General features: G+C 39.9%; 1 protein-coding gene and 1 non-coding gene across 2 annotated transcripts; both read left to right on the plus strand.

Moving 5' to 3' along the window:
* Positions 1 to 2,188: 2,188 nt before the first annotated feature.
* On the plus strand, positions 2,189 to 112,270 carry LOC139692487 (uncharacterized). Its single transcript, XM_071590705.1, has 5 exons — positions 2,189 to 2,343; positions 106,662 to 106,892; positions 109,349 to 109,545; positions 111,195 to 111,290; positions 111,631 to 112,270. Exons 1-5 carry the CDS (start codon positions 2,257 to 2,259, stop codon positions 112,268 to 112,270), a joined length of 1,251 nt encoding a protein of 416 aa, XP_071446806.1. The 5' UTR covers positions 2,189 to 2,256.
* Positions 30,450 to 30,525, plus strand: TRNAA-GGC (transfer RNA alanine (anticodon GGC)). The gene has a single exon. It is a non-coding gene; the product is annotated as a tRNA-Ala (tRNA).
* Positions 112,271 to 116,428: the final 4,158 nt, after the last annotated feature.

Below are 116,428 nucleotides of genomic sequence, written 5' to 3' on the forward strand. Positions count from 1 at the left end.
TTCGAGGAAAACAAATTCCTCGAATATGAACGTCTGTTTGATGGTCTATCCGTGTAATTCGGATATCATCTGGCCTTGCGATGTTCATGTATGATCTTAGATTATTCATTCGATGTCGATATTAAATATAGAGCTGATTTTTCCAGTACCAAGGGTTCCTGATTCCAGACTCAGAAGAAAACAATTGTGTGACGCTTTGCTTCCTTTCGCGGCAATTTTTCACGCACGCCGGGCGTCTATCTCCGCATTTTTTAACTCCTGAATGAATGATCACTGATACGACTTCAAATCACCCTCTGCTTATCCGGTCTGGGATGTACCAAACGTGATATTGGATGTCTTTCTCATAGTAAATTCGCCTGGGTTGAAATGTTGGGGGAGGTGGCAGGGAAGAAAAACATCGGGAGCTCTTTCCTTTATCCTCACATCCATGCAAAATGTATTCTTGACAATTTTAAACTGCTATTTGCAAAACAAATAGTAGTGTATCTGAAATGTAAAGGCTATCGAAAATATTTAGGGAAAATGGAAAGTGGTTTTCCTTTCGTATCTCCCCAATGGCTTCCATGTTTCTATATTTTCCGACTTAGCGTTTCAAAAAGGATATACAAAGCGTGAAACACGCTGCACTGTAATTCTGTGTTGGTACTTGAAAAATGCTTGAGCTCACGAATAATAGCATCCTATGTACTCATGGTCAGTTGCAATCATATCCTTCAGGCTGGGCTTTCGGACGGCACAGTGTTCATACAGGGACGAGTCACATTAAATCTCCATTGGGCATTCCGATGTTAATTATTTGCCTTGATTATAGATTAAGAATCACTTCCTTGGAAATCTAGTGAAACTTGTAATATACTTATAATATCAGAAGTCCTAAAATTAGTGGCCCTACGCATACTTCTCCCAAGTGTGTGTTGGGTTAAAACTTTGGGTAATCATTAGGCTGACAGCCAAGCCTACTCCTCTCTTGCTCTTACTCCTCTCTATGATATTTGTCATGGGACTTAATTCCTCTTCACTCGTTGTAATCTCTTTCACTCTCATGTTCTCTTTCATTTCACCTCTTATTGACTCTCCTCGTGTGTCTCCCCCTTCTCCGCGGCCGCCTCCAGCACACTTGTATAAGGGTGGGCGCAAAAGCTTAAAGTTAGACGCAAATGACATTTCATTGAGGATTTTTTTAGAAAGTTACTGGTAATCTTGTATAAATATTGAACGAATTGGGAGACATGTGAGCGCTTTGAGAGAGCGATTTTAGTCAATCGAAGTAATTTTTCAAGAACCTAAGATATTTCCCATTGACATAAATGAGATGGGCATTCTGTGACAATTTATTTTTCTTGGTCCCCCTACTCTTGTAGAAATCACATATCCTACTATCTTAAAAAAAATGTCGCGATTTTTACGCATCATACCAGTTTTTTAAAACTTACTTTGTAGCAGTGTAAAATGAATGATTCTTCATTCAACCAAAAATCTGCGCTAGTGACAGATTCCTTTAGCTTAGTAGGTGTCATTCATTTTCAATGCCTGCAGAAATGCATCTAAATGCCATCAATTAATGCTATTAGATTTCTCAGATATTGATTATGTTCAGACTGTCTATTGATGAAATGTTGCCATATCAACGAAATATTTTTTTCTTGAGTAACCTAAATAAATGGCCAATAGAAGAAGAGGAGAGAATAGAAGTGTTTCGTAAAATGCTTAAGATAAAATAGAGGCATTCAATTTGACATGTACATGATAACACTACCTCCAGTCAATTAATCGCCACAAAAACGACAACATTTTCCGCGGGTGTAGTTAGGCTTTCACTTACGAGAGCTCTAAATTAACAGAAAACATCCTGAATTCGGGCCTCGCCTAGCCGTTTGTCTCTATCCACTGGTCTCTCTCTCTTTGTGTGGGTGTCGTGGCCAATCCTCCTTTGAGAACCGCACCAGTGAATCCTGGTCGATCGTCACGGGCTATGATCTCGCCCTCTTCTCCCCCTCGTCCGTAGAGCGCTTCTTCGGGCCTGCTTCCTTTCCCTCCCTTTACGCTCTCCCTCCCTCCATTTTTCTCATCCCACTCGCCTCTCCGCCAATTCTTCCCCTCAAGCCTTGCAGGCAGGTGGCCATCCGCCTCGTCAGTCGAGCGGTGGATCCAGTGTGAGACGTATGTGTTTCGCGCGCAAGGGAGTTTGGAGTTTACGTTCGAAGGACTTAAATAGAGTTTCGACTCGTTCGGTGGCCAGCGGAGGCGCTTGACATGGACGACGAGGATATTGGACGATTCAGGAGTTCCTTTGCACGGTCAATGGTGGACGCCGTGATAGAAAGATCCGTAGGAGCTGAGGTGAGTCCCTAATCCATTCTGTCATTGCTTTCTTCTCTCAGTACTCTTCTGTTAGGCTTGAATACCCATACGCTCGCTTGTTAGATGCATTTGTGCATTAGGGTATTTTCCTTCAGTATTCTTTTAATCAAATATCTTCGTTTCTATGTAAGGCTGCATTGGAATCTTGTAAAGACAAAGGAAAACTTGTCTGCTTCGCATGCTTCAGGTGGTTGGTACGGTTTTATCATCCACGCGTTTTGTTTACGATGTTCTTTTATTTTGAATTCAATATTTGAATCCTTATACATGGCTTTACGTTTGAAGGAATCATTTATCTCATTCTGCGATATGGTCCGAGCAATTGTTGTTGCTTCCACTATTGGTTAACCTTATATTATTCACCATATATTCTGCGACGTGTGTGGAGAATGGTTTTATTTACAGTAAATATAATTTAGTAAGTGCATGGTGTTTTCATCAATTGTCAAAATAAATTCGTTAGCGCTGTAAAGCAGTAACAGTAAGAAAAATATAACATCTACCGTTTTACTTGAAATATATTTCGTCTCATGAAAAACCTGGGTGTTTTACATGAGACGAATCTTTTTCGTTTACATGATCAGGAATCATATTGTTTGATCAATTCATGCAGTTTGAGTCACATTATCTTTCGGTTGTATTACTTCATCTGCCTGTCATATCGTACATCCCTTTTAGAAATAATGAAATCATGTATCACTTCGTATAAAATGTGAAATAATCTTCAAATTAGGAATTGACTGTTGTTCTTGAGGTTGTTAATATGTTATGTAAACATCAACCAGTGTTTACATTCGCCATATTCCTCTGCTTAATTTGATTGCTCTACTTCTCTTGGCCCGGTTTTATAATGTCTCGTTAAATCCAGTCGTTATTTAATGTGAGCGTTAAATTTAAAGAAAGATTACCGACAAATGCAATTTCATAAATAAATAAGATTGCTCATTAGATAATGTCAACATTGTAACTGTAGCAACACCATACATCAGTTATTGCTCAGTTTAACGGTCAGCTTTCAATTTAACTAGTGAAATTTACTAAATAAAGTGACAGTTAAAAAGCCTTTGTTTACGCAGATAATTGTATTTTTTTCTTCTGGACATTGTTTCAGAAAGCCGTAGAGGAAATAGGGATGAACGTCCTTCTGCAGTTGAAGAAATTTAGAGAAATCATATTTCATAATGTTTTATGAATTTGCGTTTAATGAAATTTAGTTGCACGAGCACTATATTTATACATGTCATCTGTGAAAGAATTGCACATTGTCGATCGATGGATTAACGTACGATGATTAGTGGCTGGTGGCGTAGTACTGAGCCATGGACTAGTGGGCTCCTTTTCGACCGTGAGGTACCCGGGTTTGATTCCATGTAACGTTTCTTGGCTTCGTCAGGTTGACACAGGTTGTGGACTTTTCGGGTAAAGTATCTTTCTAGCAAATTGGGACCGAGAATGAATACTTACCCTGCGATGTCAATGTCACAACTTCTTTTTTGTAATTAGATAATCTCTGGGCAATGAAACAATCTTTGTGATTGAGTACTGTGGTTTCTGAAATTTGTAAAATATTTCGCTTGATTAATATGCTAGTTAGAACAAACGTGAATTCTAAATACATGTGCAACTTGCCAGTAATTGGGATAGTGCCCGTTTTAATATTCATTTTAATAGCTACAAAGTACATAACATATTTACGTCCTGAGACGATGACAAAGTCATCGAAACGCCGGCAGTTAACACTCTCACCCGGTGGAAAATTCGCGAAGACTTATCCGAAATCGTGCACTTGGAATAAACCAAATCTTTAATGTACCTACACTTGTGATGAATTTCTCATTTAATTCGCAGACACGTGGTAACTTGTTACTACTGCTAAATGACGGTGTAAATCTGTGGTGTAGCGAAGTCTGTTGCCCCTCGAAAAATGGCCCCTCATTGGCATGGAATGATGATTTTAGCGCCTCGATTTTAAATAGAGGTTCAGTATGACGTAGTTTTCGAAATAAATCCATAGACAAAGAGAAAACTGTGGCAATAACAAGAATTACGGTTTTGCATGGTGGTCAGGCATTTAAACGCGTTGTACAGGATTAGTTGTGTAGAAATTGACAATTTTATTTTTTCACAATATATTAAACAACCACAAGTAAGAGCCTGCCTCTACTTATACTTATATTGCGGTTGCAGTTTGAGAATAGTTGCTGGATAAGATTGGCAATTCCCAAATTATCCATTACGGCGCTTCACAACTAGAGTCAAGAATTTAAAATTTTTCTTAGTTAGGGAGAATTTTTGGAAAAATGGGAAATACTTCGATATTGTCTCAAAAAGTCATTTTTGAACTACCCTTTTGAAAACTAAGCATGGTCTTATGTTAGTGGTTTATACCTTCCGACGGTCTTTCAAGTTGGCAGAATTGTAACTGTGGAGCTTCTCAACGAGCTATAAACCATGGGGAGCAGATTAAAAATGCTTCTATCGGATAATCCTAAGTGCAACTATTTTGTTGTATTTTATTGTAACCCATGACACTTGGTTTTTTTTCTCTTTAGGCCGATAAAGCTTCAATCGTCTTACGCGCTGGGGCGAAGCAGTGTGCGTTGTATCATTTCATCCCAATAGTAGATATACTTGTTATAACTAATAGTTATATTCCATGTTTAACCACTGATTAGATATTTTCTTCAGTTTGAAAGGTACTTTTGGCGTCGGAAAGTCTCTCTGCAGAGCGTTAGTTTTTATAAAAATCGAGAAAGGAATATTCTCATACTTTTCATAGTCAGTTGATGTCTTTTTAGGCGCCTGCTTTTGACATCATCCTTGAAATATGTCGTAGAAAACCTTCCCGCGTCATGACAAGCTTCGTTTGATCCAAGTTTGAATGCCGTTTGAGTGTTAGCCATTGCTTCCGCAAGGTGTGGTCGTCTCCGTAAACCATCGCGTTCGGCTTTCATAGTGCTCTTCATTGCCGAAATTTATATCCTGCCCTCTGCGCATTCAAGGTTGCCAATCTTCTACAGGAAGGGAGTATAATAAAAGGAACGTGCTTAAGAACGTAGAAAGCATCTCTGATGTTGCTCAACGGTGGCAGTGTTACTGTTTTCATCAAATATATCACTCAAATTCTTGCCTCTCATTCTTCTGGATCGAGTTGTTTTAGGTAGTTGCTGTTCGTAGTGGAAATTGCGTAAATGATTAACAGCCTTTCCGCCATTAATAATGCTCGTAGAAATCCTTTGATCTACTCCAGAAAACTCGAACTGGGAAACAGCTAAACAATAAAGACAACACAGAATAGGTGGGAAGGCGGAATCGTCTATACATGTGTGTATATGTGTATATATACTTGTGTGTGTATATATGTTTACCTTCGGGTTGAAGGATAACTGTGTTTCTTGTTTATATGTATATGTTTATATATACATATATATATATATATATATATATATATATATATATATATATATGCATATATATATACATATACATATGTTTATTCAGAGGTATCTCGATCCCTACTTGAGGTGCTTTGTGGAGGGCACTTTGAGTGAGTACGCCGTCCGTCGGATGGGACGTTAAACTGCGGACCCCTTGGCGCCTTTCGTAAAGAGTAGGCTAATGCCGACGCCGGGTTTCTCTCCACCCTTCATCCTTTCCTGTCCATCCCCTATGGCGCAAATGACCTTAGCTGTCGGTCGCCTCCCCTTAAAACTACTACTACATATGTTTATTATTATTATTATTATTATTTTAATAAGGTAATCTACCGGTTAAGGTAGGTTTATGGATGGACACAAAAACAAAATAAATATTTTCTAATTCTCAACAAAACACAAAATCCAGCGACCTACTTTGCATCAGGTCCCTCTTCATCCTTGAGTACTTCCTTCCTCCCTTCATCCCGTCCAGCATCCCTATCCTGTTCCTGCCCTTTCCTGCTTTGCCTAGCATTACCCCTCTATTGCAGTCTTCAACATCCCACTGCAAGTCAATGCACCCTTCATCCATTTTTCCTGCCTCCATAGAATTTATCCCAAAAAAACCCCTCTCTTCGCCCACCATACCAAGTGCTTCCTCATTTGTTTTCCTTTCGGTCCATTACACCTCCATTTTTCTCCACACCCACATTTTAAAAGCCTCCAATCTACGTCTATCCTCCTGCTTCAATGGCCACGTTTCCGCGCCGTACATAGCTACGCTCCATATCAAAGTTTTTACGAGTCTTTTCTTAACATCCTTACTCAAAGTCCCTGTCATCAACTCCCTCCTCCTTGTGAAAGCCTCTTTGCCTAGCGCAATTCTTCTCCTTACGTCCCTACTACTTTGACCGTTTTGGTCCAAAACACTTCCTAGATACGTAAACTGTTCTACCTGCTCTAGTTTTTGCTGTCCTATTTTAAAGTTAACAGTTTCAGGCTTAACTTTGTGGAATTCCTCCATTATGAGGGTAAAAAATAAGAGAAATTTTACACTTCCACACACGTTTAATTTCGACTACCATGGTTTCGATGCTGCGCCTCATCATCAGGTGGTAATGTTTTATAAATAAGGAACCGTTCATGAGAAAAGGACGAGGAACCCATGGATCACGGATGAGATGATGACAGAGATAGATGAGAGAAGAAATTGGAAAAAGGTAAACACAGAGATAGGGAGAAGGAAGTACAAAGATTTAAATAGTAAATTGAGACGGGCAATAAAGAAAGCCAAAAAAGCATAGTGGAAGACGCAGTGCGAGGATAAGGAAAATTTGCCGGAGAAGGGTGAAAATGGTGCGCTATACAGCTAGGTTAAATCACTATCGAGAAGTGAAAAGGGAAGAGTTGTGCTAACAGTAAGAGATAAGGCGGGTAAGATAATAGTTGACACAGAAAAGATCCAAGAGGGATAGAAGGAATATATAGAAGAACTATAGTAAAGAACTTAGACTAACAAAGTTAGACATAGAAAAGGAACGTGGTCTAGAGGAAGATAGCATAGGTTCCGGCATAATCGACGATGAGATAGGAAGGGCATTAAGAGAGATGAAACTAAATAAGGCCGTGAGGGTGGATAAAATTCCTGCGGAACCACTGAAATATTTAGGAAAATGTAGGAGGAAGAGGCTATATCGACTGATTCGTAGCATCTGCGAGAAAGGAATCTGGTCGGAAGACTTTGTGATGTCATTGTTAGTTCTTATACCGAAAAAGGTAAAGGCAACGTCATGTGAGGACTACAGACCAATAAGTTTGATTTCCCATGAAGCTAAAGTTGTTCTCAGGATCATCAACAGAAGGATGGAGAGAGTGCAAGGCAAATGATTACTTAGGGCATGATCAGTTTGGTTTTAGGAAGGAGAGAGGCACGTGCGTTGCTATTGCAGTAATGAGATCACCAGTCGAGAGAAATATAGAATACAATCAGAACGTATTTGACTATTTCGTTGAGTTCGAAAAGGCGTTTGATAGAGTGAATTGGGAAAAACTCATGAGTATATTGCAGAAAATAGGAATAGATTATAGTTAGGTAGATGTGTTTGTTCTGGCACCTCCACCCCGAGCGCCGCCTCATTGGAGGGATAGAAGGCTAATCAGCAGTGCACGCACATCTGCATATATGAATGTCTCAGAATACCCAGGTAGTGAACGGAGAGTCCTCATGGGCAGTGTTAGGAAGAGGTGTAAGGCAGGGTTGCCCATTATCTTCGCTGCTGTTCAACCTGTATGTAGAGGAAAATATTAAAGAGGCATGGGAAGAATTGGAGGTAGGAATGAAAGTGGGCGGGGAATTCGTAAAATCAGTTAGGTTCGCTGATGACCAATCTTTAGTTTGTCAGTAAGCCAAGGGGTTGCAAGCATTGCTGAGTGAATTGGGAATTCAGTGCGACAGGTATGGGATGAAAATCAATATTAATAAAACAGAGGTTGTGCGATTTTCTGGAATGAAAAAGGCGAAGCTTAGCATTAAAATAGGAGGGCAAAAAATAGAGCAAGTGGAACAGTTTACGTATCTCGGTAGTGTTTTGGACCAACTCGGTCAAAGTAGTTGGGACGTAAGGAGAAGAATTGCGCTAGGCAAAGAGGCTTTCACAAGGAGGAGGGAGTTGATGACGGGGACTTTGAGTAAGGATGTTAAGAAAAGACTCGTAAAAACTTTGGTATGGATCGTATCTATGTATGGGGCGGAAATGTGGTAATTGAAGCAGGAGGATAGACTTAGATAGGAGGCTTTTGCACTGTGGGTGTGGAGAAGGATGTTTAAGGTGAAATGGACCGAAAGGAAAACATATGAGGAAGTATTCAAGAAGTTATCTCGCGTTTCCCACCGGGTCAGGTTGTAGTACACCGACGTTTCGAAGGCTGACTCCGCCATCGTCTTCAGGGTAAATTTCAGAGCATAAAATAAGCCGTCGAAACTTCGAAAAAATTCGAAACGTCGGTGTACTGCAACCTGACCCGGTGGGAAACCAGAGAGAACTTCTTGAATACCATACACCGGGAAAACCGGAGATCCTTCATATGAGGAAGTACTTGGAATGATAGGCGAGGAGAGGGGTTTGTTGGAATAAATCATAAGGAGGCAGAAAAAATGGATGAAGGGCGTATTAATCGGCAGTGGGAGGTTGAAGACTGTAATAGAGGGGAAAATGTTAGGCAAGCAAGGAAAGGGTAGGAACAGGACAGGGATGTTGGATAGGATGAAGGGAGGAAGGAATTACACCGAGATGAAGACCTTGATGCAGAGTAGATTGCTGAATTGTGTTTTGTTAGGAGTCACAAGATATTTATTTGGTAGTTGTTTCCATCCAAAACCTACCTACCTTAACAGGTAGATTACTTAATAATGTATATATATATATATATATTTATATATGCATATATGTATGTATGTATATATATATATATATATATATATATATATATATTTATATATGCATATATGTATGTATGTATATATATATATATATATATATATATATATATATATATATATATATATATATATATATATATATGTATGTGCGTGCATAGACACACGCACACATACATACACTCACACGTTAAACCATGAAAACCCGCCACATGACGAAAACAAGTTCATTCACATTGATACAGTTATAAAGAAAAGGGATAGGAACACGTATAAAAACGATGCATAAAAGCTGTTTGTACCAAGTAATAGTAGTATTTAGGGGAGGCGACTGACTGCTGGGTTAATTGCGCCATAGGGGATGGACAGGAAAGAATGAAGGGTGGAGAGAAACCCGGCGTCGGCATTAGCCTACTCTTTACGAGAGGCGCCAAGGGGTCCGCAGCTTAACGCCCTATCCGACGGACAGCGTACTCTCTCAAAGTGCCCTCCACAAAGTACCTCAAGTAGGGATCGAGATACCTCTGAAAAATATTCAACACCACCGAGATTTGAACCCGAGCCCTCTAGGTGGGAAGCCAGTACGATAGCCACCGCACGAATCCCGATCCCCCTGTGTGTACCAAGTTGACTATTCAGGGAGAGGAACTGGATAACCTACCCTAATGTGTGAATTTCACACTCCCGTCGGGCTTTGTATTGGGTGAACTCTGCTATCACATACCAAACCCGTTGATTAGTGTTTATGGTTTTTTATTTCGGTCTTTTAATAAAACAATAATATCCTGCGTATAAATGTTTCCTTAAAAGTCAATTAAATTATATGATTGACCTAATATAGATCCTGGGGATTTCTTTCGACTTGGCATTGAAGAGGCATGTTTTAATAGAAAAACCTAATCATATTCCAAACATTAGTTAGAAAATTCAGGGAAAGCTGGTTAGTCGCGGTTGGAAATGTAGAATGCGAATGGCAACTGAAGAGGTGTTCTCTGATTTGGATCAAGTGCCGGAGACATTTGTGACAGCGACGAGGTAACTGCTGCAAGATAGTGGTGTTATTTTATTAGTCATTTTTTCTTCTTGTATAATTAATCAGGGAATCAAAGGAAAAATTCTACTGGATAAATGTCTGTGGTTATGATATGAGAGATTGAAATTAGAGTTCATGGGGATCGTTTAGTAATACAGTCAGTGATAAAACTTAAAAATGTTTTGAAAAGAAAGCCTGGAGTTTCAGTTCTGAGTGATTCATCCCAAACATTATGTATAGATGATATAGTTCTCATGAAAAAATGAGCGAAACAAAATTATTTCAATTGAAGAGGCACTTTTGATTCGTTCACCGGCAGAAAGATCGTTTTCAGTCTTTAAATATGATTTTATGTGATAAAAAGTCTACCGTAGAAAATTACTACCATGTGCTAGAGTGCCGGTTATGTTTGAACAGAAATGATTTTAAATTGAATAAAGTAAAAGGGTGTTATATTTAATGTTTTGATTTAGGTATTAACATATTTAACATTTAAATACGTTTATGTTTCATTTATGCCGATCAAAGTTCTGATCGAACTTCGGTAAATTAGCTTAGTAATCAAAGCGCGTCCCCCCCCGTATTTCTCAGATGCCTTCGATGGGGGAAGGGTCGGCCGGTTGTTCGATCGTAAACCGTAAACCCTGACTTATCACATGATCGACGGTTAAAATGCTCTTTCAGAGGACCTAGATTACGGTGCTATTATGTACCGCCCACTTAGGGATCACTGTTTTCGCAAAAAAACTCATTGTTGGTTCATTTTGTTGAGTAGCTATGTGGTTGATATGTGTATGGATTTTGAACCCTCTTCGGTTCTTAGTAAGTCTCAAGTTTTTTTCGGTAGGTGGGGTGGTTGCGCTCTCATCTTGCCAAAGACCAAAGTGCATGGAATAGCATATTTAGGGTAGTGGTGGAAGTTCCTCCTCGTGGTTCATGCCTGGTTTCCCTGATAAATCTCTTTCCAAGAAAATTACGCAGTTTTGGTTTACCGGATAATGACCAGTAGACTCATCTGGATTTGAATCCCGGTCTCTATGGACATCGTTCGAGCCGTCATAATGCGACTACTTTACGATTATTCAAAATTGGCGACTGAGCGATGTTACCTATATAATTCCAGTTGGCAATAAGTATTTACATACCATGACGGTGAAGGTATGAGAAATCCGAACGTATGTCTCATACTCGTAATTATATGACTGCACTAATCCTTACCAATAAGTCAACTAGTCGCGACTTGTTTTTTGCCATTTAGAATTCTCTGAAAATGTTAATTCATTTGGCATTCCTCAAAGCTACCGACCTTGGTGCGATACCAAGTCTAAAAGCTGGAAGAGAGTAACTACGGTGAAATAAACAGTCTTAAGAATTTCTGGATTGGATCTTGTGCTAGCCTCAACATCTTTGATACAAGTGTTTCACGGGTAGGAAGCAGTCAATGCAAACTGAACCCATGACCCTTGCCACAATACGTCTCTCACTGCCGTAAGTCTCTAATCTGACATTCTCTCTACATTATGGCGTGATGTGAGGCGAGATAGCTCGTCTGTTTTCAAAAGCCGCTTTGGATCTTCGCACAGTGAGTCCTGCGCTTGGAACGAGTGAAGACGGAATCCTTCCCGCTCTTGCGTTTTTTCCAAATTGGAAGAGCATTTCATGGGCGTGGTGAGGGGGAGGCTACCGGTTCGGTCTCGAACTGGGGCACAGATTCGGGGGATACCGTTTGAAGGATTGCAGTCCGTCGGGAAGGAGGTGGATCAAGTGAGATTGCTAATATTAGTTCAGTTTATCGTGCTGTCAGCCCATCTCCTGTCAACTTGGTGATTTTACGCTATTGATGAAAACTATTCTGTCTGGACATAAACTTTACAATACATGTTCCCTGTAAATGGGTTAGAAATTTTGAATTAAAAATTCTGACTTTCGCAAACATTTTCATTAATTTTTTTAATAAGTGCAGCGTTGGTGTACAATTAAAGGAATATATCTTTATATTTATAAATATATTTATAAAAATATATATAAATATATATAAATATGTATATAATATGTCTATATATATATATATATATATATATATATATATATATATATATATATATATATATAAAGGGTGTTATTTCGTCCTTATTTTATGGAGAATGCTTAGCGATGTTGGTAAATTCTCGCCATATTTATTGCAGATTTTATGTAAAATATTTGGTTTCACATTGCATAATGCAGCACAGTAATTTCGATTGCGTGATCTTCCAATGGCACTTGGTGCCATAAACACAGCTTTATGAAACAACGCTAAATGGCAGTAGAATTCTGGCATGTGGCGGGATTCCAACCCACGACCTTCGGATTATCCGGCGATCGCCTTTCCCGCCAAAGCAACTAGTCTCCGCACATTTCTTCGATCCATCGTTGGCATTTGCTACCTATTTTGTGAGAATTGTCGGTCCCTCGAGTCATTCATCCCATAATTTTCGAGAAAAGAACGGCTCTGCGGATTCCTCGTTGAAGTTGGCCATCAAGTTTAGACATTTACGCATATAACGGGCGGAGGACTGTTCAAATTACCCTATCATTTGATACCGCGAGTAGTACTTACAGCAAAGACCTGGGGAATTCTAGCGAATTCTTTTCCGTAGCATTGTTATGAGCAAGCTGATATCCTCTAATGGTGCCTTATCTATCGATAACATTGACGCTGAGATTATAAATAGATAGGAATAAGCCCCTTCCAAATTTGCAAGTGAAATGGTTTTCGACTTTCTATCAAAGGGACGGAAAAAACCTCTTATGGATGATTAAACTTGGTTTTGAAAAGTCATCGCAAAATCATTCGGCCATTTTTTCGGCCGTTACATCAAAATATTGAGGCAAATAATGGCTCTACTTGAACCAGCTGCGTCACAAACAACTGATATCGGGAGTATAAGTATCAAGTTCGGTTGGTGAAATTTTATAAGCGGAAATGGTCATTTATTTAAGGCGGAGAGACATTCCGTACTAGGGGAGGGGTGGGGCAACGTCGCAAAGAAGCCCGTTACTATTTTTTTTGCCGAGAATTATGACCTTGACGCAATCGAATTACAGTCCTGAGGACATATTTACCTTTTTTGCAGCGGAAAGCCAATCCAAATTTCCTGAGTAATCGAAAGAAATGGACTGGAATAAAATTCCATTGCTGGCACTGATCAAGCATTTTATGTACTGGCGAAGTTCGACCTTTACTCTCTTTAGGCCCTAAGAAGAGGACTGAGAGTTATGGTACAGAAAAAACAGGATGCAAATGGAGAGATGCATTAGGCCCGTGTTTGTGTCAATGTGCAGTTGTCACCGGCATTCATGCTGATTATTTTTGTGCCTCGAGGCGGAAGTCCTCTATTTTCTCCGTGCTGAGGAATGCTGGTGGTATTTCCTATTCTCTTTTCCGATTGTTTCTTTGCCTCTGTCGCCAACCGCCGCCCTTCCCAAAACCGATCTCTTTCCCCCAGCGACATTTCCTCGGTTAGTTTTTTCGGTTGGATTTTACGCCCCAGTGAGGTGAAAATGCTTTACCATTACTTTAAAATGAATTCGTATGTCCACGTCGAATCTATAAACTTTCCTCCTTTTTTGTTTCCTCTTTGAGTTGGGGTTTACGAAGTATTAAATTAAGCAGTATTATGTGTGATATGGTGGATTTGAAGCATATCGAGTGAACAGATGTATGCTCTTTTCCACAGAAATAAATAATTTATTTCATCATAAGCTTCTAGGATGACGTGCACTTCGAAACTTGTGTCAGAGTAAAATATTAAAATCAGTGAAAAGGCCATTTTATGGCATTTCCTAGCTCATAGTTATTTTTAAAAGAAGTAGGATGGAAGCATGTTGGACGGAATTACGGTAGGAAGTAAGTAATTTTTTAGTATTTTTAGTAGTTTGCTCGCCATCGCTAGGGTGTGTGGCAGGGGATGATTACACACGAGACTAATTTTAACCCGAAATATTTTCCCCCCCTAGCACGGTGTGGTGTTATCCTGATCCCTTATCTTTCGTGGAAAGAATGAGGAAATGAACAAGGGCTTATTTGGGGCTTATTGTCGTTCAATTGTATTTTATAAGCATAGGCAGAGAAATGTACTGCTGTCGTGCCGTTGCAAAAGTCTGTGTCCATCTATAGCCAACCTTAAACGGTAGAATAGCAATATTAACACGAGTACAATTGTATGAAAATGTTGAGAACTGTGTTTGGACCTAAGCCGATTTAGGTGCAAACAATTTGAAATCTGTTCTGTCTAATTTGCTTATAAGAGTGATGCCCAAAATTTGAAGCCGCGAGAATCCCCGCCTTAGGTTGATCCGGGGATAGATAATATCAACGGTCTGAAAGTGGGAGCACTGTTGGAGGGCAAATGAGAAAAAGCTGCCGGTGGGCCCGAGAAGCAGTCCCAGCCTCATGGGTGTGGGGGCTCTTCCTGGAAGGGGGTCGTCCATATTTTTCCCCAACCTCGTCTCCCTTCCACCCGTCTCCTTTTCGCACCGCTCGCTCCGTGATGCATTTTCACTCGAAGTGAAAATACAATGAATTTTCTTCCACCACCGTGGTTCACGCCGCGAGTCCCGACGTCTTTCGCACCTCTTGTTTCTAATCCGGAATCCTCGTTTCCCACGCCTCGCTCAGCCTTCCTCGTCCTCGTTTTATTTAACAATTCACAAAACCCGAGCACACTCACACTCCGACACCCTTTCGTCCATTATAGGTACTCTTTCCCACCCACGCGTTGAGCTTTCCCTGCCGGAGATTCCGACGCCGTCGGGCCGACGTGAGTGTTTAAGTCTTCTGCAGATCCATCTATCTCGCTTTGATCCGCCAAGGATGCTCACTCAAGGTCTTTCAAGTTAGATATCGCCCGGCAGAGCACCGTTTTCCTCCCCTCTGCACAGCGATGGCAGTTATTTTTTAGGATCATCCAGCGTCTTCGTGGCTTTTGCTTAGTGCCGCCCCCCTCCACCCACCGTCGGGTCACGGTTGGCTTGAATCCCACGCGTAATGGCCTCCAAGATAGAAGTCAAAAAGGTACTGTAAAATTCCTTAAAAAAGACGCTGTCGTTCCCGAAAACATTTTATCCCTATGGTCACTACTGCACGTGAATTGACGGCATTTTTCTCCCAAGTTTGCTGCTCGCTGATAGGACGCGAGAGTTTCGTACGCTTGTAGTAATTATCCGTTCTTTAGAATCCACCTTTTTTCAAATGCCCCAGAGATATAATCGTTTGAACTTATAACCTTCGCATTATTACATTGGGTCCAGCGGTAAAGGGCTGCCGCTTTCACAATCAGTTGTTCGAATAAAATGCCTGGTCCAAGCGTGGGATTTTTTTTCAATCGGTTTCGGAGCTGTTTTCAAGTTAATTGCAGTTCTTGCTCAACGGAGATAACCTTTGTAATGTGCCTTGAACATTATGTTTGACGTCGAAATAGAATGAATAGAGTAAAGTGTTTGGAACGTTAAAAAATATTTTATTCCAGGGAACCCAGCATGATATTTCACAGTGCTGAAGCGTATGAAATCATTTGTACCTACCGACTCCGTAATTTCAGTTTTTTCTATAAATCAACAGTTTAACACTTTTATGTGATAACTTTCAGTTTTGCCAAATGCAGTCGTTAGACTTCTAACCTAATATTTTATTCATGTTTAATGATTCATAGATGGTGCTTTTTTCTTAGTTGTTAGTCAAATAATTTAAGAGATATTCTCAAGATTCTCTTTATAGTTTGGTGCGGGAGCTTAAAGGCCAAGTGGTGGGTCAGGGATTGTTTATATGGCATGTGGCAGTGATAATGTTTTCGGTATGTTATTGTAGCAAAATATTTATTATGAGCATTGCTTCCTTTGGCATCATGAAAACTTACCATGTTTTCAGTTCACTTAGTGCAGGATGTTCACCGGGTGGATACCGGTGACCCTGTAGTAAAAACTCGCGAGGGTGGGCACCTTTAGAGCTTACATGGGGTGTAAAGCCTTCTATTTTTTTGCTGTTGAATCAACAGATGCACTATGCATAGCCAACCTAGAACAAATCTATTAAAAGTTGGCAAAGAGTAAAAAACCAATTTAAGCTAGATAGGGTTTTGCTTTTTTCTAAAAGGTAATTAAAAATATAGATAACCATTAGGATACCCTACTATGCTTGACATGTGAAGCAGCAATTTGTATGACTGGCCAGGATATCCTGACAGTAAATTGAAAATTGGATATAGGCAATTTCTTCTCGAAAACAGCCAAGAACGGTTTAGTCTAGAAAATTTGTTTTATCATTAGACTTTAATTGAATGATATAATCAGGATTGAATGATATAAATTTGTTCTTCAAACATTTCATATGAAAGAACCAATAACTAAACAATTGAATTTCTAATATTTTTAAGGATCATATGTAATGTTTACCCCTCATAGGTACATTGATTTTGCTTTTAACTTGATGACTAAGATTGATTGGCCATTGAGTGCTGCATGGCATCTCGGAGACGTTTACGCTGACTGATTGACCTCCGAGGTATTTTAACTGAATGTAACACGCAGTATACTACCTTGATCAAAAATTTCCCGGAATTTATTCAGAAAATTAAAAATACAAGTTTATTCATCTAAATCTATATTGTCCCCTTCAAAGTAATCCCCATCGACTGCAACACACTTATGCCAGCGCTTGATCCAATCCTCGAAACATTTTTTATATTCCGTTTTCGGTATGTCCATCAGTGCTTCCTGCGATTTTTCCATTACTTCCTCTCGGCTGCTAAAACGCGTTCCCCGTAATGGTTTTTTAACTCGATTGAACAGAAAGAAGTCACAGGGAGCCAAATCAGGTGAATTCGGTGGCTGTTGGATGGTATTTGTTGCATTTTTCGTCAAAAAATTACGAATAATGATAGCACTGTGCGACGGTGCGTTATCATGGTGCAAAATCCACGAGTTTTCTGCCCACATTTCTGGTCTCTTTCGGCGAATTGCTTCACGCAAACGTCTCATAACGCCCAAATAATACTCTTTGTTTACTGTCTGGCCTTCTGGCAAAAATTCATGATGCACTACACCGTTGTAATCCATGAAAACCGTCAGCATTGCCTTCTTTTTTGACTGAAAACGACGTGGTTTTTTTGGTCTCGGCTCATTTGGTGAACGCCATTCACTTGCCTGATGTCTGGATTGCGTGTCGTACTCATAAACCCACGTCTCGTCTCCAGTAATGATCCTTTTGATGAATGTGGGATCGGATTCAGCCTCGCAAATCATGTCTTTTGCGACGTCAACACGGTCTCTTTTTTGCATGAAATTGAGGTCTTTCGGCACCAACTTTGCTGCTACACGACGGAAACCCAAATCATTAACCACAATGTCTTGGGCGGATCCATAGGCAATGTTCAAGTCCTCCGCTATTTCTCTGATGGTTAATTTGCGGTTATTGACCAACATTTCTTTTACTTTATCAATTTTTTCACCGACTTTCGATGTCGATGGTCTGCCACTGCGTTCATCATCTTCGATTGACTCACGACCACTTCTGAACCGCTCGTGCCACTGGTAAACGACCGTTTTTTTTAGAGAATCGTTGCCGAAACACTTTTCCAACATTTCCAACGTCCGTGCGCCACTAAATCCGTTTTTTACGCAAAATTTAATACAAGTTCGTTGTTGCAAATTTAAATCCATTTCTGCAATTGTAAAAAATCGCCAACACACACAGAGATAGATGTACTCTTGGCTACGTAACTTTTGCAAATGTCAAGTTATGACACTAAGATTTAAAGGGAATATCAACAACAGATGTACCAATTTAACAAAAAAAACAGAACTCAAATCGGAACGATGGGAGCGCCACACGGTGGTTATTCCGGGAACTTTTTGATCAAGGTAGAAATACCATCCTCATATTTTCTTATGTGATTTTTCCATTGTTATTTCCATTTAGCGCCATTGACCCATGTACAAGTACTACTGCGGCGTGAAATTAACTCAAGTAAATGATGAAATAGTCAAATAAAAGCATCACTGAAAATGATGCTTCAGTCGTTTCAATGAGCATCTTACTTGTAAAAGAATGAATTATGCCACGTTAAAGTTAAGATCGATCGTAAAAGGAATGGAGTCAAGATACTAAAATAAAACAGTTTACTAACCTGCCGATGAAAAGCGTATTTGAAGCCGATCCCCGAGATAATTATTAACATTTGAAAGTGTTTGTTCTTGAACTGTGGTCAGACTTGACGCCCCGACATGTACCCACAAAGAACCCCTTGCAATGCACCATGACTAGCTCCTAGTTATGCATTTAGTGTTGTGGTCTTATTTTGATCGTGACACGTCGTCACTTAGGTAATCACCGAACTAATAATTTTATTGAATGTTTTTCAACAGTTATTTCAAATGTCAAAACTTATGCACTTATCTTACGGCCAAGATATGGATGAATCGAAGAATTTTGTCTTGTTTTTTGTGGTAGAATTTTTTCCGGCTTCAATGTCCCGAACGGGTTCCGGACGCATTCGTCCTGTTATAATGTGCCATAAAATATTTTTAGTCTGGTATTACGCATATAAAGTTTTTCTTCTCCCACCGTTCACTTTCCTATCATTATCTTCCGACAGAATCAAAATTGCCTGCTTAGCACATTGTGGCAGTGTGTAGTTACATCTCGCGCAAGGATGTTCGCTGTACAGTAACTCAGAAGCTATTAATTTTCTCGATGGTGGGACATAACCGGCATCCTCCGAACATTCTCTCAGATATGCGGGTATATGTATACGCTCCCCGAGAAAACATAATGGTAATTCGCCAAGCACTTAAAGCTGTAAATTGTTGAGCTAAAATATTCAAATTGAAAAAAGTACGTACGCCATAAATGGGGGCAACGGAATACATTACGTTTTGCAATAAATGTTTAGCTTTCGATGCTGTTCGAGATTCCGTTTTGTTACGTTACCTTAAGTAGGAATAAAGAAAGATCTTCCTCCGCATCAAATGTTAAATTTGAATGAAACTAACTTTCGACGGTGAAGCTTTTCTCTGCTTGGATTTAAATAAAGCAATTAATTTCAAATGGGGTATGCATCTGGAATATTAATAGAAGTATTTGATAGAAGTGGATTTTAAGCATATTAAACCTGGGATACGTTATACCTACTGGAATAATTTCCCTATTAATGCTCATTTGCGATTCGCGAGTCCGCCCAATGTCTTTGTAGCCTTGAGTTTGATTATATGCCCTTATTACTCTAGTGGAGGCTTACAGGTTACTAAAACTCAAGTTTTCCTGTATAAGAGTCTCATTTTACGTAAGAAGACAACGTTTCAAAGTAATAATTCGGGAGAATAGGGGAATCAACCCGAAGGTCGGTCGGTTTAGTAGGTGATGGTAGAGATCACCCAATACTAAGCCCTTACCCTGATGTGTGAAAATTCACACATCAGGGTAGGGGGGCAGTTCCTTTCCCTGTGCCGGTTATGGTTTCCCAGGAAGACCTGGTACCCGAAAAATCACTTAAGCTTGGGTGGAGCTGCAGGTGCCCGGAGTGCCTTGCCCGGGAATCGAACCCGGGACCCTCTGGTCAGTAGTCCAACGTTCTACCCACTGGACTACCGCGACATATATATATATATATATATATATATATATATATATATATATATATATATACACTGTATATACACTCACACAAACACGCATGAATACGAAGCATTAGGTTATTTTGGTTCATGTAAATTATGAAAACAATTAAGTCTCTATAAGCTATTATTTGAGAGCATAAACTAGCCCATTATTCTGGTTATTCGTAGGGTACTGTTGTAGAAAGAACATCAGTTGAGGGTGGTGGTGTGACCTATGGGAAACTAGACTGTTACATTATCTCGGACTAGTAGAGGCACGATAGGAAGAATACAAAGCTTAGATATTTTGGAAATAATTGAGATGAATTCGCTTTAAGGAGAAAACTTGGGGCGGAAACCACGTGGTCATATGCAGAGGGCCTTTGAACGGAAAGCGGGAGAGCGAATATCGCTCCAAAAGAGTGGCGGAATGCGACCAAAGAGCTTACTGAAAACCATCAGAAGGTTCGTCACGGTCAAGAGAGCCATGACGCTCTCGGTCACAGTGATGATATACGTGCCTGTGGCAGACGTGGAAGTGGGAGAAGGTTGAGGATTTTCGGTAAAAATGGAATATTATATTTACGTGAAATGTCATTCTTGATAGATTCAGATAAGGATATTAATAATAAATATTGTTTTATCACCAACTATTGCAGTAAAAAAGGTAAGAAATCCAAATGGTGGAGAAAAATTGGTGCTGTTAATTGACTAGAGTGAAATCGTCGGGATATACGCCGAGTTTTATAAGAATTATTGTATTTAGACTTGATCGGAAGGCAAAACCACCCAATCGTTATTTGAAGAGCATAATTCCGCGTTCATAGATTTGAATGTTCATGCGTCTCTCGTACTCTTCGCAATCACATCAAAACCGAGGTTAAGCACCTCATTAATTTCGATGTGTGAAAACAGCTTTTCATCGTCGTTTCTATTTGAACTGTTAATCATTCCTATCACTTACTCGTACACAATTAAAGGCTGGTGTCCAATCATCCCCTTCCTCGTGTCCTAGTGGTGTATCATAGATTGTTTGGATTAATTAGAACTTCAAATTTATGGAACAATCATGGAGAGCCATATAAGAAATAATTAAAGCTCTAAGCCGTTTGATTACTTTTCTGATACTCTAGTTATATTTATGGAGTAGGCATCGTTTATATTAAAAGCACATGACCAAAGTTATACGAGATAAGTTACCCGGCGAAAGACTTTAACAAATAAAGTGAATTTGATGTATTAAATACGAGCCTTGCTAGCAGAATTGAATGTAATTCATCCTTGAAACCCGAAAGTTGACACCGTGTTTACCGTTAAATTTAAAAGACAATGTAGAGTTATTTGTTTATTTTTTGTTAATGCCAATTCGCCCATGTTAGTATCATACTAGATGGCCCTTGAAATTTAGGTATTGTTCGACGTCTTGTCCCTGTGTATTTTCAACCATGCTCGAATTAAAAATTTCGAAAAACTCTATAGTTGCAATGAAATTGACAGGCTGAGATTTGACAATTAAGTAGGTTTTGATAATTTTAGTGAAAATTAACTTATCCTTATCAGCATTCCGTAGTTCTATTGAACAATGGTACTACGCCTTTTACGCTGTTGAGTATTCATTTACGGAGTTCAAAATTTGCTTGTGATTTACATGGCTAAATAATTAATATGCAAGGTTGTAACTTCACGCATTAACATGCTACAGTCTGGAAAACCAGTTCGTGCCGTTGTACGATAAAATTGTGGAAAATTACTCATTTATTTTCACTACGGATGCACTACTTTCTCCCCATATAAATTTCTTCTTCGACCCTTCATGCTTTCGATCCCCTTGAAGCTGCCCATTCTTTCCTCTAGCACAGTCTTTAACCACCGACTGCCTCTCAGTATCTCCGTCATCCACTTCTGCCATCTTTGAATTTCCCCGCCGTACTAGAATTTATTTGTTTTTCACTATCTTTACCCATTTCATTTGATCCAGCGCTTTCCTTTCTTGTATCACATAACTTGTGAATTATTCGCATCAATTTTGCTTCAAGAAAACGAAGTAAGAAAGACGTTGGCCTATAAATCAAAAGATTTAGCTGACCTTTTCTTTACAATTTTGGTTAAATTTACAGTCATTAAATCATACTACCTAGCAAATATTTCTTTGGGTTGTGGCCTGTGCGCGAAAACATTTTATCTGCTCGTATTCCATTAAGGTCGTATGCAGGGCCAACCCATTTCCTTTGACCTTTTCGTCGGACTCCGGGCCCAGGACTTCAATTATTGACTCGGCGATGGACCTCTAAGCAGCGTTTTAGTAAGCGACTTAGTGCAACGAAGCAACATTTAGTTATTTCAAAGAAGAAAAGCATTTTAAAGTTACCAGCTAACCAAAAAAATTGAGATTCTCTTCGCATCGCTTTTAGTTCGCTGTTTTAAATTTTAAAAAATGTAGAATTGCATGCGAGAAAGGTGATTAATTTAGAACTTGTTTGATTTGCTCACCCAAGACACCGATGGCTCACCTAGGCCGTTTCTTTTCTAGGCCGACAATAATTTTCGGGCAAAACTGCTCAACACAAAAACCTTTACCGTCTTTAATGTATTACCTCCTACTTTAACTTGATTGCGTGGCCTTAATACTTCTGAGGAACTCGATTGCTTTCGTTTTCTCGTATCTACATGTTACATCTCTCACATTAATCCTGTAATGCGCTTAATTATGACTGCAGTATCTTTACTGACTGGTCAATTACAGCTTTATCGTCCACAAATCTGACTGGCATGTTCAGCTCGCTGCCTGCTTTCATGTCTAACCCTCAAACCATCCCATGGCTCTCTTAATAACTCCTCCGAGTTTAATTCTAAAATAACATCCGCAACGACAACCTTCGTTTAAATGTACTGATTCCCATTTTCCATCCACTAGCGTCATTTGTCCTCGCCTCATTCATGCGAAGAGGTCGAATTTGACGCATGTCCTGACTGCTCTTGTATTCTGTTGGCAGAGGGATAGCATTCATGCCTTCTCACCCATTGGTCGGAGGACTTTAATGCCCGCCTGCCGGTCTTTCTCTGCCTAGGATTAGGGGTTTTGCAAAATTCCTTGACGTTATTTTCCTGTTAAAAATCGATGTATAAGATCTCTTATTAATTCTCAATAAATAAACGTGTCGATTAACAGGAACGGTAACTACGGCCGTATAAGTATTATGGGAAAGACCAACCCCAGCCGTACTTTAAATGGCGGGCAAAGCGAATGGTGAGGCAGCGTTCAGGGTAAAAAATATGAAATTAAAAATGATAGTCGTTTTGGACGGAACAAATGATTAAACTAATATGCGATAGCAAAACACACTAGCTGAGGTGAACTAGATAGCATTGACCCTCGCCCGTCGCAAGCACTCAAAACAGATCTTACGAGAGATTTCTCCCTTCGCCAGCGGCCCGCCTATCTTACGCAGTAAGATAAAAATAAAAAAAAATAAACCACGCACTCTCTAGTCTGGATATACTAAATACTATTGACCCTCCGTAGCCTTATTACGCATACACACAAGGCTTACTAGAGATTTCTCCCTACGCCAGCTCCCTACTCGTCACTCTCTTGCTTGGTTATGCGTTTTATTTATTGTATTGCGTGTTACTTCGCTATTCTCGTTCTCCCATGCCTAATTATAATATCTAAAAATGCAATGACTTACTGATATCATATCCATTCAGTACAAGCTTGGCCATTGGATTTCTGGAGGAAGCTACCATTCGTTGTATTGGAGGGTACTCCCCCGTTTTTCGGAAAGACACTAGCACGGTATTCCTCTTCCCGTGGAACCCGGGTCTAGGGCGTCCATGGCGACCGCGGCTGATTCTGCGGCAGGGTAGGGAGCTGCTGTTTTCTGGTTGCTATTTTCACTTTTTGGGACTAGATTAGGCAGGCGTCCATCATCCCCTCTTCGCCCCCCCATCGCCCCTCTTCACACCGCCCGTCTGGCCTTTCGCGTGCCCGGAGACATGAGGCGCGTTAGAACTTGAGTTGGTGGGTGGATCAGGAGTGGGAGTAGAGATTATCATGGTTGTTTGTGTTAGCGGAGATGCCGCGGAGTTTCGGGTTGGAAGGGGGGGAGGGAAGGGATAAAAGAACACAAAGGATTCTCGAGGAAAAGAAGAGGGGGGCAGGAGGAGGGTACGAAAAATGGGAAAGCTTTCCGGCATCACCTCCGCTTCGAGATCACTTGAGCATGCGAGGGGTCGGAGGGCGTATCGTTGGGGGGGTGGGGTCGGGTGAAGTGAGAGGAAAGAGAGAGTGTGTGTGTGTGTGTGTGTGTGGTGGGGGAGAGAGAGAAGGGGGGGGGGTGACGTAGTTAGGACAGGGCGATTAAGGGAAGGGGGAGGAGGGACGTTGGACGCTCTGGAAACGATCTACTAGGGCCACGGGTTAGTGGAATGGCCGGGTGGGAGTTTGGTTCTGCCCCATTGTTTCTTCCGTCAGCCACTTTCTCTTGCCGCATCGCCTGCCGACTCCCGGAGCCGTAAGTTTACCCAACAATCCGCCGAAACCCCTTCCTCCCCTTCCCCACCCATTGGCCACCTATCCTATCCCTCTTGACTTCCAGCCTGTCCATTTTTACACTCCCGTGCCTCCAATCCCTCTCTTACAATCCCACTTAATGCGATACTCCGGCGATTGAAGTCTTGTTCAATCGAATCGCGAGGAGGCCGGCGCCTATAAATTTTCATCTGTTGCGTATTGGTTTTGTTTGCTCTCGGATGTTACACCGATGTGCGACCGTCGTCAGCGAATATTTCAAATCCCCCGCCCTCATGTTTGGATCAGTGTGTGGTAGACGAGCTTTTGTTTCCATGCCGCTGTCCAAGGCAAAATTTTGAAATTTCCTGTGTACGTTTGGTAAGAAACTGGATAGGAATCGGCGTTTTGAGCGTATCCTTGCATACATTAGGTGAGTGAGAACAAACTCGCTGTCGGTCGCTCTTAAAATGTGTCCGGGTGAGAAATTTAATGGAAAAAAACGATCTGAACGGCATACGCGACTCCTCGCCCTGCTGTTGGAGTCACTCACGGCTAATGGTTTGGTAGTTCATCATATTCTATGAAAATGTGAAATTCATTATGGTATGTTATTCCGTCTTTTGCCCGGTTTTATCTCTCCGGTTTTCATATTCAAGTCATTTTGCTGAACTCAATGAACTGATACCTTTTTGAATTCATCCATTGAACTTTTTTGTAAACGTAGCTTAAAATTTCATCACATTATAAAAACGGCATTCTCCCTCAGTTTTACGACCGTACGGACCGTCGGCGCCGGAACTCTCCGAGTACTCCGTGTAAAGCACTGTGACCGTCTCGGAGAATATTGTTTTTGCTCCTTTTGGCAATATTTGCGCCTGGCCCGCAGATGAAATCGTCGAGTGGGAATGTGCTTTTTATTGGTCTCTATGCGGTGTTTTACCAGAGCAATCATTTTCGGTTGGTGCAAAAATTGCCATGCACTCATTGTTGTCATACAGTACTGTGACCGACTCGTAGAGTAAGTAGTTTTTTCCTCTTTTGGGTAACACTTGGCGCTTGGTCCGCAGATAAAAACATCGGTCACGAATGCGGTCTTCATGGTTTCTCTGCGGTGATAGGCTCAATAATACGAGATCCAAGCTCGATGTAGCATTTGCCATTCCCGAGTCGCATAATTCACGCCGGATGGTGTATTCGTGGGAGCAATAATTAGTGCAGCGCTCACGCGATCTGGGAGAAAATAACAATGATCGACTTTTGAGGGCAGGAGACCCGGTCATTTCGCCCATGGAACACTTTACGCTAGAGGGAGAATGCGTCAGCGTGGGAGTATTGTCCTTTCCGGCAAGCAGTTTCCTTTTAGCGCGAAACAAGTAAAATTCACGCGAAGGAGTGCGTCTCATTAGGGGGAAAGATTTGTAGCCCATCCCTCTACATGCAAATCACAAGCGTAGGAAATGGCGCTGGGACAGACACTGGTGTAGTGGGTCTGAAGAAAATTGAATTGACGCTGAAAAATGCAGTTGTGTTTCTTTTTTCCAAGCACTGTTGATGAGTTGCGGTGAAACGCGCGTTAATTGTGGACTAATTCCCCCCACGAAATTTTTCGTGCCCACGAACATGAACTTGAGGAGGAAGCGTTTTCTCTTGCAATTGAAAACCCCGCGTGTTTCCTTTCTCTCACATTAATTTGTTTCCCGAAGGCCATAAAAAAATTCGAAGTTCTCATCTGTTGCGCCCTCTTATATGATTTAGTGCGTTATAACGGTCGCTATGATGTCGGTTTTTCTTTCGTGCCTTCCGGCACTTAGGTGCGTAGTGTTGTAAGGTATGACTTATGGTGAAGAGCCCTGCATATTCGACATGGGAGTGAGATTGGCTCTCGATGAACGTCCGGTTAAAATGAGCAGTCCTCTATAGAATTGAACCTCCAAACACAGGCATAATGAATGTTTGAACCAAGAAGCTGTAAAATATTTCCTGTTCATCTGTAATTCTTCTCTTAGAAATCGCTGAAATGAAAGTTCGAAGATTCTATTAAATTCGGTTGTTCAGTCCTCAGAATGAGCAGTTAGGAAAGATATCGGGTATGGTCAACAGAAAGGAGTCTCTTTGGTGCTCTTTTATATTTCAGGAAGCGTATACTTTTATTTATTGCGTCAACACAGTCAGTTTAACTTTCAGAGAATTTTTGTTGCGGGAAAGCGAAATGCTTGGAAAAGAATTATTGGGAATGGGGAAAGATTACATTAACCATGAGGAAGATTCCTTGTCTTCCCTTATTCATACCATTCCTAGATGTCAACCTCACCGTATCGTGAAAAACATTCTTCCAAAAACTACTGTAAATTTCCACGAAGCAGTGCTCCAGAAAAATCCTCCTTGACAAGGAATTGCGAAGAACTTTCTGTGTCTCAGTATATACTCAGAACTACGATACTCAGTGATTACCATATAATTTAGGAGCTTGCATGGTATTGGTTCTCTGGATTTTCTCGGGAATCGACAGCATCTCCGTTCGTTTCATTTTCCAGGTGGCATAATCTTATAACCATTAATGGAAAGGAAGCTTTGGATTAATTTGCCGTAATTAGTAAGTACTTGTAGTCATATTGTTTAGTAGACAATTGAGAAAAATGTATGATGGTGTTTCACGAAGTTGATAACAGCTAACCTTAAAAAGATTAGTCGTCGGATTCTTATAGTCGTTGACTTGAGCTAATTTCTATAATAATGCGGTACTCGTGTTACAGTACAGAGTATTTCATTTGAAGAATATGACACGGAAACGGTGTTATCCATGTCGGAGATGGAGGATCATATTGTATCACATTTTTAAAGTCACTTACAGACTGCTGGTTTGCCATTAAAACTGTCCGCGGATGATGATCTGTGGTGGAAATAGCTTTCGAAAACCTTATGGTGCTTTGCACTTTCGAACTATCAAGTTAGGAATGTTTGTTTCGACTTTTACTGAAGGGTGAAATCTCAACGCGATTGATCTAGTGAGTAATTGTCAGAGAAAAACATTCAAAACGAAATAATGGAGGGGTGCTTGAAAAATAGGTTTTCACTCTAAAGGTTGTATTCGAGAAACTATTTTACGGTGTAATAACTGTCCAGATCCTAAACATGAAACGAAACACATCAATTCCACAATTAATATTGATTCTCTACGACAATGATTTCACCATCTATAGTGAAATTGCAGTTTCATTTTGTTTGCACGATGGAAAAATTACACCAATTACCGGCTGAAGCAGTTTCATTTGTTTTAAACTTTTAGGGGTTAGAATTCTGTAGGAGTGGGATTGATTGTATTAAATTGGTTAATGAAATTGTTGGATCAGTTGATGGCAATCAAATCCAGCATATTTCTCGAATTTTTGGCTTAATTGCCCTGAAGAAGACATTTCTTCTATTCACTAATGAGCGGGGCGCGTTGCACAAACTGTGATTTGTAGATGTAATAAATACAATTTGGACCTGATATTTATTAGTCAAATGAATTTGTCAGTATTAATTATTCTACTTCACCAAACATCTGTTAAATCACAGGTGGGTATGAAAGCGATGGGCTGTGATGAAGTGATGTGTGAAGGTGATGGGCTGTGAACACGGATGGAATGTCACCCTAAAATTTTTTTGTGAGGGTAGGTTCCTTTGTTTGCTGAGCATATCCGAGCAGTCAAATCGATTCGCTTAAAGCATTCCGTTTAAATCCCTGCGCAGCGAGGAAAATTATCCGCAGAAGTTAGGTTCATAATGATTAACCTGGTGCACCGCTTAGATCGAGATGAGCAGTCTACCGTTTTCAGATATAAACAAAATCATCGCATATCTTTGGCCATTAAAATGATAAGTACTAACGAAACAAGGGGAAAGTGAATATGTTCCAAGGATCAATTTGTGCAAGGAATACATTAGCCTTACCTGATGAATTTTCCTCTTTCTGATGTTGGAATTAGAAAGTCCGCTAGCCAACCTTCCGTGTTTGCCGAGGGTTAACTGTTAGGTGATAGTGGTAGCGAAAGAATTGGTTTGGGGCCACTCTCATGGGTTAAACCCTCGAAGAGTTATGGTGGTTACCTAATCCGTAAATTAGAAGTGTGCCTGAGCATCCAGGAAGTTTTGCAGGTCGTCTGGAGTATTTCATTCCAGGCTCAAGATAAGCCGTTCGAAGCAATAAATAATTCGTGACTCAGTTCTGCGAGACGTATGGCTTTTAGTGCGTAAAGGTTACTCCCACGTACTTCAACAGACATGGGGCGGCGGCTATGTTCATACTATATGCTTTGCCTGTCTCTGTCCGAACCTACTTTCTCTCGCTATTTGCTACCTGCGGGTAGGCAAGGCACCCATGCGATTCGTGTTAGTCATGGGTTGGCACAGGATCCGGCAATAGGCCACCGAACGTTAGGAAGAGATTATGTTCATTATGCAAGTGCTTGAAGTGCTTCTAGTGTTGCACTTGCTATGGAAATTCTGCCTCCTTCATTACTTGTCTATAATCAAGTCCCTTACTCCGATTGAAATTGCGTTTTCGAAGAATTTCGAATTATTCATTCTCCCTGGAATAATATTCTCAATTAGATATATCGCTTTTTTTATTTTTTTGGTCATCGATCTCTTTCGTTGATTTCACCGAATCCCTACCGATCGTGAGCAGAAATAGATCAAATGAGATTGGTCGTGATCTAATTAGGGTTGCTGGTGTGCTGTCGCCCGCAAGCCATATGGCGTATGTGGTCCCGGAAAGGGGTCGTAAGTTGATTTCAATAGAGCATATAGTCTTGGAATTGCACCTTCTTTTATCAAATGTGAGTAATGGACGGCATCTTTTCTTATTGGAATCATGGGTCAGAAATTTCCGTGGTCATTGTCTCGGTTCGACTCATTTGACAAGGAGTCAAGGTGGATGGTTGCCAAACGATAAGAAGGGCAAATTATGTTGAATCTATATTCGTTGCGAATAAATACTTCATTTTATAATTTCTTGTTGTGAAAAAAATGTCTACGTCTGGTTCAAGCGAAACTTTTTAATGCATACATTTTTTAACGAATAAAAGGCATTGTTCATGTTAATTAGGGAAAGTTTTTAACTGGTATATAGAATTACTTATCTTAAAAAGATATCATTTTTCTCATTTGTGTGCATGATGCAGGTGTTATGACATTCGAAGCATACAGAACTTTCAATTGAAACTCTTGAAAAACCTGATCTGTGAGGGTCATAATGAGTTTTTCCTCTTAGAAACTAAAAATATTTTATTTTCATTAATTATTTGGAAAGTAAACTTCTTAAAGGAACCGTGTTGACTATAACCACGGGTCCATGCTTTTGCCGCAGTTTTTTCAAAATTTGAAAATTTCTTTCATAATGCTACGGTATTTCCGTCAAAACCCATGTATTCCACTATAATTTGCGATACAATATTGTGCCTCTAGTGTGCTGTTCAAGAGTAACGACGAAGATATGGCTCCTCAGAAAAGTACATACATTTCTAAATATGTAGCATTTATGCATAGTTTTTATTTAACTGTGCCGGTTATGGTTTCCCAGGAAGATCTGGTACCCGAAAAATCACACAGCTTGGGTCTAGCTGGAGGTGCCCAGAGTGGCTAGCCCGGTAACCGAACCCTCCGGTCAGCAGTCCAACGCTCTACCCCCTGGACTACCGCGACCCACATATATATTTGTGTGTATATATATATATATATATATATATATATATATATATATATATATATATATATATATATATATATATATATATATATATATATATATATATATATACATTCAAACACGAAATCCCGCCAAACGGCGAATAAATACTCATATATACAGAAACATATATAAGGAAAAGGGATAGGAACACGTATAAAGGACGAACACAATAGAGGTGGGGTAGGCGGAATCGAACGGATCACAAGAGTAAAAATATTTCCTCAACCGGGACTCGAACACTGGATCTTTCCACTTGCCGGGCGGATGCTCTTAACCACTTGAGCTATCGAGGATATGTAAAGGATCTCAGGGTAAATTACATATCCTCGATAGCTCAATTGGTTAAGAGCATCCGCCCGGCAAGTGGAAAGATCCGGTGTTCGAGTCCCGGTTGAGGAAATATTTTTACTCTTGTGATCCGTTCGATTCCGCCTACCCCACCTCTATTGTGTTCGTCCTTTATACGTGTTCCTATCCCTTTTCCTTATATATGTTTCTGTATATATGAGTATATATATATATATATATATGTTTTATATATGTATTTGTATATATGTTTATGTATGTATATATATTATATATATATGTGTGTGTATATATATATATATATATATATATATATATATATATTTTTTTTTTTTTTAAGTAATCTACCGGTTAAGGTAGGTTTTTGGACGGACACAACTACCAAACAAATATTTTATTACTCCTAACAAAACACAAAATCAATCATCCTACTCTATATCAGGTCCCTCTTCATCTCTGAGTACTTCCTTCCTCCCTTCATCCCGTCCAACAACCCTATCCTGTTCCTTCCCTTTCCTCTTTTGCCCAACATTCTACCCTCTATCACAGTCTTCAACATCCCACTGCCGGTCAACACCCCCTTCATCCACTTTTCCTGCCTCCATAGGATTGCTCCCAACAAACCCCTCTCTTCGCCCACCATACCAAGTACTTCCTCATTTGTTTTCTTCTCTGTCCATTTCACCTTCTCCATTCTTCTCCACACCCACATTTCAAAAGCCTCCAATCCACGTCTATCCTCCTGCTTCAATGACCAAGTTTCCGCTCCGTACATAGCTACGCTCCATATCAAAGTTTTTACGAGTCTTTTCTTAACATCCTTACTCAAAGTCCCTGTCATCAACTCCCTCCTCCTTGTGAAAGCCTCTTTGCCTAGCGCAATTCTTCTCCTTACGTCCCTACTACTTTGACCGTGTTGGTCCAAAACACTACCGAGATACGTAAACTGTTCTACCTGCTCTAGCTTTTGCCCTCCTATTTTAATGTTAAGCTTGGCCTTTTTCTTTCTAGAAAATCGCATAACCTTTGTTTTATTAATATTGATTCTCATCCCATACCTGTCGCACTGAATTTCCAATTCACTAAGCAATGCTTGCAGCCCCTTGGCTGACTGACAAACTAAAGCTTGGTCATCAGCAAACCTAACTGATTTTACGAATTCCCCGCCCACTTTCATTCCTACCTCGAGTTCTTCCCATGCCTCTTTGATCATTTCTTCTGCGTACAGGTTGAACAGCAACGGTGATAATGGGCAACCCTGCCTTACACCCCTTCCTAACACTGTCCATCCTGACTCCCCGTTTCCCACCCTCACCTGAGCAGTCTGAGACATGTACAGGTTGCGGATTAGCCTCCTTTCCCTCCAATCTATTCCTATTTTCTGGAATATACTCATTAGTTTTTCCCAATTTACTCTATCAAACGCTTTTTCGAAATCTACGAAACAGGCAAATACCTCCTGGTTGTGTTCTATATTCCTCTCGATTAATAATCTCATTACTGCAATGGCATCACGCGTACCTCTCCCCTTCCTAAACCCAAACTGATCATCCCCTAAGTAATCATTTGCCCTACTCTCTATCCTTTTGTTTATGATCCTGAGAACAACCTTAGCTGCGTGGGATATCAAACTAATTGTCCTGTAGTCCTCACATGACATGGCCTTTACCTTTTTCGGAATCGGAACTAAAACTGATCTCACAAAGTCTTCCGGCCAGATTCCCTCCTCATAAATACTACGGATCAGCCCATATAGCCTCTTCCTCCCACATTTTCCCAAGCATTTCAAAAGTTCCACGGGAATGTTATCTACCCTTACGGCCTTATTTAGTTTCATCTCCCTTAATATATATGCAAAATTTCATTGCATGGTTTTGAATTCAGCAGTAATTCTTTTCCATTGGGTTATGATTCTAAATATCAAAAATCACCTGCTAATGTATTAAACCGATTTTCATTTACTTTTCATGTATTGTAGGCGTTAAATGTTTTCGATACATTTAAGCCTAAGTTGCGGATGTTTAATGGTTGCTATTTATATTCCACATGCCTTCTCATGCTTATGTAAAGGGTAATAGCGATTGCGCGGTGTAAGACACAGAAAGCTGACGCTTAAAATTTACGGTAATTTTCGACATTTGGTCGTAACGTTCCTCGGTGGGTTGTCTCCGTTCGAAAATCATCGCACTTTATCCCCAACCGCTGAATAATATTTAAGTTTAGGTGCTGATTATTTGAGTTGCGTATGGTTTTCTCATAGTACACGCTCCATAGCTGCGTTTGAGGACTTTGGCATTTTAGGGCACTCTACAACGTTGTCCTTGATTGCCTCTCGATACGTAGATTATTTAAGATAATTCACTCTTCAATAAACCCCAGAGCTTCCATGATTACAGAAGCAAAGCAACATTAGCTATGTAATTAGTGGAAGATGCAAACTTTCAGTCACATTTCATTTTTGGTTCTCCGTTCCTTCAAATTTCTGAGATTTTCACTCCACAGTCGACTGACAAAGCGGAACAAATACTAATTTATCAAGAAATACAACAATTCGCAATTACTGTGGGACGGCTTTCGAGGCCACGTTCGTCTTTTTCTAATGAGAAAATGCCCATCACACAACGTGGAAAATTCCCAGCGAAATGACGTTTTCAATTTTTTTAAGCATACATGAAGAATTAAGTCGAGGATGGAAAAAAGGGTAAATTATGGAGACGATTTAGCATTAATTCATTTTGCTATTCCTTTAAAAAAATCAGCTAGCCGCTAGAGTGAAGAGATTTCAACACACGACTCGAGCTCAAGATAGTTCCGAAATATTGTTGACTGCCGTCTCACTTGAGCTTTGAAGAAATTAATCCATATCTACTTATTATCATTTAAAAAAATAGGTAAGCTTGGTGAACGTAATGAAGACTGATTAAAATACAAGGGCCCTAAATATAGAAAGGGAAAATTGAGTTTGTTGGACTTGTTCTCAGACTTAACAACTTCCTGAAAAATATTATGGAGGGGAAAATAATAGGAAAAAAAGGAAGAGAGAAGCCAAGGAAGAAATTTATAGATGATATAAAAAGTACTATGAGAGTAACGACCCACAATGAATTGAAAAGAACGGCAACGGAGAGAGACCAATGGATGCAACGACAAGGCTCCACCTTTTGAAGAAGATGATGAAAAATAGAAAGTTACCGAGTTGTGATTAGTTGGCGTAATTTGTAAAAATTTAGCCTAAGATTTATTTATTAAAATCGGAAAAAGGCACTCACGATCTGTAAGATACGAAAGGAATTGTGAAATTAGAATTAAATTATTTTATTATCGAAATAATTAAAAAATTTGGACTTTTGTTTTAAGATACCTCCTATAACTAACTGCTCGCTCTCATCCTGGGCTTAATTCCTCACATCTCCAAACTTTTTGTACTAGTTTTCAAATTTTACACTGTGACGCTTGGAAACTAGTGCGAACGTTATGAGAACTTTACGCCCAATGTAAATGCAAAACGCTTCATCAACAAATTTTACAAAATATTCCTCTTCTCGATGGCGCTCGGAAAAATTTGAAACGTTTATAGCCAACCTATCCTAACTCGGATTACGGTGTTATGGGCGCAGAAGTGGAGCACAGCATAAGGACTCTCCTCGGTCACTCTAGTCGCTCCACTGACCCCTGGATTTTCCTGCTCGGATTTAAAATGATGTTTGCGCAAGTTTGAGAATACTGTATGGAATGAGATGCGGCCACTCTCCGACAAAAAAAGTCGTTTGAGGATAATTGCTTTATTTCCCTCCCCAATTTCGTTTTAATAAGTGGTAATTTTTGGTTACCGCTTCCTCACCCAAAACTGACTTCCTTTCTCGGAATTCCTTTGCGGGCGAGGGAATCCAACAAGCTCCTTCCGTCACCAGGTTAGGTTAATTAGATTGATGAGATCAGATTCGACTGCGTGTGGTTTGTGCCCGGTATTCTTCAGGGTGGAATCGAATCGCATTTCCCAAAACGAGCTTCCAGCTCCTCGTCCGCATGAATGCGTTACACCTACGAATATCTGCGTGGTGCTTTTTTGAGAAACTCAAAGAGGAGCCAAGCGTGTTTTTAAAGTTTTTTGGAATCTGGAGTGCATTAAAATTGTGGAATTGTTGTCAGGGAAAACAAAACTAGGTGTCGATAACTCCTGGTTATGCCACGCAAGTTTGAGGCATCCAGGTTGAAATGTTCTGAAATAATATTATTGGACGAAGTATCAACTAGCATAAAATATTTGATAACAGAGCATATTATTTGAAATGTGAGATCGTTGCAACGTTAGGGGTGAAAATCATAAATCAGTACATCGATATTAGCAACTTCTTGATTGAATTTTGAGAATATTATCATGCTTCTTCGGAGATTAGATTTTATGCTTCTTCTATTTTATGCTTTCTATCGTTGAGGAGACATTTGCAGTGGTTAACCAATCCTGCTAACTCGAGAAACTACTTAAATGAAGATCTATTTTTGGCTTCTCAATGATACAGGTCAATTTACAAATCTCAATTTATAAGATTGATCATCCGGAATAGAAATTCATTTGTTTCATTTCATCTCGTCCACTGTCGAGAAAAGATGGTGTCCAGGGTGTTTTTTGAACATTTACGTACTCTTCTCAATGGCTTGAATTCGTAAATGGACTTATCTTTTAGAAAAGTTCTAGCGTGTTTTTTTATATTCTTGTCCAACTTCTTCTTTGGATGACTCTTCCGCTCCTGAAGGGATAAGATTTGAAATTTAATAACGGAAAATTTTTCCTTAGCAACGGAGAGATGAGATAAGTTCTAAACGGATGAAGAGTAATATTCTAACCGTCTATATTGGGGAGGGATAAACACTCTCTTGCCGTTTTTTGAGAGCAGACAGGTACGGACGCTCTCTGCGTACCGTCGTAATTCCTGTCTCTTCGTTATTACTCATCGGTTATAGAATTCGTAGATGGCTTCGGCAGTAACCGGCATTCCGAAGTAAATCCTGGCTTATGAAAAACTCAAGAGGGACTCAAAGAGCATCTAAAATTTTGTGCGTCATACGGGTCGTTAAAAGCTAAAACTATTTTTTTTCGGTCTTTCTGGCGTTGATTCTTAGCCATTGTAGTTTTCACTCTATGTCAATTAATTGATACTTTTTTCGTCAACAAAAGTAATGCCACAATCTCTTCACAAATCTGATGATTTTAGTGAAATCATGTGTAATTTTTTATGGTATTGTCTTTCCTGCAATTTTAATATCTAACGGACTTTCTTTATTTTTATAAGCAGATTTCTGACATGCTTTTTCCCTGCTGGGTAACATAAGGTGCATCAAACTCTGGCAGGTGTTGTTTAGTGGGATAGTGTTGCTATTAGGATATAATTGTCTTAACTATAAAGTGGGTAAAATGTAAAAATCAATGCCTAATTTTGTGACTTGATATATTTTTCTAATATGCCTGGTACATACGAGTGCGGTTCAATAAGTACCCGTGTTAGAAATGAAGAAATCATTTTTTCATAAACATTTTATTTCTTTTTCAGCATAGTCCCCTTTTAGAAAGATACGCTTCTCCCGACGTTCCGGCCATTTTTTCAACCCCTCCAAAAAATAGGATTTGTCGAACTCTCCAAAATACGCGTCTGTTTCGGCGATAACTTCCTCGTTTGAGCTAAATACTTTTCCCGCGAGCCATTTCTTCATGTTATGGAATAAGAAAAAGCCGCAGGGAGCCAGATCGGGTGAATACGGGTGGTGCGGCAGATTTCCTCAATAACCACGTCTGCCGGGCGTCCTGGTCGCTCCTCATCAAAAACAGATGTTCGCCCACGTTTAAATTCGTTGAACCAATATCTAACTGTGGTCATAGATGGCGAAGTGTCCCCATAAACACCATCCAACTTTGCTTTTATCTCCTTGCATTTCTTCCCATCCAAAAACAAAAAGCGAATTACCGAACGATACCGCTCTTTTTCCATCTTAGCGAAAATCACGAAATACGTTTTACTCGAATGGCTGCCAAATCCAAACTAACTTTTAAATCAATCTGAAATTTGTTTCACCGTCGTTTGTTAGATGGCAGCACACGATGATAACATAAACTTCCCTCAGGAACGCCCTTTGTCGTCAAACACAGGTACTTATTGAACCGCCCTCGTAGACCCTATCACGTAGGTTTTGTGGAATGACACTTATGAATATAAATGCTCTCGCGATTTTATATGCTGTTTGCTAACATGTTGATAGATTTGACTGTTTTTCAAGTGCTCTTTTTATGATTTCATTGTTCGCTGTTTCTGTTCTATGTTTGCAGTGCTAGAGATTGTTGCATTAATAATGTCACACTCTAATTTCATCTTCTTTTAATGGGCCATATGCCTGTTAAGAGCGATTGTTTGGTTCGTCTACGCAATACCCCGCAAGCCACCGCAAGGGCGTGTGGCGGGGGGTGTTAGGACACCATTCGCGAAACAGAATAAAGCACCAATACATTCATAAAAGTTTTGTGCTTGCACATTCAACACATTCTGCGTAATAGGGAAGGCGGTTCCTAAAGACTATATTCTAAGTATCCGGAGAAAGTCCTATTTTTTGCTCTATATATTATATCCTTCCTCAACCCCGATTACCCCAAATTTCTGCTTTCTATCACAGCCCTCAACAACCTATCACTTGATAAAGTTAACAGTTTCAGGCTTAACTTTGTGGAATACCTTCATGATGAGGGTAAAAAATAAGAGAAACTTTACACTTCACACACTTTTAATGGTCGTAGAACATTAAAAGTGTGTGGAAGTGTAAAATTTCTCTTATTTTTTACCCTAAACCTATCACTTTTCAATACCCATCCTTTCCTTCGCCCACCCAATTGAAAACTTCATCGTTTGTTATGCATAGCGAGACTTGCGGCAGATAGATTACTCCGAAACGAATGAGACCATGTCTTGGATTGCCCTAATTAACGGGGATTGACATCATGAAAAGTTCGAAACAATAATCCTTTGCGGTAAAGAATTTGGATGCTTGACATTAAATACGAGATAGAAGTGAGATGATTTCGTAATGCAGAAAAAGTCAAATACTTAGGGCTCACTCTTATTTCGAGCAATAGTACTAATTGACTAAATTCAATGTCCCTGGAATAAGATTCTCTGTTCCATTATAGTTTTGTTTTCGCTTCGAGAATTTTTCAATGCCGGCTGCGTCACAGTAACGGCATCAACGACTTTTATGGGCTATTTAATTTTTTTTAATTTAAAAAATAAATTCCATAAAATTTATTTGGAAATGTACTATTAGACTTATGCTAGTGAACATTGTGTTAATAATCAGCATTGAATATGTCTTCTTTCCAAAACGGTTTTCTCAGAATCATAAAATGATTTTAAAAATGACAGCTAGTATTCGTGATGCCATTTCCTTGAAGTAGGATTTCGCATTCAGGATGAACTTCTCATGTTTCATGTTGTGTCGATGCGCACCAAACCTTTGACATGTGATCTATGTACGGTCAACATGGATTATTGGTCTGCAATGCACGCGCTTCTTTTACATTTTTCAAACGGTATCTCTGTTTTTGAATGAGAGCATTCGTTTCTGTGAACACAAAAAAGGAAAAGCGGGATATGGAATTCATGACCCAATTCCGAGCAAAAAAATGAGTTAACATGAAATTCCATTTGCAAATGGACAAAAAAATAGGATTGCTTCAATTTTTCAATTGAACATGCTTTACTTTAATATTTGGACCTATGAAATGGGCATTTATTTGCACTTTTAACAAAGACCGTATATGGCTGAAATATAGATGAAACGTTTGCACATTAAGAGAAATACCTTGATGTATTCTTAAGTAGTTATCGGAGAAGCATTATGGACAGAAAATGAAAATTGAGTCTCTAATGAAGTCAGATGCAGGGATTTGGAATCTTTTTGCATTGGCGTCCATTCCTCGTAATATCTTGAAAAAGTTCATATTCAGCCCAGTTCATGTGATCTAAAAAGTTGTGGTCTCCATTTGTTTCAATGAAATAGTGCAATTATAAGCAAGCAGATGAGCTGTTGTGGCAATTTATTCCTTTTTGGGATAGTAATAATAATTTGATTAACACTAATATCTTGCGGATTAGTGTAGTATTTCTGCTCCAGGGAAATAATATGAATGTTTTACCTCTTAAATTTTGGAAGTGACAAGAACTCCCAAGTCCAAATAACCGTTTTTTTGGTCGTGATTCGAATAAGGAGGAACGAGAACTAAATCCGCCTGTATTTTCTCAAAGTCGGGTCTCATATGACGACTAATGTTGAATTCTCTCGTTTTTAGAAGAAGATGAACCTTACACGTCTTTCTCTCTTAAAATCAACGTGGATTATTTTGAAGTTATGAGTAGATTCATTTGTTTTTGTCCTAATTGGGAATCAGATCAAAGCGTTTCAGTCGAAATCTATAGAAAATTATCTTAAATCCAAAGATTTCTCTGGAACATCTTGACTAAATTTCCACCATTAGAATTCTGATAATTCCGCTGTTATAAGACGGTCAGGTGCATATTCCAGGTAATTCCTAGGGACACCATTGTGAGAATATCAAGCGGCTCTATTTTCGACAGAACTTCTGTCTCAGAAGTTCTGGAACATAAAGAACACACATTACCGGACATAAAGCAAGGTAATTGCCCCACCCATCCAGTTTGGAGGAATATCATGCACCTCACGAGGCTTAGGACGGAGTGAGACTCGACACACACGTATCCAAAATAATTTTCTTGTTGGTCTATGTGGATTTATCCGCTGGACGACTACTTCATGTTTTCGGGTGGTAGTCGGAGGCAATTATAGTTGGCTTAGGAAAAGATCTAACGGCGAGTCTAGTGGTTGTAAACATTAGTGTCCGCGCGGATTTCTGGAGGAAACCTATCGAAACGCATAGAAATGTGGTGTGTGTGTGTGAACCGTCTGACCTCGGAACGGTTAACTCGTGCCCGTCGCTGGTCGGTAACACCCCACGTCGGTTATAATTCATGAAAGGAAGGTTTCATCCGGAAGCTCCCATCCGAGAACAATTCCAACGCTTTCCTCCACTTATCCTAAAAATTTATAGCAAAGAGTGGTGACGTATGCCAGAGAAAATTAGCGTGCGAAGCATGTCATCATTTATGAATTATTCAAGTGTACTGTGTACATATTTCCCCATATTTCCACCCTTCTCTCCGCCATTTCCCGGAGTCGACTGCATTAAGTGTAGTCGTGGGGTGTATGAAACGTAAACGTTTGGAATGGTGCCCACTCTGATTTGATTTGTTGTAGACTGCAGTCGACTAATACCCCGAATCGAAATACTGTTGATAATCGTCCGCCATTTTGGGGATTGGAACCCGGTCCCTGACAGATTTCCTGCGGGACCCAACTCCGATCGGCCGCCTTGTTCTCGCGTGAACTAGGCAGAGATTGCTTTTGTTCGTGGTCCGCATCAATCATCTTCGCTAATCAGTCCTCCAGTATTGATGGCCTAACGTGGAAACCGGTTTTTTCGCGCAGATCATTCGAACGATATTCAGTAGAGGTCAGTCGTTGGATCCCGTTTCCATCTGCGTTCGATAGAAAAAAAACATTCGACAGAATTCCGTTTGTCCATGCGTAACATTTATGTGGCCTTCCTGGAATGGAAGCGTAATTTTATCTCGGGTAAAAGAAACTTGTTGGTCAAGGGCAATTGTCTGTCGGGAAGGCTGCAACCCTAATGCAGTGAAGGACGGCATTGATGCACTTGCAATGTCGATTTTTTTCCTCATTCCCCTCCGATGCTGTTTGTCTTTTAGTTCCATGTCACATGAGATTGTTTAAGGTAAAGCGAGTTTCGGAATATGTCAGCATAGATGCTTCCGACGTCATGAACTAATCAGTGGTTAACATCACGTGAGACCTTGAAAATATTAGCTCGAATATTTTGCATCAGGTCGGGGACAAAAATGTAAAAAATAATTGCTGCGAGCGTCTCCGACTTTTCCAAGAAACACTGATTCGGGATTTGGACGAAGTTAAGGGGAAAGCCTCCCGAATTTTCGTGAAAAACAGGGACAATGGAACACTAAGTATCACGTAGTGCTGCTACGAAGGGATGGGACTTGATGAAACTGGAGACACGCTGAATCAATCCTGGATTGGACTCATCTAAAGATATTAATGGCGTATGCGACGTCGAGGAATCAATTTAAGTGCCATAGTGCATCGGCCGGTCAGAGAACAATAAACAAATTTAGATATGTTGCCAAAAAGATAGATTTATATCTGATAATAAAATTAAATAATATTTCGAATTCATTGTAAAAATTCGTGATCTCAACTCAAAGAATTAAACACTAAAGAATTGACAGGAAAAGGAGATGGTCATCCTCTCTTTACAAGTTGTATTCACGACTGGTATACGAATGATCCCTGTTAGTCGCTTGCGGGGTAGTCCCTTGGGTCCGTTTTTAATTATTAAATTATTGCTCCAGTCCACCTGCACTTCTTTGATGACAGTCATCCGCGTGATATTGTTTTTAATCTTAATGATAATTCCATTTGTCATTATTTTTTCATATTAAATCGGCATCGCTGAGGTTCAAACTCGCTGATTATTGGTTTTGTGTACATTTTGTTGGCCGCTATCGCACTGATTTGATTTTGGAGATTGTTTCCTATGGTGGAGCGATCGTATTTATTGAATGAGGAAATGATTGCAGATCAAATACAGAATTGTGTCAGTGGAAGCGAACCTTACAAATGTTATAATAACTGTTTTATTTGAATCAAGGAACAGACAATATTCAGTGAAGCGATTGGCAGAAACCACAGTCTTTTGACCTGGAGGTCTGTTTAATAGGCTGAGATTTCACCTCGTACAAAACCCGGTGAGTAAAATCCACTCATTCGGAATAAGGGGGCCAGTTCCTTTCCCTCTGCCGCCTCCTGCGGTTTGCCACAAAGTTCTGGTCCTCAGAGAATCATAACGCTTGCGTTAAGCCTGCGACTTCGAGAAGTATCACCAGGATTTGAACCCGGAACACCCCCCTCCTGTGGCTAAATGTTAGGCTACCGCGCCACGGCGAACTTTCCGCACCCTGTGATTTTTCATCCACTCCGAATCATTTGAGAGAGGAATATTCATTTTACTGTCAAGAAAAACACATGATCTTAATTTTACAGTTTCCACCGAGGCTAACGTACCTTAATGCGCTTTGTGCATCAGCTACCCGTCGAAGTTTGTGTGTGTGTGTTTGTGAGAGAGAGAGGAAGAGGCTTTTTTATCAGATTCGGGTATCTATTAAACCCTCAAAATCCTTGTTATTCAAATCTGAGCCCCCTTATGGAAAAGAAGATCCAGATGGGTTGATCACAATCTTGTGAGACAATGGGTTCGTTAGGAAGATAATGGAGGGGAAAATATAATGGAAGTCCCACGAGGAAGGCTCAGGGTAAAATGCATAGGCCGAATAAATAGGGATATGAGAACTATCAGGGCGTAAAGAAATTAGCATTGGCATGGGAAGAAAGGCTGGAGGGCTGCAGCCAACTAGTTTTCGGATTAAGTTCTAGTAAATAAATGCTAAATTCAAGCATTTAGTTAAGAGGAAAACCGAAGTTGCATTAAAAAAATTTAATTCTATTAAAAATATTTTTTTCAAGTTTTCAATTTGACTTTCCGCCAGACTCATCTGATATCACGCCCTACAGTGTCAATGTCAGTCGAAACGCACAGTAATGGGGGCATGAGATAATTAAGAACCCACTGAAGTGATTAGTAACCCCACCTTGGCGAACGCCTCGTCCCCCGCATTGCCATTCGTGCTATTTCCTCGCCATCTCCTTATGATGAAACTTCCTTCCCCAGTTGACGGAAACATTTGGGTGAGGCCAACGCCATGGGTACATAGTTGTGGGTTGCGGTAGGCCTCAAGGATTTCCAAGAGCGGAAACCGCCGAAGTAATAAGAGATTTTATGTTACCAGGGTAATGAATTTCTTTCATTGAAATATAGTATTGTTAGCAAATTGACCATCGCTCGAATCCCACTTTCTCTTCAAAATTGACGAAGACAAATTTACATCGAAGTATTTCTCATGAATTTGGCCCTAATTCTTAGTCAAGATCGTTAACCCCCGACTAAATGGCGATAGAATCGCTCAAGGAAATTAATGCGTGAGAGTGAATATACATACATACTATATATGTTTGGAGTTCTCTCCGGAATAAAGGGAAGCACGGCCTGTGAGAGCTTCCTGAGAAACTTACGAGTGAAAGTATGATTGTCCTTATTTTCTTATATGTTATCTTGGGAGTTTCTTTATGTTGTGTGGGTGTTGCATGTACAGTTTTTTCCAAGTTTGAAGAACGAAAGACTATTAATTTGAAAGAAAGAATATTTCGCCCCTTGCCTTCACACAGACCAAATATACCCCACTTACGGACCGCGTTTTTCGGATACTTTCCTACGTCTATCGACTATCGTGGATGTGTGTGGTCATCAGAATAAATTGATGAAGATCATTTAACAAATGGGAAGAGAATACGAAATATTTCCCTTCCGGCTGATGCCATGACGCGATCTCCTCCGTCTGGTTTCTTGAGCGCCACATCGTGTTGCTGTACCTATAGTCACAAATATTGGTCAAGGGTTGAAGGATTTGGCAAAGAAATTGCAAATTTACGATCTTAAATGTACGCTTGTGACTCTTTTATTGCGAATTGTTGTTTGTGGTACAATTGAGTCGGCCAATGTTTTTCATTGCTTGCCTTTGAAAATGGCTCCTGGGGTATCCGCGGATACTGATGCTTGTCTTTCCTATGAAGCCAAATATTATAAAATTCTTTTTGGTCGCAAATTGTGATCCCTTATTAAGTCTCTTTCGTGATATGTGCATCATAAAGTTCTTCGACGTAATCCTTTGATCCTCCTGGAAATTATTTCGGTTCCATTTTAATATTTTACTCTCCGGCCTGTTCTTTTGTTATTTATATGTATAATTTTCATTGATCTCATGTATTGCCGAAACTCATCTATTTATATTATTCATTCTTTTCTTTGCATTATAATTTATTTCTTGCTCTGACATTGATCAGAATTGACCAGAAATACGCTGGTACATACGTACTTACTTATCTGCGGAAACCTATTTGTTTTAATTTTCATTTAATGCTATTCCTTGAATTAACTTCTATGCGTCTCTCCTGAGTAAACGGTAATGGGGTATTGCGCGTGGTTTGGGAAACACCATGAAATACTCCGCTCGATGTGAACGTGGCGAACACTCATTGCACAAATAGAGAAAATCATTTGCAAAATTAAAATGTTCACCATGACATGCGTTGAAGAAGACATTTTCCATGGTCATAAGCGAATGTACGGATGTTATAGTATTCAAATCAGTGAACGTTTCCACGGCGTTTGGGGGTTTCTCTGTATGCATTTACCATTCATTCAAATGCACTCGTATATACTGTTTTACTCAACCCAGGGGGTATGAGAGACCACAGGTGATGTTGGACGTTTTTTTCGGATATGAGTGTGCCAAATTTCATGTTCAAGTGCCTTCTGCAAGTATGCTAAATCTTTTTGTGTAGTAATGAACACACAACTGTCTTATATAAGGATAGCCATCACTGATATTCCCTTTTCACCTCCTGACAATTCTTTCATTTCCTTGGGGAACCATGCTCTATTATTTTCAAAATCTTTGAAATTTTTCGTGTATTAATTTTATGTTTCCTTATTCCTTACTTTTTTTAACCTCCACATTTACTTCCGTACTCCGCTTTCATGTTCATTCATATCCTTCTCCCTTCCATCTTGCTTATCATTTCATCTGCAATCCGTGAGTTTCTTAATTCATTATTTATTTGTTTTTTTCCCTTGAGCTCGTCCAATCCTTTTCTCAATATCTTTCAACTTTTTCTTTACTGTTCCCGCATTCCTAATTCTCAATTCAATTTTAATCATTTGATTTTCAGTATTCCGCCCCCATATTATTCTAATCAAATGTTCTGCCTCCCTTTTTCGAACCAACTTTCTCAAATATTACTTTTCATTTTCCAATTTAATTTCCAAGAGAGTCGGCCCTTCCTAGGTTCAACAGATTTATCCACTGAGTTTTAATGACTAGTGGTATTATTAGACGAATTTCTGTTAAAATAAACTGCTGTTTTTACTGAATTTTTCTGTCTTTGGAAGTTGAGCTTCCGATATTCATTTTTTGTTACGAAATGACCATTAATGCTTACCATTCCGGAATTTGTAGATGTGGTAATTCGACATACCTTAATAATAATAATAAAGTGGTTACCACCCCAAAAATCGGTTATTAGTTTACGAAATATGTATGTCCTAACGACACGTGGAATCGGATGAGGTAAGGGCATAGTTTTTTCCAACTCGTGTTGTATCCAAGTTAAAATGTTAGGCTCGGAAAAAAACTTAAGAATACACTCTTTCGCTGGTAACTTATAAGGTACTTTGGTCACCACCTGGATATAATTTCGACTCATTTGGCTGTATTATGAGTCCACTACCCTGGAAACCAACACGCTGTAAGAGTAAACACAATAGATATACCGGCCAGCAATTATTTCCCTCCTCCGTTTTTATAAAGCTATTATACTTTTCAATTGTCTGCAGGCAGTCAAGGCACTTCGTAAACTCGGAGAAGGTTGAAAAGAAAAGTGAATTGTTTATTTGCTGGCTTACACCTGGTCTGGTGAGGGTGTATGACACTGAGAAGTGGGAAGGGTTCATTCCACGTGGAAGCACAAGTGGCTTTAGGTGCATCATTATTTTTCCTGTCAAGAGTCTCGTTCTGCATTTGGGTACTCTTCTTTTGCCAAGCGATACTCTGTCTATCGAGTAAAAATCAGCTAAGTGATTGACGTGGCTCATTATGCATAAACTTGTGAATATGAAAGAAGAGTTGAGATAATCCTGTCTTTGGCTTTTGGAACATTGTTTTTCAGTACTGCGGGCAGCACTGAAAAATATTACAAGTTTAGAAATTTTTCTTTCGCAATGTAATTAATTGTGTGTGTATAAATATAAGTTTATCTATTAAGTCTATTTTTGGAATTTTCAGGTAAGAAAATAGTATTATAGTGGTAACTGACGTGCAGAAAAAATAAAAAGAAACTCCTTTTGGCGGTGATTTTTTCACTTAGAAATCCCTTTGGCCAAGGGGTGAGAATGACTAAAGGAAATCTACACTGAAAGTGTTGCAAAAATCAGCTTTATAGGGTTTAGGGAAGGAACTACTAAAATATGTATTTCGAAGAACACCTAATTTGGTTTAGTATAGGTGGCCGCTCTTTTGAAATTTTTATAAGTAAGATTCTAATATTCTTCTTTTATTAGCACCATGTATTCAACTTTTCAGTGATGCCGTAACTATATACAGGTATGTAGGCTCATAAGAAATTTCGCTAGATTCAATTTCGAGGGGCTTTGTAGACGTTAAAACCAACATGTATGTATTGCTCCAGTCACTCCTCCAGGGTTCTGGTTGACCAGAAAAAATGTAAAAATTCATTTTGATGTACTCGATGATGGCTGAACATTAATTTTTACGAAAGAATTAATGATTTCAAGTAGAATTATCGAAAGGATGAAGTGTAAGCATGGTCAGCCAAAGTCAGATCAAATGCACAAAAATCTTCGCGAAAAGAATTCTCGCGTATTAGAAGTCAGTGCCGCTCCAAGTCTTTTCCTTCGGAGACCTTCGAAAGCGACCTTAATGCTCAGGATTCGCGCCGGGAACGGAAGTGATGACGTAGACGTTATGGATAAAATAATGTATATATAAAAGGATATAGAACGCATCAAAGTCCTAATGCCATGCCACAGCCATTTCCAAATTTTCCAACGCTTTTTGATTTCACCAGAAAAGGAAAGGTCCACGTCGACGAGCCTCTTTTTTTGTCAACTCATCTGTCGTATTTTTGCGAATTTGACATGTGTCCCTTTGTTAATAATGCAACCAAATTTGTAGGAAGTATTGGAAGGAAGTGAGATGTTAAAGGGGATATTGTTAGACAACTTGTCAGGAGGAAGAGAGGGAGAACAGAATAATGACAATGCGTTCCTCGGGATCTGATTGCCTAAGAAATAATGGTTAAATTTTTTTTAATTTTGTCAAGCCGTTATTTCAATTATTTGGCAATTATGAGCGTTAACTACTCACTACAAAGCCCAATTTCACTGCTAAATCAAGGTCCGAAAAAACCATAATTTGCAGTTCAACATTTCAAGGAAATATTTTCAGAAGCTCATCTCATAATATATTTGGCCTCACCACTCTCAGATTTATACTATAGCTCTATTTCAGTGGTTTTAGTTTTAAATTCCTAATAACAATGTAATAACGTTTTCAGGAAATAACCTCATCTATCGCCAAAATCTTTCAATTCAGTGTTTGTACTAATCAGTTCTTCACCTATTTTGCCAATGCTTTCTCTTATTTGGCCCAAATTATGTTGAATAATGCTTTTCCTCCTGACAAATCTACACACGCTTGCGGTTGATCACATGATAATATTTAGACGCAGATGGCGAGCAGGATTATTTGCGGCTCCTCGCCTCCACCCCCCCCTCCCCTACTTGAATGTGTTTGGTGTTATTTTGCGCGTCTCACAGTTTGATCAAGAGAGATTGCTACGGCTCACTTTTGATGGTTATCGATTGGGCCATATTCTTTTCACGCTTCACACCCTAAACCGGTAAATTCCATTAGTTGTGGCTGTGTTTCTCCATCATTTTTTTCAATTCCATCTGACTAGCACAGGATGGAGGAAAAAACGACCCGCGTGGATCCCATTCACCCGCGCATGCAATTTCAAGCAGCTGGGCTACATAACGGAAGTGAAAATGCTTCTCGAAATATCAGTCGAGTTAACTTTGTCCCTCGGAGTCTTAGTAGGCTTCTTATTCCCGGATCGCCTCCGGCGCTTCGCCTGGCGCGTTTTTGGAGCGCTCATGAGGCTCTTAGGTTTGAAATGTGGTGTAGATGGAGTAGGAACCTTCTACCTTCGTCGCCTGGGGGAATCGTCCGCGAGCGGTCTTTGGGGAGGACACACTTCTCGTGTGAAAAGGTGGGAATGACTTTTGATTTCTGGGGACGAAGACGGGTAGCGATAGTCGGGTTAGGGATGACTTCGGCTTAGTGTTTGCGGCGGATCTAAGCCGTGAGTGAGCACGCCTTTGGCCTGCCTTGCATATATCGTGGTCAGCCTGCGTGTTGAGTTTTTGTGAGATAAAATTTTCAGTTTATCTCTTGGAAATGAATCTGCAAATAATTAATGATAGGATGAAAAATTGCATTTTTATTAACGTTTTTGGTGTAGCGATGGTGGCATGTTTATGCACGTGAGCAGTATTAAAGTCTAATTCAAGTACTTTAAAAAACGCCACGATGCCGTTTGTTCTAATTATATGCAAAATGTTCATTAATCAGCATAGGGATAACGTGCATTCAGTTACTGACATTTCCCTCCATAGGAATCGCACTCGTTATCTTGTCCTTGAGGGTGAGTTATACTTCCGCTAGGAGCAAAGACCCGTTGCTGAAAATTAGCATTTTAATAATGCTCACGTGCAAAACCACGTCATTTTCGCGACACCCCAAACTTAAAAAAACAGCAATACAATTTTTCCTCTTATCATGAATTATTTGAAGATAGGCTTCCTGCACCAAATTGACATTATCATTTTCTAATATTTGGACTAATTTTTTTCTCAATAGTTGTATTGCTCCTACCTCATTAAATCTTTACCTCAATACAGCCTTGCTTTGAGGTAGTGCGTGCATAAAAGACTTATCTATTACTTCGTAGCAGTGATAGGAGGGGGCGATGGATAAGGTCAGTTATGATAGGTGAGCATTGAGGGCAAGGTTTAAGTTGAGGGTTAAAGAAAAGAAATTAGGAGAAAAATTCTTCCTCCGCATTATATTACATTCGATAGAAGGGGGAGCGCTGGTGAGTCGGAAAAAAGCTGAGAATAACGGAAGAGGTTGCCATACTGGGCAGTGTAAAGTGGTTTCTAGTCGTGGGAAGGCAGAAGACAAGCAACGTCGATCTCCTCTGTGCTTCATTCGCTCCTCGTGTTGTCAGAGCAGGTTTAGTAGGTACTTCACCGTCACAACCTCATACCACACAATGACGACCGATGAATCGAACGAACACGTCTCTTTCTTTGTGTTGCCTCATTTGTTAAATTTTTGTCCATTGAGCATATCTGCTCGATGGTATTTTCCAGAGCGCTAGAATTGGGTGGATATGCTGCCATGTCTTGCATATGGCATTGACCAGGACATTTTATACTTTTGCTATGTTTAGAATAACCAATCAAACCATCAAATACAAATGGTAAATTTTAAAATAACACGATTTATTATATTTTCTCGGATAAAATACACCTGAGAACCCAATAAATTCTCGTAAAATAATAATTGGTAATGCTTGGAGCAAATGCTTGTTAAAGATTGAATTACTTCGCCAGCTCGTGTGTAGTGAGTTTAATAGGTTTTTTATTTCATCTATAATAGCTAAATAAAATACGGAGCACTAATAACAGCTTCACGTGGTTTTTTAGTGAATGTTTTTTTCCCTTTTCTCTTCCTCTCCCTTATCCGTTACCTTTTGGTGGGTCGCGGGGTATTTGTGTAGACATAGAAATAAGCGGAGAAATGAATAGGTTCGGAACATTCTTACGGTCGAATAACAAAAAAAGCGTATTGCATGTGACATTCGTTTCGAATTGCGTTTTCCGGTAGTTAAAATTGAAGCTATTCATGAGGAAACTGGTTTCAAATTGAATCATACTATCAAAATGGTTGGGGTTGGAAATATTATATCCTCGATTCGGTGATTTGATACGATGCCGAATCTAATAATAATAGGAGGGGATTAGACTGGTATTTGAGAATATGGGATTCTTGTTAAAATAATCGATTTTCAAGTCAATCGAATTGGTATATCTGGCTGCGCTTCCATTGGATTGGGAAAGCGGTATTTTCCATTTGATCGGGTGCGCAATTGCTTCATTTCTATAATCTCAACTTTCCCTTGAGAAGTTGAAGTTTTTTTAGCATGCAATTGCAGGTAATATTCCAAATTTCAGTGATCAGTCAGTGGCACGTTCGTGTGGAAGGCATTGTACAATACATGAACACGTATTTTTTAATTTCGTTAAATACAGTAGAGTGACGATTTAAAAGTTCTTTTGATTGCGTTGCAATGCTAACGCGGGCAGTTTCCTGTCACCTTGTTTCCGGTAGCGTCGGAATGCTTTTTTTTTACTTACTAAGCGTCTCACAGATAAGGGACACGTGGATTTTATGGTGGCTGTTTATCAGGAGCAGTTTCAGGCGAAGGAAAAGCCACACTATCTCCTTCTTCCTGCTCGCCAGCGTCGTCAACCCTTAAGGATGAGCACGATAGTCTAGTGTAGATTGCAGCAGTTACCTTTGTTTTTTGAGGAAAACCTTGAGCTTTCGGATTAGACTGATGAGCAGGGCGTCTAGATACGAGAAAGTCTCTTGCACACATAATAAAAGTGTGATTAACTCAGTCGCGCATTCCATTTTGTAGTCATTCCGAAAATAAGACTTATGAACATGGTCTACTGCGTGGTAACCTTAGCACAAAGCTTCACTTCATCTCTTCCGCGGTGCTCATTTTATGCCGATAGTGATTTCGTTAACCATGTGAACGGTTTCTCAGATAAATATTTCCATAGTGCGCGGGAAGACGTGATACGGTCCGCCAAATTTTAACAAGTTGCGATGCGTCAAACAAAATATAAATTCGTAATGGCGTGCCCAATGGCTTGCAAAGCTAGGCATAATCATGGTTTTAGAATTCGGCCAATTACTCGTAAGTAGCTGACTTCCGATGCAATACCTGTATCTTTTGCAGTGGCATTAATTTTAGTCAGTGAGATAAAATTGCATGCTGGAAATTCTCTGAAACTCTCACATCATTACCGTAAGTAGTATTAATGCACAGAAGCCTAAAAAACAATTCGAATCAGAATTATTTAGGTTACCTAGCTGGTAGTCCAATCGGTCCAAATAGACCGTACTCTGGCCGACTATTGAATATTTTTCAAATTACCCTTTGATTAGTTTTAGGCGTGATGTGGTGGAATACGAACATAATAAAGAAACGATAGTAACAATTTTCCACTAGATAACCTTAATAGTACGACCGGGTTGCGATGTATTATATCATGTGACTCGACTTCAAGTGACTTGAATTCATTTTGTCTCCTGAAGATGATGTAATACATTGAAATCCGGTCGAACGATTAAAATTATGCTGTGGAAAATTGTTACTATCTTTTCTTAATTACCCTTTGTTTGGTGGGCTTACTCGAGTCATTGCAATATTTTTTATGTCGCTGAAGAGGAGTATTAATCCAAAATATCTTGATTTTACATAAATGTTCAATTTAATCGGATCCATTCTGTTTTTGAGCTTCTTAAATCATGAATAACACCATGAAGGAAGTTTGTGATAAAATTCGATGGGGCTCCAATGCCATAAAGTTAAGCTAGTTTTGGGTGTGGCACACTCGTATGTGGAATAGGGTTTTCGAAAAGTTAGGTTGAATCTTAAAATAAAAATGAATTTTATTTTCTATGTGTACACATATAAAGAAATAAAATCGTCCATCAGTTCATAAAATGTAATCCAATGCTTAGAACTAGGATTTTTAGTAGCGCTGATGACAGAATATACTTTTTAAAAGTGGCAGTAAGACGGCGAAGCTGCCTTATTTTAAGAATACAACCGCATTCTCCTCCGATTTAATTTCGCATCGTGCAATACAACAGAGAGTATGAAGTTCGGCCATCACATGAATGAGTGGTGGGGAATTGTAGAAAGAAAATTAACATCCTGCCAGGGTAGTAACTCTGATAGACTTGACAAAATTGTTGTGTACATAATATCCTCCGGTAGCTCTACGCATTACAATGAATGCACATTCTAAGAAACTAGAACTTAGTAACACAGCCACCGTTGTTCAGCATTAGATGCAAGCTCTCGATATCTGATTCCATTTGGTGAGTGTATATAACCCACTGAACTCGAAGAATACCCTAAGGCACTTCTGGCAAGGGACTGCAATCACAGTCGGAATTTCAAATCTGGATTTCGGGGGTGGAGTAGGGAGCTAGTATTTATTTATTTAGATATTTTAGTACTCTATAAGCCACCGCTAGGATGTGTGGCAGGGTTATACTCCTAAAAACTCATTATCTAAAATAGGATACTCCTCCCCAGTAGGGGGGAATAACTCAATTTGAACGATTGGGTTTAATGAATGATGAAACTGTTTGGAAGATCAAAATTTTGCTGCGCCCGTTAGATAATATGCATTCATTGATTATGCTTTCAAAAGTGTTTCAGTCAGCGACAAGAAGTCAACGTATCCTATGCGACGTACCCTTATCTGGTTGTTGACACGATGATGCCGAATGACCGCACCGAATGACCGTTCGAATGAATGCTCCTTAGAGAGATAGAAATTATCTTTCAAATTTTGAAAGCATTCCTTTATTCTAAAGTAAACAGTGAGGCACACTAATTTTACTTGGCTGAGTGGCATTCTTAACCGTAATGCGTTATTTCAACTCATCTGAAGTTAGGAAGGAGGGTAACTAGGGGCAGAAATTCAATTCCGTTCGTGATGAAGTGTTGGGAGAGTTCTGTTTCATTGAAAATCCGCATAGTAACACAAACATAATGATGCGAAAACAAAATTGACTACACTTCCATATATTCTGTTTCAAAGTAATTCTTCGTGAGGTAGATTTTGAGACTCGAAAAATATCGTGCAGCACTCGGGACTTGATAGGAACCAGATCGTTTGTTGCGCATCAGGTTTACCGGGGTCAAATGCTTAGATTTTAGAGTTCGATTGCCCTATATGGTAGACGACTTCCTCCGTTTTCCACTCTCCTCTGTATTTTGTTCATCTGACAGGACGTCAAACTCTGTTCTACCTGGCGTCTTTCGTGAAGCTTATGACCGCTACTTTTCCGCTTTCCTCTTCTGGCACTTTCCTAATAATCACCTATCTTGAATTCCCAAGTCTCCAGAGGCCGTGTCCTTCTCTCAGCGACCATTATTAATTACCTCATTAATTGAAACAGCGTCTTGCTGTCGACTTTTAAGTTGGCAGATGCCAGGAAAAGATTCAATGCCGGCAAACAAATGTTTTATGAGCGAAGAGCCTGATAAAATCTCTTGAATGTTCCTATGCACCTTCCTTCTCAAACTCGTTATTTGCGGGAAAATTGTACCTGTAGTAGTTCGTAAATTTCGCGACTTAATTTAGCCTTTTGTTTCTGCGACCAGATGCCGTGAATCGAAAAATGTTTGAATCACGATTTCCATTCATTTGTAAATTGACTGTAAAGGATTTCACTGTATGCGATGACTTATTTTTTGGCACAAATTTTCTCACAAAAGTTATTAGTGCTTGCTAGGCGTCAAATGTAGTTGATGGAATATGATGGAAGCATTCTCAACCCGTTGTTACTTCGTATTCGTCGTTATTTCTCATTGAAATTCTCGACCACAAGTAAGGCGACTATCATACCTCATTCAGATAAAGGATACAAGCGAAAGAAAGTAAAATTGTATCTACACAGAATGTTTGCAGGAATTCATTAGGGTGCATTAGGACGCCTTGTTCGCTGAATGAATTCTGGAGGAGCTTTCGTATCGCCTACAAGATAGTCCCCTTCAGCAAAGGTGTTTTGCTGACTAATATTTTTTCAAGGCTAAGGGAGGATCGATAAGGCACTCAACGTTAATTGCTTTGTTTCGTACTTAAAAGCTCCCGCAAGCTGTGCAGCTGGAAAGAATGTTTCATTCTCTGTGTACAATGTGAGAGGCGGGAAGGGTGGTGTATTTCATCTCGTCGTCCTGTTTGCGTTTCCTTTCACCCAAGTGTCTCGAAGTGGTTTCGGCTGTTGGCGTCTAGGAGTGATTCACTCCATTCTCCCGTCTTGTAAACCCACTTATTTTCGTACAAATTGTGATCTTGCCACGAGCTTTTAGAAATGATTCAAATACAACGAGAGCCAACCCCTTTTGGCCATCCGAACTGTCGCAGTCACGCTGTTATTCGCCGCTTATTAACCCCTGAATGTCGGAGATGATGGATAGTTAGGTTTGTCTCCTATTGGAAGAGTTTTGATATTGATATGAGACCTATTGGAAGAGTTGTGATATTGATATGAGACTTAAAATTGCAATCCATAAAATTATTGATCAATCCTGAATGTTTATTAAGCTCACGGCAAACGGTTATAAAATTGTGCTTGGCGTAACTTCGTAGAATTGTGTCATCATGGGGGACACCTCATGCCCCTCGCTGCCCAATGTGGTGTGTCACATTCCTTACCTGTGACCTTAGGGGTGAAGACTATGAGTTTGCATGTCCATATGATAGTAGAAATTCCCTTTATTACTTTTTCAATTCTTCATGACCTGTCTTGTTATTGTCGAGGCCTGTCGTCTGAATGGTTGTAGTTCATTTTTATTCCCTTTTTCCTTGGAACAAATTACTGATTTATTAGGTGAAATAATCCTTGTTTTAAATTAAGCCTTCCTCCAGCGTGTATACAAAATTTCAAGTTATTTGGTAGACTTTTTACCATATTCGTAGGTTTATGTGCATGCGTATGATAGGTGATAGTATATGTATTTGCATGTAAGGAAGTTGAAAAGGTTTTCGCATGGATATGTACGCCTCTGTGGGCGTAGATTTGCATTAAGTTTTGGTATTTGGTTTTATTCTCTTTTAAGGGTGTTAACCTTAAACCCCCCGCCGCACGACCTTGAGGCGGCTTGCGGGGTATTATATAGATTCCGAAGAAACTGCGGGAGATGCCGCAACAATGACTTTTAACGGAGTCATCCGCTGGTATGCATTTCAGTGCAATAATTTCAGAGTGTAAAAATTTCAGAGTGTAAAAAATCATTCCCCTTGACCTTGAGAGTTAACGAGGACGCCTCGATAGATAAACTGGCTAAAGCACTCGACCGGACATTGAGGGATCCGGGTTCGAATCCCGGTCAAGGCGAATGATTTTTACACTCTGAAATTGTTGCATTATTATGTAGATATTTTAGTACCCTGTGACCACCGGGCACGTAAAGTTTCCAAAAATGCGAATGTGACGAGGAGCCATAAGTATGTCACTGGTTCTTCGCCTAGAATGTTTAAGTGAAACTTTTTGGCCTAGCGGAGAGCGCATCGAGTGTTTCTTTGGGTAATGGATTTGAAAATACAGCCTGAGCAAATGACTCCAAAATATTAGTGAAGGTTATCACATCCCTGCCCTTAAGCATTGGTCATGGGTGGAAGACTGCAGCTAGGCATTATTCCGTTATGACGTTATACATTGTTGAGATTCATTTCCTTGAAAGCGGAGCCGAAGCTGATTGCCCTCGGGGCCTTCTTAAACCGGAAGGTAGTGAAGAAGCGGTTCGATTATTTTATAATGCCTCACTAATGAGTGAAATTGACACAGGTTCAAAAGAGGCTTGTGTGTGTGGGGGGTGGAATTTCAATTTCCATTAGGTATTCCAGTATTCCGATCCATGTGGGTATTTGGTTTTAAACCAAAGAGAGAGTTATTTACCGTGAGATATATGTTTGGGAATCTTTTAAATAGATTAAATTAAAAGGAATTTTTCGTAAAAACGGACAGTTTTCAGTGATTTTGAAAAGTGTGAGTTTGATCCTTCAATAATGGGACATAAGAAATCCAGTGAAATGGGGGTAGTTAATGACATTTAGATTTTTTTAAATTCTGCAGCAATCTTTTTTTTTAATCAAGCTGGGCACCTAAAAAATCTGCCCTTTTGTCGAATGTAGTCAGTATAAGGAGCTTTGAACTAAATGATAATGCAGAGTAGAACGAAAAGCGGTTCTACACTAATCTGTGCGCAATAGTTTTCCGTAGTAAGTTAATATGTTATACATTATTCAAACAATTCATGTTAAAGAATTAAAGGCTTTTACTTAAATTTACTTCTCAGTTATTCAAGTTTTCCCAGGCAGTTGTTGTGTAATTATTAAGTAATCTACCAGTTTAGGTAGGTTTTGGGTGGACACGAAGACTAAATAAATAATTTGTTACTCCTAACAAAACACTATCCAGCAACCTACTCTACATCAAATCCTTCATCTCTGTGTACTTCCTTCCTCCCTTCATCCCGTCCGACATCCCTATCCTATAAAATTATAATAATTTTACTATAATTAATTTTATTCCTATACTAATCTAATAATTTTGTGACTCCAGCTAGGAGTTCGGCGGGAAGCTATTAGAATGGACCTTATGTGGTACGTAGATAAAACATTCGGAAAATCTCAAACATTGCTGTAATACACAGAGGCGGCAAAAGGTGAACATTACGATGGTAGTGTTGACTTTTTATGACCGCTGTTAATTTCAGCCTGGCCTTTTTATGTATCATATACACTTAAGTTAAAATTCATAATACTTTTTCAGTTTAGTCACTTGTAGTAGTTGGCAAGTATTTGGAATCCATTGGAGACGGAACTAATTTTAAAACAGTATAGCATTCTCAAAGAATTAAGATTAGTGACTGCATTAAGTTAAAAAAGGTACCACCGAGAATCTGGTGTACAGGTACTTGAGAGCCCCTCCAGTCGCGCAGAAAGCAAGCTGAACTATGACCCTTGGAATACTAGAGGGCGGTTGAAATTTCTTTTCATGGTGGTTATAAAGTTATCACACTTAACCTAACGTTTTATCGGCAAATGAGGCCATTCGGCCAAACTATAATAAACTCTTCCCACCATAAAGAATTAAATACTCTTTCGTCCCTAACATTAGTCGCGATCTCAACAAATCCATAAGCATCTTCGATGGAGTCTAACCTTCATCCTACCTGTAGCTTAAGCATGTTCATAACCATCTCAAGTACAATTGAATGATGTTCACTCTCCGTCTCAAGCTCACGTAGCGACTGGTCGGCCGGGTAGGACGTACGTAAGTGTAAATCTGGGGGAAACGAACTCGCGAGGCTATTGCCCTTACGAAACGGCATTATTTGCGAGCTTCAGGAGAAAAAGTGGGAGAGAAGGTTGCAGTTTGGTAGCCTACTTCTACATGTTACCCTGCAAGCCACCGCTAGGGTGTGTGGCAAGGGGTATTAAACATCAGGTATGCAGCATCAAAAATCATTTCACAATTTTTTTACAAATATATGATGCATGTAGAAGGTAGGGTAGAGGGTTTGGATACTGGACTGAGGGTACCGGGTTCAATTCCTGGGTGATTCCTATGATAATCCCATCAAAAATTCATTTGGTCCGGTTACTGGCTGCTTGGTTTGCTCCGAGTCTTTTGTATGAATATATACGCGTCTATGGTAGTAGGTTTGCATGAATTTGTTGGTGTTGCATTTAGTTTTATTCTTTTTTTACCTGGCACTCCTCGCCACTTGTCCTTACGGCGGTTTGCTGGGTATTATATAGATGTAGACTTGCTCACTAGTGCTTCAAATGTAATTGAAAGGGGAAAGAAACTGCCCAGCCATCCTAAATGAATGAATTTCTCACACCTTATTTGCCAGTACCGGGCGTGATCTCTCTCCCCTTAACATTCTGGTTAATTACTGTAATGACATGAGGAATGGCTGGATGAAAACCACATTGGCCGAACCCTACACGTCGCCATTACTCATTTTGCGCAGTTAATATTCTTTCTCATGGTTATATTTGTCTTAAGAGAGGTGAATATTCTAATTTGGCACCATTTGGCAATACTTTTCACCAATTTTATCTACGGGATATCTTCAACAACGTGAGCGTAGGTTGAGCGGTCGAGAGCTCACTCAAAGAATGAATACCGTGAATGGCCACCTTCTTCAGTGATTGGAATATCGCTCGTTTACTGCCGCCGTTGTAGGCTACGTCCCGCAGGCCGGCCGAAGCCCACCTCGAGCTCACGATGCCGGGCTGGTGGCGTGAGCGCGCCTTGGCGAAGCGGGTTGGTAGGGGAAGAAGATGAGAATGGGGAGGATGGCGAGTCAAATACATGAGCGTGGATTGAGGGGGGGGGGGAAAGGGAGCAGAAGATTGGAGTTTGCTTTTTTTCCGTGGAAACAAACCGGATGGCAACCTGGGCGACGTGATGGCCGGGAATACTTGCCGTTGGGTAGAAGAAGACCTTTCAAGGACGAATCCTGCGGATGAATCACGCGGGACGGCTAATGAGCAGTTGTGGTGGGAATGTCCGATGCGGACGTCATTTCAGGTCTCATTCTCGCCCCGAAGTCGCTCTCCTCTGGCGTCATTTCGGTAGAGGGTTGAAGCGAGAGCAAGCGTGCCCTTTGACAACCAACGGAGTAGAAGTGAAAGGGAAAATAGTGTCTAGGCTCAAAGCTACCTCGCGTTTGACGGTGGGCTTTGTTCAGAAGTTTTAAGTTTCTCTTTCACGGGATCTGGCAGGTGTTAAAGTGCAGTGCAGCCGATGCGAACCGCTTTAGTTAATTCTCGAATACCAGCCAGAGTAACTAACCCGAAGGTTGGTTATATGGGAGAAAGTATAGGGTAGAAGGCTAACCTAATACTAAGCTTGCCCATAATGGCGTGTGAAATAGATAGAAGGGTCAGTTCTTTTCCCTGCGTTGTCTGTGCTTTCTCAGCTAGATCTAATTCCGGAAAAAATCACAAATGGGTGAAGCTGAGGATGTCCGGAGGAGTCTTCCGGAATCGAACCCTGGCCATCCGATCAGTAGCCCAGCTGTCTACCCACCTGATTACCATGCCACTAATTCATTAATAAAATTATATTTTTTGTGTTACAAATTTGCAGTGAACTACCCACAATTCTTCAGAACGCGAAATCTCTTTAGGGTGAAGTAAGGACTAGTAAGTTCGTGGAACCTTTTATGGCCAGTTTCCTCAATTTTGTTAATCTACGTCTCATTAAATTCTGCAAGTTATATTTGATTCGGCACACCAGTAAGTTATGGAAGTAAACGAGGCGAGAGACTTCCATGAACCGAAACGCAGACTGATTCATAATCCCCCAAACTACGTGCGCATAGCGAAAAAATGGCATTCCCCCTGCCGATGAGAGTAGAAAAAGATTCTTCTTCTGCCCTCATCATGAAGGAATTCCACAAAGTTAAGCCTGAAACTGTTAAGATTCCCCATGCTGATTATTATATAGCCCTGTCCACTCCAATTTAACTATAGTTTTTGCTGCCTTATAGTTCACTATATCGAAGTTTTCGGTACTTTCTGTATGCATTACCTCGTCGTTAAAGAGTATTAGCTAAGATTTAATTTTCAGATTTTATTTCTTATTTTTCATTCGATTTCCGTGATTTTTTCACTGACTGTAAGAATCACTTTCTTTTCCCTTCTTATGCCATTAAGTATTCATTGAGAATCGAGGAAAACTGATACATCCAACGTTGATTTCACTTAATTTTTGTTCTGTCTTGAACGGAAATAGTAACATTAAACTCTTCCTGCGCAGCTTAAAAGTGTGTCTTTCATGGATGCAAACAATTGAAAATATCCCACTTTCATAAAATCGATGGAATAAAATCTAAATGCTTTCGATGAATGTCAGCGTTTTTTTTTACACAATAGGCCTCTTGTTTTTACTGATAAATTTCAATCGTGTAGTCACTTCGTTGGATTTTTTCTCGGAAGAGTGCAATTAGGTGTTGTAATATTAATTTTCCTTTCATAATTTATGTACGTAAATTGTGTCATTGCATCGTCATCGTGTTATTTCACCAGCAATAAACATATCATCTTTACAGAACACAAAAGGGTAACTGGAGAAAGGATGAAAAACCCAGGAAAGTCGTCACTAATCCACCTCGGCAAATCCTCCACCGAATAGTGTCCATGTATGCTCTTCGTGAGGTGCTCTGTTTATAGTTGAGTGAAAATGTAGGTTTATGTCGAATATAGCTAATGTAGGAAATAATATTTCGTTTCAGAGCACTATTATATTCTTTAATACATTATCTCTCCCCTCACACTATTCACAAGTTGCTACCCATTCACCCCCAGCATGGGTGACCGGGTAACGTACCTGCGTAAAGAGATAAAAGGAGTTGACTGACCGCAGAGGAGAAAGACCGAGGAAAATTAAGACAGTGCATAGCCCTTGAATAGGAAGGCGACGACCGTTGATCTCGAAGATATTTACTAAAGTTAATCTAAACAATAATAATATCCGGCAATTAGCCCCGAAGCGTGACGTGGGAGCGGCGGTGAGTCACTTGACTTCTGCATATTTGAGGAGAATGGACGGGTATTAAAATGCGACTTGAGTCAGTGTGCTGCTGATATATATTCCACGTTCCGTGATTACCAATCTTTGGGCTCCATTGACGCGCAGGAATCAATGATCCTGAAAACTGAGTACGTATGTAGAATTTATTTTATATAATGGCATCGTTACGTGCCCCACATGTAAACATAAGCAAAGCCTTCGAGGTAGTTTTGGATCCCTCTGGCCTTGGAGGTATTCCATCTCGTCTCGATAATTTCTTAGGGTAAAATGTTCAGCTTTCAGGCATGCAGGTGGAATGGCAAATAAAAAACTTAGGATTCATTAAAAGGATACTTGGGAATGGTAATGCGAGGGAGCTTTGTTATTTCCCGTTACTTAGGCCCCACCTTGAGTATGCTGTGGGTGTACGTGATCCTCATGAGATAGGCTTAGTTTTTAATCTAGATCGTGTGCAACGTAGAGCGGCTAGGTTTGTGAAAATTAATTATTAATAAGGTAGCAGTGTCGCGATACTATTAGAAGAATTAGGATGGGAGCCACTTATTGACTGCAGGCTAAAATACAAGTTTAATTTACTGCGTTAATTTGAGGCAGGTTTTAAGACATATTAAGACCCCGACTTACTATGGTAGATCAAATAACCTACGTAAAATCAGGGAGTGTATAGTAGAACGGATAGATTTAAACGTTTTTTCCTCGTATAATTAGAGATCAAAATAGATGCGACCGCAGGCAGGAGATAATTAGCATTGGTAGCGTATAAATTTTGTAGATATCCTGCATGTTGTTTTTGATGTAATAGACCAACTTTTTAACACTTATTCGGCATGATTTCAATGCACTTGTCCTGAATATTTTTGCATGTAAGTACTTATTTCGTGCGATTACCATTTTCCTAGTTTTCCGATTGGGATTGTACATGCATGGATGTTGACCTAACACCACACGCCCTTGCGGCAGCTTGCGTCGCATTGTGTAGATGTAGATACAGAAGAGTAGCCGTATTCAAACTGTTATCCCTTGTGTTTCTTCACTGAAAGAAATCTTTGGTGGAATTACGAAGACATTATAATTTACGTCAATACAGCACCATGGAAAGTAAACTAGTTGCGCGTGAAGGTGTGAAATGGGTAAAAGCGAGTGCTTCGATTGGTGCTGCTATAAATCCGTTAATGTTTTATTAGTAGTTTCGGTGTTTTTATGTTTAATTTGCAGGAATGCAGTTATGTCTTTTTTCTGGGTGTAGTTTCGCTACAATCGACTATGCACCACTTAGTTGTCAGGAGTGGTCTAATTGATTTTTTTTAAATATTCGAAGAAAAAAGTTTTTGCTAATTTTACGTTCACCAAAATAAGTTGAATACATTTCTATAATATAGATTTTCCAATTTTTCTTTCTTCGCGCATAATTATTTTCGTAGCAGTGTTCTACAGTTCTTTAATAGGATAATCTTTAGCTAGGATACTGCATTTCGGAATCATATCTGCCTCTTCAACCATATGCTTGGCAATGGCAGGCAGTTGTCTCTACACTTTTGCGAACTTACAACAATCGATAAAAGGGAATCTGTGTTAAAGATTTCTGGTACAAATATAATGCATCCACACCACAGAGGAAAACTACAGCAAAAGAAAGTCGGGGTGTAAATTAGACCGCAGAGCGTTACCTAAGGAGTTCTAAGCTGTGTATGAAGCGCTTTCTATTAATCCTGTTTTTTTTCCTTACCGGAAGTGGAAAAAGTGATTATCTTAGAATCTGGGCCTCCATAATCGGCAATTTCTTTCTTACTTTCAGGAGTAAGTGTTCACGGCAACGAATCTGTTCTCCAATAAAAATAAGCGTCTTCACAATCTCTTCTATGGACGTGCGAATATTTCGAACGCCTACGCCGCTATAATATTTTCATAGTATGATTATAACTATGGGTAGCCTGCCAATTAGTAGAGGAAGGTTTTTTCTCTGTAAACTGTCGCGTATTGGCCAATAAGAACGACTTTACAAGAATTTTTTCGGGACCTAAACTTCTTTGTTACGCAATCTTTCCTCGCATTTATCTAATTTTACAAAAATGGTGCAATTCGTGTTTAAAATTTTTTAGTACCGAAATTCCTTATGATTTATTTTGTTTGTATTCGTAACAAAATAGACGTAATTTTCTAGAATTAGGCGCTTCATTTTTGTACCTAGCTATTGTATCAAAACATGCTGTGGGCATGAAATTGTTTGAGGTCTGGATTTAAATTCTAAGGAAGGTATGTCAGCAAACTTTGGAGGTATAAGGTGGAGAACCATGAATGCCGCACTAAATAGTTGGTATTCAGAGAGGAACTTCTGTACACGTCAGTTATACCGAAATATATCTCTCCTCCATGCATTGTTGGAAAACACATCGTAGAAGAATTCTGAAATGCTGAAAACAGCCTTATTTCATGAATTTTTGATAATAGTAATGCAGAAATTAATTAAATGTATTAATTCAGTATTTGAACCGCATTTAGAGAACATTTCAGAAATCTGAGATCTATCTTAACAATTGCCATATACTTAAGGAATTGGGGTAATTATTAAAAAAAGGTACGCCAAATTTGAGATGATGTTATGAATTGAGAGAAACATCAAAGAAGGGAGTAATAGGTTATAGCAGTTACCTTTAATGGGACCCTTTCAATTTACAAATACGCTAAGCCCGAAAAAGATTTTTTCGAGGTGCATTCCTCTCGAGAATACTTCCGCCGTCGAAGGGATTCTCAGAACCTGAAATACAGATACTAGTGTCTGAAACTGAACCTCCCCAAAAAAGTATTAGAAGCAGACAACGGCTTTACAGATATAGTATTCGTTTTTCCCTCATCCACTCCGCCTGTGCATTAAAACTAAGGATTAGCTTCATCAATGTTGATTAAGAAATTTTAGCAATATGGCCTCCTAAAACGAAAGTTCCAAAAAAATTAACAGTTTATCGCAATTATATACTCTTAAGGCTGGTTTTTAGGGCACCTGCCCGCGTCGTCATCCTGTGCGTTATATGGCTCAGAATGTATGTATATGATATAGTAAATGTGATTTATGCCGAATCTAAAAAATTATGAGACAAAAAAAGCTATGGGAAAATCGGTTTCCTTTTATACGATAAGCATTGTCATTATCCAGCATTAGTTTTTTTTGTTTTTGCGCAAGTGTTCCTGCTTGGTCTCTCACACGTGTCCTTATAGCATAAAATGGAGGGGAGATCTTTGGCTTTTCCCTTCAGAGCTTCGCACGGCGAGTGATCTTAGGAATGGCAGCTTGATATTTTATCAATGAAGCTGCAGACAAAATCATTGCACCGTTATTTTGATAAATCCGGCTGAGTGAGCTGCACATTTCCGGAAATTCTCCGTCTGCCAGACGGGGCACGGATAGTGTTGAAATTATATCCAAGTCTTCATTATATGATGTCTATCTGTTTGATGTGAGATCAGTCGATAAGAGTGTTGTAGACTCGATTATAAGACAAGAAAAGTAGGGAGAACTCCAGTGCCAAGATTCATTATGTCAAGGCCTAGGTAGGGATTCGTTAGAACCTTAGTTGTTGTCTCTTGAGAAGAGTACCGCGCGTTCATGGTAAATCCGCATCATTGAATAGTTTTAGAATTCTCTTTCGCGTCATCATCAATTATTGGAGAGAGAAAATTTCGTTGCGTATGTAGAAGAGTTTCCTTGAATTGTTTTCATTGTATTAAATGAGTATTTTCTACAATCGTTCCAAAATCTCTCTGGTTAATAACCATGGATAGAGTAATTCGGGCAGTGGTTGTAATCGCTTTAGTTTACCTAAAATTTGGGACTTTAATTATATGCATTGCAAGGAGGGTTTTTTGAATCACTACTGATTGGAATGAAAATTTAAATGCTTTCGGTGCCCTTGAGTTCGGCGTATTTCCACCACGACCATGGCTTTGTCTTCTGTGATCATCAGGCCCATCCGCCGAACAATGGGCGGCTGAAGGGAAAGATCTCTGGCTCTCGTAACTACCCCACAATACGCGCGTTGTCACCCGCAGCAGGGCCTACCGTGAGGGACGATTCGGCACTCGGCCACTCAACCTTCGGGTTGCTCATAAATTAGCATTGTGTACATGGTTTAATGGATGTGCGAAAACCATATTCATGTTGTCGTGTAGTGGATGTGATTGTACGTAAATGTGTAAATGTAATTGGCAGGTAGCGTCACCAGTACAAATAAAGACTTTTTCAAAGCCCTAATTGCGTTACTGAATATTCTGCGAACGGCCCAAGTCAATGGAGCATCCAAAAAAATAAACCTTGAGCAATGCAGAATTTGATCAGTAACACCGAGAACGGTCATGGAATTTGATCTGGAGATTTTGGTGGTCAACCTGGATGCAGTATTTCAAAGTACAAATGAATTTAAATTAGATCTGTTAACAAGTGGAATAACGCCATTAATTCAGAAATTCTCTAAAATATCTCATAAGATAGTTTTATGAATTGGACATTTTAATAACTGCTTTTTTTCCGCAAGTTCTCCTGTTAAGTTTCCTCGAAAAGGTTAGGTATGTGTAACTTGGACTCCTATGTACGACGATGATATCCTGAATAAAAAATAATGTTTGAAAAATGAAGCAGTACCCCAGTTTTTTTAAAACTAATATTTTGCATATTAATGCATCATTTTGGTTTCTGTGTATAAATATGGGTATACGCCTTCCCGTGTTGCTTTGTGAGATGTTATGGCTTTAATGCTCAATATTTTCGAATTTTTGGTCCTAGACAGGTAAACGGTACCTTAGATAAAACCATTTACATTTTTTGACGTTCTCAGTTTAAAGTGAAATAGATAAGTTGATAATTAGCTGTGTGAGAGCAGGTGTGCATTTTATGTGCCCGCCTGCTTTTTAAGGTAAAAGATACCTAGAAATGGGTTATCTTCTGGCATCTATAGATATAATAGAATCTGGTAATTGAGTTTAGTAATGAATATTTATTTCAGGGAAAAGTTTTCTAGCAAAGGCGAGTCAGTTTCACATCACGCAAACAATAATGATTTTTACATATATTTCACCTGTTAATTGATATCTACAGTGAGTTTTATTTCAAGAAGCTATTGATATTTTAGTCAGTAAAATAAAACAATTTCAGTTTGGGAAATTTATTCGCATTGACCGGGATTTGAAGTCGGATCCCTCGATATCTAGCCAAATTCTTTAGCCAGTTAAGCTACCTAGTCGTCCTCTTACACACTGAAATTACCCTCCCCCCCAAGGCAATGATTTTTACACTTTGAAATTGTTGAATTTTAATTCACATTAGCGGATGACTCCGTTGAAGTTACTGCTTTGGCATCTCCCGACACGTTCTTTGAATTTAGTAACAAATTTTTAATTTGCAATGCAAAAACCCAATAAAAGGGTATGTGAATAAATTTGATCTTGACATTTACAAGGCACTAAAAAATTAAATAATTATTCATATATGCCCCTCTTTAGTTTTTTGGTCATTTCTCAATTCAATTCCATTCTACCATGTGCATACACGTTGAATCCCTGGTCTCCTCTAGCTTTAATATTATTTTGAAGTTAACATTATCTAAATGTTATCATACGATCTCTTCGCGAATCAATCTTGTGTAGCTCATATTCTTCTTGTAAAGAGAATAAAAGGTGCAATGTGGTTAATTACTTATATCCTGCATAATAGCCATTCGTATGAAAAAAAACTGAGAGGACGAGGGGAGTTGGAAGGCTATGAAACGGAAAAAAGTCATAGATTCATCAGTTCATCAAAATATCAATTTACAAAAAAGGAAATATGTGAACTAATGATCAACTAGCGTGACCAGAAATATTAATAATGATCTCAAAAAGGAATGTTGATGAGCAAAGTCGGGTTAAAGAAACTTGGCCGCAACTTACGTCTCCAGTTAATTATTTCATCCAAGTCAGTTCTAAAACCGCCCACTGCTCGCATTAAAACACATAATTTGCGGGCGTTCAGCTGCGTGACGATATTACATGAATTTGGGTTAATTTTTCTTTCATTCGCTGAACTGTATCATATCCCGCCGTGGCCGACTTAATGGATGCAGATGCAACAGCATGTTTGCTAATTTATGTTGCCATTCTCGGTTCCTTGACTTCTTCCACATTGAATTTCGCGAGCGTTGAGTGTGGTGTTACATAACTCAGCCACGCCACCCATTACATTTTGATGAAGTGGTCGTGATCCTTTTTGACGAATCCTGTTCGTTGCGGTATAAGTGAGTTCCAAAAATGATGAAATGGTTTTGGTTGACGCCAAAGTTGTGTTTTGCTTGAATCCCTTTTATTCCTTTCGTTAACAACCCTCATTCGCTTCTCATTAAACGTATGTGGGATTAATTATTAATTTAATAATTGATGAGGAATCATATTTGTACACTGTATTTTTTTATGTTCATCATGGTAGTTCTATATCGTGATACCATGGCTTGCATATCATCTTAGAATAAGGAAATGGGATAATGATGCCATTCATATGAACAAATGGAGCATTTTACCAAGGGAGATCGCATTGGTGCGGGAGCTTGTGTACTCGCTTATCACCCCGACGGCCGGGGTTTGAGTATCTGGTTGTTGGTGTTAAATTATGTTTTCCTTAATGTTGAAGCATGTATCAATGTTGCTATATTATTTTCTAAATTATATTTGTAATACCAGTTTTCGTTCAAGTTCTTTCTTTCTTTAAATTCCTCCAGCTCTTATTCAAATCTCCATTCTTAAATTGTTACTTTTTTTTTTTGCTCTAGATAACTAGTCCCAGAGCATATTAAGGACTATTTTTCATTTTATTCCTAATAGCGCAAATTACCTCTGATGTCAGTGCCTCCGACTACATCTATGGTCAATACTACTTTTGAATGGACAATTTTTGAAGGAATTTGTTGATACAGAGATAGATGTCTAGGAACTTCTTTCATGAATGAATTTTTAGGGCACTGTTTAAGTATTGAAAAGCATATTTCGAACAATGACTTGCTTTCCATTATCGCTTTGGGAAGTGTGTAGGTATTCGTCCAGTGATATTTGGTTTCGGAATTTGTCAACTGAATGCAGTAGAAGATCGGACTTCGTTGCAGTAGATAGGTCGCGCTTTGAGAGTTCGATTCCCGAAACAGAATATGTTTCATACTCCTGACCTCGTCTCAAGTTATAATTTACCTCAAGTATTCTCCTCTCGCGAAAGTGACAAATGACCTTGGCATCTTCCGCATTAGATAAGGCTTTTAACGGATGACAAAACCTTCATGCTCCACCCCAGTGGCTCTTTGCATTAAAAATAAATTGAATGCAAAATTTGAATCTTATTATAATAAAAATTTATTTTTGTAAAGCTAAGACTCAGCTGTTCTTATTTTTCGTTCAATTAAATCTGTTTTTTTAGAAAGGCGCATTAATCGGGGGTTTTGGAGATCTTTAACAAGAAATTCACACTTCCTTTAGAATTGCCTTGAAGCATATCCAATGCGGCAGTATGCCAACGTGAATTGTATGATAAGTTCGTTTCGCGTACATTTTCTTGAGAATGACACGGAGCGAAAGTTCTAAAAACTCAGACTGCAAACAACCCAATCGTCGTTTTGTTTCCGATGTCGTTGATTTTCGGTCGGCATCGTCAACACTAGAATAGTTCTTCTCCCCACCCTTAGTTAAGGGTGTACAACGTCGGACCAATGAAGTGATTACGGACGGATCCATTCGTCGCCAGAGAGAACCTCGCTTGCTTTCTACTTAAGATGAAGTTACTCAGCGAAGCAGAAGTACCATAAGTACTTGATCGATAAACAAGTGGCCTTTGTTTGTCAATGCGTTTTCAAGGAATTTTCTTCCAGAACTTTTCGAGGCGTCTCCCAAGCGAGGTGTTCTCACGCATGAAAGTCATAGAATTTAAAGCTCCTGAACTCTTAAAGAAAACGTGTTACCTAATAAAGTCATTCGATGCGTTGACATGGAAGTTTTTCTAGATGGAAATGGGGAATGTAATATAAGGCATTGGGAATATAAAGCGTCGGCAAAAGAAAGAATTGACGACCGAGACAATAAGTAAAGACATGAGGAAATGACGTCAGCACTTAAATTTGAGGCGTTACTTCGAATAATGCAGAAACTTGATCTTTAAGGGATAAGAATGTGCATTTAAAGGCGGGAATTTAGATGTGAGTATGAAAAAAATTAATTGGATTCATAGGACGTTCGGAGGAGTGTTGGATATGGTTGCAGTGGAGGGGGTGGTGTTGGAGGAAATTGAAAGAAGACAGAAAAAGAGGATGAAGGAGATATTCAACGCCAGTAGCATATTAAACTTGTGAAGGGTTGAAAAAATTGGGAAGTGGAACGAAGAGAATAGACGTTTGCCCAAGAAGGGGGTAGAATATATGAAAAAGCTGAATAAGAGAATAATGTAAGACAAAGGGTACTTTTTATGCAGTGTGGAAGTTCTTTTAAGTTCACAATGACGTGTAGCATTTTTCAAGTACTAGATAAAATGTTATTGTACGCGGTAGATTACATGTAATTATGTCATTAAATAAATGTGAATATCGCACCTTAATCAGATGCTTAGAAATATTCGGTTCTCACCGTGGAAATCTTTCCTTATGAACATGGTGCATCAATTCACCCCCTGCCACACACCCTGGCGTTGGCTTGGAGGGTATGTATAAATAAATGAAAATATTTAGTGATTATTCTATTTTCTTAGCTCTGAAAGTAGCCCAGTAATTTACCTGGTTAGTTTCATGGATTATAGGCTCGCCGGCTGACGAGAAGTTAACGAGTTCGAATCCCTTGCCAGGCATAGTTATTGAGTAGGTTTGGAATGGATTTTAGTGTGCGGAATTGAGAATTCAACTTGTGGATCTGGTTTCCCAAGGGTGTACCCACCAATGTACATAAAACTGATGCCCATAGCGGAACTAATAACCGCGACCTTTGGTCTAGCGGGCGGGTGCGTCACCCACTTGACTAACCTGGGTGGGGAATGTAATTACCGCCGCTAATTCCACTAAAAGTCAAATTACAACTTCTTAACCCTACCGATAACGTCAGGTATATGATACAAGCCAATTTGTCGATGGTGGTTCCGAGGGAGGATTACTTTCCTCAGCAAATATTTTTCAGTTTTGTTAGCGTAGTGTGGTCACCTATGTTTAACTAGAGAAGAAAAGTGCCCAAGGATCCGCAATGATTCGGCGTGGCTAACACTGTACACGGGTTCCCGCACATTTCAATTTATTTCATTTAGCGTGATTAGCAAAGTTAGAATTGCAAAACCTGTTCCCATGGCCCCTTCGGAAATGTCCCCTGTGGCTAATTGTTGGTGGGGGAACTCTCAGGCATTGAACCCCCGGAGTCTGGAGCCTTCTTGACCCTGGTCAGGCTCCAGTCATGCCAGGTAGAAGTTGTGCATTATTCATGCTAAGCATTTGTGCCGGAGTTTATCCTCATCCCGAGTCATGCCCAGACCCCTTGGCGCCTTAATTAATAGGATCCGGTCATCCAAGCGAGCCCGAGTGAACGTCGTCAGACAGAAATGGGGTTCCACGAAAACTTGAATGCGGCCGAATAATGTCACTGGCGCATCTCCGCCAACCCAGTGAGGAAACTTGGGTATTGTTGCCCGCCGTGGTGCGTCAGTCTGGGCGGAGTGTGGTCGGTGGGGAAGGAGTGATGGTGCTCTCTCATCTGTGCTGCGGTGTTCGTTCGGCTCGTCGACGTTCCTCCCAAGTAATCGCCACGGACCGTGGAGCGACTCCTTGCTCCGGATTGAGGTTGAGAGTGTGTGTGTGTACGTCGGTGGGTTTTTTTCAATGCCCAATGCTCCGCAGAGCGTCGGCCGTAATGAAAACCCCGACCTGGCGTCACTAATCGTCCTCTCGAGGGGGGAAATGAGATGTGGGAGGAGTGGAAAAAAGGGTTGGGCTAGGGGTTAAATAGCGATCCGGCCCGTGGGATTATTTCTCGAGAAGCTCCTGACGACTATCGATATCGATAGGGCCGTGGGATTGTTTCAATTTCTTCGAGGTAGGCAGAGGAATATTTCGATCGTGGGCTGCTCATTCATAAAATAAACGTTTTTTTGGCGTTATCTAAGGCCTTATTTGGCCCATGACTCCCCATTCAATTCAATTCCGTCATCAAACTTCTTCATTGCGTTTTCATTGCCCCATCCACACGCCCTTATGACGGCTTGTGGGATATTGTTTGAATGTGCAATGGTACATAAACCCTAGCCCAGTAATACGTCAAGCCCAGTCTGAATCCCCGTGCATTTTTTAAATTTTTAAACGGCATTATTAGCATAACGGTATAATTTTGGATTTTTCACGTGCTGGAGTATGAACGCAAATTACCTCAAAAGGCTTTTGTCGAATTTAATGTGTATATTTCGGATGATTTCCGTGTGAGTCACCTTTCCTGAGACCACTTCCTCCCTCATGTCATGCTTTGTCGGTTCCCCACCCTGGGCGTGACGGACAACCTCATGTGGTATGTAGTACGCCATAGTTACCCCAGAAAATTTGGCAAATATTCTGGAGCAGAATCGGCGGACTTGGGTCAGAGCCATGGTTTGAAAAGGCAGACCACGAGAGGCTTAGTAGCTTCCGAAGCATGACTTTAAGAGACAATTGCTGGAGATGAAGAGGGTGGACAAAAGTGAGAAGGTGTGAAGGAGAGGGGAATGCATTGTGAAACACAAAACACGGAAAAGAGAGGAAACGGGCCGATTGGACTCAGCGAGAGACACAATGAATTCGTGAGGAGCGTAGTGGAAGGGGCAGAGCGCGGGTGGAAGGCGGAGACGTAAATACTTCGGGGAAGTTGAGAAAGATTGGGAAAGAGGAGTTCTAAAGCGGAAAAGAAAATACCATCCTTATATTGTGACCTGATGTAGGCATTTGCATAAAAACTTGAGTCGCGTGCTGCACTTCGAAGTAAAAAAATGGGTGTTTTTCTGTCGAGGGAATGATTTATCGAGTATGACTGTTGTTGGGTCTTCAAAGTTTCGTTGCATTCCATCGTTTAATGAAAATGAAAATTCAATCGAAACAAAAATAATTTTATATTAATACATTAATTATTATTTTCGATTTAACTTCCGCTCTTCTTAACATTTTAAAATACTAAGGTGGCTTTTGAGATTCACTGTATGTGTAACTTCTATTGCTTGAAACTCTTTTTAGAGCCCCTTCAAAGAACCGCTACTAAATTATGCGATCAACTCTTAGCGTATAGTTCACCCGTGTTATAGTGGCGTATGAGAACTGCATCAATACGCACACTCTGCCATTTGAGTTATTTAAACGCCTGCGCCCAGTTATTTCAATGTGAAAAAACATATTTAAATGTTCGTAACAATGAAGGGCGAAAGAAATATCCGTTGTTGGGGGTATTTTTGTCGATCGCGAACTGTGCGAGGGAAGAAGCAGAGTATTCAAATTAATTAATCCTGGAGTATGCAATTCCTCTCGTTTCAAAGTGATCTAACCTCCCAATATATTTAGTTTGACGTATTAATTACACCTCTGTTTCCAAGGGTAAACTCGAGAACTATTCAATAATTAATTATCCGAATTGCTGTTTTCGTGGCCGGTAATTCTCCCTTGTTTCATTTTCTAAGGGTATTGGGGTGTTGCGATGACTCGATATCGTTGTATTCGATATCTTCCACTTTTATCAATATTTCGATACTTTGCATTTTTGTAGTATCATGGAAATAAGTAGTTCGATAGTCATTTATATATTACTTTGCGTCAGATTCATGGATCAAGCAACCCACCCGGCCTCGGGGTAAGAACGTACTCTTGCCAGGAGGGCACGGGTGGTGGGGAGTGGGAGGGAAAAGGGGTCTTGATAATTGACTTCCCCTCCCCCATTTTCAACTGCGCCACCGCCTGACCCTCCACGCGTACCTACATCGGAGAGTTGAGTATCCAGCACCGCCATGAAGGGCCGAACACGGCGCGTTCACCGGAATTGAACTTTCCGGTTGGGTGCGGGCGGTGTGCCGGGGAGTGTGGGTGGGGAGGAAAGAGTCGAGACCGGAAGAGGCGAGATGAGTGGAACACTGCCGACGACGACGGTGCTGCCAACTTTAGGGATTTTCGCCGGGGAACGAGCCCAGCCACGCAATTTCTGGATGACTCGTTTCCATTGTTTTCACCCCCGCCCTTTGTCTCGAGCACAACAATCGAGAAGTTCCTCGTCCCCCAACCCTTTATTTCCCTCTCATATCCCCCATCCCACCATCCCCTCTGCGATTCCTTTCCCCCCCACCCCCTTAGCTCGGTGTGCGCTATTCGTCGCCATGGAGACCTTTGTTTGTGTCGGGCGATGGCAGGGGAAAGGAGAGGTCATCACTTCCGTGGATCTAGTAGATCGGGGGAAAATGACACCTTTCAGGATGGGGATGCTCGGTAGCTCTTCTAATGGGAGACCGAAAAAAAATGGAGACATTTCCCTGTATCTGTGATGATTTCGTATCATGCGAGGAATTCCAGCAGCCTTCGTCGGATGTTCCCCGTAGAAAAAATTGGGAGGTCCTTCCGGTGGTTTGCGATCAAAGTAAATAGAAATTCGGGGTGGGTACATTTTTATGTCCCTCAGTAACTGCAGGTGGAAGAAAGAACGAGACGGGAGCAAGTAGCGGATAGGTTTGAATTTTTTGGCGAGCAGTCCCGAGTCCAAAATAGTGCGTTCCTGTTCTAAACGTTTTCCGAATCAAAAACAATGTTTTCACGATCGTGAATGGAATCAATCAAAATTTCTTGTTCGTATGCCTGGGTAAAGTAGTGTTATTTATAATATTGTTATAATGGAAAAATTTCACAAGGTGGAGCCACAGGTATTTGATTTTTTCGTTCCGGCTGTAAATTGGCTGGCAGTAATGTCGTTGCTGCATTTCGCATCCGGTTTTCACTCGCGTCAGAAAAATATCATTGGAAATATATGTCTTAAATTTCTCCTTAAGTGATTCGGAATACATTTAAAAATTTTAGACGTGTCTAGTTCAAAAGTAAGTGTATTTCGGAAAAAATTTATTGGTGCATTTGAGGTGATATTTCTATATTCTATTATTGGCGGTAGCCGATCGATCAAAGTTGGATTTTTGAGGGACCCAGTCTCTGCTACGCTTCTAAACCTTGGAATTCCTCTAAACTGACATCTTTCGAAACAATACACCATTCTTCTTCTCCACATATTTTCTGTTTTACTGTCCAACATGACTTAACTTGTCTCTCTCTCATTACCTCGTTTTCCGAGGCGTTCTTTATCTGTCATTTTTATAGCCTTAAGTTTACGTGAAGGATGTGGTGGGCCAATTCCTACCCCGCAAGTATACTGACCGGAGGGGGCTTGGTTTCAATTCATATCGATGCTACTGAATCCTCAGCTTCACCCAACTGTGTTCTTTTGGGTGTTATCATATCTCAGTGGGTGCCCAAAGGGAAAGGGACTTATCCCTTCCTGTCCTGATGTAAACTTGGGACTTATCCCTTCCTGTCCTGATGTAAACTTGGGACTTATTGGACTACTTGGGAATTATTGGGTGAGCTCTGCTCTCAACTATCAAACCAACTCAACCTTCACGATGAATACTGATTTGTTTTTAAAACTACATGGTATCCTGAAAGTCGCCACGCGGGAAGTAAAGTATGATGCGATTACGAACATGGGAGGTACTTTTTTCCTCCATTATTACCATAAGGTTAGCGACTGACCGCGAAGTTATCTAATATAAAAAGTTAATCTTAAAAACAGCTTTAAATGCACTGCAGTGTCTGAAGTCTAAATGATCCCTCCGCGTATAAGTTACTGCTTCTAGAAACTACAAGAGAGTACTTAAATGAATATATTAATAGCCAAAAAGATAAATTCTATGGTTTTCGGCTCAACTTGATGGAACTCCATGATGAAAAGTGAGTAATAATAACTTTGAAAGTTCCAAAACCGGTCGTTTTAAAAATAAAGGTCAGTGGAACTTACAAAGTTATTATTATTCACTTTTTGCCAAAAATATATACTATTTTGCATGCATATTTAAATTATTTCCTGTGCGACTTCGATGAACATTACTCGGCTATCTTTCTCGGGAAAAATGATTATTTATACTTGAAGATTATACAGTTTAGCTCTCTAATAATATTTTTCTTGACTTCTGATACCATATTGCTATGGGGTTAGTAATGTGTTTTTGGTCGTATATCACGGGAGACCTGGTTATAATTTCTGTTATATATAATTAATTCTTCGCTAACATCCCCATCTGCGAAGGCAGGATCGTCATGACAGTGATATCATTCTTTGTCTTACTTTCTTAGAGTTTTATTTTAATGAATTTGTTGATGTTGTCTCATTTATCGCCATATTTTTAATTTAGAGGAGATTTAAGCTTTGCTCCCCGTTCTCTATTTGCTATGAATGATTTTATTCTGCAAGCGAGTGACTTTTAGACTGCATTCATGAGTGCATAACTTCGACGAGTTTTTAATAAATATGGACGAAAGATCTAATCTAGACTTAGATGAGAAGAAAGCATCGCGGAGAAGCGAATATTATAAATTCTCTTTTATGCCATGAATAACATCCCCGAGTACATTATTTTCGTTCGCTGACGATGAATTCAGTCTTAAAAATTATTTCAAATTCGCAATGTGCCGTTATATTCATGAACTCACTGTCTACTTTCCCTTTTTTTTGCAGTATTTCGGTATTTTCAAAGAAGGAAAGATTGACTGGTTAATTTCGTAATGATATAATGCTGTTGGCTACGTTCTCTAATCGTACCAGAAGTAACCTCGATAGATGAAGATAGTATAGCTTTTTTTTTTAGATGAAAAGAATCGGTACTTAAATTGAAGACAAACTGTGGTATCCTTGAGGAATGTTTCCAATTGCAAATTGAAATGGAAAATAGTTGGTACTGATGATCCCTTCTGGTATTTAACTTTAAACTTAAGTCTGTGATGGTATATTGTATCGAGATATTGCGGGTGCATTTTTGTGCCTAATCTTATATGATGAACAATTTTGTTATAATCGAATAATTATTACGATAATCTGGCTAAGGTTTCAATGGTCACAGTGTTGGCATGGAAGTACTGGCTTGGATGTCACCGCAGAAACTGTCGAAAAATGGACCATGTGATGGAAAATTCTGTTGTATATGACAAATGTATTTCCTATGAGCTAACAAAGTACAACGAGGATGGTGACAATCGTTTAATAGTGAGCAATTTAATCAGTCGAACACCGCGAAATCTTTCATACTCCTATTTGGAAACTTTTATCTAATCACAAGCCCGTATTGCCCTTGGCTCCTATGAGATCGCCGGAGCGTTTAGACATAGAAGGCATGCCCTTGCTTAGGCTAAAAGGGCGGCCAGTCCAATGATTTGTGCTGTATATCTTCAAGCCGATCAATGGTTCCTATGGCTACACAATTCACAATGCGTACCAGGTGCGAGGGAAATTTTTTGGAAACCACAGTACCGTGACGAGGTTCACTTTTCACGTAGGAACCGAACATTTCCCGAGAGGGGCGGAGCATTCGATTGTATGTCGGTAAAGAGAATCGTGGTGGAACCACCCCAGTGTGTCTGGGGCTTAAAATGTATCGTAGCGTAGAAGTAAATTGCTGAAAGCTGGAACCCCCAATATGGTGTGCCTGACAGTGGCATCCCTACTGACATATTTCCGTTTTCCATTCGGTATTACGGGTACTCTCTTTAATTGTCGAAACAGTCCGCTGTCGTTTCTTGGTTCGAGTGAAAACAGAACCTACCTCGAATTTTGCCTTTCCTTTGTAAAATTCTTGCACCCGTAGATAGGCAAAGGTTCCCTTTATTTTTGGCATTTTTTTCCATCTTCTAACCTCACGAGTCACATTGGTTTATTTAAGACTGATTGAAGGAAGCATTAGGGGAGGAAAGAGGGAGACTAGGAATGGCTGACGGCTAGCAGTTGATGGAAGACGTTAGCGCTACGAATTGAGAAGGAACGGAAATATTGACAGGTGACAGCAGGTATGCATCGGAGAGCTGCTACAAACAAATCCACCAAATGATATTTCGATACTGATTCGATATCTCCCCCTGGCTTAACGAAAATTGCATGTCTGAGTGAATATATTTTGCCCTAATTATTTGGCGCACATTCCTAAAACACTCTTCTGGACTTAATATACTAGGGCGTTTCGAAGGGTAAGGTCTCCTATTTTTTTCATGAAAAATCAAATTTATTCTCAACTTTGTGTGCCTCGTTGGAAAGACTGAGCATTCAGCTATTTTTCTACATAGTCGCCTTGACGATCCATCACTTTTTGCATCCTTGTAAGCAGCTTTTAATTACCGGCGCCGTACCTTTCTCCCGCCGCGTCACGAAGCCAACTGACGACTGCTTCTTGCACTTCCTCATCTGACTTGGATTTCTGTACTCCAAGGTGTTTTTGAGAGCGGGAAACATGTGGTACTCGCTGGGGGTAATGTCCGGGTGATAAGGACGGTGGCCGATGATATCCCAGCCGAATTCATTGAGTAGGGCAGTCGTTTGAATGACACATGAGAACATGCGTCGTTTGCATGATGCAAACACACTCCTTTGGTGAGACAAAGGGTGTGGAATCGGTTGAAATTTCAAGTTTCTCAGAGCCTCTCTAGTTGCACGCAAGGTGTGTGGACGAGCGTTGTCATGTTGAAAGATTATTGGCGCCAGACTGCCTTTAACACTACAAACTCGACGTCGGACGTGGGTTAGAGTCTGTATTTACTGAGAAGCATTTACCGTTGCCCCTCGTTCCAGAAAATCGATCACTTAAACTCCCGTGAGTATTCCAAAACACAGTCAAAAGAAGTTTCATCAACAATTATGGCTTATCCAGGCTCGCAACCACGAAATTTTACTACCCATCGATTTACTGTAGGCCTATCAACAGCATCGTCACCATAAACATACTTTAAACGACGATGAATCTCAGTAGGAGAACTTGTTCTGAAGTTAATATTTCGATAACAGCACGCTGTTTAACTCGCGTTGACATTGCACTAGAACACGTCTCCATACTTGCGCTTCCATAAATATACTGGATGAACGCAACGACTTCAAACGTGCGCATGTGCGTTGAGGGGGAATGTTACTTCCTTGTGCCACACGGAGTGCTTTTGAAGATCATTTTGTTTGTGGTCTACAAGCATGTGTGCATTACTTTTCAGCCTAACGTCGTAATGTCACAAGTGACTTCATCCCTGAAATTATACTGCGGAAGAGGTGGGCATTAACGGTAGATCTGTTTTTGGAATATTTTTCAATTCCAGGGAATGTTTAACGTATGGGTATGTTTATTGATTAATGATGTATTCTTCCCGCACCACCCTACCAAAACCCGCTGTTCCAAAGGCACTCTCCTGCCTGACGCCACGCCCACAACCGTCCTCCCCTCCCCACCTCTCTGGTTATTATATTAAGCAATCTGTGTCTTCTTTATTTCACTTGATGATGACTTTGTAAGTCGTAAACGAGGTCGTGTGTAATAAAATGTGTGTGGAAGGACTAAGTATTTTCGTTCTCAGTATTAATATCGTGTGCATATTGTGGAAGAAACTATCATTTTCAATATATTTCCGACGTATCCTGTGAATTTCTGTCGTCCTATTTGATCTCTGATCTAAGTGTGAGGCCTAAACTGAGGGATATTCTTTGAACGAATAATTTAGGTTTGTCGGGGCCCAGAACGGAGTCACAGATTGATGAACTCAATTTTTGGAGCTGTTTTTTTATGAATGGAAGGTCTTTGAAAGACTCATACTGACACCGGAATAATAAGTATTATGTTCTTTGGAAGACAAAAACTAGAGCTCGCATATTTACCCATCCTGGAAGCGTTTTGGACCGAGATCGTCATAGTAGTAGGAACATCAGGCGTTAGGCTAAGAAGGTTTCCCTAGGAGGAGGGAGTAGATTACTTGGGCGTTGAGTAAGGATGTTAAGAAAAGATAAGTGAAAACTTTGATATGGACCGTCGTTTTGTTCGTCGTGGAAACGTGATCATTGAAGAAAGATGATAGGCGTAGATTGGAGGCGTTTGAAATTTCAGTGTAGAGAAGGATGGAGAAGTTAATGTGGACGCTAAGGGGAACAAACGAAGTGGCACTAGGCATAATTGTGGATGAGAGAGGATTGTCGGGAGAATTCCAAAGGAGGCAGAGCACTTAAGTTGGCGATGGAATGTTGAAAACTGTGATCGAGAGGAGAACGTTCGGCAAGTTACGAGTAAGAAGTGGGAGGAGAAGGATAGGCATTTTGTACGGAATGGAGGAATTATGAGGAATCGAAAAATTGTTTATTGTAGTGTGGTGTCAGGCTGTCTTTTGGGTGAGATTAAGAAATGTACGGATGTAGAGTCGTTGGTGTCCATTAAAAACCTACTTTAAACGGTAGGCTACCATATAATAATATTCCTTGGAAAATTATACTGGAATGCACCTTTTTAAAGTCTTAAGGCCATGAAGAAGGGAGATTGTCATTTGGTAGATAGCTGCAACGGTACTTAGGCAAAAAACGTTGACAACCACAACTTTTTCTTTGTGTGCCTATTTTTTCAAGCCGTAGATGGCGTTGTTAAAGCTATCGATAGGACCGGCGAGTTGGAGGCAAGCTGGTTCATATTACCGCGTCCCGGCATACTGGATGGAACATGTCTCCCGAGCCTGGCAGCCTATGTTGCATATCTATATTTGTACCTTTCTCACAGGGATTATTGTTTTAACCGCCGTGTCCTTGATGGAGCCGAAGTTTTTTTTTAACTCGGAACCGGAACCCGCTGTTGTTCCCGCCCCGGGGTCAGATCCAGCTTGGTAAGACCTTCAATCCGGTCCGGGTTCGGTTGTCCGCGAAATTTAGTGATAAGGTTTTATTGGTGGGTCCGTACGTGTTATTATGGTGAACAGGTTGAATCAGCTGCGGATAAATCGATGAAAAATTGGAAGATGCGAAAGTTAAATAATAATTTACATCTCGCCAGTTCGAGAGAAGTAAAATATTTGCTCAGCAAAAATCAGAAACAATCCGTATCATTTTTCCTTTTGATTAGGTACTATGCCCACACCATATTGAGGCTGGGCCATGCTGAGATTAACTCTGATTATCAGCGTCCATCTGGCGTTTCTTACATTTAACAATGGTGATTAGTCTTAATTTACCTCGAAACTTTATTGGCAGGTATATTTACAAAAATTATTTTCGCGAGTGTACGAAGGACTTCTCTGGTAAAGAAAACAACCATAGTGAAAATTGCTGGTGCTGGTGTTTTGTGTTAATACCTGTTGGTGTATATTTGTTTTTTTCTCGGAAGAAAAGATTTTGCGAAAGGCTAAAATATTTTCGTATTTCATAAAAATATTGGTTAATTTAACGGAAGTCGTTAGGACAAGTTTGAGAATTCGCTCATATTTAACACTAGAATGAATTCGTGTGATCATGGTGATATTTTTGGGCTTCATCACGTAATATTCATTCGTGACGGATATTAATGGGATACAGGAGTTTGAAATCTGAGGTGCCGCATAGATCAAAATTCACTCGCACTTCAACCATGCAATGTTAATATAAAAAAAATGCAAAACTATTGATCAAATTATTTGCGGCCCGTCAAGTTTTTCTGAAAAAATCTGGGAAATGATTGGAGGAACTTTGAAATATTTCTCACAATACATTAGTCTAATCCTTTGTTTTTGTGTCCGCTGAGGTCCCGTTGGCGAAAGTTCTCCGTGGGGAGAGTGTTTCTTTTAGTTTCTCTACTAGTGTTATACTCGTCGTTTTGCAGCGAAATCCTTGCCTTCCAATCTAAATTCGAATTTTTGCCAGAGCCGAGGAGAGGCAACGAAAAACACGTTCGAATCCGAGAGATATTACTTGTTTTTTGCCTTTGGCCGGCGAAGTTATGTTCATCCGTCTTTGATTCCGTGGGATCACGCAGCCGCCGAATAGGACTCGTCTGACCTTCGTCTGACCGCGTTTCTGCAATATCCCTGGCAGTGTTTTTGCGAATCCGAGTGCCTTCTTTTTCGTCGTCGCTGCATTTTTTCGTTCGTGCCGGTCTTCGTGCTAAATACCCATGATGCTTTTTTTCCCTCGAGCAGGAGAATCTCGTTCCGGGGCGATTCGCGGAAGGGAAGAGGGAGAGAGAGGACCATGCGATTATCTCGCCTCGTTGGAAGATGTATCGGGTCGCGTGGGGTTTTTACGAGAGACCTCATGTCATAGCTTACAACATCCTCCGCGGGAAAGCCTCCAGGACGGAGTCACGAAAAGAGGAGAGACCACCGGACCTCGGATTCAAATTTCAAATTTTTCGTACGGGTGCTCCCCAAAGAAATTGGGTTGTTTGCGGTTTCATCATACATGTAAAATCTGGAAAATTCTGGGGAAGATTTATTAGTCTCGGAAAACATGAAATGTCAGGGAAATCCATCGAAGTATCTTGGTGCTATGCTATTTGTAGGAGCGAAAATCACACAAGACATGGGCCCCTCTGCTGAAAATTCTATGTCAGGTGAATCGTGTATGATGACGTCTTAAATTTTCAAATGTTATTCGATGCTTCTGTAACGTTTGTAATGTGGATTCGCGATGGTGTAATTGGCACTGATATGATATCATTCTATTCGCTAACCCAATCCTTACGTTGGGTGAGGCATCTGACTGTGTTTCATGTTGCCCATCGCTAAACTCTGGGTTAATGCCGATCCCGGATTCTTCCTTCCCCCCGCATCCGCCCAAGTTATTGAAATCTCGGATATATATCGGTGTGGGCGAGATAGTATATGTGTGTACACGTATAACTTATGCGAAAGTCTCACGGATTTAAATAATAAAATACATATATCAAGTTAGCACTATCGTGCAAAAACACGGATACGCACAAAAAAGAAAAGAAACTCAAACGTTTACGAATTTTCGGTGGTCAAGCCACCTTTCTCAAGGAAGAGAAGGAAGGAACTGACAGGGCAGTCAAGAAAGTCAGTTCCTTCCTCATCTTTCTTGAGAAAGGTGGCTTGACCACCGAAAATTCGAAAACGTGTGTGAGTTTCTTTTCTTGTTTCTGTGTTTTTTGTTTTTGTTCGCTAGTGCTAACTTGATACACATTATTATTCAAATCTGTGAGAATTTCACATAAGTGAGCAAATATATATATATATATATATATATATATATATATATATATATATATATATATATATATATATATATATATACACATATATCTACATATATATACACACACACACACACACATACCCGTTCATTCCTTTCCCATCTGCCATTCGCCATCGCAACAGAATGGTTAACGTTTTCACCGTGACATTTTTAAATAGTTATGTCCTGCTATCAAATTCCTTTTCCAAGCACTTGAATATTTATGTTGTTCACGAGTGTGTGATTCGGACAAAAACGTGGCGCGTGGATCCAGCGGGCAGCGGAGGTGCGGCAAGGTGGAGGAAAAGAGAGCAAGGGTTGATGGAGCATTTTAAGGGTTTACGAGACCATGGAATGAACGTGCGTATGACAACCCGAGTGTTATAATTTTCTATCGAGGCCTTATGTGTTCTATTCCATTGACGCGTAATGCCGTGACTCGCATCCGGAGATGACTTGTCAGCCAAGGGTGACGTGAGACTGGTGAGGAGTGACAGAAGACACGAGACATTGTTACTCGGTAAAAGAGAAACGAGTGTAACCACTGAACTGAAACATCAGAGTTAACTTTCTCCTGCCTCTTCAAAATCACGATCAAGTTTCCACTAACATGTATGCTTTTACTAATGTATGGGCACTGGAAAAAAACAATCGTTCCAGCTTTAATTCAATGCCAGTTACGTCGTGTTATTTTCATGTTGCCATGTCGTAAATAATACCATTCTCTTTATAAAAATTTGAGTCTGTGAACGTTCATAATTTTTATTCAGATGTCAAGTGGAGCTAAAATCAAATTAAAAAAATGCTTCCTACTTAAAAATGTAAAGCAGAATACTCGTACATCTCCCAGCGTTTCGCAAAAAAAAATCACTTACAAATGGAGAGACACGAACCCAACTAGTGCTAATAACGTGTTGATTTTTCGGACTATACTTCTGGAAATATAATTCGTTGCATTTTTATCAAGTCTTTAGCGGTATATTTATCTAGCTTTTCATCAAAGGACTCTTAAAACAATCAGTAGACCGAAAATTAGTAGCATAACCAGTGCCAACCTGGGCAGTCCAGTTAGTAGCGCGCTCGTCAACTAAACCGCAAGTCGTGGTTTCTAACTCGCCTTACTAAATACATATTGCCTTGTCGTGCACATGATTTTTCCTACGTTGCGGTTTCGAATGTGTTGCGGTATTAACTGCGTAGTCGGAAGCATCTTTGAAAATCAATTACAACGGTTGTTACAAGTAGTGATTTTTTTTAATTCGCTTTAACTTCGTTACTACTTTGCTATTTTTACTCATCGAGGAAGTAGGGAAATGTATTGCTTTCCATCTTGGAAGAACCCGGATTTCATTCATTGTAATTTGGGAGGCAATTATAAATGAAAAATAAAAAATATCCTGCTTATTTGATTCGCAATGTTTTCGGGAAAATGGGAAGAGTACATCGATAGTCATAAGCGTGTTTACCTAACATCGAATGTGTCTGAATGCTGAGAAGATGGTTTTCCAGTAGAGGCTTATGCATAGTTATGTATCCTAGTTTCCTTCTCTGATCGCTGAATATTTCATGGTACTAATGCGTAATTCATGACAATATCAGCAACGTCAACACGTGGGACGAGATTTTAGGGGGAATATTTTTAGCGAGTTCATTAAATATACGGGGCGGCAGTACGTAAATATCTCTCTAACCCTACTGAAATAAGCCAACGCCCCACCGATTGTTTTCAAACGGCTACGATTTCGTTAACAACACCGCTACACAGTCTGCGTGCTCTGCGTCTTTCAGTTCTCGTTACTCCTTTGCACAAGTGGCCGTTTGGGACGGGGGAAGTTTTTCGGAGTTGGCGAAAATTGCGGATGTTGGAAATGCCTCTCGATGACCTTACCACTCTCGTTTCCGTCCCCTCCGGGACAGCGTTCAATGACTCGCTGCCGTTTGTTGTTTTTTCTTCGTTATGTCCTTCCCCGGTACGAATTCACCGCCCGCATGCAAGACCCGGGAGAGAAATTACTCTGTTCGTGCTTCCTCTCGTTTCCGCCACCCGGGTCATCACTTTTCCCCTCCGTGATCACGTTCATAGCGATGAATTTGGAAGTCTCTCTCCGGGCCAAAGGGCCCTATTCTTTCCATCATTACCTTGTTCAGTGTTCTGTGAGAGTATCATGCTCGGTGGCGAATCCTTACCTATTTCTCGACGCCCGATTCAGGGTTGATTTTTAAGACCGGAGGTTGAGATTGCTTCGAAATTTTTGTCCCCGTTTTTTTTTATTTAGCGGGCCAGGGTTAAGGAGGCTCGGGTCCCTGCTGTTGGGTGAGGCTACTGCACTGCTTTTTTTTCGGATAGTGTACATCAGCGGTCGCGTGCCCGACATCGGTAGCAAATACTATTATGAGTTCATCGACGTATACTCGTGTAACGCCATCCGTAGCGGTCGCGGGTGTTTTACGGAGAAGTCACGCTCATTTCCGTTGCCGTCATAGGTAATCTATGTTATTAGCGAGCAGATTTAGGGCTCTGTTTTCCAAATAGATGATATGACTTCGGTGATCAACTGGAATAATTTTTATTCCGACCTATATGTCCACGGGACACTTAATTTTAAAATTACCCTAAATTATTTTAAGGGAGCATCCTTAAAATAACGTAATAAAAATGGCGGCCGTACTATGCTGCGCTCAGCACGGTTGCCTCCCACAGGGAACTCATCAGGAATATTTTTTAAAGTTAAATGAAGTCTTTTGATAAAGCTATAAACTTGCATCCATTTTAGTTAACCAAATGATTTCTAGGCTACACCATCGGTCTTAGAGCTTTGATTGATTTTTATTTCTGATTTTCAAGCTGTCGCCTTCCTGATTTAATAAGTTTGTTGGTTAACTGAAAATGGAAAATATGTTTTCCCACCTTATCTCTGGCACTCTGTAAATATAACGAAAGACAGGCAGATATCTTCTCGATCAAGTTTCCTGTGAATCAGTTGTGTCCTACTAATCATGCTTTAAGAAAGACGGGAACGAGTCTGGGTTCTGGCATAAAAATGTAAGTTTCTACTCGTTAGTAATAAATGACGCATATAGTGTTGACAGCGCTCTCAAAGGGAGACGTAGTCGAAGTCCGTGTTCTCCTCGTTGCACGCCAATGACAGCCAAATGAAATCCCAAAGACCATTGTCATGTCTGTAGAGTGAAACCCGAGTCTCGTGAACAAATGCCCTAAACTAAACCAGACGTCTCATTGCTAATTTTCTCATGAATTCCTCATGAAAACTTGATTCATCGAAACTTCCATCATACTAAATGCTATGCTGTCGCACTGCCAGGAAATATTCACGAGACATGCAGATCGAAGGAGAAGGGCGACATTCTGACTGACACTTGAGGAGTGGATGCCGTAAGGATTAATAGCTTCGCAATTAAACGTTGAGCGAATTGATTTTCATTAATAACAAACCAAAATTAGAACCGGAGACTTAAGTAATTAACATTGTCTCTACTTAATGGGAACTTCATGTATTCATGATGTGCACTTTTGGCCTTTATCAATGATTGAATGATGAAGGGCTCGAACCACGTCTATTTGCGATGTTTTCTGTGTGGCACACGGCGATACGCGCACAGAAAAATACATCAGGGACGTGGTGTAATCAAGAATTAATGTTTCCCTAATTTTTAGGACTTTGCGAAACATTGTCAAGACTTGTGAGACGTACCTATTCGAACTAATTTTTAAAAATTTTTTTAGAAAACGCTTACCATGGGAAACCTCCTCATGGGCCATGGGCCTCTCCTTCTCAGTAGGCCCCTGAGGTCTAGAGGGCCCCGATCCCTCGCTAAATATCATCCTTATTTTTCAATCCATATCAGTTGGACGACGACTTTTGCCGTCTCGCTCTTTTAAGGTGCCATATATGTAGTTTGTTAAACAGCAATAAGATATCACAGCAGACGTGAGCTGGAACTGGATGCAAAGTCAGGGGAAAACGACGTCGAGTGGTCTACTTGCGTCGAACGACATGCCATACGGCAACCATTTCTTTGATAATCGAGCCCTTGTCCTCGTAGTAGAAAGACATTCGGGAGGTTCACTTCAATCACGTATTTAATATTGCGTACTGTGGCACGCCGCGAGATTGAAATTGCGTTGCAAAGTATCTTCGTATCATCTTCGCTATTCAATTCGTCGTGGACACATAGAGAGCGAATAATAGTTTTGAAAATCGTACTCTTAGTGTCATTTTGGAATCGAGGAGTCAAAATGTGAGGTTTCCCTCTGTTGATTGTGTGCAATTCGATTCGAGTTCTGAAATTGTCGTCGTGGTCCGGAGTTAATGACCTCATTTTTTTCACCTTAAGCCCTTTAATTTCAGTTTTCCTAGAAACACGAAATTCTCTATTCTTAAAAGATACAGCCGGTTGGGTGATAAGTCCTAATTGTTGGGCAGGAGTGTTCCGTTGCGTGATCCCGGGATAATATTTGCTGAGAAAGTGAAATGCGAAATTGTCGTCTGGAGATAAAATTTCCCTGAAATGGTTGCTATTAAACGCTATTGTATAGCTAGAATGTATAATTATGAAAATTTCTTTATGGTTATTGGACGGTGGGTTTTTTGTGGTTGTTATGAAACATGGTTCCGTAATCATGGTCAAGGTCTTGTGGTGATAATTCGTAATGAGTAAAGATAAGTGGTTTTCTTGCAATAAAATCATGACCTATGTTAATAATCGTGGCGTTGTCGACACTTCTCTTGATATGTTCGTTTTGCGCTGACATCTCACAGCCAGGCAACGCAACGCTCTAAGCAGTACAAATGTTTTTTCAGCAACCATATATCCGTCTTTAGCTCATGTTGATTACAGTAAATTCCATGTTATCTAAAATTCCCGCTCCCTGAATGCCTCTACCTATTATTTTTCTTCGGTAAAATTCCTCATTTGGCCATTTCCTCTCTGTAACTTTTCAATTCATATTTTCCGCTCTCTGTGAACTTCCCCCACCAACTTTCACCATTTCTTCGCCGTCACTTGGCTAAATTTCAAGTCCATTCATCATCATCCAGCTCAATTCCTCCACCCTCCAATAATCTTTCCACCAGCCAAGGTTTCCGAGCCATGCAACGTTCTGCTTCATGTTAATCTCTTCCCTTTTTGCATTCCTGAATGCCTGCGCATAAAATAACCACGATTTGGATTTGAGAACCATTGAATTATTTTAGACAAATTGTCACAAGAGTCGGCATTATCTCCATCTCCATCCTAGTTACTTTGCCCACTAACTTCATCCGGTAATAAGGTTATCCCTCGTAGAAAACATAGGACAATAAGGTTTCGTTTCTAATATGCAATGTAGTCATTTGTGGAATTACGAAGGGCAGGAATTAGAAATTATGTCCTCAGTTAAATTTACTGTCCATTACCACATGTGCATTTCAACGTAGTGTGAAGGAAACGGTATGAGAGGCCTGGCGAGGGGCTGGGGGGAGAAATAGCTGCGGGAACTCATCATCGAATGAATTAGATTTACTGAGGATCAAACTTCAGTTAATTAGCCAATCAAGGGATTGCATCTATTGATGACTGTATTAGGGAATCTGAGGATAGGTTTTAAAGGAGAATCGATGGACTTAAAATCAATCAACTGTCAAAAAACAATGAAGAGTGCGTGATTATGGACGGAGCGTTGTAGGTATGGTGTGAACTAGCCCATGTGTAATGGTGCGGTTGGTAATCTTTAAGTGTCATTGTATATAGGAGCATTATGTCTCATATCGGTTTTCCTTGTGTGTGTATGTATGTGCATTTTAAGTGTGGCTGTTGACGAGACTTGACCGTTGCCACCTCGACAATTGCCTAGTTGCAACAAGGTTTACATAATAATGATAATAAAAACTAAACGAAGGTAACAAGGTTCTCGTGAAATCAGAAGGCTCAGATAACATTAGAGCTGGGTGGTATAAACTAGGGCAGGTAGAACAGTTCACCCGGTTTAGAAGGAGAGCAAAGTAATGTGGGCATTAAAAAAAGAATTGCATAAGATAAAGCGGCTTTTTCATATGGGTGGGATTTAATAATAATCATTTGTAATCATTGAAAGAAAAGATTTGAAACATTTAATATACAGGGTCCGTACAATAAGTATCGTGACTGGTTCGCTGTAACCTCATGGGAGCGGTGGATGGGGGTCCGACCGGTCGGCTCGGTAGAGGGGTCCCCCACCACTCAGGCACACTCTGGTTCAGTCACCCCCGGGAATGCGTTGAGACAGGAGGTGGATTCTTTTGAGGTGTGATTGTTTGTGGTGTCTTCGCGCCAGCATGGAGCGGACCGTCGAGCAACGCTACGCTGTGAAGTTTTGCGTTAAACTCGAGAAATCTGCGTCGGAGACCCTTGAACTCGTTAAAAAGGCTTGTGGGGATGATGCCTAACTAAAGCCGCACGAGAGTTTTTGAGTGGCACAAAATGCTTAAGGAAGGCGCCAAGGGGTCCGTAGATTAACGTCCCTTCCGACGCGCGTCGTGCTCACTCAAAGTGGTCTCCAAAAAGCACCTCAAGTCGGGATCGGGATACCAATGAGAAATAATTGTTGTCTCCAGGTTTTGAACCCGGGCCCTCTCGGTGGGAAGCCTGTAAAAAGCCACCGCACCCTTCCAATCCCCTTTGTATTTGGCGAGGCTTTTAAATATAGTAAAGCTATGGTTGTGGATCCATCAAAAACCTACCTTGACCAGTAGATTACTCTTAGAAAAGGTAGTAATTCGTGTTTATCCGCAAATCACACCCCTCATTGAAGGCGGATGCATGTAGTACCTATCACAATGTATCGACCGCAATGTGCTATTTACGTTTCCTGCCACACTACGATCTCGATCCCTCCTTAACTGGGATTTTGTGATCAAGCAGTGGGATATAGGGGATTACCGGAATAGTCCATCGACGTATAAGGTTGTGTGTGATGTGTAGAACGGGGATCAATTATCATAAATATCGTATGCTTCAAAATGATGTTATCCCTGGTGTTTAGATGGCACTTCATACCTATACATTGATATGATCTCGTGAAATCGTACAGCCCTACAAAACGTATGTAAAGCAATGTCGTCCATTTAGATCGAAATGCTGTTGCTGCATTTCACCGGCATAGGTGTACGATGACCTCTCGACCACATGATAGGTGTGGCCGAAATGCTTATGTATCAAAATTAAGATTGAAATTCAAATCGCATCTGACGACTCTGGGCGCATGTTGACCAGCAGAAAACAGGTGAATACCACCCTCCGCGTGGCTCAGACTTCTTTTTTGTATGAGGCCCGAGTGGCGGAGCGTCCTGTGCAACGCGTCGAGTCCCGCCCTGGCGAACAGGTATGGATGGAGTCGGGGGCGACCAACGAGAATTCCGCCCCTGCCCTTCCTATACCCTCTCCCGTCCCTCCTCCGCCTCTCGGCCACTATGGATATTAAGTTGCCATCCCCAGGGAGCTGGGAAAACAGGAAGCTGCACATGGGCGGCCCTGCGCGGCGAGTTTCCATGGTTCCAAAAGAGAAAAAAAGGGGGTCATATCGTATTTAGCGGACGTGATGTCGTCGTTGGGGTGTTGAGACGGAGTGAATCAGGTGGTTGCCGTGTAATTACAGGATATTCGCGCCATTTTTTGCTTTAATGATTGCCTGCCCTGGTTTTTTTCAGTTCATTGGCGAGTTTGGAACTACAGTTTACTCATCCGTTTTAAAATTGTTATTACAACATCGGAATATCTTTTTCCCGTTTACGGTATTCTTTTATACCATCGTGGGTTGGTATCAGGAGAGCATGCCATATATATTGGCATTTTCGGTTAAAGATAATTTGATCTCCACACAAACGTTTTACATCGGATGACTTTATTGTTAGGAAATAGGAATGGATGTTAACCCTTAAGTTATATATGGGAAAGACTGCACTGTACAAAATTATCTGCTGATTACATTTTTCTGGGTGGGGTGTCCGTAATTAATCAAAAAGTTTTTTACGTGTATAGGTTCCTGACTGTGGATGAGATTGACGTAAACAATTTCACACGTAATCAAAAAATTGGCGGCTATGTCAGGATTGGGTGTTACATGTTGTAGTCAAGTAGTTCTTCGAGTAGTGAAAACAATCTAAAACAAATCTGTCACTCATTGGTTTCATCGCGTCTTATTGGTGTCGAGGCATTCGCCTTTTTATTGTACAGATAAAATGAATTTTGTCGCTTAACGTTTCTCGAACATTGCAGAAGGAATCTTCCTGAACAAAGGGTTTTCAGAGTGATGTTTTCACTCCTGCCTCTCTCGCTGCATCACGCGTGATTACAGCGACAATAAGTTACATAATGATTCACACATATCAGAAGTGAATGCATTCATAATTGTTGACTATACATTTATCTTTGTCTGCCATTAAAAAAGTTGGAAAAGCAGCTTTCCTTTCCAAGTCCTCTGATCTAAATGAAAGGCATAATGCGGAATTTATTAATTTATTCTCGGTTTTACTTCAATTCCATCTCTTACTTAGCATAACAGTAAACACTTGAAGCAATATTTTTTTCTAATTAATTCTCATTTTGGCTTCAATCCTGGAGTTCCGTTCTAATTTTGTAATAACTGATGAACCTGTGGCAATACTGTTTCGTGAGTAGGCGTTACAGTATCATTGTTTTAATGGTGAAGTTATTAAAACCTTGCTTTTTTTAGATGTGGAAAGGAGGGAGGGAAAAAATGCTCTCTCCCACATTATTTCAAGTTATCCTCGATTTCATGGTGTGAAGGGCTTGTGGAGGACGAGGAAGGAAAAGATGGGGAATCAGATATTTCGGCTGCATTCCATTTCCCGGTGCTTCCCATTGTACGATATGTGTTACATTTATCATTATTTCATCGCAAGGATCCGTGTGAAAAATTTCGTTTGAAAACCCAACCTCAGCCGTAAAAATGTCTCTAACAATAGGAACTTCCGCAATCGCATTTCTAAGAGCGCGATTCTTGAAGTGATGCAAATTTTAATTTTTCGCTTTTCGTGCAATCGTTCTCGCAGCGCTAAGGTGTCATTCGATTGTGATTGGACGCTGTATTTTGAAAAAAATATGTACTGCTTCCCGTTCATATCAGTTTGACCGTCGTTCTTAGTATGCGTATGACACCGGAGGAACACTGTAGCCGTACTAAACGCGCCCCTAATTTCTAGAGGCTGTATAAATTCCACCTAATAATAACTAATGCACTTAATTAGGCACATAGTTCAGGGATATACTGAGGGCTTTTTAAAGTTGATTCGAAATTGCAGAAAAACAAATAATGCGTGTCGTAAGAGTATGAGATAATAATGCGCAAAGACTTGAAAAAATGATCAGCCAACTGGAAAATTAATTTATAAGTTTTTATTCATCATGAAAAATTTCTCTGTCAATTCTGAATCTGTAAGATGTATTTCATGCAAGGTTTAACGTTACTGAATGTTTTTATCCGGGAGCAGCACAGTCCCAGAATTCTTAAGGATTTCGACAGATAAAAATGTGTAGCGTGGTTTTCCTTTACAGGTAGTGATAGAAGTTCTACGGGTAAAGTCAAGTGTCTTATGGTCGAGGGAAGTGTTAGTGGGAATTCTTGTGTGTAATATACCAAGAATCATTGTCCGAGAAGAGTGGGCCGTGTAAAAGAGTGTCTAACGAATTCATGGAGTCCGTTAGGGGTCGGAGTTACTATGTGTTTTGCTATGGATTCGGTTCATGGAAAAATATCAGATATCAATATTAGATCAAGTCTCGTCCACGAATATTAAGTGTCACGGGCACACACGTATGATAATGATGTTTCGTTGAAATCAGGTTTTGCGGTGCAAATAATTTTTTTACGGAAATGAACGGAGACTTATTTCAGCCAAGCATATCCAATTTCCACGTATAACGGCCAAGTCAGTCCAAGAACGGATTTCTTTGAGCGTGCAGAAGATTTTGTACTGATTCTAAAACAGTTTCTGGCAGGATTTGGTATTTTTAATAAATAAATGTGTGGGCCTGCAAATTGTGGGTCCGTTGGAGCAGGTTATTGGTTTAGAGTGGATGCTGTTCGAAACTACGTTCGTGTAGCCAGCGGTATGCGTGCGTACATTTCCTATAAGATTATTTCCAAATTAGACAAAATTGAGGATATAATCCGGTTCGTGACAAAACGTACCTGCAACCGCGATACAGCCTATTGCGCTAGTAGAGTAATTTTTTGGGGTACTTTTGATAATATTGGGCTAGCCGAAAAAGATTTAAAGAAGAAGGGAGACAAGAGAGCGGTCGTGGGTGGAAGGACTTGAGCACAAAGCGGGAAACATTTTCCGGCTGACCATACCCATGTCATCTTCCAATAAACCATAAATAACTGAGGTGGATTTTTTCAGCGTATCTTCAAAAGATGGTAGAATTGTTTGGGATGTTTCTTTCCGTTTTCAAGGACCTTGTTGATATAGTACAAGTAACACAATTGGCGAGTCGTTCGGAGGTGGGGTGTCTGATTGGAGAGAGAGTTTGACCACCGAACGAAGGGCACAGGCTCGAAATCCGGGTGTCATCTTTGGACACACGCAGTAACCCTAGCTGTGTTATTTGTCGTTTACCAAGGGAACCGCATGCGCCACGGGAAACTGCTCCATCTACCCTAAATGTGTGGACGTCCCCGCTAGCTCCACCCTCACTTATCACACCATCGTTCTGGTTGGTGACTGTGGTTTTGGAATCAAACCCGTGATATAACCATTTGAATGGCTCTCGGTCGAAACCCTGATATAATCAATGGTTTTACCGTTGTAATTTAAAATGCACAGCGTACATACTACGTCGAAATTCCCATGGTTCTTGAAAGTATTCCGTTATTTTTTTAATTTGATTCAGGCAATAAAATATTTCGTTTTATTGGGTTCTATCACCACCGTGGCATCTAATTCAACCCAGTGCACCTCGCGGAATGCAATGGTTCATCAGTTTCGTGAGACCAATCCTCGGGAGGAATCACGACAAGGGCACCTTATTTTTGTTAGAATGCAATGAGAGAAACCACATTAGCAGGAAGTCTTCTTAGTTTTCGGGTGCAGAAAAGAGGACCTAGATTTATAAAAATATTTTTATATAGTAGCTTAACTAGTATGCGTATTTTTATATAGTAGCTTAACTAGATCACAAGAACTAGGTTGAGAATAACTTACGGACCCGTAGGTTAAATTATTAATGATTAAATCTCTTTCATAAATTAGACGCAATTCTCTTGTAATTATGTTAAAATCTGTAGCTGACCCGGTTGTATCTTGGTAGGAGAGATTACGGAAGTAAGATGAGGGAGATAAACAGTAGAACCCACTGGTTTAAATTATCATTTTTCCCGCGTATGACAAGGGACCAGAGTAATTGTTATCGAGGTCGCGAAGAATTTTTTTTCTGCATTTCTTATGTATGTTATCCCAGATCCCATCGCGTGAACGAATGTTTGATCACTAGCTGTGCATGCGCAATTATGAGTTAATACGTACAACGTTTGTGTAAAAAGTATCGGTGACAATTCTTTCCTGACGTGTGCATAAAGTGCTGAATTCAGACTGACGGGTAATTGTGTGCATCATCGCATTTCTTATTAAAATTGATTAGATGACAGTGCAAACCATCATCACTGAACATTTGGCGATGCGGAAGATCTGAGCTAAACTCGTCCCGGAGGTCTTGACGGACGACCAAGAACAGCGTTGAGTGTCTGCTTGCGAAGATCTTCTGCAAAGACATCCCAACGACTCCCCAACACCCTTACAGTCTCGACTTGGCACCAGCAGACTATTTCCTATTCCCAATAGTGAAATCCTCCCTCAAAGGGTACCACCATGGTACTCCAAGTGCAACGTGTACCTTTATGGACCTTCCGGAATCCGCCTATCAGGGAGCCTTCGAGGCGTTAAAAAGCCGCTGGCAAAAGTGTGTCGATGCTCAAGGGATGTTCTTTGAAGAATTATGAGGCTTTGTAGCAATATCTGAAATGAATCTATTTTGCCATTGCTTTTAATACAAACCATGAATGTATGAATATACTTGCTCGTATGCACGGACGTACGTTGCACGTGTACACATGCCTTTATACATCATACTCCAGCAGTCATGGGAGCGCTTGAATAAATCATGGAATTATGTTTTTCAAATAAAATATTTGGATGCTTGCGTTCAATTTTGTTGTGGTTGTGTATTTTGCGAGGGAGGTGTGAGTGCTTGGACCTGGCAGTGACAGTGTCCATGGCAGGTCGTCATCCTCCACACATCCCTGTGATAGCTTGCAAGGCACAATGTGCTTACATTTTAATACTCGTGGAGGTTGCATTTTTATCCGGGTTCAGTTACTAGATTCCATTTCTGAATGGAAAAAATATTTTATTTTCTACTGAAGCCTTTTCAAAACACATCATTACGCTACATAAATTACATCTGCATTCTCTTAACAAGAATATTTTATGCTAATTATTGTTAGCATTTACCTACCATATGATATTTCAATTGATAATCATCTATGATTTATTTTCTATCGAATGAGGAACGATTTGTGATAAATAACAGCGGAGTCATACTTAATAAATCATTGGAGTCCTTAATTCGAGGCCGAAAAACATTTCCGGCCACCCGACCCGGAGAGAAGATGAAAGAACTAATGTACAGGGTGGTGTGCGAAATTCCATGCACCAAATCGGATTGTGAAATGTCTGCTAGATAGAACCTGTTATAGCTGGTAGTAGAAAACATTTTCCATGCTGAAATAGCGGTGGATGACACAAGTCCCCTTCGATAATTATGTTTCGATATTTCATTTGGTATGTAACTATTAAATATTTTTAAATGTGCATGTATAAGCTTGCAAATCACCTCATTGTGGCATAATGTGTTGTGCTAATATTAAACATGTTTATGCAATAAGATATGCGTAAATGGTAACCAAATAGGTTGGTACAAAATATTATTATTAAAATATACTCTTCTTGGCAGATATAAATGAAGCAGTGCAAGTGTAGACAAAAGTTATGAAAAAATATTTCCTGCGTATTTCTAATGGAAATAGCATCGATACTGAATTATATCAATATACCATACCATAAAATCGATGCTATTCGTGTGCATCGATACCTTGGTATCGATCATTTACATTCAGTTGCCCTTCTCTACCCGTGAGGATAATTTGTCCATGAATTAAGGTTATGCAAGGGACTGCATTTCAAGGAGGCAGCCGCTCCACATGTTCGTTTTCGAGTCAAGTTACCGGTTTGCGATCTGCCTGAATTTTTTAGCAGCGGCTATTCCCTCGGGCATTTCTTATTATGCATCGTAAACGGTCGTGTATCTTCGTAACTCATTGTTAAAGAGAGTCCGGAGGAGGTCGTAGACAGTTCATTATCCGTTAGAGATATTCGAGGCTGTTTTTAGCGAAATATCGTATCACGATCGAGTAATGTAAACGTGGAATTGAAGAACATTATACTGCTTTGAGATGCCCTGGAAAACAGTTCACTAAAGCGAAGTTCGTCAGAGCAAGGTAGGTTTAACAAAAGACGGAAGGGGGACTGTCATAAGTTCGTAGGGTTCATATAGTTCAATGCCTCATCCTGCGTAACATGTTTTTCGCTGAGGTAATTCATTTATGGCACACTTCATGAAATTATCCGTTGACTGAAATAAGTACCGCTGCTACACGGAACACCACCACAGATTTAACGTTCAATGAAAAGGATTTCGTGGGGTCGCGGTGTTCAGTTTATGCATATTTACCCGTATGCATGTCTCGCGGGCGAATTTGATCGATGGACCTTTGGCGACGCAGGTTATACCGGAATATCGAAGTGACAACGCACGATTCCAATATCGCCACATATGTTTTCTAACGGTACTACCTACCGAAGGAAGGGATCCACCAACCCAAAAAAGTTCGAATTTCTACGCATTCGCGGAAATTTTTGCTCTAATTATGTTCGCCTAAATTTTGATGGCGGGGGGAAATGATTCAAAAGCCGTTCCAGATATCTTCCTCGGCTAATCCCCCCCTCTTTTTCCTTCCTACCACCCCTCCCATTTCCTCGCCGGGTCGCCCATCCGACTCCAACGTCGAGGAATCCGAAACCACGCACAGGGACGGCGAAAACCCTTCACAAGAGGGACGGTGGGGCTGGTGAAGGAAGAGGGGGGATGGCTTACCGGCCGTGGAGCGACGGGTGTGAGGGAAAAGGAGGGAGAGTGGAGTTGGGCAGCGGAGTAATTAGACCACATCGCTTCGCGGTGAAGAATACGTGCCATTGCGGGAGGGATGGGGCAATATTTGACGCGGTCTTTTTATTCATTGGACTCCGAAGGTGGGGGCGGCTTCGCAGGTCATCGTGAAAAATCCACAGAACCTGGGACGGGCGAGATGACGTTTAAAGGTCGGAAGTCACGAAAAACGGCGTTTTTTCGCAAAGAGGCATCGGTAAGGTCCGTCTTTAAAGGAAAACGTCAAGGGAAAAGTACCAGTGTTCAAATAATCGGAGCCATGGAAGGAAGTTGCACGTATCGCCTTTTACCTCGAACCATGAACTAAAAATGAATTATGCATTCTGCGAGGCAACAAATAGAATTTTTTGAATGCTAGTGATCGATTTTGCAATATAAAAATAGTTACTCTAGACCTCCTAAGAAATAACTATTCTATTGGTTATTTGCATTTACGAAATCGTGTCACGAAGAGACGCTGAGATATATAACCATAAACACAGTAATCAACCCGAAGGTCGGTTTGGTAGGTGGTGGTAGAGTTCACCCAGTATTAAGCCCGACGGCGTGTGAAATTCACACATCAGGGTAGGGGGGCTAGTTCCTCTCCCTGTGCCGGTTATCATTTTCCAGGAAGACCTGGTACCCGAAAAATCACATAGCATGTTGAACCAGCTCCACCCATGTGATGAAAAATCACATGGGTGGAGCTGAAGGTGCCCAGAGTGCCTTGCCCGGGAATCGAGCCTAGTCACTTCTATTTCTTCCGATGAAAACGGAGCTGAATTCCGTCGAAATGATCAAGAAATAACGTGTGAGTGATCTTTTTATGTGTTCTTATGTTGTTTGTCGCTGTTTGTTTGTTATTCAACTCTTCCGTGTTACTTCGACGTAATCATCAATATATATATATATATATATATATATATATATATATATATATATATATATATATATATATATATATATATACAAATATATAAAAACACAGATGTAGATTTTTAGAATATAGAGACACAAAGAAAGGACACTCACAATTTGTTATTTTACGTTTCGACAGCACGGCTGTCGTCTTCAGAATCTGAAGACGACAGCCGTGCTGTCGAAACGTAAAATAACAAATTGTGAGTGTCCTTTCTTTGTGTCTCTATATTCTAAAAATCTACATCTGTGTTTTTATATATTTGTGTGTCGCCGATGAGCGTTCCATTTCGAAGATATTTTATGTATATATATATATATATATATATATATATATATATATATATATATATATATATGTGTATGTATGTATGTATCAAAGTTGAATATTATAATATCGATAAATTTAAATTACTTCAACGTTCGTCCCAAGTGGGCTTAACCTGTAATTTGTTTCATTAGCAGTTTTTTCTTCGTTGCCGCTACGTTAAAGGATGGCCAAGTGTTCTAGAGATAAAAAGTTCCTTAAACAGGAAAAATTTCCGAAGAGTATTACTTTTCCCATGAAAGGGAAAATCCTTAAAACGGTGTTATTGTCCTGCCGTTGTTGGTAATGATGCATCTATGCATCTCTTTTCTGTTGTCGTCAATGGCCGTCAAACCTGGGATTGGTTTGACGAGGTATACTTTACAGATAAGCTCGCGAAACAAGTATGCCACTTAGTTAATGAATGGAAATATTGGCCACTCTTTAAACTATTTTGCGCTGTTTTCAATGTGCGTTATTAGGATAAATTATAGTGCTCGTTGAAATACTGCTTGCAAATAAGTTGTATCAATACGTTCCTATCGATTCCCTCAGGAATAAATAACAAAAAGTATTGCGAAGTACCTACTGTTTCATGTGTAAGCTTTAAGGCAATTATTCAGCATATTAACTTTTATAGATGCAGTCCCAAGGGTGGGTCCCGTGAATCACCAAAATAGCTTCGAAACAGGCAATTGAAGAGAGATCGAGCAAATTCCGCCGTCGAATGACTCCATCTCCAATCGCGATTTACCCTATCGGCAGTATGCCACGGGCGCCGTCTCTCTAGAAGGAAAAAAACAAACGGTGAAAGGTTCATACGAATATCTCGTTAAATTTCTGACCAGCTCATTTCTTCTCTCTCGTACCCGGGCACGCCTTGTTTGATTCCTCTTCGAGACACGTCGAAAGGGCGAGAGAGACTGGAAATTCGAGGCTCGATTGGTGTCGGGTGAGTTGGCACGCAAAACCAGAGGAATTTCGTCTGTGGCTGGCCCACCGGACCGGACTTCAAGCCGCTTGCCACGAGTGAAAGGGACTCATGTCATCCATCAAGTTATGGGTGTTGGGAACACCATGGGAAGAGTGCCCGACTAAACGTAAATGGCGTGAAATTGATATCCCCTCTCTACTTGCATGCGTATTTGTATGCTAATGCACGGAAATTCAAATTGAAAAAATAACTTGGGATATGAATATTTATATCACCGCCAAGTGAAAATTTCACATCCGGAGTTGGCGTAGCAGTAATCTACTTAGGACTGATTTATTTGTTCTTGGAACTAATTGCAGGTGAGGCGGATATTTTTAGGATACCCACCAAGCCTAGTCGCAACTTGATATGAAGCTCTATAATTTGCGTATTTACTGCTGATTCTGCGTAAAATATTAATCATTGCAAGTTATTTCAAAAATGCATTTTGTGCTGTATTGTCTCTATTGAATGCCTTGTTATTGTAATTCTTGTAATGTAAATATCACGAACCATGAAAGGGAAGAAATACAGAGGAAGGGCATGGTGAAATTACGATGCAAGGAGCCATGAAATAATGGAGAATTGATAGATTGCAAGATAGCTTGGAGAGCTGCCACTATCCAATCCTTGGTTTGATATGTTGATGAACGCGAATGTTATGTATAACTCGGGACTTAGCTCGGGGACATCTTCACAAGTGACGAATCTTGGATTCATCCATATGAGGCCGAAACAAAACAGCAATCTACTGTATGGGTCTTCCAAGACGAGCCAAATCCGACAAAAGTGATTCGTGCACGAAGCACATCGAAGCAAATGATCGCCTGTATCTTCGGAATAATTGGACATGTGGCAACCGTACCGTTAGAGCAACGTAGAACCGTGAATTCTGAATGGTACGCGGGTATTTGTTTGCCAGAAGTGCTTGGTGAAATACGGAAAAAGAAGCAACAACGAAGGATCATTCTTCATCATGACAATGCAAGCTCTCACAGATCGGCTGCAACAACTACCTATATGACTGGCCAAAACGTCGAATTGATGGGTCATCCTCCGTACAGCCCTGATTTAGCACCAAATGACTTCTTTTTTCCCTGTTTATCAAGAAAAAATTGCGTGGCCAACGTTTTTCGGCGCCTGAAGAAGCTGTTGATGCGATCAAAAACCATGTTTTGGAGGTACCACAATTGGAGTGGAAAAAGTGTTACGAAAATTGGTTCGAGCGCATGCAAAAGTGTATAGATTATCATGGAGAATACTTCGAAAAATAATAAAGCCATTCTCAACAATAAATCTCGTCTTTTTATTATTTGACTAAAAATATAAATAGCAATCCTCGTAAATGCACACGTGCCACAATTCTGCGCTCATGGCTTTCGTTTGCCATCTTCGCCGTCTTCCTTTCGTTTTACTGCAGGAAGTCATATTTTTCATTGCTGTACTTTTCCGAGGTATAATCCCCACAACCGCTATACCACTTAACGGATACTATGTGAATTGACCTCTAGCTGATTAAAATCCTTTTTTCGGGTGATTCATTCCACACAAAGCGGAGATGTTCGTTGAGTCCATTCCACGAATTTCTGCTGAAAGGGTGGCTAAACCTACCGCGTGTATTAAGTGGTCTTCAATGGTCGATCCTACATTTATTTACACATTTGATTGTATTGTCTCGAGTAGTTCCTTGCCCCAGAAGACCTTCTTGGGGGACTAGTTTGTCTTAAATATTTTGCTCGAGAAGGTGCACTGGCACATTCATTTATATATCACTAATCCGGAAACAGAATTTGAGCCTTTACATCGGAGTTATAACTATGTTATAACATCCAAGACAGTTACAAACATCCAAGTCCTAGGTGAAATCGAACCTGTGACCTCTTGGTTGGCACATGTTTTCAAACCAGTAAAATGTCATTTTAGAGAAGTTGTTGAGCTTATTATACTCGGGATAATAATATCGTTTTCACTGTATTACCTTCCACATCATATTACTGTCGTGCTCATCGCGCGCCGGTTGTGAGGAAACCATATTAGCGATGATGTTGAAAATGTATTATTAGCCCCATCTTACTACGGTAGGAGAGATAATGTAAATAAAATTAGAGAAATATGGCGTAGAAAATATAGATTAATGATTAAATTTTTCCCTCTTTTGATAAGGGATCAGAATAACGTTGTCCGACCGCGTTGGACTAAAGGTCCACACCAGACTAAGTTAGACACAAAATACTCATCCCGGAGGGGGGAGTATTTTGTGTCTAACTTAGTCTGGTGTGTAATCACCCCTGCCACACACCCTAGCGGTGGCTTGCAAGTTGCGACGAAATTTAAAGTGCAATGTAATGAAATAACTGTTGTTCGACTGCCAGCCGTGTGGTCTCCTCCTGCACTCATATTAGAAGCTGTTAGCCTTTCGTCAGGGTTATTGGTGATAGCCAAGCCCAAGCTTCGGCATCTACAGGAAATTTCTGAGTATTTTTAGACCAGATAACTCGTATATCGCGGCTAACCTGAATGTTTGGATGCTGTCTTTCCACCCACAGCCCGATGGAATCGGCGTTCTAGTTCAAATTGTTTACGTTTGTACGTGAAGTCATTTCTTCGAGAAAAAGTGTAAAAAAGATTGTTTAACTTCCTTTCATGTGTCGTGAATTGGTTCTTCTTTCGTTGCCAAACGAGAAATCAGCTTTTTACAGCGTTTTTTATTCTCGTGGAAATGCTTACTAACCTATGGTCATGCGTGAGTACACGAGCAGGGGCGCAAAAACTCCCGTGGCTGCCCCTTAAATCTCAACATCTAAAAAGTCTAAAACTCAGGATGTCAGGTCCGCCGTAGGTGTAGCCGAACCGCACATCCTCGACGTAAATGCGCCGTACGATTGGTGTGGTGAAGTGCGATGGCGTCGCGATGTCGATAAGTCGACACTTTTTGCGATACTCGATTTGTATCGCAGAACCTCAGGTGGGGGAGAGTTTCCGTGGTGGGTGTGAATGAGGCTGCACTGGATCCAATTCTCACGCCGCCGGGGAAATGGGGAAACATAGGGAAGCGGAGAAACAAAGGGGGATGGGGGGGTGGAGGAAGAAGCCCTTCGAAAGTCCACGAGGGAGGGCGAAGCAGTGAAGAGTGCACTTGAGACAGTGGGAGGGTGCCCCAAGCCCCGCGGATACCTGTAGATCAGGACGCTTATGGATCCCGTATGTCGGGATGGGACCGATCCCCCACCCGAGGGGATCGAATGGGATCTGTCGAGCGGAAAAGCGGAAGTGGGTTGATATTGCGGAAGAGTGCCGCGATTAAAAGGAAGGCTTCCTGCGGCAAAACGATTGGATTGCGGTGAGGATGTAAAACGAAAACCTTGGGCGCCGCACATGTTTACAAACCTATTACAGTTAACTACGATGGCGATGTAAATGTGTTTTTGATGGTATCTCAGAAGTAGTAATTAACCTCGCGGGAGTAGATTCAATAATTCTGTAATATTTTAATCCATGTATTGGAGAAGAGCAAGAAGGAGAAACAGTAGGTAATATGGCTTAGGGAAACGTAAAGAAAGAGAAGATTGAACATTCGAGTTTTGTAAGTAATACAGAATAATGTGGAAATCAGGTTTCAAAGCATCTAGCTGAGAACGTACGCGTGTATGACTGGGAATGTCAAGGTGCGTTAGGGTGGAGAGGACAGGTGGTTTAGTGTTATGCCTGGTAGCAAAATCCCATTAAAAAAATGGATGTGTGATATTCAGTTACGACATCGAAAATATCATACATATTATGCATGTATGTCAGAAAAATCTCACTACTCACTGCACTATCAAAAGTGTCGAAATATCATTAATTATACCGTTCAAATCGTAAATTAGATGTACACAGGCCATATCGTTTATCAATAGTATACGTCAATTATCCATATTGTCTAACTATAATGTAGTCGAATATTCAGTTTCTATACTGTATAGTTCGAATTATCTTCTGCATTATCTCTTATACTACATCTCCATTTTATGCTGGAACGGGTAGTGCTGACTATAGAGATCATTATTTCCGTTTGCATATTCACATCATCAGTCAAATTGTCTGCATTGTGCAGTTTCTTCAATGCTGCCCTGTTTTAAAGTCGTGTGTCGTCTTGATGACACTATTTATCAATCCTCTGTAGGTAAGTGGTTTCTTTAAAATTATCCATATCAACCCGACGAATTTTTATTCCAGTCGTGTTAAGGATAGAAACTTAACTGTTAAGCTTCCTCACATTTCAGATTAATTGCAGTGGTATATTTAACAGCTCGGATTACCTACTTTTGAGCTTTAAATAGGTCTTTCTCCTCAGCACACCCATGCCCGTCTCCACAGAATTCCTTTCCAAACCCAATGAATAGTGTGATCGTCGATATTCATGCTGGAATTGTTTTTGCAACTTACCGCCTATATATACGTGGCACCTCTAATTTCGCTACACTATGGCGTAATCATGTGAAGCGAAAGGGAGGATCTCGTTGAACCAAGCGTGGAATCCCGGAGGGGGGGAGAGAGATAGATCTGTCAGGAGTGTGAAGCGAAAGGAGAGGGAGCGACGAGGTAGGTACGGACTAACGAGTGCTGGCATTTGAGCGAACAGCCCGTGCCTGCTCCAGCAAGGGGGAGGCATGTATCGAAGCTTGATCTTTCCCGAGGATCGCGGGAGAGCGTCGAGTCTTCTCTTTTGTCGCAATGATTATGCCACAGTGCGGTGAAAGGATTTTAGCTCCGCCCGGAGAATTAACTGCGGGAGAATAGGTACACGGTCTTATATTTCTGCCTGATTGTGGTAAGCATGACTTCAGCTTCCCAAATAACGACTTTCAATCTTTTAAGTACGAGGGTCATCCGGAAAGTAGTACCCGTTCGTGAAATAAAGACACAAAAGTAAATATTAACAAACATAAAACATTTTATTTGAAAGAGGATACTTTAAACTACTTCTCAACATAATCTCCAAGCAAATTAAGGCATTTGTCATAACGTGTGACAAGTTTCTGTATTCCTGCTGCATAGTCCTTCGCCGCCAGCTCATTGAGATACAGGGTCACTCCTTCTTTAAGTTCTTCATCGCTGTCAAATCTTTTTCCTGCCAAAAAGTCTTTAAGCTTTGTAAAGAGATGAAAATCTGAAGGGGCCAAGTCCGGGCTATACGGTGGATGGTCGAAAGTTTCCCATTTGAATTGCTGCAAAAGTTTTTGTGTTATCCCAGCTGCATGAGGCCTGGCATTGTCATGAACGAGAATGACACCAGTAGACAATAGACCTCGCCGCCGATTTTGTATTGCCCGCCGTAATTTCTTTAATGTTTCACAATACGCATTGGCATTAATAGTGTCTCCACGGGCCATAAAATCAATAAGCAATACACCTCGTCGATCCCAGAAAATGGTTGCCATGAGTTTCCTGGTGGACAGAACTGTCTTGAATTTTTTTGGTTTGTTTGGTGAATGAGCATGATGCCACTCCATTGACTGTCGTTTACTCTCAGGTGATGCATAACAAACCCATGTTTCGTCACCAGTAATTATGCGAGAAAGAGTCAAGAAAGAAAGAGTCTCCTTCATCAGAATAACGTCCCAAAAACGTCAGTGCTGCAGCCATACGCTTGGTTTTGTGCTCATCTGTAAGCTTGCGAGGGACCCATCTTGCACAAATTTTTGCATAATGCAGATGGTGTTTAACAATTTCATGAACAATTGTTCGAGAAACATTGGGAAAATGCTCACAGATGTCATCAATTGTGACGCGCCGATCGTTCCTCACGAATTCGTCAACTGAGCTCACCAGTTGGTCTGTAATGACAGACGGTCTCTCCGAACGCTCATCGTCGTGTGTGTTCCCCCTCCCCATGTTGAAGTTGCGACACCACCGCCGAACAGACGACTCGTCCATTACATTGTCTCCATACACCTCCTTTAATTGGCGATGAATATCACATGGGCGAACGTTTCTTGCATTGAGGAATTTAATCACTGCCCTCACTTCACAACTGGCGGCGTTCTCAATTTTTTTAAACATTGTAAACAATCACAGAAACAACACAGGCAATGCTAGCGTCACGCAACTTGGCTCAGAGAAGGCAGACAAGCCACTGAAGCTATCTGACCTCGTCCAGCGGCTACTCGCGTCGTCAGCACTTCATGCGGCAAGAACGGGTACTACTTTCCGGATGACCCTCGTATCTTTCACGTTATTGGCGAGTGTTGGGGTTGATTTTAGTTTTTATTAGTCAAGTACCGTGAATGTGAAGGCCGTTGTAAGAATTTGGGGCACATTAAATAGTTGTTTAAAAGTTAGATTTTGGTTGAATTTGAATTGCTATGACAATTTACGCTTAGAAATTGTAAATTTTGAAAAATTTAGCCTGGGAATAATCCGTGATGTGAACACAAGGGAGACCAGAAATACATAGTGCGTAAAAGGGCATTCGATATACTCGATGTTAACGAGAGAATTAATGCACCCCTTTCCGTTAATGGCCATTGAGCTGGTTAAGCCGCTCGAGCGCAATTAGAGAGGACACCCAAACGAGTAAATTTGGGGTCGCGTTTGTGGCTCGCACAATTGACAGACATCAAGGGAATACGGTTAATCCAACATAATTAGATTTCTAAAGTGTAACAAATTTAATTTAATCAGATTTAAAGCCAGCAAATTTAATTGTAAGTTAATGTTTGGAGTATCTCCTCATTGGTACCTTGCAGAAATATTAAACTATGATACATTTGATTGGTGCTCAATTGCTCATTTACTTCCTAATGGCGGCCGTGAATTAAGGCTATCGACTTAAAGTTCCGCCAAAAATTGGATGCCATATTGGAATCTGGTGCCTCTGTAATTTTAGTTAGGGTATAGCAGATTTTATAATTAGTCATCATTGAGGGATGGGTATACGGTAAGAAGAATTAATTAAGGATAAGTACGAGTGTTGCTTCCGGAGGGAGAAAATATTTTCTCACGGGAGTTCCTGGGGAGGAAAAACTGTGGAGGTCAATCATACGGTTAGGGAAAATTGACGGAAGATGTAACTGTCATAAATGGTCTATCCCATGTAATTTGTGTCGAAATTAGCAATGAACTTGAAGAAAACTTTTGCGATGGCGAATGCACCTGGAATGATTTTGTCAGCATCGGTACGAAAGCTCTGCATTCGAGAAGTAAGACAAAGGTTTCGCGCGAGGCAATGCAGTACGTGGCAGCTCGTTGAACTTTAAAGCTATTAATTGATATCAAATTAGGGACTCTCAAAAGGAGTAGTTCCACACCCCTTTGGTGGTTCGTGCCATTTGGCTTCGGATATCTTGAAGGATTGAGATGCCGATTGTGGATGTGGATTCACTGTTACCATTTTAACATTCTTTTGCTGCTAAAATGTTACATTTACTCGAGAAATTACCTGCTCTTTATTTTTATGTGTTGTTCCATTTGCGATAAAACATGATTATCCCGTATGTAAAACAAACGAAAGAGTTTCCCGGGATCTAATCGTAGGCGTCCTCTGTTAAAATATCCGGTTGTAATTAAACGTATGCCATTGCGTTGGTAATAATTTCATGCTTGTACTAATGAGTACACACCCCTTATCCCCCAGTAAAGACTCTCAGTATTACATAATAATAGGTCTATTGCCAACAATTGAAATTTTTTAGAGGTAATTTTCGCGCAGATACAAAAAAACTCGGAGAACGAGTGGATGAGTCATTCAATCTTTTTAACGTTCACTTAAAAGTCGAACGAAAATGTGGCATGACTTAGCATTGGAAAGTTAATTTCCGTCTTCCTTGGCTCCAGTGAGCTTTTTAACTCGACTCAAAATCTTCATTTCTAAGCATGGAGCAGCAGCGTTAGTAACCTCGGCGAAAGCAGAAGCGCACGCTGTTTCCTTACCAGGGCGCACTGCTTCGAGTCCCCATTGGTGGAAGCATTGCATTCCGTCATTGGCGAGCCAGTCACGTTCGGTGGTGGAGAAAGGGGCGGGAGGTAATAATTGGTGCCTCTTTGGAGCGCGCGCCCATTACATCAATGCATATTGCCCCGCCCCCGCGAAAGAGCACTTTTCACAGATAGGAGGCGATGGCAATTTTCTCCCGTCCGCCTAATAATCTCCCTCCCCTTTCAAATTGGCGCGCTTCAATCAAAGGTGTGCGATACTTTACGAATAATGAGCTTGACGAGAACCCCTTATCAAAAGAATCTTCCGTGACGGTTCTGGGAGAAGCAAAGAAAAATGGGTTTTATATTATTACGTCCCTCGGCGAGTTGGAAGATGATTTTTTAAAAAATAAAGCGGCTTCGTTTCCCTGGAACATCACGAGTATAGCCTTAAGCTCTCATGTTTATGATAATCGCTAAATAAGGCGCTTCCACTGATTTTCCTCTCAGGTCCATGAACGAGATTCAAACCCAAGTTATCGAGAAGCCCAGGTTCAAAGCTTATTATGGAGCCTATTATTTCATGTCTCATTCTACTTGCCCTAAATGCTATTGTTTCTTTTATTTATCAAAATTGTTATATTCAGTTAAATTTGCCGTTTTTATTTGTGTCTACGATAATTTTAGCCTTATATCTTTCTAAGTAAATTTCAATGAATAATATCTCTAATTTTTGACTGAATAAAATCTGCCAATATTACACATAAACAGCAACTGTTTATACGGGTAAATATAATCGCAGTTTAGTTTATCCAGATATTTTAGCAATGCTGAAGTTGATTTTTTATTACTAACCTTGTTGGGCTATAATTTCATGGAGCCCTCTCCCTGCTATAGTTTCCTAAAAATGAAAAACATTTCCCATGAGTATATGAATTTAACAATTGCGCTAATCAAGAATGTTGCTGATAGTTGCCATCCTGGAAGAATGAATTCCAAGGAACTCCTTCGCCTGAGAAATAGTCACCACTTAAATTGAACCCTATTGTTCCACATTCTCATTTGTTATAGTTTACTGGGTAGATGCTTCATGCCTGACTTTTAGAGTAGTTTGGACACTGTTGCCTCTGTGTTATTTTCCAAGTTCAATCGTTGGTATTTTACCTGTTTAAAGGTTGGTGTTGGATGGTCCCTAATGAGTATTTATATACTTCTAACAATTATAAGATATTGTATTTTTGAAACTTATATTGTTAAGGGCTTGGTTTTACTCAACTCTTGACTTTTTCTTTTGCAGAAAAATCTTATGACAGAAGAAGACTATGGAACTGAGATAACATCACTGGGGAGTAGTGCATCTTGGAGTGCATCATGGAGCCCTCTCCCAGCAGCATCACCACCTCAGAGCCTTTCACCGGAGCCATCTATTCTTAATTCTACCAGAGTTCCCTCCTCAACAAATGCATCCTCAACATCCTCCACTCTTCTGCAGGTTCAAATTGAATCACTCAACTGGCAGTTGAACCAGGTTAGTGTTCAACTGTATAGCTTGGCACACGAGTGTATAATGTAAATTGGCACCTTGGGGTATATGGGTTCTGTGGGTGGAAAAAGCGTCATGTCTTTGACTGATCCTGAACAGGATGAATGCTGAGCATTTCCATTCTCCAGACTAATTTATTTATTTATGAACTTAATTGGGCAAGGTTGAGACTCATATTCCCTTCTTCCACCTAACTCTTACATTACAGACATTACATTGAAGACAATCACATACAACCAAGCCCTAGATGGCAGAAAATCCACCTAGGCGGGAATCGAACCCACGACCTCTGGGTTGGTTGGCGAGGGCCAGCTAAAAGAGATCTGGGGCCCCATTCCAACGTTCTTCATTGTCTCCTGAAAATTCACTTGTTGAAAACTGTCAAAAAAATCCAAAAATGATAATGTTGTGTTGTACCATTGATAATGATGTAAAAACGTTGAAACCAGTGCCTTGTTTAATTTAAAAAGTGTAGAAAATTATCATTAATTTGAACATGTTATGCAGTCTTCTTAGCAATTTTATTTGACTTGCTGATTGCCTTTGAGAATTATTATTCATCTCTCAGTATAATTTTGGCATCTTGGAAATTTTCTGATTTGGTTGGAGATTTGTGAATGAAAAACCAAATTTATGGATTACTATCCCTTACAGCATGCTGCAATTTTTCAATGCATCTTTTGAAAACTTGGAGATGGTTTTAATCTTTTCCTGGGGTTGGCTCCACAGCTTGTGTTTCCCTGAGAGATATTGATGGGATACTTTCCAAAGGCTCGGAAATTTTTGGTTCAGAATATTTAACAGAGTTTAGAGGAAACTTTATGGTTGAAATATATATATTTAAACCATACACTCTGGGCCTTAAGCCTTTCTCCTTCTCGGAAACCTCATAGCTTTGGTTCTCCGTACATTGATTTTCATCCCATACCTATCACCCTGATTTTTAAATGCAATCAGCGATGCGTGTAACCGCTTAGTTACTTGACTAACTAAAGTTTGATAAACCACTAACCTAACTGATGTAATGAATTGCCTACTGACTTTCATTTCTATCTCCAGGTCTTCCCATGCCTCTTTAATCTTTTCCTCCATTTTTATGTAGAACAACACAGGTGACAATGAACAATCTATTCATAACACTCTCCATTCAGACTCTCCATCCCCCACTCCCACCTGAGTAGTCTGAGACATGTACAGGTTATGGATCAATATCCTATCTCTAGTCCCTTAGCCCATTCTTACTCTTTGTAATACAATATACTGTATATACTTTAATTTGACCCAATTTACTCTCATCTATAAATCTAAAAAACAGATAAATGTATCCTGATCGTATTCAATGTTCCTCTCGGTTTGTGACTGCATTACTGCTATGGCATCACTCATGCCTCTCCCCTTTCTGAACCCAAACTGGTGCCCCCTAAGTAATCATTTGAGCTCCTCTGTATTCTCCTATGATTCTAATAACCACTTAAGCTGCATGTGAAATCTAACTTATTTTTCTGTAGGCCTTGCGTATTGCTGTCTTTCCCTTTTTTAGAATAAGAACAAACACTGATCTGATGAAATTGTCCAACCTAATTCCTCCTTCATAAATGCTATAAATTAGACCTTATCTACTCTTTCTAGCTCATTTTCATAAACCCTTTAAGTAATTCCACTGGAATAATATCCATTCCCTTGGCCTTATTTGATTTAAATTCCTTTAATGTCCTTTCTATCTTGCAATCAATCTAGTATGCCTGGACCAATGCTATCCACATCTACCATTGATAAATGGTATGTCTAGGCTTGCTGGCCATATAGATCCTCTATATATTCATTCCATCTCTCTTGAATCTTTCCTAGTTCATTTAATAATTTTCCTCATGTATCTTTGATAACGTTCATTGATGCTAATGAGCCGTGCTTTCACCTTCCTTTACTACACTTCGATGCCACCCTTCCATCGTAAACTTTCCATACCCTTAGTCTGCATCCTCCATCACACTTCATTCACCTGATTAGTCTCCTGCCTTGGTTTAACAATTAACTTCTTATTTTTAATTAGATATATTTACAAATTCCGAGAAACTGCTGCAATGGTAACTTTTAACGGAGTTATCCACTAAATGTGGATCACAATGCAATAATTTCAGAGAGTAAAAATCATTCGCCTTGACCAGGATTCAAACCTGGATCCCTTGATGTCCGACCGAGTGATTTAGCCAGTTACGCTGTGGAGGCCTGATTTATTTTATTCTTTATTCAAGTAGTAATTTGGCAGTGAGCATTATTGACACAAAGCAGGCCAAATTGTGTGCTGACTATTCATTGGATATTTTAATTCATCATTAAGGGGAAATTTTTTCATGAAATTATTTGTAGTTATCAAATACACTCAAAGTTGTTATTGTTCTGAACATGATTTTTCACTTAAAAGTTTTTGTGCTGTTTTTCAGATGGAAGTGAGTTACAAGATGCAGAGAGTTGTACTTCAGCAATTACTAACTTTCCTGGAACGATTACCGAATGATCTCAGCACATTGGGCAGTGAATCCACCTCTAGAAATGCGAGCCACATTTGTTCCAAGTGTGGATCACAAGTGTTTCCTGCTCTTGGGTCAACAAGAAGGAACAGCCTGGAGTTATCTTCAAGGTCACTCAGTCTAACTTTATGGTGGTCACTTTGACAGTCTAAACATGTAATGAGAATAGGTGCAATTCTTGAAGAAGTAGCCTCATGGGAGAGTAAATTACACAATGCATGTATTCAGTTTTCTTGCAGAAATAAGTTATGAAAACTATGTAAACTTGCAGCATCTTTGGCATGATTATTTTGATACCTGTGGGAAACAATCCTGAAATGCTGGGCTGATCAGCTTAGTTGGTTACACACACATGCCCAGACTCACCAGGAAGGAATGGATTGAAATCCTGCATAGTATATGAGTTTTTTGTGCTCAAATAGATTTTATTTATATTATTAAATGATGACATAGGACCTCATCAATTTGAGCACCTATAAATGTGATATCTCGTGTAACTGGCAGCAGCAAAAGCATGCCTTTTACAAGTAAAACTCTACTCTAATGGGTATTGAAATCATGTTCATTGTGATTCTCCAGTATTAGGTATTGACTTCTAATGAGCTACATGATTCAATATATAGATGACTCGTAGATGCATATTATAGACAAGTATTGTTTTGAGCTCTAAAAACCATGCCTTGGGAATTTAATATTATTAAATGCCAAAAGATTTTATATGTTTTACCATTTTCAAAATGGCATAAGAAATCGTCGTATCATTCAACTAAAATTACTCTTTGCGGTAATGGTGATTGCGGTGTTTATAGATGTCAACTCATCATTATTAATGCCTATTATTTCATCACTTGGCTATACAAATCTGTTAAAATTCCATGATGCTATAGGACAAGTTGTAAACTATTTTGATGCATGCATATTTTAGTCATAGCTCTTTAAAATGCCAATACCCCATAAAATCATGTGATTGAACTCTAAGCTCAATTAGTTATGCAACTTAATTGGTAATCAACTCCCAGAATTAAATTATCTTCTCAATGATAGTTGGGGTTGTTCAGGTATTTTGGCAATATTGGCATTCTGTAGCAGGAAATTTCACGTTCATGGTATGCCATGAGATTCACACTAAAGGAGGATTCTTCCAATGGAACTTGAAGCCTTGTGTGACCAACAGTGAACTTCACAAGCTTTGCTTCCTCTTAATGATCATTCCTAACTAGAGTTAACCCATGAAATCACTTGTGATGGGAATTAAAGTATGTGCAAATGAGCATGTATTTAATTTGAAATATTTTCACTTTAATTGTTTATTGATAATTCTAAAAATGTAACCTCGCTTCAGTTTCTTGTGTATGTCTGGTTATCTCAGAACAAGTTTAAGTAAACATAAGAAAAATGTGATTTCAGCCACTACTTCAATGACAACTGCTCACTTAGATAAGCAACCATGGCCATTCCATGAATTTTCCTCATTATGCAAAGAAATATTGTCATCAATATAAGTTTTTTTCTGGTATTAACTAAACATAAATCATGCATTCATCTTAAAATTGCCAATGGATTCAGATATTCACTATTCCCTCCTGTCAGATTCAGTTTTTTTTCTGATATCAAATTAGTTTGTGCATGTGGATGCACATTTAAGCATTGACATTTCACATAAACAAATAGATTATATTAGGTCTATTAGACAGATACTCCCTAAAACTATTGTATGGACAAAATGTATTTATGTAAGAATTCTATGTTTTTATTTTAGGAATATCAATCTATGTGACTCACCTGCCAATGGACTTTCATGCACAATAAGACCTGGTTCATCATTTGATAATTCTCCTTTACGAGATATTTCATGGTAAGAAAGCTCTTTCTCTTCTAAAAAATGTTATGTGTCATTTCCTACCAGCATGTTTTTCCCAGTTTACTCAATGTAGATTGACTTAACAATATTTGAAAAGCAGGTTCCTGCTTGCTAAATGGAATGTACTTTCATGGGATCAAAAACTTAACATATTTTTTTGGAACATAATTATGATGTTCTCCAGATTAGTTTCGGGCATAAGTAAAAACCTCAAGGATTCTTGATTCATTTTCATATGTAAGCATGAGCCATCGTTTGGCCATTTGAACCTAGAAACCAATCTAGGTTGCTAACATTCACTTTAATTATTTAATGAACATTTGTATTTGATCAGGCGACGTCGGCGGAGGGACTCATCTTCCAGCACAGAGAGAATTGGCTCAGAAGCTCAGCGCCTTCTTAGAACAGTGAGATCAGTACTTGCAGCCACAACCCCTGAGCCGAATCAGCTATTGGCATGCCTCAGTGAAAATAATTCCATCAGTGGAAGGTCCATGAATGTGAGCACACCACAGCAGATGACCCCCTCCAGTCCTCCTCCACATCTTCCTCTGCCAAGTGGCTCTCAACCTAAGGCAACTAATGGTACTAGTCTTACCGAGAGGGAGGAGGAAGCTTTTCGACTTGTTTCCGAGGGTGGTCAGAGACTATGGGAGGGGCAGAGGGCATGGGGAGGTCGCCAGAATGGAGTAAGATTAAGGGGTCCAAAGGTGCCCGAGGGGGCTCATCAAATATGTGCAACGCCATCAAAATCTTATAATTGTCAAGTAGTGTCACCCCTTAGTGTAAACCAGAAGGGAAACCACATGAATCAGTGCACAGAACGTTTGCCAGAAGAGGAAGAGAGTGGGTTCTCATCACTTGGTTCATTCCAAGAAGGGATGAAAAATGAAGGGGTAGCACGTGGCTCATTTCATGAGGTGGGACTCCCAGACTGTACCAAGGGTGAAGGATTAACTGTGCTTTGGGTCTGAGCACAGCCATGGAAAGGATTTAAAATAACATCCTGAAGAAAATAATCCAAGTATTATGAAGCATGAATAACATTAGTGGAAATTGGTTTTTCCATGAATTGCAAAAATGTATTCATTCTGCAAGTGTGGCTATTAAGTGCTTCATTTAGCAAATAACCTGTAAATGATGAATGTCTATAAGTTGTCCTTTCTTTTCCATGTTTTCGTAAACTTGGTAGAAAGATTGTGTATTTATAGTTTCCTTCGTGCATTTTAAGTTATTTTAGAATTGATCTTTTAAAATTTATTGTGAATGCTCAGAAATGCAATTAAAATTGTTTTAAGTTTTGTCAATGATGAATGCTTCTTCATTGGTTCAGTTGAAATGAAATACCTTTATAGTATATCCCCAACACTAGCCTGAAAAATATTTTATTCTAAAGTTTGTACCTGCTCTCAAGAGTATTGAAATTGAGAATCATTTTAGATTTCATAGTGTAGTTATGTAAACCGTCCAAGTATAGGAAAACAATTTTATATTTGGTTGTGTAATACATTTTTGTCAGTAACATCTCATAATTATAATTGCCAGAAGAATGCAATTGACTGGACCAAATTTTTTTAAATCTGTAGTAGGCAGTTGTGGCAAGAATATTCATTACTCAGAAATATAGGATTTGTGAAGCGGCTATGGGGAAATAATTTCTCTGTATCTATGTGTGTGTACCATTTAAGCAGCTTGCTGTTCTGAAGCAAGATGCCTCTTTTGTACATTTTGAATGCTTTTTCTAGCTCCTTCTGCCTCTGGTTCTGCATTTATATTACTGCCAAAATATGCTAGAAATTTTACTGAATAAATATTAGATGCATTTATAAATGAATTGCTATTATTTATGAAATCATTATGTGAGATCTGGTGCAGAATAATCTTTCCAAAGGCTGGCTATCCAGGTTGCTGATCTTTGGGGGATGCTAAAATGGAGAAGGTAGGTGGAACATAGGAGGGTGGAGTAGGGTAAAGAAAGAGAGCTTCAGTTTGTGGGAGATCATATATAAAGGCTAAAAACAGAATTGGTCTAATAATTGAGCTTTAGGGTACACCACAATTGAGAGGCAGGGAATCTGAGAAACCATATTTATTTCTACCATTTGTATTTTGTCTTTTAGATAGAGCTGAAACCATTGTTTAGCTTGCCCTCTTCTCCTAACGTATCCAAATAATAAGGAGTGTATTGTGATTTACTGCACCAAAAGCTTTTTTTGAGATCGATAAATAAGCCATGGACAAATTCTTTACTATCCTCGGCCTCTAAAATACCATTAGAAAATTAAGCATCAATTATGGATATATTTTTCCTATAGCCAAATTGATGTTAAGATAATATGGCATATTTTTCAAAGAAAGAGGTTAGTCTATTATATGTGTAAATTGCCATCTCAAGAACCTTTGAAAAAGGTTAGAGGGATATTGGTATGTTGTTATTCTTATTAATTTTGTCTCATTCTTTAAATAAGGGATTAACCTTAGCCATTTTGAATAAGTGTGAGAGTTTCCCTTTGGCAAAAGATTGGTTGATCAAAGTTTCCCTGATCTTTTGTAACATCCTTATTCAATGTATCTGTCATGAACTCCCTCTTTGTGAAAGCTTCTTTCCTAATACAATTCATGCATCCAAGCAGGATTTGATGAAAATGGAAGATTTCACATACTATGTATTTCAAATTAGGCCCAACATATTCAATGACAATTCCTCCTATGACTCTATGATGGACACAATTATGTCAGTGAATATGTAAGTCAAAATTAAAAAAAAATAAAGGTATGTGAAAGCTTTCACTTCCATCGATTCCTGATTATATATCAGCATGGTGATGCAAATAAGGAAAATAACATTTTTTTAAAAGTATTATTATGTCATAGTAAACCAACTTCTTCAGATATGATGAGAATTCTTCAGGGAAACATTTCATCTAGACATTTCAGTAAGTTCTATTTTGAGTTTTGAAGTTTTATAGACAAATTTAAATTATTTCTTTGCTCCAATTTAATTATCATAGTCTAGGCCACCATTTTTGATGGATCCTCAGACCAAGCACTCATACAGTTCTGAACTGTTCCTTAAATAATGCTAAATACGCTTACGTATTTACAAGAAAACATTTTTAAAACTTAGCAAACTCTCTACATCCATTCAGTCCAACAGATGTCCTTATTTTTTCCTCCTATCTTGTTTACCCAACCTTCTCCCCCTGTCACGGTCTTCAATATTCCATTGCCTCTCATTTTGATCTGCATCCACTTTTCCTGCCTGTGAAGTTCTCCCATTATTTTGTCTTCTCCAGCTTATGCAAAGAACTTCTTAATTTTTTTTCCATTCTTTACATGTTTTTCCTAGAACCTCCATATCCACATTTTAAAACTCTCCAATCTATGCTTATCCTCCCGCATCAGTAATAATAATAACAATGAAAATATACTTTATTCATCTTATAATCATATTTACATATGGTAGATGTCATCATTTTTCATATTTGTACAGTTTGTTACATATATTGCGACTTTATATAGGGACATGCAGTTGTTCATAGATAATATACTATAACCAGTTTCAAACCTATGATTGCATTTATAAATGTTGGAAGCATAGAAGTGCACTCATAAACAATCAAAATATGTATGTACATATCAGTTTTTCAATGTTAAGCCGCATATACCGTATTTTCCCATCAATAAAGCGCACCTTAAGTATGACCCGCACCCAGAACTTTGTAGTTGAATTTGTATGGATACCACGCACCCAGTGCTTCATAGTTATCTTACGCGTGTATAGATGCCGTGCATCTGTATTTACATATGTATATATGCACGTAAAAATTATATATAGTGTATGTAAAAATATGTCTGTATCAGATGTGATGTGAGGCCAGTTTCAGTTCATTCAGTAGGCTGAGTGTATTAGCTGAGAGTGGTAGTTTTACATGCAATGAGAAATATACTGAGTGACCACTATTATGCACTCTTTTCTCCCTGGTGCTCACACCTTTTGGTGTGGGCAGTAAATGAAAGGGAAAGAGAAAAGGGGTGGGAAAAATGGGCTGGATGTAGGATAAATGCAAAACAGCCATCAAAATAAATTCACTGAAGTGATTATAGCTAATGACATGACAGATAAGTTGCTGGTGGAGGTAGAAAAGTGCTGATCATACCATAAAAAAGTTGGGTAGTAATGCGGCATGCCCTTGAAAGAAGCGGGTGAGAATTGTGCCCTTTCCTCCTGGTGTTCTGGCAAGTTGCATTGCATACAAAATTTGATTTTCAAGAAAATTAGTCCTACTCTATAAGCATTTATTTTGGATGTGTTAAAGAGAAAACGTAAAAAAAATTATTTACAGTACATACTTATGGGAATGACTCGGCAAATGGTGTCATTCTAATTTAGCTGCTATTTGAATAAAAAATATACTATCTCACTCTGAGGGTAATGCATTGTCAGCTATGAAATTTTCATGCCAAACTTAAGTGCATCTAGTGTCTGAAAAGTTTATTACATTCTTCAGAATCCCCTATGAAAAGAATCATCTCTGAAGATAAGTAATTCCATGCCTAAAAAAGAAGACAAACCTTTTTAGAGAGAATCCCTTGCCATTTGTTGCCTAAATTACCTTTTAAAAGCACACTAAACACAAATGGCAAGTGTGATAAGTGAGGGTAGGTAATAAGTCCTACAACATATGAAATTTACAAAATAAGATGGAAGAGCCAGTTCCTTTTCCTGCGTCACTTATCGTTTTACAGAAAGATATGGTCCAGATAATCACTCGGCTGTAGCCAAGTACTCTAGTCGTTAGGCTACCACATCCTTTATCTTTGACTGATTTTCTCAACTTAAATCTATTTGTATTAACTTCCATGTCCATATTAAGAGGTACATCCCATTTAGGAATTTCAGCATAAAAAACAATACTTCTAGAAAATAACCCAGTGAAAAAGGGAGAGTGATGTTGGTGCTCCTTCCAATAGTTGGGGAGGGGATCATCCAATCTCTTTCTCAGCATTCAGGTGATTAATGTTTTAGAAGTTATTCCCTCGTAAAAATAGGTGAACTGAGGTCTTTCATTGCGCTTGCATCTAGCATTGAGTGGGTACCAAGGCTTTTCCTAGGTAAGAATCTGATGAAG

The sequence above is a fragment of the Hetaerina americana genome, unplaced genomic scaffold (assembly GCF_022747635.1).
Source record: "Hetaerina americana unplaced genomic scaffold, ioHetAmer1.1.p SCAF_4, whole genome shotgun sequence".
Taxonomy (NCBI): Eukaryota; Metazoa; Arthropoda; class Insecta; order Odonata; family Calopterygidae; genus Hetaerina; species Hetaerina americana.

What these genes read in the sequence shown, in the direction of transcription:
- LOC139692487 (XM_071590705.1), top strand. Translation starts at nt 2,257, where the DNA reads ATGGACGACGAGGATATTGGACGATTCAGGAGTTCCTTTGCACGGTCA. An exon ending in AGCCTGGAGTTATCTTCAAG is followed by an intron (nt 109,546 to 111,194) that starts GTCACTCAGTCT and finishes TTTTTATTTTAG; the next exon opens with GAATATCAATCTATGTGACT. An exon ending in CCTTTACGAGATATTTCATG is followed by an intron (nt 111,291 to 111,630) that starts GTAAGAAAGCTC and finishes GTATTTGATCAG; the next exon opens with GCGACGTCGGCGGAGGGACT.